General features: G+C 40.3%; 1 protein-coding gene across 2 annotated transcripts; it reads right to left on the bottom strand.

Moving 5' to 3' along the window:
* Nucleotides 1–33,598: 33,598 nt before the first annotated feature.
* Nucleotides 33,599–35,868, bottom strand: LOC148027547 (uncharacterized). 2 transcript variants are annotated; one of them, XM_087688911.1, is made up of 2 exons: nt 35,645–35,868; nt 33,599–35,204 (listed from the first exon to the last, which is right to left on the bottom strand). In XM_087688911.1, the coding sequence occupies exon 2, from the start codon at nt 35,099–35,101 to the stop codon at nt 34,250–34,252; it is 852 nt and encodes a 283-aa protein (XP_087545037.1). In that variant the 5' UTR covers nt 35,102–35,204; nt 35,645–35,868; the 3' UTR covers nt 33,599–34,249. The 2 variants fall into 2 exon arrangements, with proteins under 2 accessions (XP_087545037.1, XP_087545038.1); XM_087688912.1 differs by having other exon boundaries at nt 33,599–35,153.
* Between the last annotated feature and the right edge of the window lie 108,311 nt (nt 35,869–144,179).

The following is a 144,179-nucleotide window of genomic DNA, read 5'->3' as shown; positions in this document are numbered from 1 at the left end:
GATTCACTCTTCACATCTCATTTCTAGAGAGACATATTCGAGGCCATTAGGACTCAACTCTATTTCAGTACAACCTATCACCCTCAAATTGATGGCCAAATGGAGAGAATCAACCAAGTCATTGAAGACATTCCTAGGGCATACTGTTGTCGTGAACCCAAGAAATGGATCCAATATCTACCATTGGTAGAGTTTACTTATAATGCTTCCTATCAACAAAGCATTCAAATGACACCTTTTCAAGCATTGTATGGGCATGATTGCCATACTCCACTGAACTTTTCAGATCCTACCTTAAGGGTAGAAGCTTCCAAGAAAATGCTTGAGGAAATGGATGAGTAGTTCAAGGCCATTAGATAATACATTAAAGCCATCAAGGATAGGCAGAAAGCCTATGTAGATCTAAATAGACAAGAGCGACTCTTCAAAGAAGGGGATATGGTTTTTATTCGTGTACAACCCAAGAAGAGCTCCTTATCATTGGGAGAATTTAAGAAACTGAGTCCAAGGTATTACGGACCCTACAAGATCCTCAAGTGCTTAGGGCCCAATGCCTACAAACTCCAACTCCCTGAGAACGTAAAGGTTCACAATGCATTCCCTGTTAGCGTACTAAAGAAATATGTATCCAATCCTAGCCATATATTGAATGATCAAGAAGTTGTAATGCCAAGCCAAGGAGTCCTTGAGCTCTTGCCAGATAGAATTCTAGAAATTTGGGAAAACAAATTGAGGAGTGGAACCCTCAAAGAGTACCTCATCAAGTGGAAGGACTATCCAGAAGAAGATACCACATGGATTGACGAGAGTACTCTCAACCAACAACACCCCCAATTCCTTTCAAAATGAGAACATCTTGATTCCTTAAGGGAGGAATGATGTTAAATTCCACCATAAAATTCCTCTCCCCCTTTTTTTAAATAATGAAAACATTTAAAAAAAATTTAACGTGTTCCCCCCTATCAACGCCATCAGTTGGCGAAAGGAGGGGGAGTCGAACTAGAAGTCAATGGAGGGAGCTGAATGCATACACGACGAAAGTAAAGTAGGGGATCGTTATGACAAAGGAGAGATGATGTGGCGACAAGGATCAGTGTGGCAGCCTTAAGGATGTCAATGACGACGCGGATGATGTGAGGCTGAGACAATGATGATAATGGGGAGGAGGGGCACACGTGTGCCACCTCCAAATCCCTCCCTGCTATCTCTCCTCCTCTATAAACTAATCCATGACAGGAAGGCCATTTTGGCCACCTGAATCGAGGGAAAGAGAGGGGACCCTGTGTCACACACCGTCTCCCCCAAATTATTACCACCTCACCCCTTTAAAACCCCCTCCCCTCCTTAAGAGGACACACTATTCTTCTTCCGCCCTCCCCCTGTTTCCAAACTTGAGAGAGAGAGAGAGAGAGAGACAAAGAGAGAGAGAGAGAGAGAGAGAGAGAGAGAGAGAGAGAGAGAAGAGGCTCAAGAAGAATTCCTTTCTTAGGGGAAGGCTCATCGCAAGTCCCATAACCTCTCCATCGATTGCCTCTAGTTGACAAGGAGATCGCAAAAGTCAAGACAAGGCGTAGGGAACTCTGGCACCAAGGAGTCCTCCGAGAGGAGTGAAGGACGCATCCCAAGCTCCGAAATGGCCCCAAAGCATAAACTCTCCCAAGTAACTGGAAAGCTGTGATTTCGGAAGGAGGACCGGGCAAAGATGTCACCATCAACATGAATGGGTTATCGGGCGTGAACGCTAATTCGACACTCCAAAACCAGGTACCGCTATCATGTCTAGTACTTGAAACTGAACATTTAAGCATGGACATCATTAGGAAGAAGTCATACTTCGCATCATGTAACTTGCATAACTTGAAAGGTAGTTGAAAATGCTTAATAACCATGAATTTCCACGAATAGATTGAGCATCTACGGGTTGTTATAGTAATTAAGCCAAGTATTGGGTTCAAACTTTCGTAAATGCATCATAGATTAGCGATGTACATAAATATTCCATATAGGTCAATTGCATCCTTTAGACCAATGGAGTGAATTAACTCACATTTACAATGAACTCATGTACACTCGCATTTAAATAATTAGGTTACGCCTTATGAATTGCATAAATACACTAGAAGGAATTTTCATGAATGGGGATTCCGCATCGTATCGTCAACTCAAGAAAGACTTGCATCGAGATTTGCATGGCATCATGGATAGCCTCAGTTGCACCACATAATAGGGATGCATCTAAAAAGGTAGATTTTAAGATATGCATGTGAAATGCTAAGCCTAATTGCAAGGGCCAGTTTGGCAAATGAAATCCTACATGATAAGTGAAGCTAAGATTTAAATCGACTCAACTAGGATTCTAATCACAAATAGATCAAGTTGTCCTTATGACCATGTTTTGACGAAGAGTAAGCATGCTCTTTGGTCTCTATCCCAATAGGCTATCCCTTAAGAAAATTGATCTCAAGGTAGCATAGACCCAATGGATCTATCTACACATCTCCATTTGAATTCCTTTTAAATTATCTCTTCTCTGCCTTAATATAATAAATTCCTTTTATTATTTATTAACCATTTATTTTATGTCATAGATTAACCCACCATTTATACTCTTAATTATGTCAAAACAAAAACACCATGTTATATGGGTATTTTCTTTAACAAGAATAACATTAAATTGTTTTTATATTTCTAAGAAATTTACCAAATTGACATTGAGCTTTTCCATGGAAAGATCATACTTTTTATTGATGCAAAACATAAATTTTTTTAATGAAAGCTGAAATTTTTACTAAAAAATAACCATTTTTGAAATTTTCAACATGTTAAATGATCTCCAAATACTATTAAAAAATTTTCAATAAACTTTTAGCATTATATACATTATATGAAAAATATTATATCTCATAATTATACAACCAATATTTTATAAAATTTCATCTATGCCATTTTAAAGTCATTTAAAAGTATTTTAAACTATTTTTTATTTTTAAAATATAAAATCAAACATATATAAATACAACCAACCATTCAAAGTTGAAAATTAGGTTCAAAGACATTTTAAAAAAATTATAAATTGAGAAAATATTCATAGCACACCATTTATTTTTGTTAAATGAGATAAGATGCTTGATTGACAATACGAGTCGAAATTGCGCTTTTGAAACCAACGTCTCTGTATTCTAGCAAAGGAAATCAATCTATTAGCTCTTCCCATCCTAGTACACATTCACACTCTGTAAGTCGATTTCCATATTGCTTCAAAGCCACTTGTTTCAGAGATATTGTAGTATCCTAACTTCAATAAGGGCTTGTTGATGAAAAGTTTTCCAAACAAATTTTATCGCTCTAATTACCCTAAATTTTTGATCGTGACACTTGATCACTTACCCAAAACTTCCTTTTCCCAACAATCTAAGAATTTCATATTGATAAGCAATGTAATCATGGTCAACAATGCTATAACCTTGCCAACCTCCTCTTGCTCCTTTTTCTTCTCTTCTACTTCCTCTATCTCAATCTTCTTCCTGTGTGTCGAGACTCGGGCATTAAGGATGGTGAGGCAATGAAAGATGCGTGTGGAGGCCCCTTTATTTGATTTTAGTGATAAGCTCTTTCAGGGAAGCCGTTGCAAGTTGCCATATTATGCATGTGATGAGAGGGAAAGCGATGGAAAGACTTTAATCTCTCTCTCTCTCTCTCTCTCTCTCTCAACACCACACTGTCTGAGAAATGCTTGGTCCCTTGAAAATAGAATACATTCAACCCCTTGTTGGATCACAAATCATGATGATGCAGCAATCTGTTGGAGTCCTGTGCTCTCTCTCTGTACAACCAACTTGCCTTGCAATCTTTTTGGTAAATGAGTTGTTTAAGTCTTTGCTTAAGCTTGATTACATCAAGCAAGTAGATCATGTACAAAGTATTATACACAACAATTCATCTAGTTGGGTACAATATCTACTTTCACCATTCTCTATACAACCAAAGAAAATGAAAGTTTTTTTAAGTTTGAAATACATTCTTTTGTCACCTTTATCCATTAGTCGTGATTCACTGAGGATTCATTTTGGGCCAAAAGGCATTATGCAATAGTACTGAAAGCCTCTGTAGGTCTAAAGAACATGCATGTCATTTGGTTTACTCCCTTTGCTAGCATTTGTATATTTATTTACTTCGTGAACCTCCACTATGTCCAATGCTTCATCATCTTTGGTGCATATGGACTTTTGAGCCATCAACAAGAGCTACAAGGATCTGTGGCTCGCTTCATTGATGACATCTGCATTCTCGAACAACCAACTGCGTCACTCCAGAGACATGCAAAGATCTGATTGAACTCTGCTCTCGTCTTGGTAGACACAAACTCTGTTGGCCCTCTCTCTCTCTCTCTCTCTCTCTCTCTCTCTCTCTCTCTCTCTCTCTCACTGGCTAGAGGACATGCTTCTTGACGATTGGGCTGTACCTACAAAAATCGAGCCTTGTGTAGAGTTTTGCCACCATCAAAGTGGTGGAGGAGGTGATTAACATTGGAGGCATGCTCGGATAGAAGTGGCTAAAGAGGAGAGAGAAGAACCCACACTATGGGGCACTGAAGATGCAAAATTTTGGCAGAATAAATTTTTTGAAGTGCCAAGGTCTGTGCCTGGCTATGAATTCCAATCTACATGGAGAAGAAGGGTCTGCGACACCATTCTGTGATGCCAACATGGACACTTGGATGGGCTTTTGCAACACTCAACCCTTCAAGCAGAATGACCCAAATTTTATGTCCTACCCTCAAAGGATGGCTCTAGTGTCCATGAATCCACATTGTACTACATATGAAGATGCCCTTGTCTTCACATCAGAAAATTTGTATGATACCCTAATCCACTTCACCAATGAATTCTCTTTATGCCCTGACCTTGCCTTTATTACCACTTGTAATTACCTTAGATTGCTTAGGATACTCCTTAGGCAAGACCCCACTCCACAAGAGCATGGCCTACTAGTCCACCATTTTGATCCTAATGCTATAGATAGTTGCACAATGGCTCGACTAATGATGCGAGTTGCTCTACTACTTTTGTTTTTCTTAGCTCTTTTAGAGGATATGAATGATAGCCGCTTCACCTGTTGCAATCATCCATTCCTCTCCACCACCACTCTTCAAGTAAACCTCAAGGGATATCTCCAAAGCTTCCAATTCCTTAACAAATCTATTAAGCCCCCTTCTTCGCCTCACTCGTCGATGATGAAGTCTAACTTCTGTCATGACTATGTGACTTTTTTTATTGAATTAAAAAAGGGAATGGAAAGAGGAAGAGAGATCGATTGAAGACATAGCAATTTGCACATAGATCACAGTCACTACACTTAAGGGTTCTCAAGCCAAGCGCATCTGGTGGGCTCGGTCTCGGACGGCTCCATGTCCAACCCCCTAGTTGTTTTTTATTCCCCACTACACATGCTCAGGGCACATCAAGGGCAGGACATACTAAGGGAGGTAGCACTCACCTATGGTTAGACCTGTCACCCTATGCTACATGCACCGCATCGCCCTTATGTGCAAACAAAGGCCCCAAGTGAGGGACAATGCCGAGGCTAGCTCCCAATCCCGCTAGCATGAGCACAATGCACTACATGGAAAACTGAGCAGACCCCCAGGTAGTGCATCTTCTTTTCTTTTAGGTACAAACAAAGGCCCCAACCACTAGCTCTGGCAACCCCATCATCCATGCATGTCACTCCCCATCTTATGCAACAATGTCACCAAACAGGTGCAATAAAGCATGGGCACAGAACAAGGCAACCCCAATTCAAAAAGTGAATGAAGAAAATCATTTGGAATAGCACGAGCAGGCAATCACAGAGGACTAGGAGACGGATCCGTCTAACACCATATTCAATTTTAAAGATGGATCCGCCCATCAGCCTCTCTTCACGCGAGGATCCGTCCAACATGATATTCAATTGTAAATATGGTTTCACCCATCAGCCTCTCTTCACACAGGCATCCTTCCAACATGGTATTCAATTTTAAAAATGGATCCACTCATCAGCATCTCTTCACACAGGGATCCGTCCAACACGATATTCAATTTTAAAGATGGATTCGCCCATCAGCCTCTCTCCACAAAGGGATCCGACCATCCAACACCATATCGAGTTTCAAAGGACAAATTTCCTCACGGTCAGCAGCAGCAAAGAGGGACCCACCCGAACTTTAGCTCCAATTTCAAGGGCCAACCATCCAACACTAACCCTCGCACAAGGGCTTGTATACACACTCAAAAAGCAACCCCGGCTACACCCATCCCTCCTTCCTACCGCTCCACATTAGTGCCATGGGATTGGCACTATACTAGGAGGGGGTAATGTTAACCCCATCTCGAGATGGAAGAAAAAGAAGTAAAATACAAAGGCAATGGAAGAATCAGGACGAAGAACAAAGTAAGGTTAGAAGGATGGCCTCTAAAATCAAGCTAAAGGCAAAAGTGCATTTTTAAGAGAAAGGTGCCCCAAAATTTTTGTAAAAGAGTGTCAGGCTCCCTCTTGTGCAAATAATAAAAGGGTAGATGGGCATAAACTAAAGAAATAGGCCAAGTAGAAGGGAATGGGAAAAAGAACCTTGCCACAATGGCCGGTCATGTAAGAAAGAAAATGGGTGCCCATAGGATTTTAGGGCATGTATATAAAGTTCAGAAAGTGAATGAGGGCTCATTCTTTGGTGTGTGGCAAAGTGGACTCTCCTTCTCTTCTGTTGCTTGCTTGCTTGTAAGTGCTTGAGGGAGGGAGTGTAAGTGAGTGAGGGAGTGAGTGTGTGAGGGTGAGGGATCTTCAAGGTGAAGCCCTCCACCATCTCCTCTCTTTCTTCTTCTCTTCTCTTCTCTTCTCTCATCTCGTCTCGTGCGTGGCTATGGAGGATGGAGCTTGGAGGAAGAGGTTTGAGGATGCTTGAGCTTGCATCACGACTCGTGGAGCTATCAGAGTGCTTAAGAGAGGAAGCAAATCAATCGAGCATCAATGTAAGCTCACTACACTCATAGAGAGGAATAGTGCGTTGGCTATGTGAGAGGTAGCCATTAGTGCTCGCTTGAAAAGCTTGAACAAATAGCAGTCCGTGGGTCTTGGCAGCTGAGCATGATCTCCCAACATTGTGCCTTCTAAAGATTCACTTTGCATTGCTGAAGTAGGGTCTGTATGCGCTCTAATTCCTCTTTACTATAGGAGTTGATCTTATCATTGAACACGACTATAGGGAGGGGAACCTTATATCCATATAGTGCCTTAAAAGGAGAAACCCCAATGCTAGAGAAGGTAGAGTTGTTATATGCAAATTCAACCAAGTGGATCCACATATAAATGTGTTGAACATCATGGAAAAAGTGCCTTAGGTAGGTCTTAAGCCATTTATTCACTCTTTTATTTGACCATTAGCCCATGGGTGGTCTATGGGAGTAAGCTTTGTGTCCATAGATGTGAAAACCACCTACTAAAAGTTACTCATAAACTTGGCATCCTGATCATGCATTATAACTTGCAGTAACCCATGCAACTTAAACACACGTTCCATAAAGTAAGTGTGGAAACCTGAGATGCAATGTATTGGTGGTTGGGGTAAAGTGGGAAACCTTAGTGAGACAGTCAACTACCACATATATACTATTCCATCCTTTCACGGGAAATTGGTGACCCACAAGCAAGTTATGAAATCCATTATTAGTGATATATGTCCATTTTCCTTTAAGAATAGGCACGGGCTACAAGAGACCACTGGATCTAAGCATGATGCCATTATTCTATTGGCATGGAAGACAACTATCCACAAAATCCTTGACATCCCTCCATAGGCTCTTCCAATGAAAGCTCTAGGCAATCTAATCATATGTTTTGAAAACACCCAAATGACTAATACTGGGGTAATAATGCATCTCTTCCATGATGATCTTCCTTGTAAAGGAGCTCCTGCGTTTAGACAGTTGGATAGTAAATGGTGTGAGGGATGATAATCTTGCCATGGGACCAGATAAGGCCATTTTTGAGCTGATATTGGAAGTTTTCATCCATTAGTCCATGCTATAGTTTTTGAAATATGTGGTAGATGTTCTCATTTAGCAAATAGGCCTCCTAAATCTCCTCTATCCAATCACTATGCAACTCTAAAATGGAGGACACTCTACATGCCCACATCCATGATAGTGAATGAGCCACTATATTATATTTGCCCCTAGTGCAGGAGATGTCAAAATCATAATTTTACAAAGTTTCCACCCATCAGCTCTGCCTAGGAATCAAAGTAGACTGAGTCAAGAAGTACTAGAGGACTCAATGGTCACTCTTCACTTGAAACCGATTTCCATGTAAATAATGGTGCCATTTCTTAATAGCATGAAGGATTACTAATATCTCATGGTCATAAACATTCATTTGCATCTATTTCTTATCAAGCTTATGGTTCTCAAAAGCAATCAAATCATGTGCTTTTAGTAAGAAGGTACCAATACCTCAACCACTAGCATCACACTAAATTTTAAACGCTTTTGAGAAGTCAATGCCTACAAGAATGGGAGTTGAAGTAAGCATTTCTTTTAACTAGTTAAAGCTGTGATTAGCAATGGAATCCCAAAAGAATTATTCTTTCTTCAACCGTCAATAAAAGGGGCTACAATGGTGGCATAATGCTTGATGAAGTGTTTATAAAATGCGGATAGACCAAGAAAACCACGTAAGGAGGTAGTGTTGGATTGTATGGGCTAGTCCTTTACACATTCCACCTTTTAGGATCAGCCACCAGTATGCCCTTTTCACTAACAATGTGTCCCAAAATTACTCCATTAATGTTTGCATGAGATGTACTTGCTTTTCTTAGCAAATAGCCTATGTTGTTGGAAGACATCAAACACTCTTTTAACATATTCCAAGTGCTCCTTTTGTGATCTATTGTAAATGAGAATATCATCAAACAATACAAGCACAAACTTGAATAAAAAGGGATGTAAGATTTTATTTATGAGACTCTAAAATTTGGAGAGGGTATTAGACAATCCAAAAGTCATCGTGAGAAAATGATAAATTCCACAATCACTCGTGAAAGCCATTTTGAACTCATTACTATCCCACATGCATAATTGATGGTAGCTAAAGTGCAAATCAATCTTAATGAAATAACATGCCCCTTTCAACTCATTTAACAAATCATCAATCCATGGGATAGGATACCAATTCTTGACTATAATCTTATTCAAATCCTTGTAGTCAATGCACATGCAAAAAGAGACATCTTTATTCTTGACTAGCAAGACTAGAGATGCATAAGGGAGAAACTCCATTCAATAAACGCCATCTCAAGTAACTCTTTGACTTGCTTTGTAACTTCTTCACATTCACACTTGGAGAGTGTATAAGATTGCTTGTTCACTGGCTTAGAATGGGACTCTAGATCAAGTGGGTGGTCCACTTGCCTCTTAGGGGAAAAGGGCATCTGAAACAAATTATTATACTTCTCTATTAAGGCTTTCAATACTAAATTCTTAGATACTTGGGAGGGATTATCTAAATTTTGTGTATTCAAATACAAGAAAAACATCTATAAACATTTCTTAAACTCCCTTTTGAGTTACTTTGTTGTAATTAATTGAAAATTAGCATTATCACGAACTTCCTCTAAGTGAATGAGTTGTCCATGCATCATAAACTCCATGTAGAGCTAAGAGAAGTCCATAGAAATTTAACCTAGGTGTTTCAGCCATTCATAACCCAAGAAAATGGTGGGACCTAAAATGGGCTGGCACTGGCTATGGCACTAGCCAAACCTCATGCACACAACAAACAACCCCACCACATGGCCTCGTGGGCCAGGAGCGTCTGAGACTCACTCTACACTAAATGCTAATGTTGATTCTGCGTTTGTATTAGGTCATATTCCAACATTTACCATCCCTTCTTTTCAGAGGGAGATCCCATAACATATAGACATAGTGCCTCGTAGCACAAAAACATAAGGAAGCATCTCTCAGCTGATTGCTGCGGCTCCACTACGACTCTCCTACACCTCGGGGATTGGCCCCAAGATGCATCGCTCCAACATAAAGTACACACGATACAAGCTCCACTCTTTCATTTTGAATGTATTCCAGAAGATACCTTGTGTCCTTACCAAACAATTCCCAAAAAACGGTCGACTAGCCTATAGATTAGGTTGTCTCACACTCTCCAGCATAGGTCATCATCATGGAAAACAGATGCTATGCATCCAATTCTTCATATTCTGATACCATGGTTGATATGCACATGCAAAATTGGATGATCCTAATGTGCTCAAACATAATTTTCAATCAGAAACGTGTCATGCACAACCACGCTTTCCAATGCTCATTCACTAACTCGTTGCAGCGATGTAAGGATAGCATCCAGACAATGCTCATGCTACTATCCTCTTAATTAAAATACTACAAACTCTATATCATGATATGCATCAACAAAATCAACACTAAACGGCACCCAAATCGCATCATTCAAACACCCACCCCCTACGTTTAGGTAGTGCTTCTGTTGCATAGGTATAGGGGTTCATTTTGTCATGTTTTGATATATGAAAAGTGATAAATCATGAACTTTGACAAAGAGATAGGGCAAACTGAGACTAAACCTCATGCTCCGCCACTACCATACATTCACAAATACTCATTGTATTTTTTCTTATTTTTATGAAGCGTATTTCTATTTTTTCTCTATTTTTTCTTTTTTGTATTTATTTGACAATAATCACTATTATTTTTTGATTTTTTCATGCAAACCATTCTAGCATACTAAAATTCAATTTATTTTTCATTTTTTCCCATAGAAACACATTTCACCCATCTGAAATGACAAAACCATCATTTTACCCTTTAAAATCGCATTTTGGGTTTTACAGGATTTAAATAGCGCATGTAAATCATTATGAAATTAGACTTTTCTGATAAACAACAATTGAACATGATGCAACCAGCACTCAAGCAATTTTTCATCGCATAAGAACATCACTTCCATCATAAAATGTCAAAACAACTTCATTTCCTTCATAAAAAATAGTCATACTGTGTTTTTACGAAACTCGAGACTCATTGAATGACTGGATGACTAGCCGATATAGACTCCATTGCTCTCAATTTCATGCTGCACATCAAGCTTCAACATCTCCATTAATCTCCATCATCATTTGCTTCAATTTCCTTCCCGATTCTTCCTTCAAGATAATGCGCATGAACAACCCATGGAGGGGAGAGAGAGGGAGGAGAGAGACTAAAAATGAGATTTTTAAATCCTCCATTAAAATGGACAAGCTTATAGCCATCTTGTTCCTCTCTCTACCTTGATTGAGAATCTCCCTCTCTCTCTCCAAATGGGTTTGAATAGGAGAGGCATCAAGCAAAAATGAGGAGGTGCATTGATGCTTCCCTCTGTTTGATGGTTTTTGCATTTGTTTCAAGGCTTTTATTAAGTCTAAGGTTTAAAAAATTAAAATAATTGGTTTATCTTTTTGTATTCACACTATTCTACAAGTGGATTTTTCAATTTTGAAGGCCCAAACAAACTTCGATTTGCAATCCAACTGGACGCTGTCGAAGGGTTTTCGAAAGCAAAGTCGCAACCACAGAGGACTTTGAATAATTTTAGGATAGAAGATCAATCAAGCAAGAACAGGCTATCCAAGATAATATGTCCATTCTCTAATCAATCAAGCAAGAACAGGCTATCCAAGATAATATGTCCATTCTCTAAACTTCAATATATTTACCAATACAATCGTACAGTTGTATATGAACTTTTTCATCAATCCAATCTGGTTTATTTGAATAACTAGGCCTTCTATTTTATGAAGTAAAATGATAAAATGAGTCTTTATCTACATTCACAAATCAATTCTTCAATTACTGTTCCTCTGGAGTATTCACACTCTTCTTATTATAATCACTAATGCAGTCTGCCTTGACAGTCAAAACAGGGTAGAACTTCCTCCTGAAGCTTGACATACAATTACATGTCCATAGTCAAAACAGGGTAGAACTTCCTCCTGAAGCTTGACATACAATTACATGTCCATAGTCAAAACAGGGTAGAACTTCCTCCTGAAGCTTGACATACAATTACATGTCCATTTCACACGTTTACCATATGGTAAGATTCTTTTTGAATGAGCTCAAACATTTTTACAGAGTGGGCCCTGGAAGCAGAAAATATAATTAGACTTAGTTCATCCACATCATTGTATTTCCATATCCTTGGTCTTCATTTGCAATCAAAGGCTTTTTGCAGACTTTTTTGGATAGATCTTCATCAATGCTGTATAAAAGGCATTCTCTTCATTGTTTGCTTCTAAAGCTGAAGTCTTCAAAAGAACAGTCTCTCTTTCTTTGCAATTTCTCTGGTTCAATGTGAATCGAAATCTGGGTGAGAATTTCAATCCTTTGATAGAGAATGCTTCTTTTTCACGAAAGCTTCAAGGGTACCAATACAAGGGATCAAAGGTTAGAGAGGAGAATATCAATCCTATCTGATTCAATGTGAATCTTCAGCACTAAATTGTCAAGAAGATGCCTTTTCATAGCACCAATGTTGAAAGTTCTTCTCCAAAATCAGAGAGAAAGAGTCACCATAGCTTCCGCTGCCTTCACTCTGTGAATTCGCCCTGGTGCTTCAGGTGTCCTCCTCCTCATCACTCTTCACAAGAGGGCTGAAGAAGAACACAAGGACACATAAATTCCTGAGACTGATTTATGATTCCTCCATAGCTGACAGACTCAATTGCTCGCAGGATAAGCTAAAGTTGCACACGATACTCCATTAATGCAATTCTTCATCGCAGATCACTTCATACTGTCGATCTCCTCTTTTGATACATCAAGGCCAATGCCATAACTTGTCCATTGAAGCGGAATTATGTGAGATGTCCAAGACTCACACCAGAAGCAGGATCGGGAAAAATTCTTTGTCAATCACTTGGGCTTTCCTCAACGAACAAGTCAGGTAATCGACTCGGGTAGACTGCGTTAGACGGCGCTCCAGTTAATGGGAAAAGTGAAGCAGATGCAGGGTCTATCATTGTTGAGAACTGGTCTGCTGTATCCTCCTTGCTCTAGGCATGATGGGATCAAAAGCAGCATCACTTCGTAGAGTCCGAAGCCCATCTGAAGCCTCCTTTGCCTCTAAGACTGAAGCAACAGCAGTCAACAGTGTTGTATGTGCATTTTGTAAAGACTGATCAATCTGACTTTTTTTTTTACAGTCGAGATGGCCGCTACTGATCCACAACGCACACAGGACTTCAATCTGAATATTGCACCACAGAGCTTCGATAGCTGATGGCAGAGAGTGGCAAAGCGAGAAGGACCGCTATGGCGAAGCTTCTGTTTGCTGATAAAGGTGTTCCGCCTAAAGATAAAGTCCTCAGAAACTTGACAGTCACAGAGCTGCACAAGCATCAAACAACTGCTTCAGAAAAATTCTGCCCTCCAGCATAATTTTCCCTTTTCGAGCAGCAGAGTACCCTCCATCTTCCTCCTCCGTCCATCCTCCAATGCTCTGTTCCTCCCTATTTCCCCAGATTCAGCGTAATACTCCCCTGTCCCGCAGAGTACCATCTATCCTCCTCTTCCCTTTTAGTCCTCGTCTTCCTTTTCAGGCTATCTCCTTGCTTTTTCCCTCCCTCTTTAGCTTTTGAATCCCCCTCCTTAGCCTCCTCCTTCCGTAATAGCTTCCTCTTTTCCCCAAAACAGGATTCTATTGCTCTCTTTTGGTCAAGCGACTGCTGCTAAATCAATCGACTTCCCTTCTTTTTTTTATTCAGAAACAAATCCATCTCTTTCCGTTGTATGCGCGTCTGTTTTTCCTTCTTTCCCTTTGGCTGCTTCCGTTCAGATAGAGAAGCTCCCTGTGGCCCCCAAGTATACATTCACTATATATATCTTGTCCTTGTATGGTGTTCGTTTGAAGGCGCTATTCTGCTCTCTTCCCTTTCCAGCCTTTAAACTAGGTATTTCCCAATCATCTGCGTCCCAATCCTCTTCAACAAGTTCCGTGAAAGGCATATCCCTCCATTTTTGATTCAAAACAAAGCTCTTTCCTTGCAAAGCCTACACGTGTTTTTTCCATAATCAAAAACCGTGTGATAAGCGCCCATGAAAACATCTCCAAGAATCCTTAGAGGCCTTGAAGAAACATCCAGACCCATAAACCCACTAACACATTACATTTCATTACCCTCTCCAACTTTCAAGATATACTACTCAAGCGTAAGATCAAAATGTTTCCCTCCTATCGTAAAGGTCACTGTGAGCATGGAAGAAACTTGATCACACTCCACAACACTCTCTCCATTCAGATTCGGAAGACATTCGCACATCTTGCTACTGCCATTTCACATAGTACAAAGTATCAAATCACACACACGACTTTTGGGTGGTTTACACACCTCGAATGCGCAGCAATACGACATCCACCCCCTCTAATCCTGCGCATCCTCCGGATGGGCCAACTACCCATGATCATTATCATCAAGATCCACAAACAGATCAATCTCTTCATTATGCATTTCCGGTATATCAACAAGATTATCTGTCATATCATCTGTCTCTTCCATTGGAGTTTCTTCTCGTTGCTCTTCTCTTTCAAATTCTTCCAATGCATAATCTTCATAATCTCTTTTCTTGAAAATCTTGATTCTTTTTCCAGCAATAGGCACTCTAAGCACTGTCCCATCCAATTCTGTCAGCTCATATGTTGCATTATCAAAAACATGTCTGACTATGTACGGCCCAAACCATCTTTTCACCATCTTCCGAAGTGCAATATGCTGATTTTCAAGACTGCTATCAAAGACCAATGCCCAATCTCCCTCTTCTATTGCTCTAAGCTGCAAGCGATGCCTGCTGTCAAACCTGTCCTTATTCCTTAGTCTAGCAACCTTCAACCTGTCAATAGCTAGCTGAATATCCTCTGGTCTCCTCTCCAACTGTCGAATCCGAAGAGCTAAGAGCTCCTCTCTCATCAAATCCTCCTGCCAAGGTAAAACTGACCAAGTCAAAGCACAAGTCTCAATCGGCATAACAGGTTTCTGACCATACATCAACTCTGCAGGCATATATCCTGTGGTAACACTATGAGTCGTACGATCAGCCCACAAAGAAAATGGTAGAAGTCTCGGCCATTCTCCAATCCGTCCTCTGCATGCTTTGGCTAATGCTTTTACTATTGGCGGATGCCCTCTTTCACTCTTTCCATTTCCCTCTGGATTGTATGCAGTGGTTAGAGCCAACTTGATTCCTAGCTGAGAGAAAAACTCCCTAGCTTCATCTGCATCCAATTCACCACGATCCACAGTGATCTTACCCACACAACCATACCTGCAGAAAATTTCCTCCAATAAGAACTTACACACTGCACTAGTGGTCTTCGTTCTCAAAGATCTGCCCTCAACATGATTGGTAAGATCCTCTCTAGCCAAAACAATGTATCTCATCTGCCATAAACCCATAGGCATGGTAACCAAATCAACTACCCACTTATAATGAATGCATAGCGGATAGGTCGGATGAAGCTCATCTCGATGACGCACTACTAAATACATCTGGCAGTCTCTGCAAGTCTCAACAAAGTGAGAAACATCTCTATACATGCCTTTCCAACAATATTTCTCCTTGATTTTCTCATAAGTAGCCCATACTCCTCTATGACCAGCCCAAGGACTCTCATGAAACTCCCTCATCACCTGTAACTGTGTCTCTCTATCGCAGACAACCCGCAAAGGTAATCCGCCTCTTTTCTTCGGATGCTTTCAAAGAAATCCGTCCTTGAGAAAATAACCATAGGCTTTCCTTCTGATCTTCTTGAACTCTTCATCTGTCCATTCATCTCTTTTGTTTAGTGTACTAAGGTACTTGCCAATCTGCAACCAATCTCCAACATAGAGTTCTTCTGTAAAAGCCACAATATCATAGACATGACAAACATGATCAACCATAGTGGCTGAAATTTCTGCATCATCCTCTTATGCAAGTAGAGTCTCCTCATCATCATATCTAGCTCTAGACAACATATCTGCCACTGGATTATCCTTCCCTGCTATGTGTTTAAATTTCGGATTTAATGACTTGATGTATGCAATCCATCTCAACATAGCTATATCCGGAGTAGAGCAACTCGTGATCATACCAATCAATGGCAAACAATCTGTCTCTACCACAACTGAAGCTCCAATAAAGTACTCCTTGTCACATTTGAGAGCCGTGACAATCCCCAATAACTCCCTCTTGATTTGCGGATATCTCCTCTGTCTCTCGTTTAGGACTTTCACCCCAAACCGAATAGCATACCTATTTCCATCTGCATCATCTTGACCCACAGCCCAACCTATGCCAATTGGACTAGTGTCAACTGTCAATACAATAGGCCTATTATAATCCGCTTTCCTGAGAGTAGGAGCATTCTGCAATAACTTCTTCAATTTCTGCATAGCTCTAGCGTGGCTCTCATCCCAATAGAATTTCTGCCCCTTTCGAAGCAGCTGATACAAACAATCTGCTATGTGTGAAAAATGAGGTATCCAAATCATATAAAACACACAAGCACCAATGAATCTCCGTACCTCTGAAGTAGTAGATCAATACTCTGCAATCTTGCCTATAGCATTCACCTTATCAGGTGAGGGTTTCCTGCCATAATATCCACACATATGCCCAACAATAACAACCTCATTCACTCCAAAAACAGATTTTTGCCCTCAAAGTGTCAAGTTCACTTCTTCTAACCTGGCCAAAATCTTCTCACATGCTGAAATATGATCAGCCACAAAGTATCTGCATCCCTGCTCATTTAGGCTCTCATTCTTCTCTTCTTCTGCACACCCCTTAATGGGCACATCATCCAAGAAAGGCATAGTAAGCTTATGTATGTAATCACGAAGGACCTTATGCATGGCATTCATCATATGCGCAACAGAATTAGTGGCACCTTGAGGCAAGGTACACATCCTGACAAGCCCAATAGGAGTTCTCACGGTGGTTATGTCCCTGCTTTCCAAAGCCAGCTGAAACTAATCATATCCTGAATACAAATCACCCAAAGAATAGATGGCACGTCCAGCAAATGCCTCTGCAAACTCATCCACAACTGGACCTATACCAACATTCCTGATAGTAACTCTGTTCACTGGCTGCATGTCCTGAATAAATCGGAGAGTACCATTCTTCTTTGGAACTGTAAACCACCTGTTTGAGTATGGTGCAGATGAAGGCTCAAGGATTCCCATCCTGATTTTCTCATTCAATAAATCAATCAGCTTTGGCAAGTGTGCTTTAGGCACTAGAATAGGTCGGAGATTCCATGGGATATGAGGAATAGTAAAAATGACCATAGGAGCAACAATATCAGGATTCACACATCCAATCTCATGTGGGAAAAAAGCAAATCCCCTTCCATGACGCTCAAGCATATCCTGAAAGCATTGCTTCTCTATAGGTAACAAGAAATCACCATTTCCAATTTTCAATTCAGCAAGAGTCTCTGCTGAAAATTTATGACCAATATGCTCCGGATTCCTCAAAATTTGCTGTTTAGCAGCCCTCTCTATTTGCTGATCACTGTCAAGTGGAAGCGGTACAGCAACCGGCTTCACCTTCTTATCCATAGTTTTGTATTTCGTGTCAACCCTGGCTTCATTATGCTCTTCTGCATTACATAAACCTTGCTGTAAATCAGCAATTCTGCACTCCAATGGCTGAATATTCTCAGCCCTCTGCTCTATAGACTACATAAAAACAGCCCCAAACTCTGAATGCTGAAATATTTCAGCAGTAAACTCTGTTGGCTGAAAATTTTCAGCCCTCTATCTCTCTGAAAGCTGATCATAATCAGCTGGAAACTCTGTTTGCTGAATTTCTTCAGCACTCAATACTCTTTGCTGAGTTACCTCAGCCTCTGACTCAATCTGTGACATAAAATCTGCAATTTCATGAAACATGTCCAGGGACTGCACTAATACATTACCGTGACAATTCAGCATATCAGTTTTCAGCATATCTCCCATCTCTGTCATCGTATCTGCACAAATCACGCTGTCATACATCCCATCTATGTACTCATCATCCTCCAAAATTCCTGTATTTTTCAAATTTTTCTCCTTCCTGCATATATACTACCTGGCAACTCTAGGCAACCTAGAAGTCTTCTGATAACTCATCGAGCTGTTTGCTGAAATCCCAACAAAACCGGAGGAGAAAACACCACTGCCAGGAGGCGAGAACTCCAATCTCCTCTGCTCTGTACCACCGTCGTCTCGCGAAACGGCGGTACCTAATGAAAACCCGAATCCCTCACAGTGGGCAAAGGTGCATCTCTGAGAGTATCCCTGTTTCTAACATGGTTCACACATACAGTCATAAATTGAACTGCTCTCATACCATCTTTACTACGAATCCGTGCATAAGCAGATCCATCATCCATGACCTTTGTTTCCATGCGCATCTCTGTAATGAATGGCTGACCAAGAATTATGGGATAAGAGCATGAATCCTGCACAAAGAAATGAAAATCCTCCTCTACATCACCAATAGAAACCCTGACACTAGGACAGGCAGCATATAAATCACCTACAGTGTTATTGGTGGCTCTCATACGCCACCCATGCTCTACATCCATAGGCCATCTGTTACTCTCATAAACTCCACAAACTATGAGATTAATCTCTGAACCATGATCAACCAATGCAACATAAGGCACCTGTTTCTCTCCAATCTTTACCATTGTCTCTGTAGTTGCCTAGCCCAATGGCTCCGCGAAAAGTGACTATGCGGTATCATGACAGGCTCATCAATTTCAGCATAATGCATAGGCTGAACCCTCTTCTCTACCTGCGGAAAAACAGAAGCATTATCAACCATAACCTCATCCTCATCCTCATCCAACTCCCCAATCAAAACTCCCTATGTATCAGTGGTAGACAATGCATGCATTTTCCTCTTCAGGACCTCCTGAAACTGATCCTGAAATTCTCTTTTTGAGATGCCCAAAATCTCAGAAATAGTGAAAGTCACCTCACTGCCAAGTATCTTATCATTAAAGATTTTCTTCATGTATATAGATGTCTCAATATCGGACATCAATCTGAATCCTGGCTGCTTTCTCTCTCTAGGCTCTTGCCTCTTTTCTCTCTTTTGAGCATCCTCCATCTGTCAATCTGGCCCTGGTCTTGAAGACGGTCCTGCAGTAGGTGGAGTAACAAACTCACCCCCTCTAGTCTTCTTAGCTGCACTTGGATTTTCTTCATCCCTTTTACGCTTCTCCTCAACAAATACATCTGCACCATGAGATTTAGCCAAATAAGCATAAATAGAACACCTGTCAACAGGCGAGTCCCAATCTGTCTCTGATCTGATGCTAGAGCCTGCACTAGTCAAAAAAGTTTGCTGAATTTTCCCCTTGTTTGCAGTCTCCATAGCATAAGTCCATAGCGCTGACTGAGTCTCTGATCCCTTCTCAATCTGAACTCCATATGCAGAAGCATCACCTCTAGCTGTCACATAAGAAGTACGCGCAGCCACTCCACTAACTTCTTCATTCCACCTTTACCAAAGTTGGTAGCAAGTGGAGCTCCTGTCTCAGTCAACCAAATCTTACCATCTTGCCCCCAATATACCAAATTCTGCCTCCTTGCATCCTGGAAAGAGTCACAATCCCTGCAATGCTGATGCTCCGTACTATCACACCAAATACATCTCCGATCTCTCCTAGGTGCACTAGGAGCACTCCTAGGTGCAGTAGGAGCACTAGAAGAAGCAGTAGGCGCAGTCGAAGCAAACTGCTCCTTCAACTTTCCCACCAACTCCGCTTTGACTGACTCCAGTGTCAAATCTGTGATGCCTTTGATTATGTCATCAAGAGAAGTAGGTACCAATGGAGCGGATGGTTTTGGAGCAGAAGGTGTAGGCATCGGTCGTGGAACAGGAGGAATAGGTGGAGTGGAAACAGTAGGCACTGGCATAGGCCAAGAAACTGGCTGAGGAGGGGAAGAAATAACAGGGATAGAAGTAGGCATAGGAGCAGATGATGGTGTAGGTGTCATGGAACCATTCTGTAGGCGAGTCTTCCATATCCTCCTCTTGGTCAAAGTCGAGATTGCATCCTGAGCATCCTGCCAATCAGTTTTAAGACCCATAGGCTTCGTGCGATCTTCAAGAAGCTCACCCAATTCTTCTTGAAGAGCAGGATCTGCAGCTTGCAAGAAAAGCTCAACTTTTTCAACATCCAATGCTCTTTGTTCGATGGCATCAAGCTGGCTATACCTCTCTTCGAATTCTCCAATCAACTCCGAAGCAGCGAGACCTTTGTTTGGCATGTAGACCCACTCTCGGAATGACCGCCGAGTAGCCATACCAAAGTCCTCAAGGAAGTATTCTTCTTTCAAGGCCTTCTTAAAATCTTGCCAATGTGTATTTTGAATAAAAAGATCAGTCACTTTTGTCCTCAAAGCAGGTGTGACAAGACGAAGGAAGTACTTACTCATAAGTCCAGCAGGAACTCCAAAAAACCCCATCTTGATCTCATATGTCTTCAAATATGCTGAAACATTATGCCCGTCAAATAGCTTCTTCTCACTCTCAACTGCTTCAATAGCCTTAGTCGCGCTGTTTGCATTCTCCTGCTCCGAATAGAGTTGCCTTTGCTGAGACAACTGCTGTTGATGCAATTGTTGTTGCTGCTGCATATACAATTGTGTTTGCTGATTTTGGAGCTGCATATACATGGATATATTCTGCAAAATCTGCTTTAGATCCTCCGTTGAAGTACTTGACGTAGCAGTCATAGATGGAGCTGAAGTAGAGGCAGCTGGAATTGTAGAAGAAGCTGAAATAGAGGCTGAAGTATCTCCCATCCTGAAATTTCTGCGACGCTTTCATGTCGGGTTCACCAAAAATGTCGAAAGGTTTTCGAAAGCAAAGTCGCAACCACAGAGGACTTTGAATAATTTCAGGATAGAAGATCAATCAAGCAAGAACAGGCTATCCAAGATATTATGTCCATTCTCTAATCAATCAGGCAAGAACAGGCTATCCAAGATAATATGTCCATTCTCTAAACTTCAATATATTTACCAATACAATCGTGCAGTTTTCTCTCCTTGTCCAAGTTGTATATGAACTTTTTCATCAATCCAATTTGGTTTATTTGAATAACCAGGCCTTCTATTTTATGAAGTAAAATGATAAAATGAGTCTTTATCTACATTCACAAATCAATTCTTCAATTACTGTTCCTCTGGAGTATTCACAGTCTTCTTATTATAATCACTAATGCAGTCTGCCTTGACAGTCAAAACAGGGTAGAACTTCCTCCTGAAGCTTGACATACAATTACATGTCCATAGTCAAAACAGGGTAGAACTTCCTCCTGAAGCTTGACATACAATTACATGTCCATTTCACACGTTTACCATATGGTAAGATTCTTTTTGAATGAGCTCAAACATTTTTACAGAGTGGGCCCTGGAAGCAGAAAATATAATTAGACTTAGTTCATCCACATCATTGTATTTCCATATCCTTGGTTTTCATTTGCAATCAAAGGCTTTTTGCAGACTTTTTTGGATAGATCTTCATCAATGCTGTATAAAAGGCATTCTCTTCATTGTTTGCTTCTAAAGCTGAAGTCTTCAAAAGAACAGTCTCTCTTTCTTTGCAATTTCTCTGGTTCAATGTGAATCGAAATCTGGGTGAGAATTTCAATCCTTTGATAGAGAATGCTTCTTTTTCACGAAAGCTTCAAGGGTACCAATACAAGGGATCAAAGGTTAGAGAGGAGAATATCAATCCTATCTGATTCAATGTGAATCTTCAGCACTAAATTGTCAAGAAGATGCCTTTTCATAGCACCAATGTTGAAAGTTCTTCTCCAAAATCAGAGAGAAAGAGTCACCATAGCTTCCGTTGCCTTCACTCTGTGAATTCGCCCTGGTGCTTCAGGTGTCCTCCTCCTCGTCACTCTTCACAAGAGGGCTGAAGAAGAACACAAGGACACAGAAATTCCTGAGACTGATTTATGATTCCCCCACAGCTGACAGACTCAATTGCTCACAGGATAAGCTGAAGTTGCACATGATACTCCATTAATGCAATTCTTCATCGCAGATCACTTCATACTATCGATCTCCTCTTTTGATACATCAAGGCCAATGCCATAACTCGTCCATTGAAGCGGAATTATGTGAGATGTCCAAGACTCACACCAGAAGCAGGATCGGGAAAAATTCTTTGTCAATCACTTGGGCTTTCCTCAATGAACAAGTCAGGTAATCGACTCGGGTAGACTGCGTTAGATGGCGCTCCAGTTAATGGGAAAAGTGAAGCAGATGCAGGGTCTATCGTCGTTGAGAACTGGTCTGCTATATCCTCCTTGCTCTAGGCATGATGGGATCAAAAGAAGCATCACTTCGTAGAGTCCGAAGCCCATCTGAAGCCTCCTTTGCCTCTAAGACTGAAGCAACAGCAGTCAACAGTGTTGTATGTGCATTTTGTAAAGACTGATCAATCTGACGCTTTTTTTTTTTACAGTCGAGATGGCCGCTGCTGATCCACAACGCACACAGGACTTCAATCTGAATATTGCACCACGGAGCTTTGATAGCTGATGGCAGAGAGTGGAAAGCGAGAAGGACCGCTATGGCGAAGCTTCTGTTTGCTGATAAAGGTGTTCCGCCTAAAGATAAAGTCCTCAGAAACTTGACAGTCACAGAGCTGCACAAGCATCAAACAACTGCTTCAGAAAAATTCTGCCCTCCAGCATAATTTTCCCTTTTCGAGCAGCAGAGTACCCTCCATCTTCCTCCTCCGTCCATCCTCCAATGCTCTGTTCCTCCCTATTTTCCCAGATTCAGCGTAATACTCCCCTGTCCCGCAGAGTACCATCTATCCTCCTCTTCCCTTTTAGTCCTCGTCTTCCTTTTCGGGCTATCTCCTTGCTTTTTCCCTCCCTCTTTAGCTTTTGAATCCCCCTCCTTAGCCTCCTCCTTCCGTAATAGCTTCCTCTTTTCCCCAAAACAGGATTCTATTGCTCTCTTTTGGTCAAGCGACTGCTGCTAAATCAATCGACTTCCCTTCTTTTTTTTATTCAGAAACAAATCCATCTCTTTCCGTTGTATGCGCGTCTGTTTTTCCTTCTTTCCCTTTGGCTGCTTCCGTTCAGATAGAGAAGCTCCCTGTGGCCCCCAAGTATACATTCACTATATATATCTTGTCCTTGTATGGTGTTCGTTTGAAGGCGCTATTCTGCTCTCTTCCCTTTCCAGCCTTTAAACTAGGTATTTCCCAATCATCTGCGTCCCAATCCTCTTCAACAAGTTCCGCGAAAGGCATATCCCTCCCTTTTTGATTCAAAACAAAGCTCTTTCCTTGCAAAGCCTACACGTGTTTTTTCCATAATCAAAAACCGTGTGATAAGCGCCCATGAAAACATCTCCAAGAATCCTTAGAGGCCTTGAAGAAACATCCAGACCCATAAACCCACTAACACATTACATTTCATTACCCTCTCCAACTTTCAAGATATACTACTCAAGCGTAAGATCAAAATGTTTCCCTCCTATCGTAAAGGTCACTGTGAGCATGGAAGAAACTTGATCACACTCCACAACACTCTCTCCATTCAGATTCGGAAGACATTCGCACATCTTGCTACTGCCATTTTACATAGAACATCCAGTTGTAGATGTTAGAAACATTCTCACGAAGCCCATAATCGACATATCTTGAAATAAGTGTAGCCATGAGATTGCATCTCGAGTTACCAGTCTACCAAAACTCCTTGTTCTTCTTCGTCTTCAGCATAGAATAAAAGAGCAAACATAACAACTAAGTATGTACAAAGTATCAAATCACACACACGACTTTTGGGTGGTTTACACACCTCGAATGCGCAGCAATACGACAACGCGCGGCTTCATAGCGTCGAACTCCATCAACCTGGCCTTTCCCATGCACTTTTTGGCTTCTCGATCTAGTAGCTACTTTATAACTCCGAACCTTGTGGGGATTAAATGGGGAGTCAAACGACCTCCGATTGATGAACCGCGACTTGCATTGGATTCTTGATGTTGAAATGCATCTAGGAAAACTCTAGCTCACCCATCCGCCACCCTTTGATTTTTCATGAAAATTATCTTGTTGACTCTTCTTGGCCATGTTTCCGCTTTAAAACTAGCTCGAACCGCTTCTAGATCAGCTTAAAGTCGGCTCTCAGGTAAGTTACTCATGAATATATGTGTTCATCATGTGGGTTCAAAATAATGTATTTTTAAAATACCATTTTTATACTTTTTTTACATTAAAAAATGTATAATATAAAGGAATTATTTACAAATTGAATAGACAAGGGTTATGTTTTATTCATAAAGAATTCATAGATAAGGATATTTATAAATAGGCCTTGAACGCACGTGATATAGAGGATATACATATAGTAACTTCCTCAAGAGTCCACTCTTAAAATGTAGCTCTTAGACAACATCAATCGAACCCATGTCTAATGCAATTAGATCAACTAATGCCATATAATTTTTGGCTAAACATAGGGGAACCATGGAGTATACACGTGTGTTGATTTCTTCTTCACCATTTGCTATTTGAACTTTCAGGGGATGTTGTAATTCCATAAAGGTGCTTTCAACTTATCAATGGTTAATTTATTGATAAATTGTGTGTACTACCACTATCCACAAGGATAAATACATGCTTGCCATTAATGCTCCCTTGAATGCGCAGAGTGATGGGGCTCCTAGAGCCAGTCCATGCATCCATGGATATGGAGCAAAGGGAAGGGGTAGCTAGGTGGGTGCAATGGGGGTAATCAAACCAAGATCATGGGATAGGTAGCCACCTAGGTCAAAGGGAAACCCATTGTCCAAATCATAGAACTGCTCTTGGTTCAAGTCCTCTCCATATTTCCTCATTTTCAGCATGTAATTCCTCCTCATCATTGTTCTAATCTTCCATGACATAGATGCTATGACCTTTGTTCTTTGTTGTCTTGTCAAGGCATTTTGAGGCATAGTCTATCGTCATGTACTTATCACCATATTTAAGACATAGGCTTTTTCTTTCCACTCCTTCACAACATATGGGGAGATAATTTTTTTATTACTTGGACCATTCGGGGCTAATGTAGTTCGGGGTCTATTTTCAACATATTTACCCTCACCATCAGAGCCAAGGTTTGTTCCAAAAAAGCCTTGTTTTCTTTCAACATGGAAGGGGGGTAAGTAGGTATTTTGGGGCTACTACTAGGCATGGGGTTACCTCTAAAAACATGCCCATAAGGGCCTAACCTCAATGGGGGGCGAGGCTATCCAAAACTCTGCTAAACATTCTCATTTTTACGATACTTCCTTGCATATCCTTTTACCAATTCAATTGTATCGAATAAGGTGAAAGGCTTTTGATCCATTAGGCAAAGAGAGTTCTAAGTGATGTTCACACCAGTGGTTACAAGAAAGGAGGCTCTACTTTTGATAGCCAAGGAAAAATTTTGGGATTCTTCCACCCAATCAAGGTATTCTCTCTTAGTACATTGAGTTGTTCAAAATGAGCTAAAGATAATGGCTTTAGTTCTCTAACTAAAGGTTATATGGTGTTCATCTATCCAATCATTATGTCAAGGGTTGTGACTCCAATTCCAAGCAATAAAGGGTTCTAAGGCAAGGGTTTGAATGATATTGATACCACTCAAAGGTATTATGATGCTAATGCCTAGAGCTAAAAAATTTGGGTACTTTCCAAAATACTTTCCACTAAAATGAGCAAGGTCTTTGTGTTCTATAGTGTTCGTGGCTAGTTTGCTAAATGGAGGCTCAAGATTATGTAGAAAATTTCCTTCTAGAGGAGAACAAGGTATGGAGTTTGATCAATTTGAGGTAATACAAGGGTGTTAGAGCTAATTTTAAGGCCAAAAAAGCAAGATGAACTATGTCAAGAAAATGCTTCCATTATTACTAGAAGGATAGAATCATCAAAACACAATGGGATTCAAATGCATTCACATCAAGCTATAGTCCAAAAGTATACTCTTATTAATACTAAGTGCAAAGTCATGAAGTAGGGTTCCTTTTAACATTTGACCAAGGTAAAAAATTAATCAACTTGAGGTATTCATTGGAAATACCGTAACAAAATGAGTTTTGGAGTTGATTTTAAAGGTAAGCAAGCAAACTACATGTTGGAATATCAGAGTGAGAGCATAAAGTTGTGTGCACAAGAGGGAGAGAGAGCTCAAGTACAAGAAGGAATTCTTGCTCAGTAAGTTTCTCAAGCACAACTGAGGTACGCTCTCTCTACACTTGAGAGTGACCTCTAGGCTATTTATATAGCCTCAATGTGAGCTAGGGTTTTCCCTTGCCCTTCAATTCATTCACACTTCACCTTCCCTCATGCACCCTTTCTTATTCAAGGTCCCCATGCTAAACGTCTAACACACACCCCCCCCCAAGGCCAAGGTGCATGTAAATAGTCCCCCCTTAATGAATTAGTAGGATGACTTTATAAAATAGGCTACAAAGATGTTTATGGAAAGATGATACACCGGATACTTGAAAAGTTGGTTCTCAAATTTCTTTGAAGACATAGTTGGCCTCCAATTATTTTGGTACTTTAGGAGATTTTGGATATTTACTAGTGATATGCCTTGTTTGTTTACATTTATTGCACTTCATCTTGTTTGGATATTTTTTCTAGTAGTTACTTACAATATGCCCTTTTTTATTGCATAAGGAACATTTAATAGTCACAGTATAAACTAAGAGTTGGTTTGTTGAGGTAGATCTTGAGCCGATGTTGCCTTCCTTTTGGTTTCTTTTCTCCTCATTCAAACAAGATTGAATGATACCTTCGAGTGTAGGATTTGGTACATTTGTTAGGGTAGTGACAATAGTTGAAAAGACTTTCCTTATGGCTTTCAAGAGTATTGCAATGGCATCTTCTTTAGTACAACTGGAGCTTAGACTAAAGCTAATTGAGCCATCAGACCCTTTCCAAGCTGAAGAACTCTATTTTCAGGAAGATTTTGGAATTCTTTCCTCTTGCACCATACAAATTATTGAGCTCATCCCACTTCTCGTTTATAGTTGCAAGCTGGTCAATATGGTGAATCAAGGATTTATCCAAGTGCAATATTGTTATGGCTTGGGCTCTTTCATCATCTTCTCATCCATAGGGTTGGATGGATCAATGGCTTTAGTCCCTTTGATGAAGGACCAGTAACCCCTATCCATCAATTGATATTTCAAAAACACCTACCATGGGTGGAAGTCTCCCATCAAACTTGCAGATTTGAGGCTTTACATCAACATAGCCCATGATAGGAAGGTCTTACCGATTGCACGAGGCAATGGCAATGTCTAATCCTTAACAATGCTGGCAATAAGAGAAGAAGAAATTAAAATGATGTTTTAATCCAAGTGAGTAGAAGGCTGAAGTAACTGATGTGTACTCAGACAAATAAGATTAGATGAAGAGAAGGAAATGGTCTATGTGTTTATATCTAACACATAGCCTTACAATGATCAAGAGTGAGATTATGAGAGTTAAGTATTTAGGGGATATGCTTAAGATGAAAAAAAACTAATCTCTTGAAGACATAAAATATCTTCCTCAACTAATTTAATTCAATATTATGACAAAGAAATGGAGCATTAGTGCTTACAAGCACTCATTTTAAATGTTTCCCTCACTTGAGATGTGAAATGTTGGTCTTTTGATGCACTTCTTGATGTCCATTAAGTGTGTCTAGCCGCCCAAAGATTAATCAATGATTAGAATCACTATTAGTGACTTCTAGGATGATTAAGATTGGAATGAGAAATCTTGAAGCTTTTTTACTATGAGAAGATTAATTAGTGATTTGAGTTCACTATTAATGACTTCCAAGATGATTAAGATTGGAATGAGAATGGTTGAAGCTTGTTGACTATGGCTACTAGCCAAACCCACAATTAGGGTTTCATTGTTTGTGGCTAGTAGAGAGGGAATTTTCCAAAACACTTTGAGATCAAGATAGCCCACTTCAGGGGCTACAAATGCTCTATGAAAGCCCCTTCAATGGGGTTCACTAGACATAGAATTTGTAGGTCGCCTACTCTATAGTTGCAAAAATTGTGCTAGATTTGAGTATTTCTTCAATGCTAGCCTCCTACATGCCCAATGTTGAGCTTTGTTGTGCCACATTGATGCTCTCTAAGGTGGGAGAAAGTTCCCATAAGAAATCCTATTGAGATATTGTCTCTTTTTCTCTCCCTAGGTCCTCCACTAGCTAGTGGTCGAACTAGCTATGGTGGAGAAGAAGATAAAATGAGTAGAATGAAGTCTTCTTGTGTACTTAGGTCAAGATGGAGTTAGGGGAAGTGTGGTTGATCAAAGATGGCTTTGATACCATGTTGGAAGATCAAACTGAGAGCATAAAGTTGTGTGCACAAGAGGGAGAGAGAGATCAAGTACAAGAAGAAAATCTTACTTAGTAACTTGCTCAAGTACAACTAAGGTACACTCTCTCTAGACTTGAGAGTGACCTCCAGGTTATTTATATAACCTCATTGTGGGCTAGGGTTAGGGTTTCCTTTTCCCTTCAGTTCATTTATACCTCACCTTCCCTCATGCACCCTTGCTTACTCATGTTCCCATGCTATACTTCTAACACTACACAAGCCATGTGTTAAGGTAATGTTCAGTGGTAAATTTGACTATTCCAATCAATCAATACATACATTATCAATTAAAAATGAATTAAAAACACTTGAAACCTACTTCTATATTTTATTCTCAAGTGACTATACATCCATAACAACTCTCATGTGCATTTCAAACATAAAACACATGCCTGTAAGGGGTTTGGTGATGACTAGTAGACTAAAAAAGGGCCAAGAATAAGAAAATTGAGGGTTTTCACCCTCTCTCAATTCCCTACTTTGGTGGGTGCAAACTCCTTGCAATGTGATGCTATTGGCATGTTTCAATTCATGATCAAGTATTATGGACATAGTTTCATTACCAACATATACTACTCTTTATGCTATCAAAATGATTTTCATTCAAGCTTTGTAATTCTACTCAAAACATAAGCAATGCATGACCACTTATAACTTACAAATAGTCATGTTTTAGGTGAAATATGCAAATGCATTATCAAAATGCCATGTAAGCACAGCTTCCTCATGGTTGACAAGGTCCCACTCATGAAAATTATGACCTCTTATCTTATAATTTTCCATAATTTTGACATTTATTTAATTTTCCACAAGATTTTCAAGTTCGGTCTCAATGAATGTAAAGTGGTTCTTACCACCTTTTCACAATACATTGTACATTGGCATCTTGATTGCCATGATAGTTTTCATATCTTTGGAAAAATACATATGTCATATTTTCTTAAGGTTTTCTAGTTTAACAAGCACAACTCCTTGGAAAAAGGTTGCATAAATAAATTTAAAATACCAATCCAAAGAGTCATAATTCTCCAAAAATTTCAAAGCATTGTACAACCTTTTGTAAAATCAATTCATCTACACATATGAATGTCCTTGTAGAGTACAATTGTTGTCTTTTAATACATAATATTGTGTCAGAAAACTATATATTGACAAGATCTAGCATTTGCATAATACTATGGGAATCAAACCAAAATCTATGTGAAGTCAAAAGGCTACAAGATTATGTACGAATCTATCTTTAAAAATGCCAAGAAGGGAATGAGCCAAAGTTGGCAAGAAAGTTGGAAAGAAAGTGGCTCCAAATGCCACATTTTGGCCCATGACCTTATTGGCAAGAAAGTGATCCTAGAAGCTAGATTTTGACACATGCCCTTTCTAGCTTTGGGATAAAAATTAATCAATGTCATTGTTGGTACTATGATGGACATGCATATCAACCTTGATTTGGATTTGACATCATTTAGCTTGGTTGTCTTCCATGAGAGACTACAAGATAATGAAGTATATTGTGTTAAAAAATATAAACACTAGCCAAATCAATCACTATAAAGATCCATGGGTACTTATGTTAACCTTTTCACATTACTATGGTGATATCATATTATGGGCATTACTCTACTAATATTAGGATCAAAGAACATGTACTTTAGATATCTACAAACAAACAATCAAATAAGTGTAGCAACTAAGTGAGGAATATGTATATGGTAAAAGTAAATTCACATAAATCAAATATGTCACTTAGTACAATAGATATGGTTTTGAAAAAATAAGTGAGATAATAATAATTTCCACATAATGATTTGTATGATCCACTCTAATAATCAAACATTAAAGTCTAAATTAGATACCCTAAGTTCTACTCTCCCCCCCCCCCCCCACCCCACCCCACCCATGTAAACCTTATCACGACTTTGTTAAGATGCACAATTATGTTGGATTTAGAGTTGCAAGAATGCACACACATAGATTTGAGAAGAAGAAGATTGAGAGCACACAATGCAAACTATAAGATTAAGAAGATTAAGTTTACCCTGCAATGAATGAGCATATTTACAAAGTCAATGGAAAAACCTCCTATTGAGGAAATGGAGTATACGTCTCCATAGGAGTAGTAATAGGTTTGTAATCCTCAATACCACATCTCTACAAAAATATCTCAATATATTTTATTTGGCATAAAGCAATGCCTCCATTACATTGCCCAAACTAAATGCCCAAAAAATGATGTAATAAGCCCAAAGTTGACATGTCATAAGACAAATTCAAATCAATCTCAAAATCAACAATATGTGTCTCATTGGGACCAACGAACAACATGTCGTCAATATAAATCATAGCAATTAGAAGTATATCACCCTCATGTTTGACATACAAGGTGCTCTCACTTGGACTATTTCAAATGTGAAGTATGTATGTATTTTCTCATACCAAGCTTGAGGTGTTTGCTTTAAATCATATAATACTTTCTTTAGTCTATACATTTTACCTTCTTGGCCTGTTTGAATAAAATCATTAGATTGAAGTAGATCTACTTCTCATGTAAATCACCATACAATCATGGAATTTTCATCTTTAAAAAAAAGTACATCCCAACCATTTTTCAAGAAAAGTTCCATCATCTATTTATTATGAAGAAATTAAGGGGGTCCATCCCCTCTAATTTAAAGATTGATGTCAAATGACTTACAAGATAGCTCACATGCATTTATGGAAAGTGGCCATCTTCATTTAGGATCACTCTAAGTGTCATTGTAGGATAAGTGACACATTAGTCACTCTTAAGTGCTATCATAGGATAGGTGACAACTTAGAGAATGATGACTTCAAGCAATAATAGATGAAGCAATAGGTGACAATTTAGAGAATGATAACTTCAAGCAATTATAGATGAATAATAGAAACGCTAGTTGAAAAATACTTTTGTATTATCAAGATAGTATCTTGTGTGCATGGTCTTTATATAGTGCACCTAAAAGTGTCTTAACATTATATGAAACATGGACATGGAAAAGTGACCTCCACAAATAGTATATGCTCAATCCTTACCGATAAATCATTCCAATAATGGAGGCATGACTCTCAACTACAAGAAATCGCTAGTCTTGAAATCCAAGAGATTCCCCTCAATGAAGTGCTCAATTACTCCTTAGATTCAAGTTACGCAATAGAAAAGACCCCCTTTTTTGAACCAGTTGTTAGCTTAAAAAGGAGGGCACAAGAATTCAACACAAGCAAGTAAATTCACGAACCTTATCCAAGTCTTCCTTTCTAGGTAGAATTATGTACATGCATCTCTAGCACCTTATATTTTACAAACTACATAATCACACATTATTTGCAAGAAGTGGGGTTCAAATTAAAAAGTTTGAAACTCACAAATCTTTCAAGCTTTTAATAGAAAGCTACCCATAGTTGCTTTGGGCTTACTAATGGGATTATGAATACTTATTACTAGCAAGATCTAGAAATGTTTCCTATTAAAGCTTCTAATTTTGGGAAGAATACTCATATTGAACACTTGATGTGTAATCGACTATGCAAAGTCCAGGTCTGGAAAAATTGTCTAATAGTGAGAAATTGTATTTCTTATGAGGATGTAATACTCAAAATCCTAGAATTCATGTATTAAAACCATGAATCATGGGTTTAACACGTATACGTCTTTTTCCATTTCTAGTTTCTTTTTCAAGAGGCTACATTTTAAAACAATATGTATCATCGCATCGTCATTCTTGAAAATACATTTAGACAATATGAGTAAATGCATTTGCTCTTTAAGTAAATTGAGTACACTTCAATTGGCTTTGATTTACTTAATAAGTTATTTTCATCATATCAATCTTGCATTTAAATGTTTCACATAACTAACAAGCAACATTTTAGCTTATGATGGAAATAGTTTGAATAATAAACTCACTATTAAACCATTACATAATTATTCACAGAAGTATTTACTTAGTGGAATATTGGAAGGATGGTTATGATATTGAGTGTATGCATTTAGAGTTAACATATATTTGTATATGTTACATTAAAGAATGAAAATCATCATATCAATTTTATACTTTTCTAGCCAACATTTAGCATTATGATTGAAGATCACAAAAATTATTTATTAAATAGTTTTGATCCACCAATATATCAAATTTGAGAGACTTCTTGATATAATTTATTAATTTGTATTGGAACTACAAACATGCGTGCTTTTCAAAATACAATTAGAGCCTTACTAAAGGCTTTTAAGAGGCTTTCTCCCACAGTTATAGAGTTTCAATTCTTCAAATTGTTGAAGGATTGATATTTTTACAATGTCAAATCAAACATATACATATCTTGCATTGTGCATCTTAGTTATTAGTAGACATCATTGTAGAAAAGTCCCCCTATGCTAAGTATAGGGGTTGTGATCAAAAGTTGAATTTTCCATGCAAGTAAACATAATGATGACCTTTGGGACCTTTAAACCACAACCAACCAACGTGATCCTTGTTTGTAATAATAACCCTTCCCATAAGCAATACACGTGATTTGAGATAATTGAGATTCTAATTTCTCAAATTTAAGGGATCACATTTACAAACAAGTATTTTTAATTACAATTTTACAAATCCATTAATTTCTTAAGGAAAAGGGACCACTTTATGGACTTATAACATTAAGAAAATGGTATTTTTAAATCAATTTTAAATACCCTTCGAAGGCACCTAATATGGATGATTCCTTATAGTTGCAACCCAGCCTCCTCTCAAGCTTTTCATTAGATACAATGGTTTAGATAATGTCATTTTTAGCATTGGTTTTGAGTTATAACATCAAGTTTAGTAGATCAAATGCCTTCTTAAAAATTACTTTAAGTTTACTATACCTGTTCATAGAGACTTCAATAGGGTGGTCATAGATCATCAGCAGCACGTACTCTAAATTGATATTTACATCCCTATACATTCTCTTATCTTGTACTTCAAGCTCTTCATGTACAAAGGATTGCCAAACAACTTCATGTTTTGGTGGGGGGGGATAGCATATAACCACCCACCAACCCTTTTGCACTAGGCTATAATCATTGGCGAAAGAAGAGGGTAACAAGGACTTCTTGAGCTAGAACACACCATGAAAGGTAAAGGGGTTGTCTTTGATCTATTATTGTACATGTTGAGCCAAATATTCTAAAAGCATTCACTCTTGTGCACCATGAGTGAAGATAATATTTGTGTTCTAGTTTTAGGGAAACAATAAGTACCCACAAATAAGGTAGCACTTCATAGAAATGAATGTAGAATTGGAAACAAGAAGGCAAGAGCAAATCTTGCCCACAAGAGGCAAACATCATTTACTTGTCCTTTTCTGACTAATAGGGAAGATCTATCCATCTCAATCAACTCTAGACCAAGCATGGCAATATTATAAAATATGTATGTCTAACCAAGTGTGATCAAGCCACAAAGTGGCAAAACTTCTTCCAAAACATGGAATGGTCTTTTAGGAGGCCTAAGTTTCCCGAGGTGGTGTCAAGGTAAACAAGTATGTTGGCAAGGTTGGCTTCAAACGTTTTCTTGAGTTAATCCCCCCTTCCTCCCCTCTTTATGTTGGGGGTGCGTTGTAATCTTTTTGGCATTTGAACATGGTGTTACTTGTTAGCAATTAAATTGAGGTTGGAGATAAGAGGAAGCGAGAGTGAAAGTTGTTGTGAGGTCATAGTATGATCTATTTCCTAACCCTCTATCTTGGTCTCTTTGTTAATGAACTTAGAGTCTATCGTTGGCCCTAAGAGCCTTGTCTTGCCTTGGGGGGTCTCCCTCGTCTTCCTCTTCTACCAGTGGCCATTGGGGGGTTTGCTGGGGCATCAAGAAGAGCTACATCTTGTTGTTGATTTTGATAGCTATCAGCAAGCTCAGTGAAACCCTCATCTACCATGGAAGTCCAAGTCACGGTGTTGGGCTCGACAAGGGGTGGTGCCATTTGTGTGTGGGTGCGGGGGGGCGGCGCCGTCTGGATGTAGGTCAGGATGTAGCGTGGGAACGTGCACATGTAATGGGCCTCCTCCCTAGGGGGATGGTCCAACACCTCCACCTGGGTGTGATAGTGGTCCGATGGTGGGCCTTTTACGAATGCCATGCTCGGGTTCCATTCGGCCACGTTAACGTAGTCCTGCTGATGTGGCGGGTCAGTGCCAGGTGGGGCGCCCGGGGAGCTGCCAACCGTCGGGCTGAGGGAGGGGCCAGGTGGCATGCTGGAGGAAGGGCCAACTGGCACGCTGGGGGGGTTGCCACGTGCTGGGAGCGGCGGGGGCTGCGAGATGGGGTGGTAACCGGGGGGTGGTGTCGGGTCCACCTGGCCGCCTGCTGCCGGACGGGGCGAGGCCTGAGGAGCAGGCGGAGAAGCTGACGTGATGGGGGTAATAGGGGGCAAGTCCAGGAGGTCCCCTATCGGGAACGTGTCGTCAAAGGCGACGGTATCTGTAACGCCGGCGCCGGCCCGAGCGGCATTGTATGATGATATCAAGGCACTGAAGTCCATATCACCGGCAAAGGGAAACCCTCCTCCTCCATCGTCATTAGTCGCGTTATTGAGTTGTATCTCTTTCTCTCCATCGCCCACATTAAGTCCATCCTCCATCCCTCCCTCCCCAGCTTCTCTTGTTCACCCTTTGGGCAAAAAGCAAAACAGGCTGGAGAACACGTACATTGCTCAATACTCGGCGCATACATTTATACAACACCTACATGTATACGATACACGCATCATCCACGTCCTGCATGTACCCTTTGTTGTGCGTATCTGTGCATGCATGAGTGGGTTGACAGAGAAGAGGACGGAAGAAGAGAGAGTCTGTAAGCGGTAAGAGCAATCCCAAGGTGCCTACCACAGAGTGTTTGTATTGAGGGATGCGAAAGACCTGTATGTGTGTATGTAAGTATGGAGGGAGGAGAAAGAAAAGAGTTCTAGGCGTAGATTTACTTCTGCACCAAAGAAGAGAAACTTAGAATGAACTCGCAAGCGTGAGAGAGAGACACTAACAGACAGACCCGACATGAATGATGGGCCATCGGAACGTTATAAGAGGAGGGCAATGCTTTGAGATGAGTTCGACTCACAGAGAGAGAGAGAGAGAGAGAGAGAGAGAGAGAGAGAGAGAGAGAGAGAGACTTTTGCACGTACCTTGCGAAACCTAATACTGCCTCCGCATCGCTGCTCTTCCCATGTGACACACACACACACACTCTCTCTCTCTCTTTCTCTCTCTCTCTCTCTCTCTCTCTCTCTCTCTCTCTGTGGCTCTGTGCTTCTGATCCTGATCTGATCTCTTTCGTTCGTTCCCTTGTTTCTTTTCTCCCCTTGAATTCTTCAGGGAGCGCAGGCCGACTTTGAAGCGAAGAGGCGCATCCCAAATCAACATACCACCACGTGTATTGACTAATTTGTCTTTCATTCGCTATAAGCGCTACGACAGGGTGAAAATCTAACACTATGCTAGTATGGCAGCTGGCTTGCCCAAGCATTATATATAAATACGTACGAGAGTATGTTAAGACATACTCATAAAGGAAAATGAATGACGGAACGCTTGTGTAAGTGCATGCGTGTGCATGTGTTTAACATAGTATGGTAGGAGTCCTCATAAAGTAAAAGATAGAACTCTTGTGTGCGTGCATGGGTGTGCATGTGTGTGTTTAACATAACATGGTAGGCATAATTCCAATATATCTTAAACACATATTCCATAACTCCACAACCTAAACCCTCGTGGACCTAAACTTAAAAATTTCGGAACTCTTCCACTAGGGTAGAGGACCTAGCTAAAAAATGTTGAGAAATAGACAAATAATGTATGCACAGCTGTACTGAATCCCATATGCACAGCGAGGAGAGTGGAACAACCCAACTTCTATAAAGCATTGTATTTGACTATCACTTTCATATGGAATGAATACAATGTCATGATGCTTTGTACTTTCAATTAAGTGACTTAACTTTGTTAGTCCTACACAAGATTGTGTTTATGAGCCCAAGCTACCATATTGGAACCTAATTCACTTGTGTAACAATTTGTCTCTACTTTTCTATGTCATCATGAGTTTGGTCCTCATCTTCCACCCGCCATAGCATGTGTCATGCTCTAGATCCACGATTTTTAACATGGTATCGAAGCCCAATCGGGCATGGCATGACTCCCTTCTCTGCTCTCTCAGTCCCTCTTAAACCTCAAGTCAGCTCAATGATCTTATCTCTCAACTCATCTTCACTTGCTCCACCTTGGCAGCCATACCCAGGTTTGCACCTATCTTCTTTCAAGCTTCTATAACTTTCTCTACAAGGCATATCTCTCCAAGCTCCCTTCTGAAGATCTATTCATTGACTCCCAAGGCTTCTCTATATTACATAAGAACATAATGTTGCCCTATCTAGAGCTCAGCATTGTCACTTCTATCAGTTACTGCTATAAACGTAATCTGTGGCCTGCACGACATACCCTTCATGGAGGGCTTGGATCTCTCTCTAGAGGTAATATCTTTACAAGTTTCCTTCTAAGAATATCCTTCTAACATCAAGGCGCTCCCTCTTGTAGACTCAAAGCCTAACATTGCTCATCATTCAATGCAACATTACTAAAATCATCATTTCTGTCTGAAATTGCGCCTGCCTGCGTTTATGTGCTCTGTGCGTGACAATTTTGTAGTGATCTAGACAATGATCATAGGGCTTTTATAGAGCATAAAGAGAGCTTCATTTTCATTATTTTTTTTTTTAATGATCCATTGTAGCTCCTACAATCAGTGAAAAACCAGGTCTCAGTCAAAACCCTAATCCAGGAAGGCATAGCCAAGATGACTTAAAGCTTCAATTTTCTTCATTTTCTCACTCCTATTGGCACACTCAAGCTCCTACCACTGTGAATGAGTAATCATTCAATGTTTGGCAAATACTTTATCAACAAATCATCAAGCTTTGGAAGATTTGGAGAAATCAAAGCTGAAGGGGTAACATCAACCATCAAGCAACAAGAATCATCATCTTCAAAAGCATAGTATCTTTTGATACTACATAGTGGGATTTGACACTGCCCCATCACTTGTGCTTATTAGCATATTCAAGAAGTAACTCACCTTCTAATTCATGCTTTGGAGATTATTCTCAGTCTATGTGATGATTTAAAGCCACATTGATAAAATCCTGTGTAAATCTCAATCTTCTTGTAAAAGGATAGACACTGCTCGAGAGTTCTCGTGGTAAGACCTCTTACTAAGATGACTGAAGTGGAATAGATAGCAAAGTTTAATGGTGAAGGCTTTCATGCCTGGAAGGAGAAGACCATGTACCACCTTATGCGGAAAGACTTGTGGGACTTGTTTGAAGATGAGTAAGAAGATGCAGAGGACAAGAAAGAAGATACTACAGAAGACCAGCCTAAAACAAAGGCATGGAAGAAGATGAACAACAAAGCTCTAGGTATTATTGCTTGGGGTCTATCAGATGATGTATTACATCACATCTTTGGCATCAGGGATGCAAAGAAGGCATGGGAAGAATTTGAAAAAATCTTTGGCACACAAGCAAAGAACTCAAAGGTAAATTACTTGCAGTTTTATAAGTTGGATGTAAAAGATAGTTCATCTATGAATATACACATCAAGAAGTTCAAGACCTTTAAAACTCAGCTAGCAACTCTTAAAAAGAACATTGATGAGGATAAGGCAATAGCAGTGCTACTTGCCAGTGTTAATCATGAACCATATGAGAACCTTGTTTCAACACTAAGGAATGTTCCCAGTCTCTCACTCAAAGATATTGAGCACTCACTGCTTGATGGAGAAAGCAAATTTAATAGCAAAGATGTAAAAGAGACCAGCTCAAGGGAAAATCTCTTATACACCAGAGGAGCTACTAGACCCAAGGGAAGAGGTTGAGGATTCAACATCGATAACAAAAGTCGGATGACATGTCATTATTGTGGTAAGACTGGCCATATTGTCAGTGAATGTTTTCACAAGAAAAGAGCACAACAGATGCAAAATGACCACCACCAAGGTCAATTCATGAATGAAGAAGAAGAAGAAGATACTTCCACTACCATCAACAACTCTGATAGATTATTCTAAGGAATTTGTTCCCATAGTGGATCTCTATGTTTCCCTATTTGCTTTGTAAAAACCCTTGCCAAAGATATAAAGTCTCAAGCTTTAACTTGACTAGGCTATCTATGAGCTAGTCTTCCGAGCCATATTATCATGTAGGGGGGGCAAAAGTCAGCAAGTGTAGGGACTCATCATTTGAGGGGGGGTGTTGAGAAATAGAAAAATGATGTATGCTCCAGGAAGAGTTGTATTGAATCCCATATGCACAGTGAGGAGAGTGAAACAACCCAACTTCTATAAAGCATTGTACTTGACTATCACTTTCATATGGAATGAATACAATGTAATGATGCTTTGTACTTTCAATTAAGTGTCTTGACTTTGTCTGTCCTACACAAGATTGTGTTTATGAGTCCAAGCTGCCTTCTTGGAACCTGATTTACTTGTGTAAGAGTTTGTCTCTACTTGCCTATGTCATCATGAGTTTGGTCCTCATCTTCCACCCACCATAGCATTTGCCATGCTCTAGATCCACTATTTTTAACAAAAAACGAGGTCTAGTAATATGACAAAGTGGTTTGGTGAAGTGGCTAGTTGGGAAAAGAACAAAGCATCCCAATAAGTTAACCAGGGTTCAAATTTTGTTATTTTACCAGCTTGTGACTATTTTCCTTATAATTAAGTGCCTCAATATCACATGTTAGAAGGCCATTTTTTTAATAACGTGAATTTTGCGGAAGCATTGATAGCTATGTTTAATGTGATCTCTTGGTGAGATATTTTATTTGGTGAATGGGGAGTCTCTATGCTTGCATTCTATCACAATTTTTTTGTGTTTCACATGGATGAAGAGCAACAAAAATTTCTCTAGGTCTTACTTTAATGGATTCCATATACCATTTTATGTCTTGAGTGAAAGCTTGAAGTTGATTGATGTCACTTCTATCATTTGTAATGATGCATGTAAAAATATTACTAGACACAATAGGCATACTAATGAAAATTGGAGGGGTGCTTGATTGGATAGGATTTATTTTTCTAATAAAGCCACTTGGGCATTTTCAAACATGAGATACCAAGTTTTTTGTAATTTTTCCTCTTAGAACCATGTCCCATTAATTATTTGTAAATTTCTTTATGTGGCAAAACCTCCAAAGGCCCTCCCCCCTTGAAGGTGAGTCTAAGCTTTCTTGGTCATTCTATGATTATTTGAAGGTGTTAAAATAGCTTAGCCTTAAAATATGGTGGTGAAAGGAGATCCTACAATTAATTAGCAATGGCTTATATAGCAAGTCGCTAAATACTATAAATAATGCGGGAGAAATCAAGCTATGTGGTGGTGAAGCCTACTTGATTCTACTCAACAATGTAGAGGCAATCTTCTTGCTATTGATCTTCTTTATACACACGATGAGCTTATTCTTCTTTGTATCTTAAAGGTTTTGTTAGGAATTGTGGAGGGTCACATACTATGAGCTCTATCTCTCTAGTGCTTAGGAAAACTATTTGACATATTGGGTCCACCCACCATAAGTGATTGGTCATCAAAATCGAGGCCTCCCACTTGTCTGGATGGGTTTGTTTTAGTTATTTAATTAGGTGAAGCATGCTACCATACTATTAGAGTTTATAAAAATGGATTCCCTTTATTATCCCATTACATAGAATGTTGAGATATCGAGCTCCACTCGTGATATGCCAGGGTGATCGTTGTGCATTTATGTCACCGACGTGTTAGTTGCAGATGCGGTTGGTACACCGCCCATGAATAATAGCTAGATAATAGCTATCCTTATCTACTCTAGTTCATGGCTCAGTTAGTATGCCACCTTAGTTAGTTGAGTTTAGTTTGAGACCCATATATAGGGTTCTTCTATTTCTTTGTACTTGACTCCTTTTTGGCTTACACAACTAAGAAGAGAAAAACTGTTTTTAGCCTCCACCTTTGTGTGTATTCCCCCATTGTGCAAGCAAGAAAGCTACAAGTGAGACTCCTTCCTTCTCTCCCACAATCTTGACATGGTATCAGAGCCTTCTTCTTGGTAAGGAGCTCAAGAAAGCAAGCCAAGCTCGCGATGTTCTGGTAAGAGGAGTAGTGTTGCTTTCATTTTCTATTTTGGGAGCAGATCTCTGCAGCTAGCACAGCCGAAAATTGCAAGAGTGCATTGTCTCAGGTTGAGACGCCCTTCGCGGTGAAGCAAGAGGGTAGTATATGCTGCAGAAAGGGCTTTAGCCCTTGGTGACCCTATTTTTTTGATTTGAGGCCATTTCGGGGCCTGTTTTGGAGGCGGAAGTTTTTTGCACGCACTCAGGAAAAGACCCAGTTTTATGCTATGCGACCACTGTTCTACAGGTCGGTGAAAAGTTACTGTAGAAATTGCATCGTATGCCTGTGCGCAGAGACATTGGGAGTTACAGAATCATCCTTGTTGGCTGTTGATGCAAAATCGTCACTAGGAAAGTGACTGTGTGGTCAAATACCACTTTTGTCAGTTTTGCAGATTAGCCCTTGTGAGGCTGAAGCTGTGTTCTTTGCAGTGACAGAATTTTTTGCAGTGTTCTATAATGGCGTCTGATTCTCTCTCACAGATTGTCACTGAAAAGCTTGACAAGAACAAGTTCCAAGCATGGAAGTTTAGAATGACGAATTTCCTTATGGGAAAAGAATATTGGGAATTTGTTGCAGGAAATGAAGAAGAACCAGTTCTTCCTGATGTTCCCAATCAACAGCAAATGCAGGCATTTAAAGCATGGCATGAGAGAGCCAGGAAAGTTATGTATTGGCTGTCTATCAGCATTTCAGACTCTATGATTGTGCATATTCAGGATGCAAGTACGCCAAAGGAGGCATGGGATACTTTGTCAAAAATGTATAGCACGAATACGCAAGCCAGGAAAATGCAGCTCAAGCAAGAGTTGCATAATGTGCAAAGAGAAAATATGAGCATCAATGACTACCACATGAAGGTGAAGAAGATTGCAGATGCACTTGCTTCCATTGGGTCCCCAGTGGAAGATGATGATTTAGTTTCTGTGACCTTGAATGGTCTAGGAAAGGATTATGCACAGTTCCGAACATCCATTTCCGTCCGTGAAAGATTTCCTGATTTTGAGGAGTTGATTGCTCTTCTAATTTCTGAGGAGCAGAGAAATGGTGGTGCATCTTCTTCAGGAGGAACTTCAAAAGAAGCTGTCTTCTACTCAAATGCTGGAAGAGGTAGAGGCAGAGGTAGAGGAGGCCGATCTGGAGGCCGTGGTAGAAATCAGAATATGCAACAAACTCAAGAAAACCAGTCCTATGGAGGAGGACGTGGTAACTCTAGAGGCAGGGGGAGCCAAAGAGGTCGTGGTGGATGGCAAAGAGGCCAAAATGCTAACAGCAATGTTGAATGCTACTACTATGGTAAAATGGGTCATATGGCTAAAGATTGCTATAAAAAGCAGAATGACATCATGAATGGAAAACTGCAACAAGGGAATTATGCATCTTCTAGTAGACAGGGTGATGATAGAAATGAGCATTTGTTTATGGTGCAGCACATGAACGATTCTGTGACAAGTGCAGAAGAAAGCAATGATGTATGGTATGTTGACTCAGGTGCATCAAACCACATGACAGGTCATGCAGAATGGATGGAGGATGCAAGGAAAATGGAAAAACCAGGATTTGTGGAGACTGGTGATGATACTGTGCATCCTATTATGCAGATTGGAAAAATTCCTTTGTCTATACAAGATGGGAAAAAGAAATACATGTCCAATGTATTTCATGTCCCGAATATCACCAAGAATCTGGTTTCTGTTGGTCAAATGGTTGAGCAGGGCTTGCAGGTCAGATTTAATCCTCATGGATGCTTTGTTGAGGATATGAAAAATAAAGGTCGCTTGATAGCAAAAGGAAATAAGGGAAGAATGTTTATCTTGGATGCAGGCATGCCTGAATTGAGTGCAGCAATGTTTGCACATGGGACCGGTGTAGTTGCAGATATTATATCTGGCATAAACACATTGGTCATGTTAATGTACAGCGACTTAAATCAATGCAAGCCCAAAATATTGTTGCAGGATTGCCTAAATTCAAGGTTGCATAAATGCATAAGGTATGTGAAGCCTGTCAGTTTGGAAAACAGGCAAGGAAACCATTTCCTAGACATGTTCAAGAGAGTAAGAAGCCATTGGAATTAATCCACTCTGATGTGTGGACTACTAAAGCTGCATCTCTTGGAGGCTGTCATTATTTTGTCACTTTTATTGATGACTATAGCAGAAAAGTTTAGATGTATTTTATGAAAAAGAAAAGTGAAGTGTTTGGGCATTTCAAAACTCTTAAAGCTATGGTTGAAAAAGAAACAGGCCTGCAAATAAAATGCCTAAGGTCAGATGGAGGGGGAGAGTACCTCTCAAATGAGTTTGCAAGGTTTCTGCAGGAGCATGGCATAAAGCAGCAATATTCATGCAGTCATACCCCACAACAAAATGGAATCGCAGAAAGAAAAAACAGGCATATTGGAGAGGTATCTCATGCCATGCTCAACGAAAAAGACTTGCCAGATTTTTACTGGGCTGAAGCAGTTGCTACAGCAGTCTATATAATAAACAGGATTCCCACTGCAGCAATACATAGGATGACTCCAGAGGAGAGGTATACTGGTAGGAAACCAGATATTTCTCATTTGAAAATTTTTGGTTGCATTGTCTATGTACATGTGCCAGATGAGTTGAGATCCAAGTTGGATCCAAAAGCTGAGAAGTGCATCTTTATTGGTTACACTCTGCAGCAAAACGGGTATAGATGCTATAATCCTTCTACTCGTAAGTTTACAGTGAGCAGAGATGTTGTTTTTGATGAGATGAGTAGCTGGTATAAACCAGTAAATGTAATTGATGATGTAGATGCACAAAATGGTAATGCTGCACAGAATTCACAGCAGCAGTCACAAAATATTAGTGGACCTGGAGCGTCCTCTAGCAGTGGTTCACATTCTTCACCATGGACAGGCAGATTGAGATCAGGAGAATCTTCTCAAAGCAATGCAGATAGTGGTATGCAGGTATCACGAAAAGGAAAAGAGAAGGTTGATCAGCCCATGTTTGATGTGAATGCAGGTCACTCTTATGTGGATGGTGAATCGAGTGGCTCAGAACAGAGCATTGATGATGAGTTGGGTATTCCTTCTATTGTTACACCTGGAGTAAGGAAGACCAGGGATGTTTTGAGAGTACCTGGGAGTGAACCTATTTTGCGCAGGTCTACGAGAGCTAGGTATCCTGTGGATAGGCTGAAATATGATGGATTTACAACCATTCACTATGCATATATGGTCAAAGTGATACAAGAACCAGAACCCACTTCTTTTGAGCAAGCCATGGGAAAAGAAAAATGGGAGAAAGCCATGGATGAAGAAATGGATGCCTTGGAAGCAAATGCTACATGGGAATTGGTACCTTTGCCTAAAGGTAAGAATGCAATTGGCTGTAAGTGGGTTTATAAGGTGAAGCACAATGCAGATGGTTCTATGAACAGATACAAGGCAAGATTAGTAGTCAAGGGGTATGCACAAACATATGGCATTGACTATGAAGAAACATTCAGTCCGGTTGCAAGGATGGCAACCTTAAGAGCAGTCATTGCTATGGCTGCATCAAAGGGATGGTCTTTACATCAGATGGATGTAAAGAATGCCTTCTTGCATGGTGATTTGCAAGAAGAGGTCTATATGGAGCAGCCACCAGGTTATGTGCATACTGTTTATCCTGAGTTTGTTTGCAGGTTGAAGAAAGCCTTGTATGGCTTGAAGCAAGCACCTAGAGCATGGTTTGACAAGATAGGACAGTATCTTGTCACTATTGGCTTTCAGATTTCCAAGGCAGATTTCTCACTTTATGTGATAAAAACAGAGAAAGGTATTATGCTACTTGTCATTTATGTTGATGATTTGATTATGACAGGTGACAGTGATGAAGATATCCTTCATGTGAAAATGCTATTGAAGCAGAAGTTTGAGATGAAGGATTTGGGAGAGCTACGTTATTTCTTGGGCATTGAGGTGATTAGATCACCAAGTGGAATACAGCTCTTGCAGAGGCAGTATGGATTGGACATGCTGTCCAAATATGGGATGACAGGCTGTAAGCCTATTTCAGTTCCTTTGGAGCAGAATGTGAAGCTCAGCACAGATGCAGGTGAGCTTCTGGAAGACCCTACTATGTACAGACGCATAGTAGGAAGCTTGATTTATATGACTATTACCAGGCCAGATTTGAGCTATGCTGTTGGATTGGTAAGTCAGTTTATGCAGGCTCCAAGGAAACCGCATTTGGATACGGCTAGACGCATACTCAGATATGTGAAGTCCACATTGCAGTATGGACTATTTTATGAGACTGGGGTTCAAATACAGTTGCATGGATACATTGATGCTGATTGGGCTGGTAGCATTTCTGATAGACGATCTACCAGTGGATATGTGTTCTCTTTTGGGAGTGCTGCAGTCACTTGGAGCAGCAAGAAACAGCCTACAGTTGCCTTGTTGAGCACAGAGGCTGAGTACAGGGATGCAGCAATGGCTGCATGTGAGGTAGCTTGGTTGCATAAGCTACTTTATGATATGCATCAGCCTACAGATGGGCCAGTTGTCATTTATTATGACAACATGAGTAGTATACACTTGGCAAATAACCCAGTCTATCATGCTAGAACAAAGCACATTGAGGTGCATTATCACTATGTGCGGGAGAGGGTTTTACTAGGTCTTATTGATCTAGTTTATGTCAGCACAGAGGATTAGGTAGCTGACATATTTACGAAGGCATTGGGTGCAGAGAAGCTGCGCAAGTTCAGAGACCTGCTTGGTATGCAGGAATTGGGATTGAGCTCGAGGGGGAGTGTTGAGATATCGAGCTCCACTCATGATATGCCAGGGTGACTGTTGTGCATTTATGTCACCGACATGTTAGTTGCAGATGCGGTTGGTACACCGCCCATGAATAATAGCTAGATGACAGCTATCCTTATCTACTCTAGTTCGTGGCTCAGTTAGTATGCCACCTTAGTTAGTTGAGTTTGGTTTGAGACCCATATATAGGGTTCTTCTATTTCTTTGTACTTGACTCCTTTTTGGCTTAAACAACTAAGAAGAGAAAAACTGTTTTCAGCCTCCACCTTTGTGTGTATTCCCCCATTGTGCAAGCAAGAAAGCTACAAGTGAGACTCCTTTCTTCTCTCCCACAATCTTGACATAGAATTCATTAGCACAACCTTTAGCACATGGCAAACACTTTGGAAAATAATATTTCATATTGATTCATAGTAAGATATACAAAACCATCACTCTTCAAAGTGGTACAAAATCTACCTCTCTAACAAAGAAAATAATTGTTCTGCCTAGGATGGGACCTTCCAACCTCACAAGGTTGGAATATATGTAATCACACTCCTTCTCTGAGAAGAACATGGAATTTACAGGTTTAGAGTCCCTCTAAGATTTATTAAGCCTCCAAAGTTGTCCTCTATAATAGGAGCACTTATCACTCGACCCTTTATCATATCACATGCTTAAGTGATCCAAAAATAAAAACAACTACTTCACACAAGAGCATAGGATTCTCATCTATATGTGAGTCTTTAGGCATTTTGTAAGATGTAAGGCATGTTGGTATGGAGATACTAATGACCTAAACCAACATAATCATTATTCCATGGTTATTGCAAGCACAAATGCATAAGATAAAATAGTCCACCATACCTCAAGTACAAAAATAACCATAACTATAAAAGCAATGTTTTTGAATACTTTTAAATATGTCATTCATAGAAACTACCCTTCTTGCCCTCATCTCACATTCCTACAATTATAAAATTGATTTTAGCATTAAGAGTGTTTTATGTAAAATGGAAAAAGATCTCATTCCCCGTGTATGGCCAATTCTATCACTCATTATTAAGGTATTTTCTCAGCAAGAATAGTCTAATAATGCCTCTATATTTTAACTTTTTGTAACTCTTTTTAGATTTTTCTAACACATTTTTGTCAATTGGCTTTGTTTTTGGGTCACTAGATTTGCTCTTTGTAACCCCTTTTTTGTCACTTGACCTAGCTTTTGGGTCACTATGGAAATTGTTTTACTATTTATCATTCTCAATATATGAAGATGGATTGGCCATGGACCAAGCTGATTGGATAAAGTCGAAGATGTCAATTTTTAGGATCATTCATTATTTTTGTAATGTAAAATTTAGCTCAAAATTTATTTGCTAAAATCTAACCAAGATAAATTATTGAGAGTTTTATGGTTAATAATAAGTTACAATGAGCTAAGGACCTTAATGTCAATGTTTTGGCTTTGTGTTTCCCTTGAATTATGAGTTATCTATAAAAATTTGAGACCTTAGCTTGGGCATGTAAACATCTGCCTTATCAAGTGTTCAAGTTGAAAAATATTATACTCTTAATTAACTTTTCTGCCCATGTTTTAGCTAAGATTGTAATCTCTTTTTGTCACTTAGTAATATGCAATTATTTTGAATGTTTGTCATTTGTCATTCTAAATAGATGATGAGAGGTTGGCCATGGGGCTAGGAAGATTAGGCCAAATTGAAGATAGTCTTTGAAAAGTTAGGATCATTTGTTGGATTCTAGTAGAATTCAGTTCAAAATTTGTTCTCTAAAATCTTGTCAAGATAAAGGATTGAGAGTTTTATATTTTGAAGTACTAAGCTTAGTGGGACGATATCTATATTTTAGCTTTTATGACCCCTTTGAATTGCCAAAAGTTTGTGAAACTTAGTGTTGAGAGAGAGAGAGAGAGTACGAGAGAGATACACAAGACATGCTCCCAAAGAATGATTCATATTGATATAGAGTTAGTATATATAGGTGAGACCCAAGTCAAGTGAGAGATGATATATATAGTTGTAACATCCCCACTCAAACAAAGGTCTCTGGTTGCGAGTGAAAAAACCCTTGGGGAGAACAAGGGAAAAACCCGAGCCCCTACACATACCTACGATACAAAAATGATTTACTATAAAGTTTTCTTGAATACAATGATACATGCCTCAATCAGTGAGACAAGAACTTGGAAATAGTGTTGCAAAAGCCAAAATCATACGAACAGTTGTGGAGCGCACAACGGGAGAAAATGTTTCTTGATAATCTACTCCTGCAATCTGTGAGTAACCTTTTGCAACAAGTCGTGCTTTGAACTTATCAAACGAGCCATCAGCTTTGGTCTTGGTTTTATAAACCCATTTACATTTGATAGGAACATGATTTGGGGGGAGTTCAGTAAGAGTCCATGTACCTTTGGAGATTAAAGAATCGTACTCAACTTGCATAGCTTCTTGCCATTGATCCCTTTGAGACGAATTGATAGCTTCCATATACGATATTGGATCCTCTTGGACAGACATAGCATCATCAAAGACATCATATTCAATAGAATAGAATCCATGCTCTATCTCAATAGGAAGATCGACATAGATCTCCAAATTTTCATCAATATTCTTTGGAGGTGAAGGAGGTTTATGATCATCAGAATTAGTAGAATCACAAAGCAAGTAAGGAAATGCACTAAGCAAAGACTGTGTATCATCTGAAACATCTGACAACCATGTGCCACCCATAGTCTTCTCATCAAATATAGCATCACGACTAATGATAACCTTTTGAGAAGAAGGATCATAAAATTTGTAACCTTTGGAATGATCTGAATAACCAAGAAAAATAACCTTTAAACCTGGAGGATCCAACTTATGTCGAGTGTCCTTGGGCACATGAATATAAGCAATGCAGCCAAATCCACCCTGCTGAAAACGTGAAGCGGGACACTTGCGAGCAACAAATGCAGCGTCAAAATCCCTTTGTTCGCGAGTGACCAAAACAGCATCGGATTTTTCCAAATGATGCTCATGACGTTGAGAATATTCAATAAGAGATATACATGCTTTGTCAAAGTGGATATCATCCTTGTTAGACAAAATGGTGATGATATTGTCATATAAAGGATCTTTGATGGTATGAAGAAGTTGAGTAACAATCTGATTTTTAGCAACAGGAGCGCCGGCAGCACCAAGCTGATTGATAATGTCTTTAAAAGCCTCGATATGAGAGTGCATAGAAGTACCAACCTTATATTGAAGATTCTTCAAACAAGTTTGGAGATATAAAATTTCAGTGACCGATTTCTTCTCAAATTACGTTGAGATAAGATACTCCCAAATAGCATGAGAGGTTTCCAGATGAAAGACATCCAACATAAGTGAGTCAGGAAGTGCACACAATATATAACGACGAGCTGCTTTGTCACGACGAATCCAATCACTATGATCAATTTTCCATTGTTCAAATAATGGACCATCAGTAATCACAGAATTATTATTCATCACATCAATAGGTTGAATTGGGCAAGAGAGGTCGCCCAAAACAATATCAAATAATTCGTCACCTTCAAGAATTAGCATCATCTTTGCTTTCCACCCAGGAAAGCCTTGTCCTTGGAAGAAGGGAATAGAACGCTAGCCAGACGGATATCCGTTAACAATTACGCAATTGGCCATGCCTGTATGTCGAGAGAAAACAAATAAGATGAGATCATAGAATCTGCAAACTATGATCAAGACGAGCGTAGTTGAGATGCATGACAATCAAAATAGGGAGATGCACGTAAGAACGACGAAAAGTATTGAGTGACTAAAAAGAAAGCCCGAAATAGAGAGGCATAACGTGCAAGACGAGATGACGCATATAAAAAAAGTGCTATTTCGGTCGAGCAAAGAACGTGAACGATAATAAAACATCGCTAAAAATAGCAAGATGTTTGCTTGTCGTAATCAACATCATTAACGAAGACGAGCGATTAACAAACTATAATTGGGGATTAACGAACTGTAATTAGAATTACATTTTTAAATAAAGAATCGCAGATTCGAGCAGAATTGCTGTCTTGAATCCTGAACTGTCATAACTTTTGATCCAGAACTCCAATTGACAAGCGGTTTTGACAGGATTCGAGAGTACGACGAGAGCTACGCATCTGGACCTGGTTTTGTTTTTAAAGACAAAATTAACTAATACTTCTAATTTGAATAAGTTCATATATCAAATCATCACTTGTGCAAAGAATTCAATCAAGTATAAACAATGAAACAACTTATCTTCCTTGTTGTTGCTACGCATCCATAGCTCTGATACCATGTTGAGAGAGAGAGAGAGTATGAGAGAGATACACAAGACATGCTCCCAAAGAATGATTCATATTGATATAGAGTTAGTATATATAGGTGAGACCCAAGTCAAGTGAGAGATGATATATATAGTCGTAACACTTAGAGACCTTAGCTTGGCTATGGAAACATTCATCATGGCATGTATTCAAGTTGAAGAATAGACTTTTAAGGATGTTAAGTTCACCCATTGAATCTTTAGTAAAGTATAGTTTAAAACTCCATTTTTTCAACCTTCTCAAGAGAAAGGGTCAATGAGAATTTTATGACCTAGTTTACCTTTCTTTTTTTCTTTTAAAAACATGAAAAAAAAATTGAACCTCTTCATGTAAGTATTTGTACATATAATACATATATCAACCTCCTCATTTTTAAAAAAAAGAGATGATACAAAGTGATATTTAACTTTTTTTTGTATATTAATATGGTATGCACATCAATATGATTACCTTTTTTCAACTGTATAAGATGCCCTTTGATATATTAAAAGTAAGGTTGTGCTCTCCACAGTTGTATACCAATATACACAATAAGAGTTTAGAACTATTAATCTATTAAGATTTTTAATAAACTCACTTGATGAGGTATACTATGACTCTTGATGATGAAGAAGTTTGATGCAATAACTTACTTCAAATTGCCTTGTAGCTTAAAATATTTTAGGGTATACTTTGATATCATTTTTTTGTCATCTTCCACTTTGATATCATAAAAATTACTCTAACACTATACTTGGAATCTTGTCAAGTCATGTGCTTAGAACTAGATATACTTTAACTTGATTCATGTCAAGTCTCCTTATAATAGGATACCGTGACTTTTACGTGCATTAAAAAATACAAAAGCATGGCATATATGAAATTGTACTCTCTTTCACCATTGTATTGATCTTAGGCTCAAGATTTTCTATATGTTTTGAAGCTAACCTCAATCTCATAATGCATATCATTAAGGCTATCCACAAGGCTATGCTCAACTTGAAGAGAGTTTGATTGTATTATTGAGCTTTGTTCGTGTCCTGCTAAGAATTTCCTGCTACAATAGTATTAAAAACCCATCATTTTAATCCAAGTATAGAGGCATAGGGCATGGTCTTTGCATTACAAGTCTTTAATATAGAATCAATGACTCATGGCCATGAAGGAATAAATTCATGTCAATACTACATAAATATACTTTAGTCTCCAAGCACCCATACACATTATCAATGTATATACAAGATTCAAGCTCAACAAAACATACATCAGAGATACATACATGGCTCAACTATCTCGTGTATTTGTGAGAGATCTTGAGCCTATGATCAAATAGCAACCTTCTTGATTTGATATGATTATGAGGTGTCTTTGGGAGAGAGCTTGAGCATGTTCTTAAGCTCATTTTAACCCTCTCCTTATGGGAAAGAAGCTTGTCAAGACGATTTCCCCGTGTCCCTTTGAGGGCATGGAAAAATAGTTTCTCTTTTCTCATTGAGATAGCTATGAGATAGCACGCTTGAGCACGTGCTCAAGCTTGTATTCAAACCCTGTCTATTTGACATGACTTTTTGATATGTCTTTGGGATGTAGCTTATGCCCATTCTCAAGCTTGTAAAAACCCTCTCCTTATGGGGAAGGCACTTGTTAATAGGTTTTTCCCCTCTCCCTTTGAGGGCATGGAAAAAAGTCCCTCCTCTCTCATTGAGATGGCTATTAGACAACACACTTCAAGCACCCTATCTATTTGATATGACTTTTTTTATATGCATTTGGGAAAGAGCTTTAGCATGTGCTCAAGCTTGTATAAACTCTGTCTTTGTGGGGGAGGACCTCTGTCTCTAAGCACATCATGGTAGTTTCTCCTATCTCATTAATATTTCTATGAGAGATAGCTTGAGCATGTGCTCAAGCTTGTATGAGTACTGTCTTTCTTATGTGCATTTTTTACATGTCTTTGAGATAGAGCTTTAGCACATGCTCAAGGTTATATCAACTCTTTCTTTCTAGGGGAGGAGCTTCACAAGATAGGTTCCTAGTTTCTCCTATCCCTTTTAGATGTATTAAAGAGAGGACTTGTTGACTGTGTGATCAAGCCTATAGCAGCCTTCTTTATTTGATATGACATTGATCAGCTGCCTTTCAGACAAAGGAGAGGTCATCTTCTTATATCCATGTTCTTTACGACTCATATCCACTTGAATTTTCTAATCCTTGTCACACAAGTAATATCAATTATGTAATCACTAGACCATGCTTTTCCTATGGTAGGTTAAAATGCAAAACATGAGTCCTATGATGTGAGCATAAACATGTTTTTGAAGCATTTCAATCATTGAGTGAGACTACGACATAGGAGTTTGAGTTGAACTTTCAAACAAAATGTCAAGTGAAATTGGAAGTATAAGAAAAATTTCACATGTGTCTAGGTGATGCCCAAGTTAGAGTGTGCACATGTCCATCTTCCACTTTGACATCATGAAAATTACTCTAACACTAATTAGAATCTTGTCAAGTCATGTGCTTAGAACTTAGCATACTTTAATTTGATTCATATAAAGTCCCTTATTAGAATAGGGTACACATGGACCTTTTTTATGAAAGTAAATATACAAAATAGACAAGTTTAGTTAAACTTTATTAAAATGCATCTGCAATGAAAACTTGTCAAATACCCTTAGAGCAGGGTACACTATGATATATTGACTCAAATTCAAGATTGAGACTATGGATAGTCAAATCATATGAATGATTGAAAATTGATAAAATATTTGCTCAATTTGATACATTTAGTAATCATGAGAGATTTGTAAGAGACCAAATTCTAGTTCATAGTCATATATGATGTTAGAGTAGGAATATAGATTTTTTTCATGGCCCATGTGCATATTTCAAGATTGAAGGCTCATCTTTTGTAAGGCTTCTGTATGTCATGGTCTTCTTTATGACATGTTTGGGGAACTATAATTTATGACTTCCTACTTATGGCACACTATCTTGTGGCCTTATTCTAAAGCACTTTCCAATTTAAGACTCTTATCCAAGTCCTACTCAAACTAACATCTAGGCAATCTACTCTTTTTGTAGTCCCTTAAGAACATGTTTGTATATGTTATCTAGATTGCCACAACACCATGTACACCATATTGTGGCCTTGTTCTTAAGCACTTTCCAAATGAAGACTCTTCTCCAAGTCCTACTTGAACTAACATCTTGGCAATCATGCTCTTTTTATAGTCCCTTAAGAACATGTGTGTATATATTAACTAAATTGCCACAACACCATATACACCGTTACTATGTCAAGAAAAAATTAATAGAATTTCTTTGATTGTGATTGTAAAATGGCTTAGCATACCATATGACTTTGGAGGAATTGCGCAAATCCTATGGATGCTAAGTAGAAGTGAACGCTTAGTGTTATCTTTATGTTGCAAAGTGCTCTTCAACCACATGAGTAACCATCATTTTGTTGAGGAACCTACAATATACCAAGTGGATAATTTAGAGTTCTAGCACCAAGCAGTGTTTGCTTTCTAATGTGGATATGTATAAAGGTTCAATATGTATTTTGATCATTAGATACTTTTACATCCATGTAAAAATCTTCATCATTTATACCCAAGACAATCAACATTCTTCCCACACAATTGCATTGCAAAGTAAGATACAAGTTTAATACAAGATCATTTCTAAAACACAAGAACTATCAATACATAAAAAAGAAGATACAAATCCAATAAAGTATCATTTCTTGGTGTTTTTTACAAACATATCACACGTCTTTGAATTTCTAGGACTACCCTTGCTATATATCCATTAGAGAAAGCATCCATGATGTAGTCTTCAATATCACAAAATTTTTTGATGCATGTATGGATCAAGTGTATCTTTTTCTATTGGAGGTCGACTTCCACTAGATTGTAAATATTAAGATCCGATTTATCTTCATTTGGAACACTTAAATATGTATCAAAAACCTCATAATCATGTTCCTTTGCAATAAAGAAAAATACTAACATGATGTCAAGGACATACTTGAAGGGTGCATGATCTATTTTTCTTGCCATCCCAAAGAAGATCTCATGCTTCCTTCCAAGATCCCCATTTCAAGGCTCGTTGCATCACCACAAAGCTCTCAGTTTTCACAAAGCCAAGAATAATGGTATACTCTACAACATGCATGAATGCCTCAAAGAACTTGAAATACATTTGGAAATCCATGACATCTTAGAACCACATCCCTTAGTCTGGTAAATTATACCCATGCCCAAAGATAGAATTTTTGAGGCAAAGTAGTCTAAGAGCTCATTTCAGTGATACTAACAAATTTTTGCATTGACAAAAGTAACCCTTTTGCTAATTTTTTAGAGCTCATATACATTAGGGAGAACCTAATAAATGAATTTTTCAACACTCACATCAAAGAAAGACAACTTCTCTTGACTTCTAACCCTCATAGAAGCAACTTTCTTTACTTGTCCAATATCATCCCAACTTAACTCATCATCCACACTTGTTGACAAATACACAAGAAGGGTTGAATATGTCAATGTACCAACTCCTTGCATCCAAGGATGCAAAGTTCACTATAGGTGGCTCTTGTACAACTGATATCTTTCTTTTCCCGGTCATTTTACAAGCAATCTATTTGGACGCATTGAAAATACAAACATATACAATGTGGATTATGATACTCCACGCACTAAACCCCTCACAATTTAAATAAGTATACGTGTATAAGAAAAACCCCATCTTCCACAATTCTACTAATGCCTCATGTTTGTCTAGCTCATATTAAGTGACCGACACATAGTACAAATGAGCCCTTCCCACAAATGGGTACTCAAGCCTAACTTGAATTCCAAGAGTATGCATGTTTACCTTAAACTTTATATTATCTCTCCACCATTATATGAAATCAAAATGCATTATCATTGAAAGAAATATAAATAATGTTATACAAGTGGAATATTCAAACATAATATTCTCATAAGTGCACATGCTCGAGGTCCCTCCAAAGAGACCTCAAAGTCACATAACAATGGGGAGGATCTATATAGGCTTGAGCACATGCTCAACCTCTAAAATAACACTATTACAAGCCCTTACCCATAAGAGAGGCTTGATACAAACGTAAGCACATGCTCGAGCTTTGTCCCAAATAGATCTCAAAGTCACATAAAAATGGAGAGGGTATATGTAGGCTTGAGCACATGCTCAAGCTCTGTCCCAAGCTCTATCCCAACATCTTGCCAAGTTTCCTTCATCTCTATCTCAAAGGAACAAATAAGGTGGTAATAGGCTTGATCATAGGCTCAAGCTCTCTCTCAAATAAATCTATAAGAGAAATGAGGGGAAAGGAAGAGTTGATACAACCTTGAGCACATGCTCAAGCTATGTCTTAAATATATTTAAGATATTCATATAAACAAGATTATTGATACAAGCTTGAGCAAGTGCTCAAGCTCTATCTCATGGATACCTCAACAAGCAAGGCAAAACTACTGTGTTGTAGTCAAAGATAGAGGGGAAAGAATATTACAAAGGTCCTCTCTAGGGTCATAATAGGCTTGCTCTATTGGAAGATAGAACAAATTATGTATGCTTTAGGAGAAAGGCTCAAAATTCCATAAGCATACTGAGCAAAGTGGAACTACCCAAAGGCTATAAAAACATGTACTTGGATCTCATTTCAATGCAATATATAGTACTTCTCTTTTGTGTCAAGTCAAGACTGTGTTTATGAGTCCAAGCTAATCAATCTTGAAACATATTTCACTTGAGTTACAATATCTCATTCCAATTATGTATCATGTTTATGACTTGTGTCCACCTTAGTCAATCTAGCTCTAGATTCATCTTTCTTTACATGGTACTAGAGCCAACTAAGCTAGGTATCTAGTGGGCATACTCTCTCAACCATTCCCTGTCTTATTCCCTTCTCTACTTAACTCATTAAACCATCTACTCCCCATGTCAATATCCCAAGCTACATGTGGTGATTGCTAGTTCAGTCAAGAAGCTTGGTTCGAAGCTTGTATTGGAGGTGCTAAGAAAGGGGTATGCTTTTGTTTCTATCAAAAGATAGAGAGAAATAAAGAGAGTTTGAACAACTTGTCTAGCCTCCACAAATCCATTTCCTCTGCTACAAAAAAGATGTCCCTACATGGATCGAGTATAGTGAGTTCACACTGAGAGATGCAGAAATTTGTGCTACCAAGTTCACACCTTTTAGCTCATGAAAAGATCTAAAAGTTTTTCTTTATCTAAGCTAAGGTAAAGCCTTATCTAATTGAGCTTTTCATTCAAGCCTCTTTCACAGTTACTCACTTCTCAATCTAGTTCATCTTAAACCTCATTCACACCCTCTCCCTCACACTCAAAACCTTAATCACATTGTTAGTTAAATTCTCTTCCTCCTCGCAAATTGGATGTAAGTGATCTTGATCCCAAAATTGATTCACATTCTTTTGGAAAGATATTGTGTGCAAAATGTTACATTGATTAAACCTTTGTAACATCTCAATTTTGTTGTAAAATGATAAACATTGTTTGAGTGTACCATAAATGTTCTTATCTAAAAATGGCAGATCTTGAGAAAATAGCCAAATTTAATGGTGAAGGCTTCCATGCATGGAAAGCAAAGACTATGTATCATCGCATGTGCAATGACCTATGGGATTGATGATGGAAGAGATGGAGATAGCAAAAAAGAAGATATTGGAGAGGCAATACCTTTGATGAAGTTCCAACCAAAGACAAAAGAATGGAGGAGAATGAACAACAAGGTTCTAGGCATCATTACATGGGGATTGATCGATGATGGTTTGCATCATATCTCTAGCATTAGGGATGCCAAAGCTACGTGGGATTAGCTTGATAAAATCTTTGGGACATAGGCTAAAACTCCAAGGTAAAACTACTCATGCAATTGTACAAACTAGATGTAAAAGATAAATCTTCTATGACCATGCACATTAATAAGTTCAAGAGCCTAAAAAATCAACTTGCCACTCTAAATACGAGAACATTGATGAAGATGAAGCTAGAACAATATTACTAGTAGCAAGTTTAAATCATGAGCCATGTGAGAACCTTGTATCTACCTTAAGTAATGTTCCAAATCTCTCACTACTTAAGGACATTCAACACTCTCTACTGGATGAAGAAAATAAACATAAAAATAAGGATGCAAAGAGAGTTGTCTCAACACCTAAAGACAATCTCTTGTACACTAAAGGAGCTTATGGAGCAAAAGGCAATGGCCGGGGATTTAACACCGAAAAAAAAGATAGCATGATATGTCATTATTATGGTAAGACTAGACACATAGCCAATTAATGTTTCCACCATAAAAGAGCACAAGAGGTGGAAAATGGAAACCATCAAAATCAGTTCATGAATGAAGAAGATGCTTCTGATCTACTGACAACAACTCAGACAGATTGTTTTGAAGAATCTTCCATTGTATCTCCCATAGATGATCTTTTTTTTCCATAGTAGATGTTGCTTTGTAAAAATCCTTTCCAAATACATAAATTTTAAAGCTTTAACTTGACTAGGCTACCTATGAGCTAGTCTCCTCGACTATGTTCATGTAGGGGAGGCTAAAGTCAGCAAGTGTAGGAACTCATCATTTGAGGGGGGTGTTGGAAGATAGAACAAAGATGCATCCTCTAAGAGAAAGGCTCAAAATTCCATAAGCATTGTGAGGAAAGTGGAACTACCCAAAGGCTATAAAATGTACTTCATGCTCATTTCAATGCAATACATAGTACTTCTCTATTGTGTGAACTCAAGTCTGTGTTTATGACTCCAAACTATTAAATCTTGGAACCTAATTCACTTGAGTTACAATTATCTCTCATTCCAATCATATATCATGCTTATGACTTTCATCCACCATAGCCAATCTAGCTCTAGATTTGTGTTTCTAAACATGCTCATTAGCTCAATCTCTCTCTCAAATACATCTAAAAGAGAAATGAGGGGAAAGGAGTGTTCAAAGAGAGGGAAAGAGAAATACAAAGGCATGGAGCTATCAACTAAGAGAACAATGCACTCGCATTGTTTTTCATTATTTCATCATCATACTCAACTGAGTAACTCAAGTAAGGTCTAGTCACATATAACTAAATGAACTAGGCCACTAATTGATCATACAACTACGTGCGGTTGAGTCTAATCCGACTCAATTATTACAACACACATGGATGGTGACAACTAGGACTAGAGTTGTCGAGATACAGTCAGTGTCGATGGCTAACTAAACTGAGCTTGAATCTCAAAACTCCCCCTCAAGTTCAATCTAACTACTATACTTTAAGTAGCTCTCTGAAGTGAACACTTATCTTTACCAAGTGATTTGGTCAAGATGTCAACTACCTAGTCTTTTGTCTTCACATGGAGTAGATCCAATCTATCCTTAAAGTATGATTTACTAATGAAATGATAATGAACTTCTATGTGCTTGGACCTAGCATGATAGACTAGGTTGCTAGCCAATACATTACTCATATTTTCACAATGCAATGTGACCTTCATGTCCAATTGTATACCCAAGTCACATAGAAGTTTCAGCAGCCAAACTAATTCACATGCCGCTAAGGTTGCACCTTTGTATTCTACCTTTGTACTAGAGAGAGCAATGGTCAATCTCTTCATATTGCTTCAATTGATTATACTATTGCCCAAGCTAAAATCATGACCATTGGTTAACCTTCTATCATAGACAAAACCAACCTAATCAACATCTCTATAGCCTATCATATCAAGTGACTCTCCAAGCTCATAAAACAACCCATAATTCAAAGTACATTTCATGTACCACATAATCCTCCTCACTGCATCTAAATGTGGCTTATGGGGCTTTTGCATGAACTAGCTAATCAGCCCCACCACTGCATAACTGAGGTCAAGATGGGTGATAATGAGATAAATCAAGTTGTCCATACATAGTAACATTCTCTGTTTCATTTCCAACATCAACTGCAAGTTTGAAATTCTAATCCAATGGTGTTTCCATGGGCTTACACTCCATCATCCCATATTTCAGCAACATATCTTGAGCATATTGTTTTTGTAGTAGCCATATACCTTGAGGTGTAGACACAAAGTCAATCCCAAGAAAATGTTTCAACTCTCCTAGATCTTTTACCTTAGACTCAGTTTGTAACATGGATTTAATTTCAGCAATCCCATGCTCATCATGTCTAGTGATGATCAAGTCATCCACATAAATCACCAAGGAAACATAACCATTCTCTATCTTCTTTGTAAATAGGCTATTGTTTGCATGTCTCATCTGAAAACCAAGCTATTGTATGTACTAATGTGAGCATTCCATGCTCTTGATGCCTATTTCAATCCATCCAATGAATTTTTTAGCCTACAGACATGATTCGAGTTATCAGGGTATAGATAACCCTCTGGCTATTCCATATAAACCTCCTTAGTCAAATCTCCATTTAGAAATGCATTCTTGACATCCATCTAGAAAATCTTCCATCCCCTAGAAGTTACTAATGCAATGATAGTTCTTACGGTTTCCATCTTTACACTGGGCTCAAAGTCTCCTCATAGTTCAGACCATACTGTTGTGCACATCCCTTAGCAACCAATCAGGCTTTGTACCTTTCCAATGAGCCATCTACCTTGCATTTCATTTTATAAACCCATTTTTAGCAAATGGGTATTCTGCCTTAGGTAGACTAACCAAATCCCATGTGTCTGCTACATATGCCTCGTTCATGGTAGCACACCAATTTTGATCTCCAACTACCTCACTAAATTTCATAGGCTCTTTGTAGCCCATCACTTTAATCATGTATGAAAAATGGCTGGTTGAATACCCTCTATATGTCACTCTATCAACAAGTTTCTTGACCCTTTCTCACCTTCTTAACTGCATTTCACTACGTGATTGCCTCTCATGAGGCGATACATACCTGATTTGCCTTACACTAAGTGTCATAACATATGGTAAGTCCAATTCACTGACAAGACTATTAGTAACAACAAGTGCTTCACATCCATATGTAAGCAGGCTAGTTCACCATCAAACATCTTCTCTGTGCCTTTATCTAATCTACCCCTCACTAACATATCCATGTCAATTGATGCAAAACCATGACTACATAGTCGTCCTATCCCAAGGACTAGTGAAAGGGTAATTTTTAGCATGAGTAGAGCTGGTTGGTCCATCAACACAATATTAGTGAGTTTGGGAATCTCCAAATTCCCATTTTTTTGAATAGTAAAAAGGTGGCACCTAGATAACATGCCCATAAGTTTCTCAAAATCATATGATGTGACCTATCATTGGAAAGCACTTGAAAAATGGAATCTATTGAGCAATAAACCTCTCGATTTGGAGTTACAATGTTCAAGTTGTGACAAATCCAAAGATTTAACCATGTGTCCCAAACTTATGGGAAATTTCCATATTCCCCATTATGGTGTTCATCAGAAACCACTGCAATTTGACCACCATACGATGATGCAAATCATCAAATACTACATCGTTGCTAATCAAAGTCTCACGAGTAGACGGATTATAGCACTTATAGGCCTTTATGTCATGTGTATAACCAAGGAAGACACTCTTAACAACTTTTGGGTCTAACTTCTTCCTCTTCTCATCAAGTACATGTGCATAAGCAATGAATCAAATACTATAAGGTTGCTAATATCAAGCTTATGACCATACAATTTCTCATATGGTGTGAGGTCATGGATCCCAACTATAGGTGTTTCGTTCAATACATAAACAACAATGATAATTGGTTCAGCCCAATAACCATTCAATAAGTTCTTTTCATTAAGCATTGCCCTAGCAACTTCCATAAGCACATGATTTTTTCTCTCTGCAACACAATTTTGCTATGGTATATAACTACATGTTAGCTTCCTTTTATTGCCATATTTTGCCAAGTACTTATCAAATTCTTAAGATAGGAATTCTCCATCTCCATCAAATCTCAGACATGAGATATAACACCTAAACTCATTTTATAGGTGTTTTTTTCACTACATAAACAACAATGATAATTGGTTCAGCCCAATAACCATTCAATAAGTTCTTTTCATTAAGCATTGCCCTAGCAACTTCCATAAGCACATGATTTTTTCTCTCTGCAACACAATTTTTCTATGGTATATAACTACATGTTAGCTTCCTTTTATTGCCATATTTTGCCAAGTACTTATCAAATTCTTAAGACAGGAATTCTCCATCTCCATGAAATCTCAGACATGAGGTATAACACCTAAACTCATTTTTGGCATGTGTCTTAAAATCCTTGAAAACATCAAGCACCTCATCTTTGTGCTTTTGGTGTGCAGATCGGATGCCGTATGCTCGCGTAGTGAATGTCGGAAGGTCCCCAAGAACAAAAAAACTCTACTTTTTGCACAAAAATCAAGGTAAAAAGCATGCACGACATGAACAAGAGACCAATTGGGTGCAATCTCCCCCCATGCCTTGTGTGAGTGCTCCACAAAGCATGTATTTTATGTATTAATCATCTTCAAGCTCAAATAATAGCCCAAATTACAAAATAGCACGCTTTTGGCTTTTGAGTTTGCTTTAGCACAAAATAGAAATAAAGCTAATGGGCAGCGCCCAAAGAGTCAGGCATACCCAATACAATGTCCAAATACAAATATCATAATCGTGCGCCCATGCGCATACAAAATAATAAATAAATATCCAACGCCTCAATAAATAGGTGCGACAAAATATAGGCGCCATGCCTAAGGTATGCGCCCATCAAAATGTAAGTGATAACTCGAATACTCACTATCCTCCAATGCTTTCCTCCGCCACTGCTGCTATCTCTACACATCAACTGAAGCATTCACAATCGTTAGTAAAATAATACAATTAAACCGACAAAAGTGAATACCTAGCAGTCTTCAGCTACATAAATAAATCAACTGGTTAGAAATCAATCCTAACCTTAATTTATTACGAGTGCACACTCTAAACTCATAAACGTTTATTAATTTAATATGTATTTTACGGAATCACCCATGTACACACTAAATTAATGAAACGCCCGAAAAGGATAGGCGTTCCCATCAACTTCTCGCACAAAGAATCCACTTTGTGTATGAGCCCCGGTCAACAAAGTTTATGGAATCCACCGTGAAATATGCCTCCTGGCATCATACCCCCGGGGTGGGATAGCAATTGACCTCAATTTCTATTAGCTCAATGTGGAGCTAACAGAGTGGGAAAAGCATTTAAGTCTCTAGCGTGCATCCATTGGTCTTCTTCTACAGGATGGTTCTTAAATTTGACTAGATATCTAGAATATCTTCGGCCAGTTCTAGTGGTCATAAAGTTAGTATCTATGATAGCTTCAGGTTCAAGTATTTCAGTCTCTTCATCTAACAAAGGTGGGTTTTCATAAATAGGGTGTACAAGTAATTGGCCTCTAAAGGGTCGTAATAAACTAATGTGAAATGTGTTGTGAATTTTCCAGTGAGGTGGTAATTCTAACTTGAATGCATTGTCATTAATTTTGTGAATGATCTTAAATTGTCAAAAGAATCTAGGTGCTAATTTCACAATTGGGTATTTATCTACACTTTGTAATCTACGTTTTTCTATTCTCAACCAAACATAGTCATCAACTTTGAAATTCATTGCTTGTCTTTTCTTATTGGCTTGTTTGGTATATGATTGCTAGGCTTTGGCAATCATGTCTTTAACCTCATAAAAAATAGTAGTGTGCATAGTAGCAATATCATCAGTACTCTGAATTCTATTTGATAAAGATGCAAAAGGTGTAGACAATCTATAACCATAAATCACTTCAAACAGTGCTTTCTTTGTAGATGTGTGTGGTGTATTGTTATATGCAAACTGTAGTAAATGCAAATGTGTGTCCCATGTCTGTGGTTTAAAAATAGTGTAAGCACGTAAAAGATCTAGAATAGTACTATTAGTGGCTTCTGTTTATCCATTAGTTTCAAGATGAAATGCAGATGAGAAATCAATTTTTGTTCCTAGGTTAGCAAACAAAGTAATCCAAAAGTTGTTGCAAAATCTAGAATCACGATCAGAAATAATAACTTTTGGTAATCCATGATTAGTGAAAACAGTTTGTTTACTAAACCTGTCTACTACAATCCAAATCATGTCATGGTTAGCTTTAGTATTAGGTAAACCAGTAATAAAATCCATAGAAATTTGTTCCCATGGTCTTGATGGAATAGATAAAGGCATAAGTAATCCATACTGTTTACCATGATGTCTCGTAACTCTTTGACAAATCAAACATTCAGAAACAAAGTTAGATACATCAGTGTCCATATGTGGCCAATAAAAATCTTCAGTCAATGTACGTAAAGTAGATATGATACCTCTATGACCTTGATATGGAGGACAATGAATCTCATTTAAAACAAAAGATCTAAATGGAACTGTAACACATAATCTCTTTTCATAAAACATGAATCCATCATTATAAGACAGTGAATCAATAGGAATCCAGTTATTTCCAACTAATTTATTCCAATCAGCATGAAAAGTAATGTCCTGATGATAAATATCTTTCATAGGAGTTAGAGAATCAAATGATATAACAAAAATATTATGAATGGTGGGTCTTCTACTTAATGCATCGGCCACTACATTTTCTTTACCTTGTTGATATTGGATAATCGGATGAAAACTCTGAATAAAGACTGCCCATTTGATATGTCGGTCAGATATTTGGGGTTGGATAAGTAAATGTCTAATACTTTGTTGATCAGTCTTAATCACAAACTCAGAACCCATTAAGTAATGTTTCCATTGTCTTAAAGCTTGTACCACAACTAATAATTCTTTATCATATGTGGAATATTTAAGTTCGGAGGGTTTCAATTTACAACTAGAATAGGCTATGGGATGATTATCTTGCATAAGTACGGCTCCTATTCCAGATCCGCTAGCATGAGTAACTACTAAAAAGAATGGTCTATTAAAATCAGGTAGTTGTAATACAGGAGCATGGGTTAATTCATGTTTCAATAAGTCAAAGGATTTCTGTTGATTATCAGACCAATGATAAATAATACATTTCTTTAAAAGTTTAGTCAAAGGCGAAGCAAGTAATGAAAAATTTTCCACAAATTTCTTGTAAAAACTAGCAAGACCTAGAAAAGATCGTAACTCATGCAAATTTTTAGGTATAGGCCAATTCAATATTGCTTCTATCTTCTTAGGGTCAACTTTAATACCATCTGATGACACAATATGACCTAAATATTCAATTTCTGTTTGAAAGAACTCACTCTTTTCTGGATTAGCATACAGTTGATTATCTTTCAACAACTTGAAAACCAAGGACAGATGTTCATAATGTTCTTTCTCATTTTTACTAAACACCAAGATATCATCAAAGAATACAATAACACAATGCTGATATTTGAAAAATATACAATTCATCATTCTACTAAATGTAGCAAGTGCATTAGTCAATCCAAAAGGCATCACTAAAAATTCATAATGACCAAATTGTGTTCTAAATGCAGTCTTGAATATGTTAGACTTATCTAATCTCACCTGATGATAACCAGATTTAAGATCTATTTTACTAAATATGGTAGAACCTTGCAGTTTATCCATAAGGTCATCGACTCTAGGAATTGGATATCTATTCTTTACAGTGATCTTATTTAAAGCACGATAGTCAATGCACATACGATAAGTATTATTATTCTTCTTTACCAATAAAACAGGTGCACCAAATGGAGAATTACTAGGTCTAATCAATCCTCTATTTAGTAATTCCTCAACTTGATTTTGAATTTCTTTTTGCTCTATCTGGTTATGCATATATGGTGCTTTACAAGGTGGTTGTGTACCAGGAATTAAATCTATTTTGTGGTCTTCTGGACGTGAAGGAGGTAAACCAAGTGGTAGATCTTCTGCAAAGCAGTCTTTAAATTGTGCAAGAAATTCTTTATGCCTAGGGTGCATATGTTTTTCTCTAACTTGTAGTTCCTTCATCCAAATTAGATAAGATTTACTACTTTTGCGTAATGCACGTTTAGCTTGAGTATGAGAAAGCAATGGAAAAGCATTAGATGCATGCATACCATACAGTGTAATATGTTTTCCTTGAAAATGTATATTAATTGAATGCGTGGAATAATCTATATCAGGATTATGCTGATGACGCCAAGGCATACCTAAAATAATATCACTGGACTGTAATGGTACAACTAGAAAATTCCTTCTTTCACTGTATTCACCAATTTGAATTTCTACATCATGCACCTCTTGTGTTCCATTATACCTTGTGCCTAAGAATGCTACTTTAATGCGATAATGCGTAGGAACAGTTTGTAATTTCAATTCTTTCACTAACTTTGCAGAAATAAAATCATGAGTACTACCATCATCATGCAAAATAATCTTTTCTTTTCCATGCACTAGACATTTCATTGTCAACAAAGAATGTGGAGTTGGCATACATGGTAAAGTATCCGAAGGAGTAGTAATGTCGTCCTCATCTTCCGTAAAGTCAGGCATTTCTTCGTGTTCTTCATCTTCCATTGCTCCAAGATAGTTGATATGGACAGGTGGCTTCTTCGATTGGCAATTGGCTGCTAGATGTCTAGGTTGGTGGCATTTGTAACACACTATAGGTTTGGCTTTAGATACATTATTTGCAATGGCAGGAAGTCTAGGAATATTAGGATTTGGCTATGAAGATGGCTTAGGGTTTTGATTGGTATTTGATGGCAAAGCAGGTGGTTTTGTCCAAGACTTACGGAAAGATGATGAAGGAAATCGACTTTGATTGAATCTTCTAAAATTTGAATTGAATTGCTTAGAACCATAGTTACCATTTGCTTGAAATTGTTGTGGACACTTGTCTCTTCCTCGAATCTTGTCTTCAGTGTCATAAGCTAAAGAAATTGCATCTTCAAGAGTTGCACGCTTGAACATATTGATTTCAGCGTAGTAATGCCCAAGTAATCCAGACATATACTTGCGCTTGTGAGTCACTTCAGGTACGTCTTCAAGCATGCGTAACTGGAGTAATGCATTTCAAAAGCATTCGGTGTACTGAGGAATAGGCTCACGATCTCTTTACTAAAGAAGGTCCCATTGCTTTGTGGCTTTTTCATGGAATTGTGGAGGAAGGAAATTCTGCATAAACTTCTTCTTGAAAATCTCCCAGGTAGTGGGACAATCTATGCTCTTACGAACCACGGTCCACCAAAGAGTTGCTCTATCCACTAAATGATTAGTGACACACTTGATTTTATCTTTTTCTGCGTATGTTTCCTCATGAAAGTAATCATCAAATTGACTAATGAATGCAAGAACAGTTTTTCCATCTCGCGTGCCATTGAAAGTACGGAATTTGAAATTTCTTTTACTTATCTTTGTTTCTTTGCGGATGGATTGAGCTTCGAGAGTCGCATCGATGGTACATCGGATAAGATCTTCAGATTGTGGTTCCCCTTTGAAAGTAGTCGATCTTTGTAAATTACCCAATTGAACTTGTAATGCTTGCTGGGCTCTTCGTTCTTCGTCCAACTGCATCATAATTAAATCCAGCTTTTGTTCCACCGTAGGTTCAGGAAGATCGCCTTTAGCCATTAAATCATCCATATTTTGTTCCATCATCCTGCAAAACTTCAAAACACCTCACACTCTCAAAATCCAATTAGCGGGATGAGCGTAGCTCAAGATCGGGTGTACAAGGCTTATATATGTATATATATACATACATACATATATATATATATATATATATATATATTGCTGGCTTTCACAATCTTCGTCTTTGGCTATTGCGGGATTTGTAATCTTTGAAAAATCTGTGTTTTGACCTTCTGCGTATGCTGAAACTGGTTCAGCAAGTCTGCGTATGCAAACAGTACCTTCCAGGGAACAATTTTGCAGTTCGGTATTTCTGCGCAGGAACAGTCCTTCTAGGAGTTTTGGGCACAAGTCAGTTTTGACTTCAGGTTATTTGACAGACTTGCAGAGTTGCAAACTTACAAAACTTGATCAACTTGATAGATTTACGTGACTATTGACTAACAGAACTTGCAGGATAAGTAACTTTGAGCTTGAGTAGTTGGAGACCTTTAGTTGACTTAGAGTATTAAGAAGCTTTAAGCTTCTCAGCAAATTGTCGACTTTTAGGACATGAATATGTCCTCGGCAGAATTTTCGCCGCCCTGTACATCCTGCCGCCATTCTTCAACGATTTGATTATTTTGAAGCTTTTTAAAGCTTCAAGCTAAGCTAAGCTTTAAAAATTTAAAACTTAAGCTTTGAAGCTTAAGAAAAGATATGGCTTATCTCTGTTTATCCACGACTTGTAGAAGAGGATGTAGGAGTGGTCCTCCGCCATTGCAGGCCGGTCCTTCGCGATCAGAGACTCGAAACAGAGGTTCTTGACCGACAGGAATCCACCCGTATCGACCATTTGTGATGAGATTGACCGTAGAGCTCGATCATTCCAGGAGCTCCGCCTTCGCACAAGATGGGTAGCGATTGGAAGCTCTCGATCTCAGCTTCGCTCTGATACCACTGATGCACAGATCGGATGCCGTATGCTTGCGTAGTGAATGCCGAAAGGTCCCCAAGAACAAAAGAACTCTACTTTTTGCACAAAACTCAAGGTAAAAAGCATGGACGACATGAACAAGAGACCAATTGGGTGCAATCTCCCCCCATGCCTTGTGTGAGCGCTCCACAAAGCATGTATTTTATGTATTAATCATCTTCAAGCTCAAATAATAGCCCAAATTACAAAATAGCACGCTTTTGGCTTTTGAGTTTGCTTTAGCACAAAATAGAAATAAAGCTAATGGGCGGCGCCCAAAGAGTCAGGCATACCCAATACAATGTCCAAATACAAATATCAGAATCGTGCGCCCATGCGCATACAAAATAATAAATAAATATCCAACGCCTCAATAAATAGGCGCGACAAAATATAGGCGCCATGCCTAAGGTATGCGCCCATCAAAATATAAGTGATAACTCGAATACTTGCTATCCTCCAATGCTTTCCTCTGCCACTGTTGCTATCTCTACACATCAACTGAAGCATTCACAATCGTTAGTAAAATAATACAATTAAACTGAAAAAAGTGAATACCTAGCAGTCTTCAGTTACATAAATAAATGAACTGGTTAGAAATCAATCCTAACCTTAATTTATTACGAGTGCACACTCTAAACTCATAAACATTTATTAATTTAATATGTATTTTGCGGAATCACCCGCTATGGAATCACCCATGTACACACTAAATTAATGAAACGCCCGAAAAGGATAGGCGTCCCCATCAACTTCTCGTACAAAGAATCCACTTTGTGTATGAGCCCCGGTCAACAAAGTTTACGGAATCCACCGTAAAACCTCACGGAATCCACCGTGGCACGGAATCCACCGTGAAATATGCCTCCTGGTATCAGCTTTAGGATATACAACCATGTATACTTGCTAAAATCATTAATAAATGACACATAATATGTAGCACCACCAAAAGATACATTATGGGTTGGACCCCATACATCCAAAAGTAACGATTACAAAGGTCGAGAACTGTTTTTGACATGTCTCATAAATGAAAAACTCATGCTTTCCCAAACTAACTAGCAAAGGACCTAGATTCATATACTTGAACTTTGGCAAGCCAAGTATAACCACTTGTTGCATATTTTTTAACCTCTAAATATTTACATTACCAATGCATTTGTGCCAGATTTCCGCATCTCTAACTACTCCATTATCATGGGCAAACATGGGTGTTTTCAACTTAGGAATAGATGCATCCAAAGTGAACATCCTGCCATCTTTTTTGACTTTAGCTATCAATTTATAGCCATTTCCATATTTTTTAATAAAACATCAATCTTTGTTGAATCCAAATTGCAAATTCTGCTCTGCCATCTGACCAACAAAGAGTAGATTCTTAGTGATAGATGGCACATGTAACACATCACATAGGCTCTTCTTCTTACCATCATGCATAACCAATGAAACCACACATGTATGTTGAATATCATTCTGTGTATCATCACTAATGAATACATATCCATGAGAGCCTATAGTAATCTCATCAAACTATTCACCATGCAGAGTTTCATGATTGGATGCACTTGAGTCTATATACCACTTCTCATCAACCGTGCCTTTCTTAGGCATATCTCTCAAAACATGTGTCATAGCAAATAGCCTATCTATCTAATCATCTTGAGTGTTATTGGAAGATGCATAGATGCTATGCTATCTACCTTTTTCTTTCATGTCAACTTGCTTTTATGAAAATCTTTTGCTATAATGTGTCCATATCTACCACAATAATGCCAATTTTTGTCCCTATTCAATTGATCATGTGACTGCTAAGAACCACCTCTACCTGTAGGTAATCTCCCCCTACCTCTAAAGGCTCTAGATCCTCTCTAGCCTTGTGTATTTGAGCTCTGCCATGCATTCTGTTGCTACTATCCATACATATTATGAGGGTTACTATGACCTCAAAAAGCTCCATGAGCTCTACCACCTTTCGCTCTATGATTAGAGTAAAAAATAGTATCTCTACTCTGTAAGGTACTAGAACTTGTATTCAAGCCAAGCTTGACTTTCTCATGCAACAACAAAGCAAGCAGCTCATCCCAGCCAAGGGGGTTTGTCCTTACAAATATAGATGTATCAAAAGCCTTGTATTCCTTTCCCAAACCATTCAAGGTGACTCTAATCATGTCATAATCATCAACTTTGGAACCAACAATAGCAAGCTATTCTATAATGATTTTAATCTTTTTCATAAAAGCCTAAATGCTTGTTGAGAGTGGAAAAATACTAAATTTTTAATTGATTTGTATTGTTTTTTAGGTCTGAATGGTTGATTTTTGATGGATTTAGAGTGATGTATGGTTGTTAATGGAAGTGTTTGAGAGTGTTTTGGATGATATTGATTATTTTTGGAAAGTTCGTGATGATTCTTAGTAGAAATATAAAGTTGTGTGATGTTCTGATAGATTCTGTTGAGGTTCTGATTAGTTTTGATACCTTCTGTATAGCTTCGGTTTTGTTCTGATTTTCTTCTGTATGAAGCATGGAGTGATGATTGATGAAGGTTGAAATCTTTTGAAAGCTTATTGAATAGTTTTTTATAGTTTGGAATAGTTTAAGTATAAGTTATGAGGATTTTGTGTTCTTCGATGACCTTCTATAACCCTCTGTAAACCTTCGGGAGAGCCTGTGTCTCTATTCTGTTCCTGTTCCTGTTATGTTCTGTAGATCTTCTGTAAATGTTCTGTAGAATGTATGTGTGACTTTGGAAAAGTTTTCTAACTTTTGGAAAGAATGAATCTAAGTTCAAAAGAGCTAAAACAAATGGAAGAAGAAGCTGCTGAAGACTGAAGAGCAAGCTGAAGTGACAGAGATAGAAGTGAGCTATGAAGAGAAACTGTAGTGGCTCTGGTGCCTCTTCGACACAGACATACCTCTTGGGAGGTGCATCCACAACCTAAGAAGGATTATTGAGAGTCATTATTTAGTATTTTAGTGAGGAGATGATGTATTATCGAGAGAGAGAGAGAGAGAGAGAGAGAGAGAGAGAGAGAGAGAGAGAGAGAGAGAGAGAGAGAGAGAGTCAGAGATAGTCAATTCTATCAAAACTATGTATCTTTTATGAGAGATCAAGAGAGAAAATTATGAAGACATTGAAGATGAATACTATATGATTGATTTCCATTCAAAAATGGTGTATTATTTTATATTCTTTGTTCTATTGATGGATTCTATGAAGATGTTGAAGATTATGATTGATTCTATCAAATCCGTGGGAGATATCTACTATGATGCTGCGTGAAGAATTGTTGTTTTCTTTGTTTTGGTCATCAAAAGAAAGAAATAAAAGCTTGTTGATGTTAAAAGATAGATTTTATTGCAGTAGAATCCCTTTTTCCTTGGTGTCTCTCTTGGGGCTCCATGTTTTTTGTGCACCGCCGGGGAAACTTGCCATCAACAAGCTCTAGAAGAGGCTGAAAATGAAGGAAATGGCATTGCCAAGAAGAGAAGAATTCAATGGATGTTTGCAAAGTTTCTTCTTCCACTAAAGATTTGGAGATTCTCATTATCAAAGCCACTTTCCACAAGAAGTTCATCCCACAATGGCTGAAACATATTACCATCATGATGCAAGCTCTATGTGGTGGACTATTTTCTCTTCCTGTTGAAGCAGCAGAAACTTGCATCTTGGTAGCAAATTGTTTGGGAACAAACTAAAGGGTAGAAAAAGAGAGAATGACCATCCATGGAAGATTTGACATTCATTGAGAAGTTTCCAGACATCATCAAGTGGGAGATCATGGAGAAGCTTTAGGAGTCGTGGTTTGTGGAGGTTCACGAAAACAAGAATGAAAAGAGTTGGAATTGGTTCGTGGATGCTCAACAGCAAGATACGTGGGATACTTGGTGCATTGATAATCTTCTGTTTGTCCAATTAGCAACCCACTGGAAGTTGGTAGACAGGGTTTTTTTCACAACATACACTGTTGAAACCCTCAGAATCTGGCATTATTATAATGATGCCACAACAACGATCCTAAGAAGAATGAGTTTTGATACTTTCAGAACGGAATATCTCCCCCTCCGTAGTGGTTTGAAAGCCAAATTCAGAGATGTTGAAAAGAAGGAAGTAGAAGAGATCTTAGCCAGAGAATCCCTTAGAGACTGAAGCCCCTCTCTGATTCTATTCTATTGAGTACTGAACAACTGGTTGGAGCCAGGCCCCTGATGAATGACACAATCAAGAGGCAAGCATTAGAAAGAGTCCAGAGGTACGTGAGAAGAGAGAATGCATGAATCAAGGCTGAGAATGAGCTCGCAACAGAAGCCTCCTTTGATGCCCTAAAAGCACTCTTTACAAAAGTCCCCATGGCGACTCAAGGTCCCCTTCCTAATCGGATTCGTCCTGGAAATATTGATGAGAGGCCAACAAATGTAGTCCCATTGCCAATTTTTAAGGGAGAGTACAATGAAGACCCTGATCTTCATGTAGCAGAATTTATGGTAGCATGTGTGGCTAACAATGCTAGAACCCCTGAGCATTGGTTAGTAATATTCCATGCCACTTTCAAGGGTGCGGCATTTCAGTGGTATGAGAGACAAGTAGTAGGAAATTTTGGCACATGGGACAACCTAAAGTTGGCATTCCTCACTAAATTCAGGTGTGAAGGTTTTGAAGAGTGAATGTGAGAGGAGTTCATGAACCTAAGTCAATCCTTGGAGAAAGAGTAGAAGCTTATGTCTCGCAAATGGAATCCATCCTGAAGAGATGGACTAACCATCATTTGGACGAAGGTATCCAAAAAGAGGTGTTTCTCAGAGGCCTACAACCAGAAGCTCGCAAGTTCATGGAATTGAGAAGACCAGTCAATCTGCAAGCTGCAGTGGAATTTGCAAGATTGTATAATGAAGTTGAAGCAAGACTGTCAATAACTCCAGGAAGAGGAGTCTTACCTCCTCCCATGCCAATAATGGTATACCCACCAAATGCAATCCTAGAGACAATTCCCTACCCCTATCCCCAGATGCAAACAGTGCCATAGTATAATGCACCTAATCCACTGTGGTAGCCACAAACGACAGTGCCTCAAATGATGGTTCACCACAACAACAGTGGCCTCAAACAATTCCTCCAATGGAGACTCAACAATAGTGGAACCCTACCAACTGGAATCAACAATCCCAAGTCTCAATAGGAGCTCCGAATCAGAACCAGAACAGAGGACCCTCTAGATCAACCCAACCAGTATATGCAATAATTACAGAAGCTTCTCAAAACCCTATTACAAGTACTTCAGGAGGTGAAGGTAAATCCATGAACTTGTTATGGTAAATAGTTGCGATTGCATTCACTCGAGGTTGTCGTGATAGAGCATCTACTACCACATTCTTAATTTAGATGTGTGAAGGAATTGAAAATGAAACATAGATAAGAAATTTGCCCAACGCATCTATTTCTTTGAGAGCTTCTTCTGAGTGAGGAAGTATCTTAGACTTTGGTAATCTATTTTAATAACAAAATCTACACCAAGTAAATAGTGTTTCCATACTTGAAGAGCATGTACCACCGCCATAAGCTCTTTCTCATATATTGGAGCATGTAGCTCATGGTCCTTGAGGTGTCGGCTCTCAAATGCTATTGCATGATTCTCTTGGTTAAGCATAGCTCCAATGCGATCCCCAGAAGAATCGCAGTGAACTTCAAAAGTTTTTGAAGATCCAGAAGTATGAGAACTGGTTCTTGAGTCACAAGAAACTTAATTCCTTCAAAGGCTTAAAGTTGCCATGATCCCCAGCAAAAAGGCATTCGCTTCTTAGTAAGGTCATGTAGAGGAGATGCAACATACGCAAAACCTCGTATGAACCTCCTATAGTATAAACATAGATATGGATGGAGAGGAAGAGTTGTATATATCTGGAATAGCCAATAAACTCCAAAATGCAAATCGGCAAACGAATCAAATCCTCATGCCTTGTTATGACATCAAAAACCCTGCTGCTTGTTTTTCTTCTTCTTCTTGGTTTTTTTTCCTACCCTAATGCATCCAAGTCACAAAGTAAATACCTACACTACTCCATCTCACAACATAAATCTCAAAAAGGCAAAAAAACTACTTGCCAAGGAGATCAAATACCATCTTCAATCCCCTCACTTCCTACCTATCTCAAGCACCGATTTGGAGAAAACCCTACTTCAATGCTCGATTCGAAGCACACAAGTGCTCAAGGCTGGAATCCGTTGGTCCCGGCAACGGAACCAAAATGTGGGAGCTTTCGCTCAACCCTCAAGACCCACGGACCGCTTATTGCTTCAAGCATTCCAAGCCGAGCACTAATGGCTACCTCTCACATAGCCGATGCGCCATCCATATCTACGGGTGTAGTGAGCTTACCTCCATGCTGTTCGAGTTACCTCCTCTCCCGCGCACTCCGGTAGCACCACGATCCAAGTGCAAGCTTCAAGCAAGCTCCATCCTCAAGCTCCACGCTCCAAGCTCCATCACCGCGAGCAAGAGAAGAGAAGAGAAGAGAAGAGAAGAGAAGAGAAGAAGAGAGGAGAAGATGGAGAGCTTCTCCATCCCACGGTCCCTCACCCTCACACACTCACTCCCTCACACTCTCACACTCCCTCTCTCAAGCACAAGCTCAAGCAAGTAAGAACAAGAAGAAGAAGAAGAATAGGAGAGCTACTTTTGGCCACACACAATAATGAGCTTCTCATTCACTTTTCAACTTTATATACAAAACCCTAAATCCCTTTTGGGCGGTCATCTCCTTTTCCCATTTTTTACGTGGCCGACCGTAGCCTAGGCCCTTTTTCCCATTGTCCTTCTATCTTCCTAGCTTCCTTTCCACCGCCCGTCTATATTTACAAATTACACGGGTGAGAGCCCGACACTCCTCAAATTAAACCATGATGCACTTTCTCTCTTTTACAAAAGTTTTGACTTGTGCTTTTCCTTATGCGCCTTTCTCCCTTATTTAGGACTCTTCTTCTTGTGCGTCTTTGTCTTCCATTCCTCTTTGCCTTGGCCTTTGTCTTTGTCTTATGCTTTAGCTTTTCTTAATTTTCCACCTTCGTTCCTTTGAGGGTTAACAATGAGCTACTACAGAAGATTTATTGCACATTTTGCAACCAAGGCAGCCCCTCTGTACAAGCTCGTAAGGAAAGATGTGGATTTCCTTTGGACTGATGACTGTGAAGAAGCCTTTAATACCCTAAAACAGCGCCTTATCCAAGCACATATTTTGCAGCCTCCTATTTGGATGAAGGAGTTTCATGTGCATACAGATGCATCAGTTGAAGGGCTATATGCTATCTTATGTCAAAAGGGCCCCTCTAAATTAGATCAACCGATGACCATTGATGCCTCTGATGATCCTTTTCTAATCAATGGCTATCATATGAAGAAGTACTTCTCTCCTTGGGGATCTTGACAATCACAGTCGACCTACCCTCTCCCTTTGGGGCATCACACTGTCATTCTCTTCATGCTTTTGATAGCCCTTATGATTCTCATCATGAGGCGGTCTCGTTCTACTAGCCCCTCATAGATACCTCTCAATTGGACCTTGTTCTCTTCTCGTCTGATCCAACAACGGTGGCGAGGTTAGTCCTGACACATGGTATTTCTACCATTCTCTTTATTAATGAAAAAAAAGGGAAAAAAAGAGAGAAAAAAACAAAACAAAAACAAAACAGACAAAATTATTATGGGAGAAAAGGAAGAAATTCCCTATCATAATAGGCCTCGTTCCAAGAAAAGGTGAAAACACCCTTGGGCGGGAAGCTGACTATGGAAAAGGTGGTAACACCCCGTAGTTCAGGACATCTGATTTATCAGCAGAATCTTTGCGCAAGTAATTTGAAGACACCTCCCTTGGTGCACTGTCTCTGCAATATCAGTTAGTCTGCCCTTTTTAATAAGCGACTTTTCTTACAAATCATTGAAGTATCAGACTTGTTGACTGCCTCCCTGGGTATACCTCGTCTTCAATATCCTGATGACAACAACAGTCGACGCAATCTTCATCATCAACCCCTTGAGTGATGTGAGCTTTCATCCTAACAGGATGGGGACGTGTGTATGGGCTGCCCTCTATATCTATCAGTGAGTGTGAGACAGAGGGTCGGTTGAGTGACCAGTCTTTCCCTTCAAATCAAATGAGAGGCGAGATGTGTAAATGGAGTGTTGCATGCACGGGTTGGGTCTCTCAATGGACAACACACAATATGTTCCTATGCACTACACCATTTCCTGCTTGCATCTATGCTAGACGGATTGGACGCACTGATGCACAATCAATTGTGCACCATGGTATACTCCCTCTGCCCCATTCCCTTGTCGATTCCTAAACTGGGTGTGAGATCTAGGTTTCATCATTATTAACTCGAGTGATGTAAGTTATGGGGTGAGTGACTCTTCTTTCATCCCTCTTGAATGCCTGTGAGTTGAGTGACTATCCTTCGTCAACGACACCTCCCCCGACAAGCTTCATCAACCATCTACCTCCTTGGGTATTGTTGCATGGTCCCTGCCATACTGGTTGAACGCTGGAGCGAGCCATGATACCTCCTACAGCCGACTCCAATCCTTCTGTAGCAGTGACGGTTCCTTTGACTATACGCAAACCGAGCCAAGTCTTTCTAACCTTATTCTTATGATTGCAAGTGTACGTTATGTTTTAAGTGTGGGGATGCTAGAGTCTAGTCGATTGACGAGTCCTAGGTTATGTTGCTGCATTGAACCTTGTACATTAAGGTTTTAAGTGTGGAAACACGTCTCTGCGCATCTATGATGTATACCCCCTGCCTATGCCTTAATTTAAATCTTACATGTCTGCCATGACCTGATTTTACCTTGATGGTATCCATCCCCACCCACTCGTCCATGTTCAACCCACCCTTGGGGCCGTTCCTTCTCTTTTTCCCTTTATCCCTTATTGTAACGATTTTCCATGAGAACGCATCCTACATTCACCAAAACCCACATCCCACCTTATAGCCCTATTTTTTCCTTTGACCTAACTATTTTTCCTTTTTACCAACCCCTATTCTGATCGACGGTTCTCGAGTTATTAATTTTTGACGTATTTCTCGTAAATTGGCTAGTTTTCCATGCGACTGCACCTTTATTGCTTCCGAACAACAATCTGATGTGACAGGCCTATCCTTCATCTTTCCCTTGACATTTTTTCTTTTTTCTCCCTGTCCTTTGAATGCACGGTTCTTCCGATATTAATTTTTGTGCATTTTCAAGCCATTTTCGTGCATATTTTTAATATTTTTCCATGTGAACATGCCCTATTTTCACTGGAATTCCAATTTCATTTGAGTGCTGTGTCTAGCCAACCTTTCTCTACATTTTTCCTTTTTCCTCCATCCTATTTCGATCGCTGTATTTTTTGTTATTAAATTTTCAATATATTTTTAGTTCTATTTTTTGTGTTTTTCGCATGTGAACCCCTTCTAACTTCATTGAAAGTGAGTTTTGACATGATAGCCTTGTGCATCCCCTTCTTGCGGACATTTTCTCTTTTTATTTCCCTTCATTTCGCTGCTTGGTTCTTTATGTATTCATCTTTGAGCCCATTTTCAAGTTTGTTTTTTGGGTTTTTTCCATGTGAACGCATCCTCTCTCTATGGAACCGTGTTTTGACATGACAGGTTTGTCGGCACATTATTTGCATAATTTTTCTTCTTTCTGTCCCGCATTCTGGCATGGTAATTTTCCAATATTAATCCCCGTATGTATTTTTGGCATCGTTTTTCTTATTTTTCCCAGGGGAACGCCCTAATTTGATCCCAACTACCCCAATGTACTTTTTCACCCTCTCCCCCTTACCTTTTGGCCCAACTTTCCTTTTTACCGCATTGCGTTCCGATGAACGTTTTGTGAGTTATTAATTTTCCTTTGTTTTGCCATGTCCCGTGCGCCTTGCCTTATGCGTGAACGCGCACGTTTTTTAATTTATGCGCCTCGTCATGCCTCCTTCTCTTCACGCCCTTTTGTCCCAACATCGTAGCCCCTGTTGTTTCCCATGCCTGCAAATTTTTTTAACCTCGCCTTGCGCATGCGCGCGGGACGGGACCAGCTCCCCATTCTTTCTTTTTCAATGATTTTTTATTTGAAAAAACAAAAAAAAACCTTTTAAAAAAACAAAAAAACACCGCTATAACAGAATGCCCCACCTAGAAAAAAAAAACACATAAGAAAAAAGAAAAAAAATAAAAAAACGTTTTAAAAAACAAACACTACAACATATAGACCCAATAGCGACGTTTAAAGCAACGAAATTATTCATGGAAAAAATTACCCCGTCATTGCTATTCGCATCGCTATTAGCGATGCAATCGATTCATCGCTATTAGCCTTGCTATTAGCGTCTCTATTTGTGTCGCTATTTAGGTTAGCGACACAAATAGCGATGCTAATAGCGATGGTTGCAGAGTAAATTTCCGACGCAAATAGCGACGGTTACAAAGGGGAAAAAAATAGGCGGCAGGGCATGCAGCCATGCCACCCTTCTAGCTATATGCACTAAATATTCTTGCATAATTCATTTGCCAATGTCACCTACACCTAATGTCTAAAAATTATGTATCAGATTTTCAAAAAAAAACGGAATCCTTTGATTGCAAAAGCTAGATATAATCAATTCGAAAAGGTATTTCGCAAGGAGCTTTTTCATCACTTGCTTAGGCCCGAGAAGAAAAAAGCTTATGATTGCAAAAGCTAGATATAATCAATTCAAAAAAGTATTACTCAAGGAGCTTTTTTATCACTTGTTAGGCCTAAGAAGAAGAGCTTCACTTCAAGCTTTCATTATAGTCAGGACCCTGAGGTATGAATAAGTCCCATTGATCTTCTGCTCACTCTAGCTTATTCCAAACTTGTTCAAGTCTTTTTGGGGGAGCATTTGGACATTTGTAAGAGTTATACCATGGTGTTGGAACCAAAAACACTTATATAGGGAGTGGTAGTGTCTCTAAGCTCTACTTCTTCCTTCTTGTTTTTACCTACGTCCAAGTCATCTTCTATCTCTTCTTTCTTGTCTTCACCCTCAATCTCAATGGATGGAGGTGTTTTAAGATCAAAAGAATCAAGCTCATCCTCCCCCTTTTCAAACTCCATTTCTTGAGCTCAAACTAGTTGCTGTACTCCAAGTAGATCCCTGAAACGAACGAATTTCTCTTTACCAAGTGATTTGGTAAAGATATCTGCTACCTGGTCTTCTGTCTTCACATGAAGTAGATCAATTTGTCTTACAAGTACCATTTCTCTGATGAAATTATAATGAACCTCTATGTGTTTGGATCTAGCATGATAGACGGGGTTGCTAGCCAGCATCCATATACACCTCAGGTTGTGTACATAACCCTCACGTTGCTCCATATATACCTCTTCAAGCAAGTCACCCTTCATGAATACATTTTTGACATCCATCTGCCATAATTTTCAACCCTTAGAAGCTGCTAATGTGTATCAGTTGAAATCATCTATCCAACCGACAACAAATTCTTGCAAATTCTATTCTGCCATCTGTCCAACCGATAATAGATTCTTGGTAATAGAAGGTACATGTAGTACATCATGTAGGCTCTTCTTTCTGCCATCATAGTTGCAACAGTCTACCTTCCTACTGGTGGATCATCCCGCACTCGTGCCCAAAATCTTTCCATCCCTTTCAGCTCCAAGTCTTGCATGACTTCCTGAACAACCTTATGAAAAGATCTTTTCGGGATGAGAAGCTCGTATCTGCGCTAGATTCTCCTTATCTCTCGAAGGGCGATAGTGCCCGATTTCCATCTCCTCTTCTTCTCTGGTGGTCATTGTGCTCTATGGGGAGCACCTGTTGCTACACTAGAGGAAGCTCCACCTTATGCTCCAGGTGGTGGGCTCTGGCATGAGGCCTTCCCATGGCCCAAAAACGGGGACATGCTTGCTTGATGCTTGCCATGCAAGCTCGAGGAGGGCAAGATGGAGAAGAGACAAAGGTTGGGGGTGTGAGAATGAAGGAAGCAAAGAAAGTAAGATGTGAAAATGAGAAGAAGAATGAACTTTTAACCCATTAAAACCCCAAAACCAGTTAATGCAGCTTCATACGCACTGTCGATCGTGTGATCGTAAATCCATACGAAACTTCACACACGCACTCGTTAGGTGGCCAAGAGCCCAAATTTTTTTTTGGGAAAAAAAAAGCGTACAAACCCCTAGTTTGAAGTTTGGCGTCTAAAGAATCCTTTCGCGCTTCTCTCGTCCTTCTTCTCCTTTATGGGTTCCCTCCTTCTCCTTTGTAGTTGTCCCTTCTCTTTTAGTGGATGTGGTGGCAATGATAGTGGTAATGGCAGCCTCTCTCTCTCTCTCTCTCTCTCTCTCTCTCAATCTCCCTTGTGTTGATCTGTCCCCCTTCTTCTCTCTATACATCTCTTCATCAACAAAAAGAAAGAGAGAAGTAAAGAAAAAGAAAAACAAAGAGAGAAGAGAGAATGCACTTACCTCAAAGGTTGAAGAAGAATCCTTTCGCACTTCTCTCATTCTTCTTATTCTTCTCCTTCACAGGTTCCCTCCTTCTTTGCAGCTGTCCCCTCTCTTTTTGAAGTGGATTGGTGGTGGCAGTGGCCTCTCTCTCTCTCTCTCTCTCTCTCTCTCTCTCTCTCTCTCTCTCTCAATCTCAATCTCCCTTGCGCATGTTGATCTCTATCACTTCTTCTCTTTATACACTCTTCATCAACAAAAAGAAAGAGAGAAGAAAAGAAAAGAGAAAAATAAAGAGAGAAGAGATAATGCACTTACCTCAAAGCTTGAAGAAAAATCCCTTCGTATTTCTCTCCTTTTTTTTCTCCTTCGCAAGTTCCTTCCTTCTCCTTTACACTTGTCTCCTCCCTCTTCGTGGATGGCAGTGCCTCTCTCTCTCTCTCTCTCTCTCTCTCTTGCTTGTTTACAAACCTGTAAAATGTCATGCTCAGGTTTCGATACTTTTTTATGAAGCCCCTCTCTCTCCTGTTTTTAATTTCTCTCCATCTCTCTCTTTCTTCCCCTCCCTTCTTCTCTTTATTTCTCTCCCTCCTTCCCTCCCCACTCTCATTCAACTATCTCATTGCAAAGACAATCAAAGATAGAAAATAAAAAGCTTAAAAAACAAAGATATTGAAAGAAATGTCACCCCACCTCTCTTTATCTCTCTCTCCCCCCTCTCCCTTTACTTTTCTTTCTTAACCTTCTCTCTCATTCTCTCATTGTTTTCCTATTTCTCTCTCCCTCTCTCTTGCTCTCTATTTTTTCTCTCTAACTCTCTTTCTCCCTCTCTCTCTCTTCTTTTCACTCCCCTTCCTCTCTTTACCTCACCCTTCTTTTATACCTCCTCCTTCTCTCTTCCTTCCCTCTGTCAAGATTGTGGGAGAGAAGGAAGGAGTCTCACTTGTAGCTTTCTTGCTTGCACAATGGGGGAATACACACAAAGGTGGAGGCTGAAAACAGTTTTCCTCTTCTTAGTTGTGTAAGCCAAAAAAAATTCTCATACAAAGAAATAAAAGAACCCTATATATGGGTCTCAAACCAAAGACAACTAACTAAGGTGGCATACTAACTGAGCTACGAACTAGAGTAGATAAGGATAGCTGTCATCTAGCTATTATTCATGGGCGGTGTACCAACCGCATCTACAACTGACAAGTCGGTGATATAAATGCACAATGGTCACCCTGGCATATCACGAGTGGAGCTCGATATCTCAACACCCTCTCCTTCTCTCTATTTCTCTCCCTCTCTCTTTCTCTCTTTATTTTCCTTTCTTTGTTTCCTCTCTCTTTGTTTCTCCCCCTCTCTCTCTTGTTGTTTCTCTCACTCGTCCTCCTCTCTCCCTCTCTTCATCTCTCATTTCTCTCTTCCTCTTTCTCTTTGTTTCCTTTCTCCCTCTTTCTCTCTCCCTCTCCTTCATTCTTCTCCCTCCCTTCCTCCCTCCCTCTCTTTCCATGTATCTATTTGCAAAGAAAAACAAAAAAAGAAAATAAGAGAACACAAAAATAAAGCAAGAAGAGGCAATGTACCTACTTCAAAGATCTGAAGATGAAACCCTTTGTACCTTCTCTTCGCACCTTCCCTCCCTTCTCCCTTGCACACTTCTCTTTCTTCTTCATGTATAGCGGTGGCGGGAGTGTTGATGGTGATGAGCTCTCTCTCTCTCTCTCTCTCTCTCTCTCTCTCTCTTAAAGCTTTAAGCTCTCTCGCTCTCTCTTTCATTCTTTCTCGTAAATGTTTTATTGGCAAATGTCACGCTCGGGTTTTCAAAACTTTTTTCTCAGACCGGCGTCACTATATGCGTCGATATTAGCATCTCTATTAGTGTCGCTAATAGAATTAGTGATACAAATGGCGATGCTTTTAGTGACACTACTTTTTTGTGTCGCAAATGGCCATCGCTATTGCCCCATTCCCTTGTAGTGAAACAAACAAACAAAGCAAACAAAAGAAAAAAAAGAAACCCCCCCTTCCCCCGACGGTTTCCCTTCTTTCCTCTCTTCTTCTTTCTCTCTCCCTGTTCTCCTCCTCCTTCCCTTCTTCCTCCTTGCTTTCCTCCTCCTTCGCCCCTCTTCTTCTCCTTCCTCCTTCTTCCTCCCTCTCTCCCTCCTCCATTCTTCCTCCTTCCTCCTTCCTCCTTCCTCCCTCTCCCCCTCCCCCTCCTCCCTTCTCCTTCTTCTTCCTTCCCCTCCTCCTCCCTCCCCTTCTTTTCCTTCCCTTCCTCCGCAGCCCCTAGTCCTCGCCGCATGCGCCCACCTGCGTGCCGCGCCGTCTCGCCTCCCGCGGCCTCGCTGCTACCTGCGGCCTGGTTGCCGCCCACTGCGCTTCGCCCGCCCGCTGTGCACCGCCTGCGCTCTCCTCTCCCACCATGCATCCTCCTCTACCACTCCTCCTCCTCCACCACTTCTTCTCCTCCTCCTCTCCTACTCCTCTTCTTCCCCTTGCCCTCTGCCCACCCCCCCATTGCCACCCTGCCTACCCCCAAACCCCTCCCCCCCAAATTTCACCCCCAAATTTGATCCCTCCTCCCCAAATTTAGTCCCCCTCCTCCTCATTTAAATTTGACCCCCCTCTCCCCAAATTTGACCCCTCCCCCCAAATTTGACCCCCTCCCCATATTTACCCCTCCCCTTCTCTTAATTTACTTCACCCCCCACCTAAGCCCCCTGTCCCACCCCCTACCTCCTCCCTTTACCCCTTAACCATTGTTCGCCCCCCTTCGTGCACTGCGGTCGACGTTTTGGTGTTTGTGGCTGTTCACGTGCGTTCACGCACGAGAACGTGCGTCCAACTTGTTCATGCAGTAGGGTCTTGCAGCCATTCATATGCAGTTACAGTCATCAGCAGCCATTCATATGTAGTCACGAGTACTTTAAATCCTAAAATCTCAAAAAACACATACAAAATTTAAACTTTCATTAAAATTCAATGAAAATTCAAAAAAATTACAGAAAAATTCTTGAAAAATCTCAAATATTTCTACAAACAATTGAAATATTTTTCGAACTAGAAATCTCAGAAAAAAATTTGCAAAAAAGTTAAAATTTGATTTTTTTTCAAAAACATTAAAAAATCGGTTAAAATTCATTAAAATTTGATAAAAATACCGACGTAATTTTAAAAAAAATTCAAAAAATTTCATAAATTCCCTTGTACATTTTGAGAATATTTGATCAATTAAAAATGATCCACTAAGTGGCCTAAGTATTATTTGAAGACAAAACCCTAATTTTAATGCTCGAATTCTCAAAAAATTCATTTTAAATTTCAACAATGAGTTGAAAAATGTAAATTTAATCTGATTATCTTTTTGACACTTGATGCTCATGATTGATTACTGAGATTTCATGTTCACATCTGTTTTAAAAAAAGAAAATAAAACATATTATTTATTTTAAAAAAAACCAAAAAAACCAAAAAAATCATAACCATAAATCCCAATCAAATCAACATCCCAACATATCTATCTTTTTTTTTTGTAATATGTATCATTTGTTTTATTATTTTTGGTAAATGTGTTAGTTATTTTTTTTTGTTTTTTTGTACAACAGGATGACTAGTTTTAATCGATCTTTTTGTATATTGTGTGGAATATTTGTGGGTTGTGCCTTTCCTTTTTTTTTAGGACGAATCAAATTGAGCTGTTTACTGAACTTACATTATTCTTTTTCTTAGGTCGCGAGGACGCTTCCTTTCTAAGTGTGGGGATATGTTGAGAGTGGAAATAGACTGAATTTTTGATTGATTTTTGTTGTTTTTGAGGTCTGAATGGTTGATATTTGATGGATTTAGAGTGATGTATGGTTCTTAATGGAAGTGTTTGAGAGTGTTTTGGATGATGTTGATTATGTTTTGGAAGTTCATGATGATTCTTAGTAGAAATATGAGGCTCTGTGATGTTTTGATAGGTTTTGTTGAGGTTCTGATTGGTTCTGATACCTTTTGTATAGCTTCTGTTTTGTTCTGATTTTCTTCTGTATGAAGCATGGATTGATGATTGATGAAGTTTGAAATCTTTTGAAAGCTTATTGAATAGTTTTTGATAGTTTGGAATGGTTTTAGTATGAGTTATGAGAATTTGCTATTCTCTAATGACCTTCTATAACCCTCTGTAGACCTTTTGTAGAGCCTCTGTCTCTGTTATGTTCTTGTTCTAATCTGTTATGTAGATCTTCTGTAAGTGTTTTATAGAACGTATGTGTGACTTTGGAAAAGTTTTCTAACTTTTGGAAAGGATGAATCTAAGTTCAAAATAGCTAAAACAAATGGAAAAAGTAGCTACTGAAGACTGAAGAGCAGACTGAAGTGACAGAGACAGAAGTGAGCTATGAAGAGACACTGTAGTGGCTCTAGTGCCTCTTCGACACAGACATACCTCTTGGGAGGTGTATCCATGACCTAAGAATGATTATTGAGAGTCATTATTAAGTATTTTAGTGAGGAGATGATGTATTATTGAGAGAGAGAGAGAGAGAGAGAGAGAGAGAGAGAAAGAGAGAGTCAGAGATAGTCAATTCTATCAAAACTATGTATCTTTTTATGAGAGATCAAGAGAGAAAATTATGAAGACATTGAAGATGAATACTATGTGATTGATTTCCATTCAAAAATGATTTATTCTTTTATATTTTTTGTTCTATTGATGGATTCTATGAAGATGTTGAAGATTATGGTTGATTCTATCAAATCCGTGAGAGATATGTACTATGATGTTGTGAGAAGAATTGTTGTTTTCTTTGTTTTGGTCATCAAAAGAATGAAATAAAATCTTGTTGATGTTACAAGATAGATTTTCTTGCAGTAGAATCCCTTTTTCATTGGTGTCTCTCTTGGGGCTCCAATGCTCATGCCATTTTTTATCATATTTTATTAAAATACTACTTCAGTTGTATTTTCCATGCATGAGTTATATTATCATAATTCTTCATGAGAATTTCCCAAGCATCCTTTGGAGTCTGTCAGCTAGTCATTTGCATAGCCATTGCATCTAATATGCATAAAGAGAACCAATACAAAACTTTGCTAGCTCTTTTCGACCACTACCTCTATGAGCTTTCACTTGTTGTGCAATCAGATTTCTTTCTAGGAGTCTCGATTTAGCTTCATTTCCTATGCAAATATCCTAGTAGCCTCTTCCAATCAATAATTTTTGCATTCTAAATTTCCATAAAGTAAAGTTCTTGTTGTCAAGTTTCTCCCCCACAATTTGAGTGATATTATTAGTACTTCTAGCATTTGCCATATCTACACAAATGAAGATATTCATTGCAGTATTCAACATATCAATGCCAAACTCCCTATAGTCCAATGTGTCTTTTCACTACTTAAAATGCTTGCATGATATTCAAGCTATTCATGTACATGTATAGGTACCATGCATGTAGTTCAACCTTACACAACTAACATGTAGCAGACATCATTTCATCAGTAGAAATTCCAAAATTTTCAATCAAGTAGCATAGTTGTGCCACTATTCAAAAACATGATAGTTTTAGTCCAAGAGTTCACATTGATAGTAAAATCTCTACAATAATCTGTGATATTCTAGCTTAGAACATTCCAAGAATCTCCAACCATGTGTCATAGCATCTTTATGTAGCATTCCAAGAAGATACCATTTGCTGCATATAATTCATGTAGGTATCTTCCAACATCAATTGACAAACACAACCTGAAGTAACCAACAATAAAATCTCTGCCTATAACAAGGTATTCTTATTTCATAATAGCCTCAAACCATATTAACCATGTATCATAACCTTTGAAATTCAATACATGTACATATGACCATCAATGCTTGTATACTCTTCAAGTGACAGTGAGAGGACTATAAACAAGCTTCGACTAGTTGACTCCCTATTATAACCAATTGTAACTCAGTCCAAAACTCAGAGTTCAATGATCAATCAGCCCATTAACCATTCTACATACATGTGGCATCATGCAACCATAAGTAGGTATGAACCATGACCTTCAATGAGCTCCAAATGTCAAGTTCAAGCTATCACTGATTTAGGATAGCACCATGCCTATGTATTCAGTCAATGAATAAACTTTAGACCATTTGAATGGCATCCAAGTGCATAAGTATATTACCAAAGTCAATGTCAAGCATCCTTTCCGTGTTCAAACATGATAAATGAGCACCAAACTTGAATGTTCTATGTTGAGGCCTAGGCGAAATTTCAACTTTTAACTTGTTAATTACTTATGCATATTGTGTACTCAGTAGTGCTTAGGATCTTCACTCAATGGCTAAGATTTTTGCTCAATAAGGAGTGCAATCACAACACAACTCTTGCTGCTCATTTCTAGCAGATTGCTTCAAGACCAAAAAATACACAAATCTTGACAGATCACACAGGTCTATTGCTACTATTGCTAGTCATAATAAGCACTTCTCCAAGCTCCAACAAATTCTAATTAGCTCTCTTTACAAGGCTCAAAAGTTTCTATCATCAGGAGTAGTCACAAAACATCACGGATACATACCATCCAAGTGCAAGATATGGCTGCCAATGTAGTAGGCCAATATTTTCTATAGGCTACAAGTCTAAGTCGCCCTCTAGCTCTCAGCTCCTTCAAGTCTGAGCTCCTATGCACCATGAAGTTGAGCTCTCAAGATCCAGTACCATGTTCAAAGAGAGGGAAAGAGACAAACAAAGGTATGAAGCTGTCAATTGAGAGAACAATGTACTCTCATTGTTTTTCATTATTCCATCATCATACTCAACTGAGTAATTCAACTAAGGTCTAGTCACATATAATTGAATGAGCTAGGCCACTAACTGATCATACCACCTGTGGTTGAGACTGACTGACTCAATTATTACAATGCACATGGATGGTGATACCTAAGATTACAGCTATCAAGATAGAGTTGGTGTCGGTGGCTAACTAAACTGAGCTTGAATCTCAACAAGGAGATATCAAGAGCCTATCCTATGAAGTTCCTCCCTTGGAAAGGAAGAGTTGATACAATCTTGAGCACATTCTCAAGCTACATCTCTAATATATTTAAGATATTCATATAAAAAAGATAGTGTTGACACAAGCTTGAGCAAGTGCTCAAGCTCTATCTCATGGACACCTTAATGAGAGAGGGAAAACTAATACATGTTGCACTCAAAGATAGAGGGAAAATAATATTATGAAGCTCCTCTGTAGGGTCATAATAGGCTTGATCATAGCTCAATATCTCTCTCAAATACATCTAAAAGAGAAACAAGGGCAAAGGAGATACTAGGAACCTATCTTGTGAAGCTCCTCCCTTGGAAAGGACGAGTTGATACAAGCTTTAGCACATGCTCAAGCTATGTATCAAAGATATTTAAGATATTCATATAAAAAAGACAATGTTGATACAAGCTTGAGCAAATCCTCAAGCTCTATCTCTTGGACACCTCAATGAGAGAGGGGAAACTATTGTGTTGCACTTAGAGATAGAGGGGAAAGAATATTACCAAGCTCATCCCCCATAGATAGAGGGTTGATATAGGCTTGAGTGCATGCTTCATAAGCTATGTCCAAAAAAGACCTCAAGGTCACATAAAAGTGAGCAGCATCTATATAGGCTTGAGCACATGCCAAAGCCCCATCACACCATCTTGCCAAGTCTTTGTCTCAAAGTCAAATCAAAGTCATATTAAACAAAGAATTTCATGATAGGCTTAATCACAGGCTCAAGCTCTCTCTCTCTTAGATACATCTAAAAGATAAAGGAGGGGAAAGGAGATATCAGGAACTTCTCTTATGAAGCCTGTCCCCCCCCCCCCCCCCAAAAGGAAGTGTTGATGCAATCTTAAGCACATGCTCAAGATATGTCTCAAAGATATTTTAGACCTTCATAGAAAAAGATAGTGTTGACACAAGATTGAGCATGTGCTCAAACTCTATCTCATGGACACCTCAATGAGAGAGGGAAAACTATTGTGTTGCACTCACAAATAGAGGGGAAAGAATATCACCAAGCTCCTCCCCCATAAACAAAGGGTTCATAGAGGCTTGAGCTTACGCTTCATAAGCTCTATGCAAAAAATACCTCAAGGTCACGTAAAAGTGAAAAGCATAATGATAGAGGCTTGAGAATAGGTTCAAGCTCTTTCTCAAATAGGCTTCAGCATTTATATAGGCTTGAGCACATGCTCAAGCTATGTCCCACCATCTTGCCAAGTTTCCCTCCCCTATATATCAAAGTCACATCAAAATTCATATCAAATAAAGAAGGTCAGTATAGGAATTCATATCAAATAAATAAGGTCATTACAGGCTTGATCATAGGCTCAAGCTATCTCTCAAACGTATCTAAAAGAGAAAGGAGTGAAAATGAGATACTAGGAGCCTATCTCTTGAAGCTCCTCCCCTCGAAAGGAAGAAGGGTTGATATAGGCTTGAGCACTTACTCAAGCTATGTCTCAAAGACATTGTAGACATTCATATGAAAGAGATAGTGTTGATATAAGAGCATGTGCTCAATCTCTATCTCATAGACATTTCAGACATTCATATAAAAGAGACAGTGTTTATACAAGTTTGAGCATATGCTCAATCTCTATCTCATAGACATTTCAGACATTCATATAAAAGAGACAGTGTTTATACAAGTTTGATCACATGCTCAATCTCTATCTCATAGACATCTCAACACAAGAGGTGAAATCACAATTCTATACTCAAAGATAGAGATGAAGGAATATTACCAAGCTCCTCCCCCATAGTGAGATGGTTGATACATGCTAAGTTTATGCTTCATAAGCTCTATCAAAAAATGACCTCAAGGTTGAATAGAAGTGAAGAGCATCTATATAGGCTTGAGCACATTCTCAAGCTTTGCCACACCATCTTGTCAAGCTTCCCTCACCTCTATCTCAAAGAGTATCTATATAGGCTTGAGGACATGCTCAAGCTCCATCGCACCATATTGCCAAGTTTCCCTCACCTTTGTCTCAAAGCCCCATCAAAGTCATATCAAACAAAGGACATCATGATAGGCTTGATTATTGGCTTAAGCTCTCTCTCAAATGCATCTTAAAGGGAAATGAGGGGAAAGGAGATACCAAGAGCCTATCCTATGAAGTTTCTCCCTTGGAAAAGAATGGTTGTAACAAGCTTGAGCACATGCTCAAACAAAAAAGAGAGTATCGATACAATCTTGAGCACGTGCTCAATCTCTATCTCATAAAGATCTCAACAAGAGAGTGTTGATACAAGCTTGAGAATGTGCTCAATCCCTATCTCATAAACATCTCAACAAGAGAGGAAAGACCACCGTGTTGCACTTAGAGATATAGGGGAAAGAATATACCAATCTCCCTCCTCCCCCATAAGAAGAGGGTTGATACAAGCTTAAGCATGTGCTTAAGCTCCATCCCAAAGAGATCTCAGAGTCAAAAAAGGAGAGGGTCTATATAGGTAGCATTCTATATAGAGGCATCCTAGAAATTCATATATAAAAAACATCTCAACAAGAGAGGACACTCTTGAGAAGCTACTTCCCCATAAGGATAGGGTTTTTCAAGCTTGAGAACATGCACAAGCTACAACCCAAAGACATAGCAAAGAGAATCGTGTTGTTCAAATACAAGCTTGAGCATGTGCTTAAGCACCCTATCTCATTGCTATCTCAATGAGAGACCTCAAAGCCACATAAAAGTGGAGAGGTTCTATATAGGCCCAAGCATATGCATGAGCTTCATCCCACCATCCCGCCAATTTTTACTCCACTTTGTCTCAAAAACATCTCATAGTCATGTTAAACAAAGAAGATCATTACATGCTAGAGCATAGACTCAAGCTCTATCCTTGAATAGATCTAAAGGGGAAAGGGGATACTACCAAGAACGTATATTGTGAAGCTCCCCCTCCTCCCCTTAAAGAAAGGCTTGATACAAGCTTAAGCTTAGTTTCAAGTGAGAAACTCACATAAGAAAGATAGTCTTGATAAAAGCTTGGGCATGTTCTCAATATCTATCTCATACACATCTTGATAATAGAGGAGAAAATCCCATGCTACACTTAGAGATGGAGGCAAAACAAGATTACCAAGATCCTCCCACATAAAGGGTTTATACTTTCTTGAGAATGCACTGCACAAGGTTTGTCCCAAAATTACTTAATACATCTAAAAGAGAAAGGAGTGGAAAGGAGATACCAAGAACCTATCTTGTGAAGATCCCTTTCTTGGTACAAGCATAGGCATGTGCTCAAGATCCATCTCATTGATACAAGCTTGAGTACATGCTCACACTTAGTCTTTGATGAGAAATTAACATAAGAAAGAAAATCTTGATACAAGCATAGGCATGTGCTCAAGATCCATCTCATACACATCTCAATGATAGAGGAGAAACTACCCTGCTACACATAGCGATAGAGACAAAACAATATTACCAGCCTCTTTTCCCATAAAAAGAGGGTTTATATACAATTAAGAACATGCTTCACAGTGTCTCTTCTTGAATGACCTTAAGGTCACATAAAAGTGGAGAGCTCTCTCTCAAATACATCTACAAAAGAAATGAGGGGAAATGAGATACCGTGAACCTATTCTGTGAAGCTCCTCTCTTAGAAAAGGAAGGATTGATACAAGTTTGAGCACATGCTCACAAGCTATGTCTCAAAGATATTTAAGATGTTTATATAAAAAAGACAATGTTGATACAACCTTGAGCAAGTGCTCAAGTTCTATCCCATGGACACCTCAATGAGAGAGGGGAAACTACCATGCTACACTTAGAGATAGAGGGGATAGAATATTACCAAACTCCTGCCCTTAGAAAGGAGGGCTGATATGGGCTTGAGCACATGCTCAAGCTCTATCCCAAAGATATCTCAAAGTCAATAAAAATTAAGAGGGTCTATATAGGCTTAAGCACATGAAGCATCTATCCAAAAAATACCTCAAGGTCACATAAAAGTAAAGAGCATCTATATAGGCTCGAGGACATGCTCAAGCTCCATCACACCATCTTGCCAAGTTTCCCTCACCTCTATCTCAAGTCCCATCAAGGTCATATCGAACAAAGAACATCATAATAGGCTTGATTATTGGCTCGAGCTCTCCCTCAAATGCATCTAAAGGATAAATGAGGGGAAAGAGATACCAAGAACATATCCTATGAAGCTCCTCGAAAGGGTTGATACAAGCTTAAGCACATGCTCAAGCTATGTATCAAAGAAATTTCCAAAATTTATATAAAAAAGGGAGAGTGAATACAAGCTTGAGCATTTTCTTAGTCTTTATCTCATAGACATCTCAATGAGAGAGGGAAAACCACCATGTTTCACTCACAAATAGAGGGTAAAGAATATACCAAGGTCCCCCTCCCCCCATAGGGAGAGGGTTGATACAAGCTTGAGCACTTACTTGAGCTTCATTGCAAAGAGATTCAAAGTTTAAAAAAAAAGGAAAGGGTCTATATAGGTAGTGTTCTATATAGAGACATCTTGGAAATTCATATATAAAAGACATATCAATAGGGATAGGACACCCTTGAGAAGCTACTTCCCCATAAGGATAGGGTTTTTACAAGCTTGAGAACGTGCAAGCACAAGCTACAACCCAAAGACATAGCAAAGAGTCATATCAAATAGACAAGGTTCAAATAGAAGCTTGAGCACACTGTCTCATTGCTATCTCAATGATAGACCTCAAAGCCATATAAAAGTGGAGAGGGTCTATATAGGCCCAAGCATATGCACAAGCTCCATCCCACCATCTTGCCAAGTTTTCCTCCCCTCTATCTCAAAGACACCTCATAGTCATGTCAAACAAAGAAGATCATTACAGGTTAGATCATAGGCTCAATATCTCTCCTTAAATACATCTAAAATGGAAAGGAGATACCATGAATCTATATTGTGAAGATCTCCCCTAAAGAAAGACTTGATACAAGCTTAATCTTAGTATTAGGTGATAAATTCACATAAGAAAGATATTCTTGATACAAGCCTGGGCATGTGCTCAAGATCCATCTCATACACATCTTGATGATACAGGAGAAACTACCATGCTGCACTTAGAGATAGAGGCAAAACAATATTAGAAAGATCCTCCCTCATAAAGAGAGGGTTTATACATGCTTGATAACACACTTCACAAGGTAAATTGTCCAAAAATGACATCAATGTTACACAAAAGTGGAGAGCTTTCTCTCAAATACATCTAAAAGAGAAATAAGTGGAAAGGAGATACCAAGAACCTATCTTGTGAAGATCCTACCCCCTTAAAGAAAGGGTTGATACAGGATTGAGCACATACTCACACTTAGTCTTTGAGCACTCATACTCATACAAGATCCTCCCCCCTTAAAGAAAAAGGGTTGATACAAGATTGAGCACATACTCACACTTAGTCTTTGATGAGAAATTCACATAAGAAATACAATCTTGATAAAAGAGTGGGTATGTGCTCAAGATCCATCTCATACACATCTCCATGATAGAGGAGAAACTACCATGATGCACATAGCGATAAAGGCAAAACAATATTATGAAGCTCCTCCCCCATAAAGAGAGGGTTTATATACACTTGAGAATACACTTCACAATGTCTCTTCCCAAATTACCTCAAGGTCACATAAAAGTGGAGAGCTCTCTCTCAAACACATCTACAAGAGAAATGAGGGGAAATGAGATACCAAGAACATATCTTATGAAGCTCCTCCCTTAGAAAAGGAAGGATTGATACAAGCTTTGAGCACATGCTCAAGCTATGTCTCAAAGATATTTAAGATAGATATTCATATAAAAAAGACATTGTTGATACAAGCTTGAGAAAGTGCTCAAGCTATTTTCCATGGACACCTCAATGAGAGAAGGGGAACTACCATGTTACACTTAGAGATAGAGGGGATAGAATATTACCAAACTTCTCCCCCATAGAAAGAGGGGGTTGATACATGCTTGAGTACACACTCAAGCTCTATCTCGAAGATATCTTGAAGTCAATGAAAATTGGGAGGGTCTATATAGGCTTGAGCACATGAATCATCTATCCCAAAAATACATCAAGGTCACATAAAAGTGAAGAGCATCTATATAGTCTTGAGGACATGCTCAAGCTCCATCACACCAGCTTGCCAACTTTCACTCATCTTTGTCTCAAAGTCCCATCAAAGTCATATCCAACAAAGGAGATCATGATAAGCTTGATTATTGGCTTGATCTCTCCCTCAAATTCATCTAAAAGATAAATGAGGGAAAATGAGATACCAAGAACCTATTCTATGAAGCTCCTCCCTTGGAAAGGAAGGGTTGTTACAAGCCTCCCTTGGAAAGGAAGGGTTGTTACAAGCTTGAGTACATGCTCAAGCTATGTCTCAAAGGTATTTCAAAAATTCATATGAAAAAGAGAGCGTCAATACAAGCTTGAGCACATGCTCAATCTCTATCTCATAAACATCTCAATGAGAGAGGAAAACCACCATGTTGCACTCAAAGGTAGAGGGGAAAGAATATACCAAGATCCCCCCTCCCCCCCCCAAGGTAGAGGATTGATACAAGCATGACCACATGCTTAAGCTCCATCTGAAAGAGATCTCAAAGTTTTTTTTAAAAAAGAGAGGGTCTATATAGGTAGCATTCTATATAAAGACATCTTAGAAATTCATATATAGAAGACATATCAATAGGAGAGGACACTCTTGAGAAGCTAATTCCCCATAAGGATACAATTTTTACAAGCTTGAGAATGTGCACAAGCTACAACCCAAAGACATAGCAATGAGTCATATCAAATATACAGGGTTCAAATACAAGCTTGAGCACATGCTCAAGCACCTTGTCTCGATCTCTCATTGCCATCTCAATGAGAGACCTCAAAGCCACATGAAAGTGGAGAGAGAGTCTATATAGGCCCAAGCATATGCACAAGCTATTGAGAAAAGTGCAATCACATCCACCATAGCCTTTGTGTAAGGAACAAAAAAGGCAAAGAAACACATTGCAAATAAAGCCTTAGACTAGGTCATGTATGCATGGTTTATTAAAACCATAGTTTGTGAATACCACAATTACTTTCTACCTTTACTCACCTACCAATACCACCTATTGTAAGCCTATAAAAGGCACGCATCCCCACACTCATTCTATCAGACATTCTCATCAGTTGTACTTGCATTATGTTTGGATAATATTAGTTGTTCTTCTTTGTTAATGTTTATGTCTCATTATGACTGTCTATTTTCTCATCAATGATCCTCCTTAGCATGCATCCTCAATATTTTAACATGGTATCAGAGTGGATTTCAAGTTAATGAGTCATTAGGCCATTGATTAAGTCATTCCAGTTTGAATTTTTGGCTCCCTCCACTTTCCCATGAATCTCTCACCTACCTCCATAGCTATCCACGTTCAGTGGAGGGCTTGAATCTCTCAAACTAGGCCATTTTATCTCAGGCTTTCTTCTGGGGAACTCTTCTTGAATCAAGGTACCCCTTCCTATCACTTTATAGTGTGACGTTGGTGGCTCTCGTCTCTAGCATTGCATGGTTTCCCAGTCGCTGCCTATTCGCACCTGCAGTCCATTTGTATAGCCTCCTGCACAATCCATGCGTGCAACATTGCTGACAATTTCCATGGGGATTTTGAATCCTACTATCTAATCCACCTCCCCATCAAATCTCTTGCAATATAATCACTTGTACATGCTACAATCAACAAAAAATCAGTCGCTTGTCAAAACCCTAAAGAGGGAAGCCATAGCATTAATCTCAAAGCTCAAATTTTACTTCATTTTCCTACTTCCTTTGGCTAAGTAATGTCATTAACTCTCTGATCTGCTACAACACTGAGTTCTCAGCTAATCTACGCTTCAAATTAGCAAGAAGAAAATTCAACATCAAGATCAACATCAAAGTTTTTCAACTACATAGTATCTCTTAATACTACTTAGTGTTGATTAACACTAATCCTCTTGTGTCCTTTGACACACTCAAATTCAACTCTTCTGTTGGAATATTCTCACGTGTTTGTTGCTACTCCTACCAAAAAATGGAAAAAGATTCACCCTCATGTTGATTCAACGATGTTGGATTCCATACATGGCAAACTAGGATCAAACTAATCCTGATAAAGAAAGGCTTGTGGTCGATCACAAGTGGTCAAGAGAAGAAACCAAGAGAAGCTACACTTTCTGTCATATGGGATAAAAATGATGATAAGGCTCAAGCTATTATCAAACTCAAACTTGATGATAGCTACATTCATCACTTTGATGATTGTGAAACCTCTTACGCGACATGGAATCGATTAGAAACCCTGTTTGGAGCTCATTCAAAATCCTCCAAATATGGTTTATTGATTGAATTTTTTAGGCTTGACATAAAAAGTAGTACCTCACTTGCAAATCATTTGAATTATATGGAAATCTTGTTGACACAAGCAAAAATCAACTTGAAGATGGATGAAGACATTTGCATTGGAGTACTTCTCAAGAGTTTTCCACCTGAGTTTGATAATGTGTCTACCACATTAATCAACATGCCAAAGCCGAAACTTGTGGATATGACTTTTGTAAGAAAATTGGGCATATTGAGAAATTTTTCTATGCTAAGAAAAGGTCTCAAAGAGTATATCTTGCTATAATCAAAGAAGATGAAGACAACAATGACAAAGAAGAAGAAGAAGAACCCCAAGAACAAAAGGATAGGACTCACTAGTCCCTCTTTTGTAGCTCATTTTTTGATAGACTTTTTAAAGTTTAAAATGTGGACTTGCCTAATGTTTCCACCATAAGCTCCTATACTCCTCATGTTATCTCTGCACATTACGGCCTCTACACACTTAGTGAGACCTTGTAACAACCTCTAGGTTTGTATGGTTGGTTCTTTCCATGTCTACACTTAGCAAGGTTCTACTCACAACAGCCTCTATATGCTCAATGTCTTTTCTTGGTTGTGATTGAGGAGAGGTGTTGAGAAAAGTGCAATCACATCCACCATAGCCTCTATGTAAGGAACAAACAAGGCAAAGAAACACATTGCAAATAAAGCCTTAGACTAGGCCATGTATGGTTTATTAAAACCACAGTTGGTGAATACCACAGTCACTTTCCACCTTTCCTCACCTACCAATACCACCTACTGTAAGCCTATAAAAGGCACTCATCCCCACACTCATTCTATCAATCATTCTCATAAGTTGTACTTGCATTATGTTTGGATAATATCAATTGTTCTTCTTTGTCAATGTTTATGTCTCATTATGATTGTCTATTTGCTCATCAGTGATCCTCCTTAGCATGAATCCTCAATATTTTAACATAAGCTCCATCCCACCATCTTGCCAAGTTTTCCTCCCCTTTGTCTCAAAATACACCTCATAGTCATGTCAAACAAATAATATCATTACAAGCTAGAGCATAGCTCAAGCTCTATCCTTGAATACATCTAAAAGGGAAAGGGGATAACAAGAACCTATCTTGTGAAGCTCGCCCCTCATCCCTTTAAAGAAAGGCTTGATTCAAGCTTAAGCTTAGTCTTAGGTGAGAAGCTCACATAAAAAAGACAATCTTGATACAAGCTAGGCATGTGCTCAATATCCATCTCATACACATCTGAATGATAAAGGAGAAACTACCATGCTACTACACTTAGAGATAGAGCCAAAAAAATATTACCAAGCTCCTCCCATGTAAAGAGAGGGTTTATACATGCTTGAGAACACACTTCACAAAATTTTTCCCAAAATGACTTCAAGGTCACACAAAAGTGGAGAGCTCTCTCTCAAATACATCTAAAAGAGAAAGGAGTGAAGGAGATACCAAGAACCTATCTTGTGAAGATCCTCCCATGTAAAAAGAGGGTTTATACATGGTTTGTCCCAAAATGAAATCAAGGTCATACAAAAGTGGAGAGCTCTCTCAAATACATTTAAAAGAGAAAGGAATGAAGGAGATACCAAGAACCTATCTTGTGAAGTTCCTCCCCCCTGAAAGAAAGGGTTGATGCAAGCTTGAGCACATGCTCAAGCTTAGTCTTTAGTGAGAAATTCACATAAGAAATAAAATATTGATACAAGCATGGGTATGTGCTCAAGATCCATCTCATATACATCTCGATGATAGAGAAGAAACTACCATGGTGTACATAGTGATAGAGGTAAAACAATATTACCAAGATCCTCCCCCATAAAGAGAGGGTTTATACATGCTTGATAACACACTTTACAAGTTTTGTCCGAAAATGCCTTCAATGTTACACAAAATTGGAGAGCTTTCTCTCAAATACATCTACAACAGAAATGAGGGGAAATGAGATACCAAGAACATATACTGTGAAGATCCTCCCTTGGAAAAGGAAAGATTGATACAAGATTGAGCACATGCTCAAGCTATATCTCAAAGATATTTAAGATATTCATGTAAAAAAGTCATTGTTCATACAAGCTTGAGCAAGTGCTCAAGCTCTATCTCATGGATACCTCAGCGAGAGAGGGGAAACTACCATGCTACTCTTAGAAATAGAGGGGATAGAATATTACCAAGCTCCTCCCCCATAGAGATGGGGGATTCATATAGGTTTGAGCACATGTTCAAGCTCTATCCCAAATATATCTCAAAGTCAATGAAAATTGAGAGGGTCTATATAGGCTTGAGCACATGCTTAAGGTCTATCCCACCATCTTTACATGTTGCCCTTCCTTCTACCTAAAAGACACATCAGATTCATATCAAACAAAGAAGGTTTCTATAGGCTTGATTACACACTCAATTTCTATCTCAAATACATCTTAATAAAGAGACAAGAGAAACTATGTGCCTATCCTGGAAAGCTCCTCCCCAAAAATAAAGGATTGGTATAAGCTTAAGCATGTACTAAGGCTCTCTCTCAAGGACATGTTAGAAATTCATATAAAAAAGACATGTCAATGAGAGAGGAGAAAATACAATGTTGCAATCACAAATAGAGGCCCTCCCCCTTACATATAGAGCTAATACAAGCTTGAGCATATGCTGAAGCTCTTTTCCATAGGCATATCAAAAAGTCATTTCAAATAGATAGGGTTTGGATACAAGCTTGAAGCACGTCTCAATGATAGGAGAATCCTTTTCCATTCCCTCAAATGGAGGGGGTAAACACTCTTAAGAATCTCCTCCCCCCCTAAGGAGAGGGTTTTTACAAGCTTAAAAATGTGCACAAGCTATAACCTAAAGACATATCAAAGTGTCATATAAAATAGATAGGTTTGGATACAAGCTTGGGCACATGCTCAAGTGTGCTATCTCAATGAGAAACCTAGTCACATAACATTGAAGAGGATATATATATGCTCTAGTCATGTGCACAAGCTCCATCCCACCATCTTTCCTAGTTTTCCTCCCCTCTATCTCAAAGACACCTCAGAGTCATGTCAACAAACAAAAAAGGTCATGATAGGCTTGATCATAGGCTTAATCCCTCTCTCAAAACTGGAGAGGTTCTATATAGGCCTCATATAGGCTCAAGCATGTGCACAAGCTCAATCCCACCATCTTGCCTAGTTTCCTTCCCCTCTATCTCAAAGACACCTCAAACTCATGTCAATAAACAAAGAAGGTCATGATAAGCTTGATCATTGGCTCAAGCTCTCTCAAGCTCTCTCTCAAATACATCTAAAAGGGAAAGGAGTGGAAAAGAGATATCATGAACCTATCTTGTGAGGCTCCTCCCCCTGGTAAGAAAGGGTTGATATAAGCTTTGAGAACATGCTCAAGCTATGTCTCAAATATATTTCAAAAATTCATATAAAAAAGAAAATGTTCAAGCTTGAAGTGCTCAGGCTTTATAAACATCTCAATGAGAGAGGGGACACTATCGTGCTCTGCACTTAGAGATACCCTCAAATACACCCAAAATAGAAAGGAGAAACTAGAAACCTATCTTATGAAGCACCTCTCCCAAATGAAAGGAATGAAATCATAAGGAACATTTTTATAAGAAGATGACCATCTCAAAGAGAGACGAGAAACTATTTTGCTATGCCTTCAAAGGTAGAAGGGGGAAATCATCTTGACAACCTCCTTTCCCATAAAGATAGACTTAATATGATCTTAAGCACATGCTCATATTCCCTCCCAAATACATGTTAAAGCCGTATTATAAAGGAGAAGGTTAATAGAGGCTTGAGCATGTGTCCAAGATATATTGCCTCAATTTCTTGCCATTGCACCCAAGTGAAAGTATTGATGCAAGCTTGAGCATGTGCTCAAGATGTGTTTCATAAATGTCTTGGTGGAGGGGGATAAACTAAATTTCCATTAGCATTGTATTTCATAAATATCTCAATGGAGGGGGATAAGCCACATGCTCAAGCTCTGTCTAATAGAGATTTCCCCCATGAAGAGAGGGTTAATACAAGCTTGAGCATGTGGTCACAAGATCTAGCCTAAAGACATCTTAAATTCACATAATAAAGGAGGACATTGAAACTATCTTTTGAGCATGTGTCAAGCTATGTCTTACACCAACATTTCCCCCTCCCCTCTCTCCCCCCTCCCCAAAAGAAAGAGAGGTTTATCCAAGCTTGAGCACGTGTTCAAGCTCTATCCTAGAGACACCTCAAAATCATGTTGAAAAGAGATGGTTATTATGGGCTTTAATGTATGCTAAAGCTCTATCTTATAAGATGTCTCAAAGAAAAAGTTAGGGTTGGTCTCTCTTTCCTCCTTGAGGTAGAGCTTAGATGTGTTAAAGCTTATAGCATGTCTTCTATATGCGGGATCTCTTTAAGAAGGTAGAGCTTGGCCATGTGCTTCTATATAGGGCTAAGCTTAATCTAAAAGATAGTTTGAATAAGCATGAGCACATGGTCAAGCTACTAAGTTAGACGGAGAGCTTGAGAGAAGGTTTGACTACACATGTGCAAACCCAATATTTTATGTTTTCAAGATTCTAATTTTATGGGTTAAAAGTATTTAAACTCATAGAGGCTACATTTAAACTTTAATCAATTCTCACTCTCTCAGTTATACTAATAGCTTGTAAATTTCGAATTTCAAATTTACATCTTAAGTATAAAGATATGTATCTCTAACCAACTATTTTTTTTATTTTTGAACATTAGATTTGTCACCTCCCTCTTCTAGAGTTTCAACTAGGATTTGACTTTCAACACAAGGGTTATGAAACCATACAAACAAAACTAGATGCACACTATAAATTAAATCTTTAAATTTTAACTATTTATTTTTCTACTCTAGCATTTTTAAAAAAGATCCATTGGATTGATTAGTATACCTAAAATAATAATTATAATGAGTAGTTTTGTTAGATTTTGTGTTTCAATAATAGTCTAATAGTGTTGCTTACTGACTAGATACTAAAGGCTTAGTTATTTGAAAACTTGCATAAAATCACACAAGATATTAATTAGAGCTTAATCATCATCGCAACTCTTAATCCTATGAGAGAGAGAGAGAGGGAGGGAGGGAGACAAAGTGTGTGGGTGTGTGTGTGTGTTAGAGGAGAAGAGAGAAAGAGTTCATGGGACATAAAGGATATATACAAGAGAGAGAGAGAGAGAGAGAGAGAGAGAGAGAGAGAGAGAGAGAGAGAGAGAGAGAGAGAGAGAGAGAGAGAGAGAGAGATGGAGATGGAGATGGAGATGGATATGGAGAGAATCCATGGTAGAGGCACGGGGGATTCGGGGGATTCACTAGTAGTAATAAAGAGATGTCACTTGCATGCAAGAATTATATGAAAATACCCCTTATCTAACCCCTATTTATGGGACCTTACCTTATAAAATGTACCTTCCTTCCCTTAAATAACCTCCCTCCCTTACACTCACGTGGTACCATGCGGTAAACCCTAGTGGACCCCCAGGGGTAGAGGGGCTGTCTGTGTATTGGTAGGAGAGAGAGAGAGAGAGAGAATAGTTTGTTTCTTGTAAAAAGAGATAGATAGAAATACATACAAAGAGAAGATAGAGGACCAATGAAATTTTGGTGAAGATTGGTAAAGATTGAGAGGAGCTCAAAGCAAATTTTCCTGAGTTACAAGGAAAGATTGAGAGGAGCTTTGTCTCTATAGTTTAGTCCAAGGGGATTAGAGAAGAAGATGAGAAAGAAAAAAGATGAGATGAAAAGGTTTTTATTTTTAAAAAATATTTTGGCATCCAATGCCTTAAAACTCGTTTTTTGTTTTTGAATAATGAAATGGTGTTAACATTAAATCTCCATAGATCTTCATCATATCCCACAAATCGCCATTATTTAATTATATATAATTATTTAATTATTAAGTTTGCATTTTGTTAACTATTTTATTCAAAACAATAATCATTTTTTTCATTAAATTTAATGATTATTCAAAAGGATTTGGTTGCATTAACAATATTAATTCAACGATAGTATTTAGAACAATAATCAGTTTGTTTCATTTTGTTTGATTATTCAAAATGATTTTGTTTCGTTAACGATATTAATTCAAGGATATTATTCAAAATGATATTCATTTCGTTTCGTTAGATTTTCATATTAATCTCAACAACCCATTACCTTCTTTATCTTCTGATTGAACACTTATATTTAACATTTACAAAGCATAGATAAAAATGTAAAATCATTCACAACAAAGAGAATGTATTGCTTCACACTAAGTTGAAGGGTGCAATTTTCATATCCATTCAATCTCCTCAAATTTTGATATAGTAATTTAGAACAATATCCTTTACATATTAACTAAGAAACTCTTAAGAAGATCACTAGGATGCTTTGTTTGTGGGGTCTTGCCTTCTGAGGGCTATAACTCTTTGCATCCTAAGATTTTATCCATCTAGTATGACAATATTTATGTTTAAAATGTGAGAGCAAAATGCTAGAAGAGTTAGTGGTTTCTTCCAACACATAATGACATAGTAGTCATGTCATCAACAACCAGGTTCCTCTTTATAGTACCTCCAATATAAACAATACTTTGTGACTCCATTTAGCAATATGACCACAAACACTATTAGGTGATGTTTTGGATAAGTTAAACACAAGTAATTGTACCCCCAAAAAGTCCTTAGCTTGTCAACTACAAGCGCATCTTCTCTCATACCCCATCAAAGAGGAGGGAACAAAGAGTCATTTGCTTTCACTATGATTAACAATTGAAGTTCATCCTAACGACTTTTCATATAGATCCTTCCCCAAGCATCCAAAGACATATTACAAGTTAAAAAAATGAGCTCACTTTGCTCATAAACTATAACTCCTATGTCAAAACTCTCTCTCTTAGATTACTGTCTTATTGATTAATTAGTCATGGTATATGTAGAGGCGAGCTCAAGCTCAACCACCAAGACCCATGGACCACTTATTGTTCAAGCGTTTCAAGCTAAGCACGAATGGATACCTCTCACATAGTTGACACGCTATCTCTCTCTACAAGTGTAGTGAGCTTATCTCCATGCCCGATCAAGTTGCCTCCTCTCTCCAACACTCCAGTAGCTCCACGATCCAAGTGCAAGCTTCAAGTTCCTCAAGATCCATTGCCGCGAGCAAGACAAGAGAAGAAGAGAGGAGAAGATGGAGAGCTTCTCCACCATAGTCTCTCATCCTTACACACTCACTCCCTCACACTCTCACACTCCCTCTCTCAAGCACAAGCTCAAGCAAGCAAGCAAGCAACAAGAAGAAGAAGAAGAAGAGGAGAGCTACTTTTGGCCACACACAAGAATGAGCTTATTCATTCACTTTTTGCCTTTTATACAAAACCCTAACCCTAATTCCCTTTGGGAGATCATCCCCTTTTTGGTCCGTGGGCCCATTGGGTTTGGCCCATTCCTCCAACCCTTTTTCTCCTCTTCCCTATTGGCATGGCCTCACCCCATGCCTCTAACCATTTACAATTTACCACTACTCTTTTACAAAATAAATCATGGTGCGCCTTGCACTCTTTTACAAAAGTATTGACTTGCACTTTTTCTTCTGTGCCTCTCTCCTTGATTTAGTACTTTTTTGCACTTCTTGTGTTTCCAAATTTTTCTTGGCATGCCTTCGTCTTTTGTTTCACTTTTGCCTTGGCCTTGTCTTCTACTTTAGATTTTTCACCTTTTTCTTCTGAGGATTAACATTACCTGCTCTAGACGAGTGTCAGTCCCATGGCACTCTTAGTTGTAGGTAGCAGGCTTAGGCATGCATCGAAAGGTGTGGGTGGTTGGGACTAATGTGGTTTTCCTTGGAGGAGTTTTGGTGGTGATGTAGATGGAGGTCGTTGGTGGCACTTTGGTGGCCTGATTGGCTGGTGATAGTCTTGTTGTAGCTGGTGATAGGGCTATTCCTTGTTGAGAGGGGCACTCATGGCTAGCAGAGGTGTTGGTGTTCTGGGGATTCTGCACGTGATGATTCTTTGGTGGGCTTGCATGATGATAAAGGACAAGAGTTCAAAGTTGAGTGTTGATAAAGAGTGGACATTGCTTTTGTTGGAATCTTTAATACATGCAATTCAAAATATAATATGTCGTGCTTCCCCCCCCCCCCCCCCCCCGTGCCTCCCATAGGAACCCCCCCTTAAATTTTTTTAACATTATTTTTATTTCAAAAAAAAAAACTCCCCCTCTCTCTCCCCGCCGACAACACGTCAGGGAGAGAGAGAGAGGCAGTGATTTGGTGGTAATGGGGGCATGCAACCCCTAGGTGGGAGGGGTGGCCATGCCACCCACCTCCTCCCCCTCCTATAAAAGGGGAGGCTCCTCCCCCTCCCTTGGCTACAGACGGCACCCCTGGACAACGACAAACGGTAGCGCCCCCCACCTTTGTTCTCGATACCTCCTCCCTGCGGCTGCAATAGCGCCGCTTGGGCATTTCCTTTGAAGCCACCCCCCTCCTCGACTGCCAGTCGACTGTGCCCCCCCCCCCCCCCCCCCCACCCCCCGTGAGCAGAAAAAAGGAGAGGGAGAGAATAAGTGAAGCGAGAGAGAGAGGGAGAGAATAAGTGAAGGGAGTGAGAGAAGAAGAAGAAGAAGAAGAAGAAGAAGAAGAAGAAGAAGAAGAAGAAGAAGAAGAAGAGGTAGAAGGAGAGAAGAAGTGAAGGAAAGAGAGAAGAGGAAGAGGAGAAGGAGAGAGAGAAGAGAGAAAGAGAAGGAGAGAAGGGAGAAGGAGAACAAGAGGAAGAAGAGATAGAAGAGGGAGAGGAGAGGGAGTGAAGAAGAGAAGGAGAGAACAGAAGAGGAAGAGGAGAGGGAGAGAAGGAGAGAAGGGAGAAGGAGAGGAAGAAGAGAAGAAGGAGAAGAGGAGGAAAAGAGGTAGAAGAGGAAGAGGAGAGGGAGAGAAGAAGAGAAGAGAGAGAAGAGAGAAGGAGAAGAAGAAGAAGAAGAGGTAGAAGAGGAAGAGGAGAGGGAGAGAAGAAGAGAAGAAGTAGAAGAAGAAGAGGAGAGGGAGAAGAAGAAGAGAAGGAGGAGAAGAAGAGAAAAGAAAAAGAAGGGAAGAAGTGAGAGAGAAGGAGAAGAAGAGAAGAAGGAGAAGAAGAGAGAAAGAAGTAGAAGAGGAAGAGGAGAGAGAGGGAGAAGAAGAGAAAAAGAAGAAGAAGAAGAGAGAGAGAGAGAGAGAGAGAGAGAGAGAGAGAGAGAGAGAGAGAGAGGGAGTGAGAGTTGGTGAGTAACCTCGAGGAGCCGCGTTCGTGAAGCCATCCTTTTCAAGCCACCCCCTCGGCAAAGGGCCCCCATCTAGGACCTTTCCTACCCGAGCTTGTCATCCTGAAGGCCGTTAAGGTCCGGACTATCCAAACTCCACGTGGCAAATGGCTCCCAAAAAGAACATCGCAGGAAGCGTAGGTGCCAAAGCTACCATTGGTACCGGTAATGCGAGAGAGGCAAACAGAGTGACCAACGCCACAAATGCCCCCACGATCATGAATCAAACCCAGGTTCTTTAAGCTTTAAAATTAATTATGTATTATTTATTGTGGAAGAAATGAAGGGGTTAGCTACATGCATGGAACAAGGACGAGTTGTGGGATTTTTGTTTACTCTAAGCACTAGGTTGCATGCATGAAATGGTAGAGTATGGAGTTCACGTAAGTTTATATGCGTGAAATGATAGCTTTTACACACAAAATGATAAGGTTTTCGTATTATTTCACATAAAATAATACCTATTAAACCAATTCATTGCTTGAATAGTCATTTAGAATTCATGCTTTGCTATCATGACTAAAAAAAACACATGAAATGATAGTATCCGTTTGCAAGATGCATTTGCACTGATGGATAGAAACCTAGACTTTCATATATGCAAGTCACATGTGATCCGGTGCATTAGGAATAAGTATTCATTGCCAGAGTTAAAGGTCGTTTAGGATGTACAAATATGCTAAACGCACCATGTGCATGATGGGTAAGGATGTTTAGAAAACTCTCCATAGTAACCACCCTAAGTGAGATGGAAGGGACGCATGCATCTAGACTGTATCCTGAAGGCCTAGATGAGGAATATTGCATTGCCAAGTGTATTAACTGAACTTGGTTAGAACTGGAAGAATGAAAGACCCTTGGTTGGGTTGCTAAAATAAGGCATGTCCGTTGCCTTGATGGACCAGCTAATGCCTGAGTTAGGGTTAAGACACCATAAGGTAAAACCCAAGGGAAAGATCAAGTCAAAATAAGTTAGCTTACCAAGAACATTTGCTTGCATGATCTTGTTTGAGACTACTGGGATCTCGCAAGTCACAATTGATCTAGGATCGGATGCTGGGAGCATCCGGGAAAAAGACCCAGGATCGGATTCTGGGAGCATCCGGGAAAAAGGAGTCACACCTTAGCAGTTGGTCATACAAACGACCTCCGAAATGTTTGTGATTGTACACTTAGGTACATTATTTGATCTCCTTTGCTCAAGGAACTAATTGAAGGAAAATAACTTAATGCTTCAGGTTAAAAGCCTAGAGGGAGAGGCAGGAACAATTACTTCCGACTGTCTGCCTGGCCCTATCCAAGGGGGTTGTTAGCTGCGCTGGGTATATGGACCTAACCCACTGTGAGAGGTCTCTCCATGGGTGCTACTTGGAGTGGGAGGACGCTTGGGTGCCAGGGAAGGCTCTGGCCATAAATTCCTTGCCTCCGGATCCCGTACAAGAGGTCGACGTGACTCGAGATGGGATCTCAAGGCCCATGTACTAGTCAACAAGCGAAACTTAGAGCAGCAATCCCAAATCACATGGCACCATAATTTCTATCCAGTATTTAGAATAGGATCTTCCAATGCCCTAGACATTGGGCTCACGGCAGTCTACAACTCCATTCCGGACTCGGCAAGGGGTGTTGAGAGCTTCACTAACCCCAAGCGACCTAGGAGTGAGACACAACTTCCGTAGATGGCCTTTTTACCACTCGACGTTAGACTCGTGAATCAAGCAGTGGCCTCTCAGGGTAATCGCGATGCGATCTTGGAGATGATCCACCCGTGCAAATCTCCTTCCTTAATTAATTCAATTAAGAATCAAGCATAATCAAAGAAATTAGCTTAATATCATCTTCCAAGGAAAATTTCATTTATTTCCCTTGGCAATTTGTCATCTAGACCCCTGCCATGCATTTACCATCAACACAAGAACTTGGAATAATCATCCAATTCACATCCCACAATCAATTTAATGCAAAAGAATTTAGGACGTTATTTGATCAATATAAAAAAATAGTATATTTTTCAAACATTGTAGGAATAGTCATGATAACCTTTTCATCGCGTGTTTGCTCTTCCCCTTGGGATCAGAAGCGATTCTAAGTAAAATTTACTTAACAACCCTTATGATGACTAAGGCATATGTTAAGGTTTCAAACAATGTACAAGACATAAATTCTGTTAATCACTTACATTGATCAATAACCCAGCCCTCTTCCCAATAGGTACAAAAGCATTAGTCTTTCCTTCGACTAAGGGTTTCCCAATTCCTAGAGCTCTTCTCTTGCATTTAAAGATTGGGATTGTAATTCATACCTAGCCCAATCCCCGAATTGGGTTGATGAAGGTGGTAGTTGCTAGATGGTCCCCAAGGCATCTTAGTTTTAGCCCTTATGATTGTTATTTGCACTAACTATGCATAACATCAAGGTTCCAATCTACCAAACATGAGCTATTAGTTCATGTAGTTAGCAAGAACTTGGGCAAAGCCTAGAGCTTCGAAAATGAATTTCCTTAGGCTAAATCTCTTATCATGCCTTCCATCATGTGTGCAAGCTACATCATACCAATGATGTGGTGGAAACACACCTATTATTGCAAGGATTGTGAGAAGATGGAAATGCTTGATGCCTTATATGTTGTTTATAAGTTTATCGTATGGCATATGAATACAATTAACTTTTCTTAATACACGCATTTGGGGAATTCAATCCTTCAAATACTTACAATGCAGTTTATCCCTCTCAATGTCCTATTCTCATGCGGCATAATACAGCTCTAGCATGTCTCATGCAAAAATCAAACAAGCATCTATTAATTTGGAAATACATTACTTATGACCGGTATCACATGTGGATTGGTAGTGATGCCCTTGCCCGAGGCTTCATTGCTTGTTGAGGGATTGCCATCTAGGTGCAACAATTTTCACTTGGGTGCCATTCCTGATCTCTTTTCTTTTAGATGTACTTCGCACAGGACTTCCACATCTTGTACTCAATTACCAAGGGCTAGTTGGGGAGCGAGATGAGCTATGAGTCGAAGGACAATCATGTGGAAATGGGCTATGGATCCACGGCCAATGGGAGAGAAGAAATGCATGTATACACCCTCTTTCTCTTTCTCTCTTCCTCCCTTTTTCTCACCTTCTCTATCCTTCTCTCTCTCTCTCTCTCTCTCTCTCTCTCCCCCTTCTCCTTCTTCTTCTCTTCTTCTTCTTTTGTCTCTCTCCTTCTTCTTTTTACCTCAGGCTAGTAGTAAGGGGGGAGAAGAAAATAAGGTGGCCTCTCCCCTCTTCTTCTCACAATGGCAAGGGGGGGAAAGAGTGTTATCACCTGACCCCCTTAGGAGGGGGGCACAAGAGGTACCCCTTTATGATGGGAGGGGGGGGGGGGGGGGGGGAGAGTGTTACTATGGGTGGGTGGGGGAGAGCAAGAGATTGTGGGGGGGAGAAGAAGAGAGATGCCCTTGCTGCCTTCTAGGGGGTTTTATAGGGGGATGTTGACACGAGACCCCCTCCCTTTTCCTTCATCCAAGCGGCCAGAATAGCCCTCTTGCCATGCAGTATGTGATTGCTGGGGGAGAAAGAGAGCTAGTGGGGGGGAAGGAAGCACACGTGTGCTCCTCCCCCCTTGACATCCATGTCTTCTCCCTCTTCTCCACCTCAACTTCAGCTGCCCCTTCCTCGTCATCTCCTACTCCATCTCCTATCAACATCATCTCCCATTTGCCGACTCCACTCCCTCTCCCTGTCTGTGCGACGACAGGGGGGTGGTAGAAATAAAAAAAATTCGATTACTTTTTTTAAAATTTAGGGGGGAGACATTTTAGGTGGTGGCATATTACAGCCATGTGCTCTATCACTTCATCAAACTTGGACATCATTTGGTGATGGTTAGCGACCATGTCATTATGCCATTCCATATGACAAAGCTCATGCTCACAGAGGGTGTGATTGAGTAGGATGTACGGGTTTGTTTTAGGCATTTACTCCTATATGTCACCATGGTAATCTTATGTTGAGATTGGTTTCTCATTCATGGAGGTCCAAGAGCCTCTAATCTCCCTTTGTAGTTCCTCTTGGGCCTTGCTTTTGGCTTTCTTGCCAGCCATCTGGATACAGTCCACAGGACCTACTGTCAGTAAAAGGGGTATCACTTTTTGTAGGATACTTTGATTGATGAGATTTTTGGCTCAAGTTGGAGGGGACAGAGTCCTCTTTGAGAGTATCTATTAACCTTTGTGACAAAATGTAATGGGCCATAGGACCCCTCCCCTAAAGGAAAAGGGAATTTTTTTTCCATTAAAGCTCCAATTTTTTTACTCCCCCCTCTCCTCGTCGCTGACAGCAGTCGGGGGAGGGGGAGAGAGAGTGGGAGTGGTGGATTGGGAGGGGAGGCATGCAACCTCTAGAGGTTGAGGGGTAGCCATGCCACCTATCTCCTCCCTCCCCTCCCCTAGAGGCAGAGACAGAGGAGGCTACGCTGGTCCACCGTCGCCACCTTTTTCCCATCCCGTTTGCTGCCTTGCTGGACGACTGTCAGAGACTACGGTCCCCCCTTTATGTCAACCCCCCCCTCCGTCAGCAGACGAGCAGGACCTCAGGGCCTCCAACAGAGGGTTCTCCTCTTATCCTTGCTGGCAGTGCGGCTGGGGGCCTCCGACTGGCGTTTTCCTTCCCCCCCGTCTGCGGAAATGGCCCCTGGGGCCAACCACGATAACTAACCCACCCCTCGTGTATTAGCTAGTGGCCGGCGGAGGCAATGGCCCTCCCTACGTCACCCCTTTTTTTAATTGAAGATGCAAAACCCTCCTTGGGCCCTCCAAAATAAATGGCCTCCTTGTTTGGGCCATGAAGAGAAAAAATAGAGGGAGAGGATAAGAAGAAGAGGGTGGGAGAAGAGAAAAAAAGGTAAGAGAGAGAGAAGAGAAAGAAGGTGAGAGAGAGAGAAGAGGAGGAAGAGGGAGAGAGAAGGAGAAGGTGAGAAGAAGGAGTGGAAGAAAGAAGAGAAAGAAGGTGAGAGAGAGAGAAGAGGAGGAAGAGGGAGAGAGAAGGAGTGGAAGAAAGAAGGGAAAGAAGGTGAGAGAGAGAGAAGAGGAGGAAGAGGGAGAGAGAAGGAGAAGGTGAGAAGAAGGAGTGGAAGAAAGAAGAGAGAAAAGAAGGAGGAGGTGGAAGAGCAAGAAGGAGGAAGAGGGAGAAGAGAAGGAGAAGGAGTGAAGGAGTAGGAGTGAAGGAGGAGTGAAGAGAGAGTAGAAGGAGGAGATGATAAGAGGTAGAAGGAGGAGAGGATAAGAAGTAGGAGGAGAGGGTAAGAAGTAGGGGAAGGAGAGGATAAGAGGTAGGAGGAGAAAAGTAGAAGGAGGAGAGGATAAGAAGTAGAAGGAGGGAAGAAGGAGGGAGATAAGAGGAAAGAAGAAGTGGGTAGAGAAGAAGAAGGAGGTAGAAGAGCAAGAAGGAGGGAGAGAGAGAAGAGAAGGAGAAGGAGTGGAGGAGAAGGAGGGAGGAAAAGGTAGAGGAAGAGCGAAGTAGAGGGAGAGTAGTAGAAGAAGAGGAGGAGTAGCAGAGAGGTAGAGGAAGAAGAGGAAGAAATAGAGAAAGAGAGGTGAGAAGAGGGAGAGTAGTAGAAGAAGAGAAGGAGTAGGAGAGAGGTAGAGGAAGAAGAGGAAGAGGTAGAGAAAGAGAGGTGAGAAGAGGTAGAGGAAGGAAAAGAGGAAGGAGCAGAAGGAGAAAGAAGTGGGAGAAGGACAATAAGAGAGGTAGAGGAAGAAGAGAGAAAAAGGGGGTATCTGCTACGAGTCACCCAAACCACTCTCCTGGCAACGAACCACATCCGGTGGTCTTCCCAACCTATCGTGTCTAACCAAAATTGTTAAAGTCCGAACTGCCCAATCTCCACGAAGCGAATGGCTTCCAAGAAGAAAATCGCGGGAAGCATAGGTGCCCAAGCCCCCGGTAATGCTGGAGCGACAAGCAGAACAACCAACACAGCGCAAACGAATCAAGCCCAGGTTCTAAACATTTAAAAAAATTAATTTATGACTTATTTCTCATGGATGGGATAATGTCGTGCATAAGGTTTTGTTTGTTCTAAGAACTAAGTTGCATGCGCGAAATGGTAGAGGTTGATTTCCCATAAGATTTTATGCATGTAAAATGATAAGGTTAACGCCTTACCTCACAAGAAATGATAGCTTTTACTCACATAAAATGATAAGGTTATCACCTTATTTCACATAAAATTATAGCTTTTAACCAGTTCAGTGCATGAATAGTCATTTAGAATCCATGTTTCGCAATCATGGTTAAAAGAAACACATGAAATGTTAATTTCAGTTCATAAGATACACTTGCATTGTTAGAAAAAAAAAACCCTAGACTTCCATAGACGCAAGTCACATGTGATTCGGTGCATTAGAGATAAGTACTCATTACCAGGAATAAAAAGAGATAAAATCCATTTAGGGGACAACTATACTGAACGCACAACGTGCATTATGGTTGGGAAATCCTGCATAGAACCGCACTAAGAGAATTGGAAGGATCACATACATCTAAACCGCATCTTGAAAGTTTAAATGAGAAATCATGTACTGCCATGTGTGTCAACTGAGCTTGGCTAGAATTAGAGATTAAAAGACCCTAGGTTGGGTTGCGAATAAGGCATGTCCATTGCCTTGACTGACCAGCTAATGCTTGAGTTAGGGACTAAGATACCCTAAGGTAAAACCCAAGGAAAAGGGCAAGTATAAGTCAACTTGCCAAGACCATTTGATCTTGTTGAAATTATTGGAATCTCGCCAAGTCGCGAAAAGACCCAAGATCAGGTGCTGGGAGCATCCGGGAAAAAAAGAGAGACACACCTTAGCAGTCGGTCGCTCAAGCGACTTCCGAAATGTTCGTGCTTGTACTAAGGTGGATTATTTGTCTCTTTGCTCAAGGATCTAATTCAAGGAAAAACACTTAATGCTTCAGGTTGAAAGCCTGGAGGAAGAGGCAGGAACAGTTACCTCCGACTATCTACCTGACCCTATCCAAGGGGGTTGTTAGTTGCATCGGGTATATGTACCTAACCCGCCGCGAGAGGTCTCTCCATGGGTACTTCTTGGAGCGGGAGGACGCTTGGGCGCCAGGGGAGGCTCTAGCTGTAAATCCCTTGCCTCCGGACCCCGTATAAGAGGCTGACATGACTCGAGATGGGATCTCGAGGCCCGTGTACTAGTCTACGGGCGGAACTTGGAACAACGATCCTGTAGATTGCTGGGATGGCCTTCGGCATGATGTTGGATGTGATCCGAAATTATGATAAATAAAGAACAGATGCTCGAGAAAAAGGAACTTTCTTGACATTGTTTTTGTGTCAGTGCCTAAGTTATGTGAAGGAACGCGTGATTAATTTGTTTAATTAAGGGAGCTGATTTTGCATGTAAAAACGTAATGTATTAGGTAATTAGATAACTAAAGCAAACTGAGGAAAGTGCAGTGGATGTGACTTAGGTCTGTCCTACGGAAGGGTGGTCCCGGTTAGCTGGGAACGTTTCTCAAGTGTTGAGATAATAAAGAATGGGTCTATGCCATTCGGCAGAAAGATTGAGACTTTGCTAGAAGGAAAGAAACCTTGACCTCAGGTCGATCCCAAGTGGAAACGGCTGGATGCTTCCGCTCGGGGCAGACTCGGTAAGACCTAGATCGCAAACCCTATGTCATTCCCTGCGAGTGCGGAGCCTTCTAGACCCTCCTCCCGATGGGCTGCTAAGACATGTCCTGCAAGCGGATAAACGGGCACGTTACAGTTAACACCATATTGGGGAATATGGGAATTTCACATAAGTTTGGGACACATGGTCAAATCTTTGGATTTGTCATAACTTGAATAGTATAACTCCAAATCGAGTGATCTATAGCTCAATAGATTCCATTTTGCAAGTGCTTTCCAATGATAGGTCATATCATATGGTTTTGAGAAACTTATGGGCGTGTTATCCGGGTGCCACCTTTTTAGTATTCAAAAAATGGGAATTTGGAGATTCCCAAACTCACTAATATTGTGTTAGTTGGTATCAAAGCAAACCAACGGAATCTAAGATTTACAAAGGAACTTAATGGAGGAAAGTAAAGGAATTAAGGGGTGAGCCAGGGAAGGTGAGGGGAATAGAGCAATGTTTGCTATTGAAAACATTTCCTTGCTCACTTATGGATGCTAGGCTGCAAAGGCATGAAGCATGGAACAAATTCTTGGTGTTCCAGGTTATGTTTATGACTGCAATGCATGCTTCAGATTATCGATGGAGGCAGGCATGATGAATATTCTAGACCGTATCTACAATCCTTCACCCCTGTACACGGAACGGAGATGGACAGGAGAATCACGAATATACTACATAGCAGTCCACCGACTCATGTACCTTCAGACCAACTTGAAGAGAATCGAGTGGATGGAGGATTTAAAGATCGTGAAGCTGTTCATCTTTGTCGAAGCTCACGCAAACACAACCCTGCATGTTGGCGGTTGGCAAGTCAAGCAAAACAAGTATGTGTATGATAAAGTGGCTCGAGTGATCCCTGCCGACAGAATCAAAGTGCTGGGGCGTTATGAGAAGAATGGGTATCAAAGGAAGGGATACCCCAAGCTTCCTATAGCTTATCATTTCTTGAAAATTTATGACCCCTCTCCATATTATTACTCAGTCCCTATAGCTGATTGTAACACAATCCTATTTTCCCTAAACTGATGTACTAATAAGTTTGTTCTACTTTCCCAAAATAAATGTACTCAAAGGGCTATACCCTCATGAATGAATAAGACTTCTTACTATTGTCTATCCTGATTGTAAATGTTGGCAAAGGAGTTAAGAGATTAGGTCACTTGACTAAAAGCTGTGCTGGTCAAATTAACGTAATATGAGAAACGTTTGATAATTTTTTAACATAAAGAATCTTATTGCCCAGGCACAACCCCAAGTGCAGGTTCCAAGTCTGACCCCTGCACTAAGTACAGCTGTGATTCAAGAGAAGAAGTTCCTTCTCAAACAAATCAAGCCACCTGAGTTTGAAGGCAAGGGAAGGAGTGTTCAAACTGACACCGAGGTCTGGATCGAGTCCATGGAGGACTATTTTGAGGCAGCAAGAATTGCACTTGCTAACCAAGCTATGCTCACTAAACTTAAGCTTACAGGCAAAGCAAGACTTTGGTGGAAACAGTGGTGCAGAGACCAAGGGATCTCGGAAGGGACAGTCACTTGGGAGAAGCTTAAGGAAGCTGTGCGAGGGAGGTATCTGCCACCTGCCTACCGCACATAGAAGATGAACGAATTCTATGAATTGGACTAGCTTGGAATATCCCTTGATGCATATTATTCAAAGTTTATCTCTCTCTTAAAGTACGCACCGAAAATGGATATGACACAATAGGTGTCAAAGTTTTGCGCTAGGCTAAATCCACCCATAAACACCTGCTTGGAATCAATGCGCCCAACAAACCTACAAGACGTACGCATTCGAGTTGTACCAATAATACAGGAGGAGCAGACCAAGCCAAGGAACAATAAGACTTGGCCTTACAGGGATCAGAACAAGGGGATGTATAGGGCTCAGTCTAAGAGAGCGCAAGGTCAAAATCATGGACAAAGGAAGAAAGCGAGAACCAATGCTGTCAACAACTTTGTTCCTACACGGGGTAATGATTGCAATCTATGTTGCTTCCATTGCAACAAGCCCAGACACTTCAAGAGGCAGTGTCCCAAGCTTAGCAGAGGACATCACCAAGGGCCATTCGAAGGAGCCGCCCATGGTCAAGGAGCCACCGTCATGGCCAGAGAAAGAACCTCCAGTGTTGCTGGGTGATGAAGAAGATCCATCCATGGATGCTGACATTGAGAGGGCAATGGTTCACACCACTTTTCACAAGAAGGGACCGAATCGCCAATTCTCGGTGATCCAAACTCCATCGGATTATGAAGGTAAAAGCTTCAAAACCTTAATCGATTGTGGCAGTACACATTCCTTCATTTCACTGATCTGTGCAAAAAGACTAGGGATACCCACAATAGACACACCTACTTTACTTGTGGAATTGGCAAATGGTCATGAGGTCTCTTGTACTAGGCAAACTGCTAAGGTGAAATTCCTACTGGGCGGGAAGCCAACTTTGATGAGATTCAGGGTAATGAACCTAGGTGTCCACGAATGTTTGCTCGGAATGGATTGGCGAGTACCTAATGATGCCCACATCCACTGTGGAAAGGGCCAAGTCTCCTTCCAAAATTTTGAAGGGGAACTAGTTACAACTCAAGGAGAGGCTGGTAAGCCAAAAATTCAACTGGCAAAAGCAACACGGATAATAAAAGGAACTAGAAAGGGTCTACCCGTTTATCTGATTAAACTCAATAAGCTAGATCAAAATTAGGAATTTGGGGAAGAACCTTCATGGTTAAAGGAATATGCAGACGTATTTCCTGAAGAGCTGACAGAACTTCCTCCTCAAAGGGAATTCGACCACGAAATCATGCTGGCGCCAGGAGCTGCACCTATCAAAAAGAGATCGTATAGGATGTCCATCCCAAAAGCTATTAAACTGAAAGAGCAACTTAAGCAACTATTAGACCAAGGCTACATCCGTCCTAGTAGTTCGCCATGGGGAGCTCCAGTGTTGTTCCAGAAGAAGAAAGATGGAACGCTTCAGCTATGCATTGACTACAGAGAGTTGAATCAATCGACCATTAAAAACAAATACCCCATTCCAAGAATAGATGAACTACTTGACCGTCTTCAAGGTGCGAAGATCTTCTCTAAGATAGATCTCAAGTATGGATAGATCTCAAGTATGGATATTATCAGATAAGGATCAAGGAAGAAGATATCCCAAAGACTGTATTCAGTACAAGGTATGGACACTTTGAATTCCTAGTGATGTCATTCGGGTTGACAAATGCTCCTGCTGCCTTCAACAGGTTAATGCAAGATATCTTTAGGCCCTATCTTGATGACTTCGTACTCATCTTCTTTGAAGATACCCTAGTCTACTCTAAACAAGAAAAAGATCATGAACCCTAGCTTCGCATTGTTCTTGAAACAACGAGAACACACAAGCTTTATACCAAGAAGAAGAAGTGTGCATTTTTCAAGCGACACATTGAATATCTGGGATCATTGTATCAGCGGAAGGAATTTCAGTGGATCCGGACAAGGTCAGAGACGTTCTGGAATGGCCAAAACCAACTTCTGTCAAAGAAATACATAGTTTTCTTGGATTGACACAATGATATAGGGCCTTTATCAAAAACTATGCTTTGATTATAGTGCCTATGACTGATCTACTAAAGTAGCAAGTATCAATTGTATGGTCACCTGCTAAACAGTCTAACTTTGACAAACTAAAGCAAATCTTGGCATTAGCACCCATTTTGAAACTTCTTGATCTTAGTAAGGAGTTTGAAATGGTAACTGATGCTAGCGCATTTGCCTTAGGATGTGTTCTTATACAAGAAGGTCATCTCGTAGCATACTCTTCAAGGAAACTGAAAAGCCATGAAAGGAATTATGCTACCCGCGATCTAGAGCTGTTGGCTGTCATCCATGCTCTCAAACTTTGAAGACATTACTTGCTTGGTAACAAATTTGCCTTAGTGACAGACCACAAGAGTATTAAATGGATCTTCACCTAGAATGAGCTCAATATGAGGCAACGTCGAAAGATCAAAGTGCTGGAAGAATATGATTTTGAAATCCAATACAGGCTTGGAAAGGAGAATGTAGTTGTTGATGCACTCAATCGCAAGGCATTTATAAACCCTCTTATTTTGCAAGATCCATCAATAGCAAGATCTCCAGCCACAAAGGTATCAATGCCAAACAACCCAATCCTTGAGCTAGCTAGAGAAGAGGCATGTCATGACCCAATCTACCAGAAATTGCTAAGGGAGATCCCCATCAAAGATCAAGACCTGAAGCTAAAAATGAAGTATCAAGAATTCTTTGTTAGTAGTGGACTTGTCTACTTTAGGACAAGATTATGTATCCCCGCAAGCCAATCTCTCAAGCAGAAGATACCTTTAGCCCATGACTCCCCTTTCTCAGGACATCCTGGCTATGCCAAGATCCTTAATGCGGTCAGGAAGAGCTATTATTGGGATAGGCTCAAGGGTGACATTCTCAAATATGTCATGGAATGTTTGTCTTGTCAATGCATTAAGGCCAAACATGTCAAAATGCCAGGGCAATTGCAACCACTTGACATTCCCCAAATGAAATGGAAATTCATTAGTATGGACTTTGTTGTTGGCCTACCCCAAGTTCAGGGGGGATACAATTCTATTATGGTTGTAGTAGATATGCTCACCAAGGTTGCAAATCTTATCCATATCAAGACAAACTATAAAGCCTCGGACATCACAAGATTATTCATCAAAGAAATATTCAAACTGCATGGGTTACCTAGAAGAATCATTAGTGATCGTGACTCTCTCTTCACATCACACTTCTGGAGGGATATCTTCGAGGCCATTGGGACTCAACTCTGTTTTAGTATAGCTTACCATCCCCAAAATTGATGGTCAAACGGAACAAGTCAACCAAGTCATTGAAGCCTTAGGGCATACTACTGTCGCGAACCCAAAATGTGGATTCAATATTTGCCACTGGTTGAGTTTGCCTACAATGCTTTCTACCAACAACGTATTCATATGACCCCTTTTCAAGCATTGTATGGGTACGATTGTCGTACTCCTTTGAGCTTCTCAAATCCAGCCTTGAGGGTTGAAGCTTCAAAGCAGATGCTAGAAGACATGGATGACCAAATCAAATCAACAAGACAAGACATCCAAGCCGCCAAGGATAGACAGAAGGCTTACACGGACTTGAAATGGTAAGGCAGATCCTTCATTGAGGGTGATTTGGTCTTCATCCGCATATGCCCTAAAAAGAGTTCACTGTCCTTGGGTGAATACAAGAAGCTAAGTCCAAGGTATTGTGGACCTGATAAGATCACTAAGTTCCTAGGACCTAATGCTTACAGACTACAGCTACCCGCAACCCTAAAGGTTCATAATGTATTTCACGTTAGCCTTTTGAAAAAGTATCTACCTAATCCAAATCATGTACTTGATGATCAGCAAGTTATAATGCCTAGCCAAGGAGTCCTTGAGCTACGGCCTGATAGAGTCCTAGATGTCAAGGAGAGGCATTTGAGGTCCAGGACCTTGAGAGAATACCTCGTCCAATGGAAAGATTATCCCAAAGAGGATGCCACCTGGATGGATGAAGACACTCTCAACCAACAATACCCCAGGTCCTCTCGAGATGAGGAGATCTTGATTCCTCTAAGGGGGAGAGAATGTAATGGGCCATAGGATCCCTCCCCTAAAGGAAAAGGGATTTTTTTTCATTAAAGCTCAATTTTTTTTACTCCCCCCTCTCTCCCCGCCGACAGCAGTCGGGGGAAGGGGAGAGAGAGTGGAAGTGGTGGATTGGGAGGGGAGGCATGCAACCTCCACATGGAGGGGTAGCCATGCCACTTATCTCCTCCCCTCGAGGGCTTCTCCCCTCCCCGACAGTCAGAGAAAAAGGAGGCTACATTGGTTTGCCATGGACACCTTTTTCCCACCCTGTCAACTGTTGCCTCGCTGGATGACTGTCAGAGACTAATGCCCACCCCTTTACGTCAACCCCCCCTTTGTCAGCAGTCGAGTAAGACCTCTGGGCCTCCGATAGAGGGTTCTCCTCCTCTCCTCACTGGTAGTGCTGCTGGGGGCCTCCGACAGGCATTTTCCTTCCCCCCATCTACGAAAATGGCCCCAGGGGCCAACGACGATAACCAACCCACCCCTCCCATGTTAGCTAGTGGCCGGTGGTGTAATATTTCCACAACAAAATATTAAAAGACCCTGGATCCCACGCAAAATCAGCCTGAAGTAAATCTCCTGCAACCAAGAAACACTGGCCTAAGTGCTCAATCCTCGTGTATTAACAAACGGCCACCCCTGCATTGTGCATAGGAAACCATGGCTCAAAACTGTAGTCTCCACGGGAACACCCCTTCATGGGAAAAAGGATAATGACTTATTTGCAATTTTTTTAAATAACTCCCTCTCCTTCACCCATTGCATGGCAAGGAGAGAGACAGGGAGTATGTGTTGGAGTGTGGATGGGCATGGGGCAGGAGGGCATGCAACATGCCACTTGTGTGGCCATCCCCCCCTCACCCCATATAAACCCCCCTCCCAAGCTTGGGAGGGGCATCGTGGTGCTACCAACTGTCGTACTGTTGCCGCCGCCACATTGCCTGCACTACCAGGCTGCTGCCGCCGTCAACATCTTCACCATCATCATCATCATCAACAATATCAACATCATCATCATCGTCATCATCACGCTCATCGTCATCTTCATCATCCTCACCAACACACGTCATCTCCATGTTCATCCAAAAGCTTGAGAAGCTTCTCTAGGCCACGTCCACCCGCACCTCCCGGTTTTTTCTGGACTATGTCTTGCAAGGCCTGTTTCCTGCGCAAGGAAGGAGATCTGAGGCAGTAGTAACTTCCAAAATAATAAGGGAACCAAGGGAGAGTTTGCTGAGACAAAGTTTACTCCATCAATGGCTCCTAAGCAGAAGTGGAGAGGAGCGCACATGGGAGCTTCTACCCAAAGTACGAGAGTGGACAATGCCCCGATATTGAATGTCCAAGTTCCGAAAAATAGTCCCGCATGGAAAGGATGCATAAAGCATGCTTTAATTCACGTAGAGGAAACTTAAATGAATTGGGAAATTTATACACTTGTTCGATTTACAAAGTTCAGTTGCATGACGAGTACTTGCATTTGCTTGCACTTCCATGGTCAAGGGCAGACACAATTTGAAATGTATGATGCATAAGTTATAAGCTGAAATTGTGCGAAGGTGTCCTTGTTGCATCACGCAAAGGATAGGGCATATAACACATAATGCACTTACGTAATAAATTCCTGGTTGTGACTTGTGTATAAGATAATCGTAGATGGTCATTAAACGATGCCTGAATAGTTGCAATGTATGGAAAATATTTATGAACTTTGCAAATACCATGCGATGATAGTTACATTCTTGGTTGGGTTAAGTGATAAAGGAAGGATTAAATCAATGATGGATTCATGGCATCTCATCATGAAAGAATGATACATCCATGCATGGAGTTCTTTTATCAAAGTCTGAATTTGGGAAAGGATGCATCTTCATTAAAATACTAAAGCTTGAATTTGATGCATAAAAGCGTAGGGTTTATAAGAATAGCTCTGAATGTCAATCAATATCGCATAGGGCAAGGAAAAGAAAGATCACTATAGATCCCATAGTTGCATAAAGGCAAAAGGTCTATGGTCTTCAAATTGCATATTCGCATGGAATGATACATCTCATACATCTTACAATTATTTACATCTTTTAGGGAAAGTATTTGCATCTCTAAGGGAAAGATCACCTCTAATCGTAAGACAATTAGATCAATTAGGTAAATTGCATGTAATTGTGTAACTCACATGAGATTCATAAAGGCGTGAATAGTTAGCATACGACGAACACCTCAATGTGCTGGGTTAGGTTAAGTTATGTTAAAATTCTGCCTAGTATCGCACTTGGGATGCCAATTTAATATTTCCGATCTCAAAGGTCCTACCCACATTCTCGAAATGTTGGGATTATCTAATCGCCCGTGCAAGAATGATCTAGGGTTCTCACCCTAAGGATCAAATGACCAAATGCTAGACCTCCACAAGGAATTTAGGGACCCTAGGGCCAAAACGTTTATTGGCCTAGTAGGGTTAGGGTTTGGATTGGGTCAATAGGACTCCCAAGCCCTTATCTTGATCAAAGGTATTCTTGATCAAGAAATACCGTACGATGAGAGATATAATCCCACAAGTTAGATACTAACACCTATCTCGTGCAACAAGATGCAACGTCATATGCCCTTGTGACTGAATCACAAGTCGGTACTGCTACACCTTAGACCAAGGTTGGCGAGTTCTAATTACAAATTAGCTTCTCTGAGAATGGAGTAGTTGCCCTACTACAACACTCCCCCTTGGGAATTGTCTTGTCAAGTTTAGGGCAGTGGTGAACTGCCAAGAAGTAATTTCACCAACCAAGTTAGGACAATGGGGTTGTCCAGGATTTATTGACCGTAATATAAGGAAACCTAAGGTAGTGACAATTTGGGTCAATAGGGTATAAACTGTCAAGATTGTGGGAGAGAAGGAAGGAGTCTCGCTTGAAGCTTTCTTGCTTGCACAATGGGGGAATACACACAAGGGTGGAGGCTGAAAACAGTTTTTCTCTTCTTAGTTGTGGAAGCCAAAAGAACTCAAGTACAAAGAAAATAGAAGAACCCTAGATATGGGTCTCAAAACCAAACTCAACTAACTAAGGTGGCATACTAACTGAGCCACGAACTAGAGTAGATAAGGATAGCTATCATGTAGCTATTATTCAGGGGCGGTGTACCAACCGCATCTGCAAACTGACAAGTCGATGACATAAATACACAACGGTCACCCTGGCGTATCACGAGTGGAGCTCGATATGTCAACACTCCCCCTCGAGCTCAATCCCAATTCCTGCACACCAAGCAGGTCTCTGAACTTGCGCAGCTTCTCTGCGCCCAATGCCTTCGTGAATATGTCAGCTACCTGATCCTCTGTGCTGACATAAACTAGATCAATAAGACCTAGTAAAACCCTCTCTCGCACATAGTGATAATGCACCTCAATGTGCTTTGTTCTAGCATGATAGACTGGGTTATTTGCCAAGTGTATACTACTCATGTTGTCACAATAAATGACAACTGGCCCATCTGTAGACTAATGCATATCATAAAGTAGCTTATGCAACCAAGCTACCTCACATGCAGCCATTGCTGCACCCCTGTACTCAGCCTCTGTGCTCGACAAGGCAACTGTAGGCTGTTTCTTGCTGCTCCAAGTGACTGCAGCACTCCCAAAAGAGAACACATATCCACTGGTAGATCGTCTATCAGAAATACTACCAGCCCAATCAGCATCAGTGTATCCATGCAGCTGTATCTGAACCCCAGTCTCATAAAATAGTCCATACTGCAATGTGGACTTCACATACCTGAGTATGCATCTAGCCGCATCCAAATGCGGTTTCCTTGGAACCTGCATAAACTGACTTACCAATCCAACAGCATAGCTCAAATCTGGCCTGGTAATAGTCATATAAATCAAACTTCCTACTATGCGTCTGTACATAGTAGGGTCTTCCAGAAGCTCACCTGCATCTGTGCTCAGCTTCACATTCTGCTCCAAAGGAACTGAAATAGGCTTACAGCCTGTCATCCCATATTTGGACAGCATGTCCAATCCATACTGCCTCTGCAAGAGCTGTATCCCACTTGGTGATCTAATCACCTCAATGCCCAAGAAATAACGCAGCTCTCCCAAATCCTTCATCTCAAACTTCTGCTTCAATAGCATTTTCACATGAAGGATATCTTCATCACTGTCACCTGTCATAATCAAATCATCAACATAAATGACAAGTAGCATAATACCTTTCTCTGTTTTTCTCACATAAAGTGAGAAATCTGCCTTGGAAATCTGAAAGCCAATAGTGACAAGATACTGCCCTATCTTGTCAGACCATGCTCTAGGTGCTTGCTTCAAGCCATACAAGGCTTTCTTCAACCTGCAAACAAACTCAGGATGAACAGCATGCACATAACCTGGTGGCTGCTCCATATAGACCTCTTCTTGCAAATCACCATGCAAGAAGGCATTCTTTACATCCATCTGATGTAAAGACCATCCCTTTGATGCAGCCATAGCAATGACTGCTCTTACGGTTGCCATCCTTGTAACCGGACTGAATGTTTCTTCATAGTCAATGCCATATGTTTGTGCATACCCCTTGACTACTAATCTTGCCTTGTATCTGTTCACAGAACCATCAGCATTGTGCTTCACCTTATAAACCCACTTACAGCCAATTGCATTCTTACCTTTAGGCAAAGGTACCAATTCCCATGTAGCATTTGCTTCCAAGGCATCCATTTCTTCATCCATGGCTTTCTTCCATTTTTCTTTTCCCATGGCTTGCTCAAAAGAAGTGGGTTCTGGTTCCTGTATCACCTTGACCATATATGCATAGTGAATGGCTGTAAATCCATCATATTTCAGCCTATCCACAGGATACCTAACTCTGGTAGACCTGCGCAGAGTGGGTTCACTCCCAGGTGCTCTCAAAACATCCCTGGTCTTCCTTACTCCAGGTGTAACAATAGAAGGAATACCCAACTCATCATCAATGCTCAGTTCTGAGCCACTGGATTCACCATCCACATAAGAGTGACCTGCATTCACATCAAACATAGGCTGATCAACCTTCTCTTTTCCTTTTCGTGATACCTGCATACCACTATTTGCATTACTTTGAGAAGATTCTCCTGATCTCAATCTGCCTGTCCATGGCGAAGAATGTGAATCACTGCTAGAGGACGCTCCAGGTCCACTAATATTTTGTGACTGCTGCTGTGAATTCTGTGCAGCATTACCATTTTGTGCATATACATCATCAATCACATTTACTGGTTTATACCAGCTACTCATCTCATCAAAAACAACATCTCTGCTCACTGTAAACTTACGAGTAGAAGGGTTATAGCATCTATACCCTTTTTGCTGCAGAGAGTAACCAATAAAGATGCACTTCTCAGCTTTTGGATCCAACTTGGATCTCAACTCATCTGGCACATGTACATAGGCAATGCAACCAAAAATTTTCAAATGAGAAATATCTGGTTTCCTACCAGTATACCTCTCCTCTGGAGTCATTCCATGTATTGCTGTAGTGGGAGTCCTGTTCATTATGTAGACTGCTGTAGCAACTGCTTCAGCCCAATAAAAATCTGGCAGGTCTTTTTCATTTAGCATGGCACGAGACACCTCTCCAATATGTCTGTTTTTTCTTTCTGCAATTCCATTTTGCTGTGGGGTATGACTGCATGAATATTGCTGCTTTATGCCATGCTCCTGCAAGAACCTTGCAAACTCATTTGAGAGGTACTCTCCCCCTCCATCTGACCTTAGGCATTTTACTTGCAGGCCTGTTTCTTTTTCAACCATAGCTTTAAGAGTTTTGAAATGCCCAAAAACTTCACTTTTCTTTTTCATAAAATACACCCAAACTTTTCTGCTATAGTCATCAATAAAACTGACAAAATAATGACAGCCTCCAAGAGATGCAGCTTTAGTAGTCCACACATCAGAGTGGATTAATTCCAATGGCTTCTTACTCTCTTGAACATTTCTAGGAAATGGTTTCCTTGCCTGTTTTCCAAACTGACAGGCTTCACATACCTTATGCATTTCTGCAACCTTGAATTTAGGCAATCCAGCAACAATATTTTGGGCCTGCATTGATTTAAGTCGCTGTACATTAACATGACCAATGCGTTTATGCCAGATATCAATATCTGCAACTACACCGGTCCCATGTGCAAACATTGCTGCACTCAATTCAGACATGTCTGCATCCAACGTAAACATTCTGCCCTTCTTATTTCCTTTTGCTATCAAGCGACCTTTATTTTTCATATCCTCAACAAAGCATCCATGAGGATTAAATCTGACCTGCAAGCCCTGCTCAACCATTTGACCAACAGAAACCAGATTCTTGGTGATATTCGGGACATGAAATACATCGGACATGTATTTATTTTTCCCATCCTGCATAGACAAGGGAATTTTTCCAATCTGCACAATAGGATGTGCAGTATCATCACCAGTCTCCACAAATCCTGGTTTTTCCATTTTCCTTGCATCCTCCATCCATTCTGCATGACCTGTCATGTGGTTTGATGCACCTGAGTCAACATACCATACATCATTGCTTTCTTCTGCACTTGTCACAGAATTGTTCATGTGCTGCACCATGAACAAATGCTCATTTCTGTCATCACCCTGTCTGCTAGAAGATGCATAATTCCCTTGTTGCAGTTTTCCATTCATGATGTCATTCTGCTTTTTATAGCAGTCTTTAGCCATATGACCCATTTTACCACAGTAGTAGCATTCAACATTATTGTTTGCATTTTGACCTCTTTGCCATCCACCACGACCTCTTTGGCTCCCCCTGCCTCTAGAGTTACCACGTCCTCCTCCATAGGACTGGTTTTCTTGAGTTTGCTGCATATTCTGATTTCTACCACGGCCTCCAAATCGGCCTCCTCTACCTCTGCCTCTACCTCTTCCAGCATTTGAGTAGAAGACAGCTTCTTTTGAAGTTCCTCCTGAAGAAGATGCACCACCATTTCTCTGCTCCTCAGAAATTAGAAGAGCAATCAACTCCTCAAAATCAGGAAATCTTTCACGAACTGAAATGGATGTCCGAAACTGTGCATAATCCTTTCCTAGACCATTCAAGGTCACAGAAACTAAATCATCATCTTCCACCGGCGACCCAATGGAAGCAAGTGCATCTGCAATCTTCTTCACCTTCATGTGGTAGTCATTGATGCTCATATTTTCTCTTTGCACATTGTGCAACTCTTGCTTGAGCTGCATTTTCCTAGCTTGCATATTTGTGCTATACATCTTTGACAGAGTATCCCATGCCTCCTTTGGCGTACTTGCATCCTGAATATGCACAATCATAGAGTCTGAAATGCTGATAGACAGCCAGTACATAACTTTCCTGGCTCTCTCATGCCATGCTTTGAATGCCTGCATTTGCTGTTGATTGGGAACATCAGGAAGAACTGGTTCTTCTTCATTTCCTGCAACAAATTCCCAATATCCTTTTCCCATAAGGAAGTTCGTCATTCTAAACTTCCATGCCTGGAAGTTGTTCTTGTCAAGCTTTTCAGTTACAATCTGTGAAAGAGAATCAGACGCCATTACAGAACACTGCGAAAAATTCTGTCACTGCAAAAACTCAGCTTCACCCTCACAAGGGCAAATCTGCAAAACTGGCGAAAGTGGTATTTGACCACACAGTCACTTCCTAGTGACGATTTTGCATCAACAAGCAATAGGGATGATTCTGTAACTCCCAATGTCTCTGCGCACAAGCATACGATGCGATTTCTACAGTAACTTTTCACTGACCTGTAGAACAGTGGTTGCACAGCATAAAACAAGGCTTTTTCCTGAGTGCGTGCAGAAAACTTCCGCCTCCAAAACAGGCCCCGAAATGGCCTCAAATCAAAAAAACAAGGTCGCATATACTGCCCTCTTGCTTCATATACTGCCCTCTTGCTTCACCGCAGCATATACTGCCCTCTTGCTTCACCGCGAAGGGCGTCTCAACCTGAGACAATGCACTCCTGCACTTTCCGGCTGTGCTACCTGTAGAGATCTGCTCCCAAAACAGAAAATGAAAGCAACACTGCTCCTCTTACCAGACCACCGCGAGCTTGGCTTGCTTTCTTGAGCTCCTTACCACGAACAAGGCTCTGATACCATGTCAAGATTGTGGGAGAGAAGGAAGGAGTCTCGCTTGAAGCTTTCTTGCTTGCACAATGGGGGAATACACACAAGGGTGGAGGCTGAAAACAGTTTTTCTCTTCTTAGTTGTGGAAGCCAAAAGAACTCAAGTACAAAGAAAATAGAAGAACCCTAGATATGGGTCTCAAAACCAAACTCAACTAACTAAGGTGGCATACTAACTGAGCCACGAACTAGAGTAGATAAGGATAGCTATCATGTAGCTATTATTTAGGGGCGGTGTACCAACCGCATCTGCAAACTGACAAGTCGATGACATAAATACACAACGGTCACCCTGGCGTATCACGAGTGGAGCTCGATATGTCAACATAAACCCTAACCCAAGGAAAAAGGGTAATCACGCAACTCAGCTTACGAAACCCTTGGGATCTTTCCAAGTCGCGAATGATCCAGGATCGAATGTTGGAAGTATTCGAGGAGAAGGAATTACACATTAGCAGTTGGCCGTACAAACGACCAATGGAATGCTCCTGATTGTACACTTAGGTGCACTGTTTGTACTTCTTAACTCAAGGAACTAATTCAGGAAAAACAACTAATGCTTCAGGTTAAAATCCTGGAGGGAGAGGCAGTATCAGTTACCTCCGACTATCTGCTTGACCCTATCCAAGGGGGTTGTTAGCCACGCCGGGTAGGTGGACCGAACCCATCGTGAGAGGTCTCTCTGTGGGTGCTACTTCGAGCAGGAGAACACTTGGGTGCCAGGGGAGGCTCTACCCATAAATTCCTTGCCTCCGGATCCTGCACAAGAGGTCGACGTGACTCGAGATGGGATCTGGAGGCCTGTATACTAGTCAATGAGTGAAACTTAGAATAGCGATCCCTGAGGATTGCTGGGATAGCCTTCGAGCATGTTATTTGATATATTCCAAAGACTTTGATAAATAAAGATCAAATATTGAAAAAGAAACTTGTTTGACATTGTTTTTATGTGTCAGTGCCTAATTTACGTGAAGGAACCAGTGTTTAATTGGTTAATTAAGGAAGCTGTTTTTGCTTGTCAAACTAAATGTGATAGGTAATTAGATAATTAAGCAACCCGAGGAAAGTGTGGTGGATGTGACTCTGGTTCCGTCCTACGGAAGGGTAGTCTCAGTTGGCCGAGAACTTTTCTCAAAGGAATTTGACAGCGAGGTAACAACGACCTAGAATCAATAGAGCTAGAGTCTCGATTTATGTTGTTTTAGGGGAACAGAATGGGACTATGCCTTACGGGTAGAGACCTCGAGCTTCACATCCCTCTCGTTTCCCATTCTCCTTGAAGCAAGTGCAGTATAAATCCGCTTCGACCCTGATGTTCTACGCAAAGTGGCTTGTCTGGGGCTCGATGCTAGCTACCTCCTAGGAACTTGACTATTAGGAAAACCCTGATTCAGGTCGGTCCTAAGTGGGAATGGCCAGATGCTTCCACTTCGTGGCAGACTTGGTAAGACCTTGATTGCAAACCCCATGATATTCCTTGTGAGTGCCGAGCAGCGTTTTCTAGACTCTCTTCCCGATGGGGTGCTAAGACATGTCCTACAAGTATATAAGGGGACACATTAGAGTTGGTACCAGAGCAAACCAATAGGATCTAATATTTACAAGGGGAATTAATGAGGGGAAGTAGAGCATTGTTGCCATTAAAGAATAGTTCCTTCCTTACTTACGGATATTGGGCTGTAGAGTCATGAAGCATGGAACAAATTCTTGGTGTTCCACGTTATGTTTATGACTGTAATGCGTGCTTCGGATTATCAACGGAGGCTAGGCATGATGAATATTCTAGACTGCATCTACAATCCTTCACCTCTGTATGTGGAACGGAGATGGACGGGTGAATTAGGGATATATTACATAGCAGCCCACCGACTTGCGTACCTTCAGACCAACTTGAAGAGAATCAAGTGGATGGAGGATTTAAAGATTGTGAAGTTGTTCATCTTTGTCGAGGCTCACGCAAACGCAACCCTACATGTCGACGCGGTTTGAAAGTTAAGCAAAACAAGTATGTGTACGAGGAAGTGACTCGAGTAATCTCTGCCGGACTGAATCAAGGTGCTGGGATGTTATAAGAGAAACGAATATCAAAGGAAGGGATATCCCAAGCTTTATCGATTCTTGAAAATCCATGACCCCTCTCCATATTATTACTCAGTCCCCATGGCTGAATGTAACACAGTCCTATTTTCCCCAAACTGATGTATCAGCTTGTTCTACCTTTCCAAAATAAATGTACTCAAAAGGCTATGCCCACATGAATGAATAAGATTTTTATCACTGTCTGTCATGGCTGTAAGTGTTGATAAAGGAGTTAAGTGATTAGGTTGCTTGGCTAAAAGCTGAACTGGGCATATTAGTATAATGTGAGAAACATTTAGCAAGTTTTTAACGTAAAGAATCTTATTGCCCAAGTGCAACCTCAAGTGCAGATTCCTAGTCCGACCCCTACACTAAGTACAGCTGTAATACAAGAGAAGAAATTCCTTCTCAAATAAATCAAGCCACCTGAATTCGATGGTAAGAGAAAGACCGTCTAAACTGACACCAAGGTCTGGATCGAATCCATGGAAGATTATTTCGAGACAGTAGGAACTGCACCCGCTAACCAAGCAATGCTCACCAAACTGAAGCTTACCGGTGAAGCAAGACTTTGGTGGAAACAATGGTGCAGAGACCAAGGGATCTCGGAAGGGTCAATTACCTGGGAGAAGCTTAAAAAAGCTGTGCAAGGGAGATATCTACCACCTGCCTACTGCACATAGAAGATGAACGAATTCTATGAATTAAAGCAGCTTGGACTATCCCTGGATGCATATTATTCAAAGTTCATCTCTCTCTTAAAGTACGCACCTCAAATGGATATGACACAACAGGTGTCAAAGTTTTGTGCTAGGTTAAATCCACCCATAAACACCCGCTTGGAATCAATGCACCCAACGGACCTACAAGATGCACTCATTCGAGCTTCTCCCATAATACAAGAGGTGCAGACCAAGCCAAGGAATAACAGGACTTGGTATTAAAGGAATAACAGGACTTGGTTTAAAGGATCAAAACAAGGGAATGTATAGGTCTCAGGCTAAGAGAGCGCAGGGCCAAAATCAGGGACAAAGGAAGAAAGCTAGGGCCAACACTGTCAACAATTTTGTTCCTACACAAGGTAATGGCCGCAATCTCCATTGCTTCCATTGCAACAAGCCTGGTCACTTTAAAAGGCAGTGTCCCAAGCTTAGCAGAGGGAAACGTCAAGGGCCATTCCAAGGAGCCGTCCATGGCCAAGGAGCCACCGTCAGGGCCAGAGGGAGAACCTCCAGTGCTACCAACAAGGAGCTGGGTGATGAAGAAGATCCATCCATGGAAGCAGACATTGAGAGGGCAACGGTTCACGCTGCTCTTCACAAGAAAGGCCCGAATCACCAATTCTCGGTGATTCAAACTCCATTGGATTATCAAGGTAAAAGCTTCAAAACCTTGATTGATTGTGGCAGTACACATTCCTTCATTTCACCAGTATGTGCAAAAAGATTAGGAATGGCCACAAAAGATGCACCTACCTTACTTGTGGAATTAGCAAATGGTCGAGAGGTCTCATATACCAGGCAAATTGCTAAGGTGAAATTCCTACTGGGTGGAAAGTCGACTTCAGTCAGATACAGGGTAATGAACCTAGGTGTCCATGAATGTTTCTTCGAAATAGATTGGCTAATACCTAATGATGCCCACATTCACTGTGGAAAGGGCCAAGTCTCCTTTCAAAATTCTGAAGGGGAACTAGTTACAACTCAAGGAGAGGCTAGTAAGCGAAAAATTCAGCTGGCAAAAGCAACACGGATAATAAAAGGAGTTAGGAATGGCCTACTTGTCTATTTGATTAAACTAAATAAGCTAGATCAGAATCAGGAATCTAGGGAAGAACCTTCATGGTTAAAGGAATACGCAAACGTATTTCCTAAAGAGCTGACAGAACTTCCTCCTCAAAGGGAAGTCGATCACGAAATCAAGCTGGCACCAGGAGCTGCACCAATCGCAAAGAGACCATATAGGATGTCCATCTCAGAAGTGACTGAGCTGAAGGAGCAACTCAAGCAACTGTTAGCCAAGGCTACATCCATCCTAGAAGTTCACCGTGAGGAGCTCCCGTGCTATTCCAGAAGAAGAAAGATGGAACGCTTCGGCTATGCATTAACTATAAAGGGTTGAATCAATCGATCATTAAAAACAAATACCCCATTCCAAGAATAGATGAACTTCTTGACCATCTTCAAAGTGCAAAGATCTTCTCTAAGCTAGATCTCATTTATCAAATAAGGATCAAGGAAGAAGATATCCCAAAGACGGCATTCAGCACAAGGTATGGACACTTTGAATTCCTAATCATGTCATTCGGGCTGACAAATGCTCCTGCTACCTTCAACAGGTTAATGCAGGATATCTTTAAGCCCTATCTTGATGACTTCGTACTCGTCTTCTTTGACGATACCCTAGTCTACTCCAAGCAGGAAAAAGATCATGAACCCCAGCTTTGCATTGTCCTTGAAACAATGAGGGCACACAAGCTTTATGCCAAGAAGAAGAAGTGTGCATTTTTCAAACGACAAATTGAATATCTGGGATTCATTGTATCAGTGGAAGGAAGAGACATTTTGGAATGGCCAACACCAACTTCTATCAAAGAAATACGTAGTTTTCTTGGATTGACACGATGGTACAGGGCCTTTATAAAAAACTATGCTTTGATTACAGCGCCTCTGACTGATCTACTAAAGAAGCAAGTATCAATTGTATGGTCACCAGTTAAACAGTCCAGCTTTGACAAAATAAAGCAAAGTTTGGTATCAGCACCCATCCTGAAACTCCCTGATCTTAGTAAGGAGTTTGAAGTGATAACTGATGCTAGCGCACTTGCCTTAGGATGTGTGCTCATGCAAGAAGGTCATCCCGTAGCATATTATTCAAGGAAGCTGAAGAGCCATGAAAGGAACTATGCTACCCACGATCTGGAGCTGTTGGCTGTCATCCATGCTCTCAAACTTTGGAGACACTGCTTGCTGGGTAACAAATTTACCTTAGTGATGGACCACAAGAGTCTTAAATGGATTTTCACCCAGAATGAGCTCAATATGAGGCAACATCGATGGATTGAAGTACTGAAAGAATATAACTTTGAAATCATATACCGGCCTGGAAAGGAGAATGTAGTTGCCGACGCACTCAGTCACAAGGCATTTCTGAATTCTCTGATTTTGCAAGATCCATCAACAGCAAGATCTCTAGCCACAAAGGTATGCATGCCAAACAACCCAATTCTTGAGCTAGCTAGAGAAGAGGCATGCCATGATCCAACCTATCAGAAATTGCTAAGGGAGATTCCCATCAAAGATCAAGACCTGAAGCTACAAACAAAGTATCAAGAATTCTCTATCAATAGTGGACTAGTCTACTATAGGACAAGATTATGTATCCTGGCAAGCCAATCACTCAGGCAGAAGATACTTTGGGAAGCCTATGACTCCCCTTTCTTAAGACATCCTGGCTATGCCAAGACCCTTAATGCGGTCAGGAAGAGCTATTACTGGGATAGGCTCAAAGGTGACGTTCTCAAATATGTCACGAAATGTTTGTCTTGTCAACGCATTAAGGCCAAACATGTCAAAATACCAGGGAAATTGCAACCACTTGACATTCCCCAAATGAAATGGGAATTCATTAGTATGGACTTTGTTGTTGGCCTGCCCAAGTTCAGGGAGGATACACTCCATTATGGTTGTGGTAGATATACAACTATGCTCACCAAGGTTGCACATCTTATCGCAAGGTTATTCATCAAGGAAATATTCAAACTGCATGGGTTACCTAGAAGAATCATTAGTGATCATGACTCCCTCTTCACATCACACTTCTGGAGGACTATCTTCGGGGCCATTGGGACTCAAACTCTATTTCAATACAGCTTACCATCCCCAAACCGATGGTCAAACAAAATGAGTCAACCAAGTCATTGAAGATATGCTTAGGGCACACTGTTGTCGCGAACCCAAAAAGTGGATTCAATATTTGCCACTGGTTGAGTTTGCCTACAGTGCTTCTTACCAACAAAGCATTCAGATGACCCCTTTTCAAGCATTGTATGGGCACGATTGTTATAGTCCTTTGAGCTTTTCGGATCCAACCTTGAGGGTTGAAGCTTCAAAGCAAATGCTAGAAGATATGGATGACCAAATCAAATCAATAAGACAGGACATCCAAGCCGCCAAGGACAGACAGAAGGCCTATGCAGACTTGAAATGTCAAGACAGATCCTTCGTTGAAGGTGATATGGTCTTCATTCGCGTTCGTCTAAAGAAGAGTTACCTGTCCTTGGGGGAATGCAAAAAGCTAAGTCCAAGGTATTGTGGACCCTAAAAGATTCTCAAGTGCCTAGGGTCTAATGCTTACAGACTTCAACTCCCTGAAAACCTAAAAGTTCATAATGTATTCCATATCAGCCTATAGAAAAAGTATGTGCCTAACCCTAGTCGTGTGCTTGATGATCAACAAATTGTAATGCCTAGCCAAGGAGTCCTTGAGCTACGACCTGATAGAATCCTAGATGTTAGGGAGAGGCATTTGAGATTCAGAACCTTGAGGGAATACCTCATCCAATGGAAAGATTATCCCGAAGAGGATGCCACCTGGATGGATGAACGTACTCTCAACCAACAATACCCCTAGATCTTCTCGAGATGAGGACATCTTGATTCCTCTAAGGGGGGGAGAATGTAATATTTCCACAAAAAAATATTAAAAGAGCCTGGATCCCGTGCAAAAGTAGCCCAAAGTAAATCTCTTGCAACCAAGAAACACTGGCCTAAGTGCTCCATCCTTGTGTACTAACAAACACCCACCCCCGCGTTGTATATAGGAAACCATGGCTCAAAACCATAATCTACCGCAGGAACACCCCTTCATGGGAAAAAGGATAATGAATTATTTGTAAATTTTTTTAATAACTCCCTCTCCTTCACCCATTGCATGGCGGGGAGAGAGAGGGAGTATGTGTTGGAGTGTGGAGGGGCATGGGGAGGAGGGCATGCAACCTGCCACTTGTGTGGCCACCCCCCCCCCCCCCCCTTCACCCCATATAAACCCCCCTCCCAAGATTGGGAGGGGCATCGTGGTGCTACCCACCATGAAGGAGCTACCCATCATCATCCTGCTACCACCACCACACTGCCCGTGCCGCCAGGCTGCCGCTGCCATCAACGTCTTCACCATCATCATCATCATCATCAACATCATCATCATCATCATCATCATTATCATCACCCTCATCCTCATCTTCATCATCCTCACCAATACACATCATCTCCCTGTTCATCCAAAAGATTGAGAAGCTTCCATTGAAGCTTCTCTAGGCCAAGTTCACCCGCGCCTCCCGGGTTTTTTTGGACTATGTCTTGCAAGGCCTGTTTCCTGCGCAAGGAAGGAGATCTGAGGCAGTAGTAACTTCCAAAATCGTAAGGGAACCAAGGGAGAGTTTGTTGAGTCAAAGTTTACTCCATCAATGGCTCCTAAGCAGAAGTTGAGAGGAGCGCACATGGGAGCTTCTACCCAAAGTACGAGAGTGGACAATGCCCCGATATTGAATGTCCAAGTTCTGAAAAATAGTCCTGCATGGAAAGGATGCATAAAGCATGCTTTAATTCACGTAGAGGAAACTTAAATGAATTGGGAAATTTATACACTTGTTCGATTTACAAAGTTCAGTTGCATGACGAGTACTTGCATTTGCTTGCACTTCCATGGTCAAGGGCAGACACATTTTGAAATGTATGATGCATAAGTTATAAGATGAAATTGTGCGAAGGTGTCCTTGTTGCATCACACAAAGGATAGGGCATATAACACATAATGCACTTACGTAATAAATTCCTGGTTGTGACTTGTGTATAAGATAATCGTAGATGGTCATTAAACGATGCCTGAATAGTTGCAATGTATGGAAAATATTTATGAACTTTGCAAATACCATGCAATGATAGTTACATTCTTGGTTGGGTTAAGTGATAAAGGAAGGATTAAATCAATGATGGATTCATGGCATCTCATCATGAAATAATGATACATCCATGCATGGAGTTCTTTTATCAAAGTCTGAATTTGGGAAAGGATGCATCTTCATTAAAATACTAAAGCTTGAATTTGATGCATAAAACGTAGGGTTTATAAGAATAGCTCTGAATGTCAATCAATATCACATAGGGAAAGGAAAAGAAAGATCACTATAGATCCCATAGTTGCATAAAGGCAAAAGGTCTATGGTCTTCAAATTGCATATTCGCATGGAATGATACATCTCATACATCTTACAATTATTTACATCTTTTAGGGAAAGTATTTGCATCTCTAAGGGAAAGATCACCTCTAATCGTAAGACAATTAGATCAATTAGGTAAATTGCATGTAATTGTGTAACTCACATGAGATTCATAAAGGCGTGAATAGTTAGCATACGATGAACACCTCAATGTGCTGGGTTAGGTTAAGTTATGTTAAAATTCTGCCTAGTATCGCACTTGGGATGCCGATTTAATATTTCCGATCTCAAAAGGTCCTACCCACATTCTCGAAATGTTGGGATTATCTAATCGCCCGTGCAAGAATGATCTAGGGTTCTCACCCTAAGGATCAAATGACCAAATGCTAGACCTCCACAAGGAATTTAGGGACCCTAGGGCCAAAACGTTTATTGGCCTAGTAGGGTTAGGGTTTGGATTGGGTCAATAGGACCCCCAAGCCCTTATCTTGATCAAAGGTATTCTTGATCAAGAAATACCGTACAATGAGAGATATAATCCCACAAGTTAGATACTAACACCTATCTCGTGCAACAAGCTGCAATGTCATATGCCCTTGCGACTGAATCACAAGTCGGTACTGCTACACCTTAGACCAAGGTTGGCGAGTTCTAATTACAAATCAGCTTCTCTGTGAATGGAGTAGTTGCCCTAACACAACACTCCCTCTTGGGAACTGTCTTTTCAAGTTTAGGGCAGTGGTGAACTACCAAGAAGTAATTTGACCAACCAAGTTAGGACAATTTGGTTGTCCAGGATTTATTGGCCATAATATAAGGAAACCTAAGGTAGTGACAATTTGGGTCAACAAGGTATAAACCCTAACCCAAGGAAAAAGGGTAATCAAGTAACTCAGCTTATGAAACCCTTGGGATCTTGCCAAGTCGTGAATGATCCAGAATCGAATGCTGGAAGTATTCGAGGAGAAGGCATTACACCTTAGCAGTTGGCCGTACAAATGACCACTCAAATGCTCGTGATTGTACACTTAGGTGCACTGTTTGTACTTCTTTTCTCAAGTAACTAATTTAGGAAAAACAACTAATTCTTCACGTTAAAAGCCTAGAGGGAGAGGCGGTATCAGTTACCTCTCACTGTTTGCCTGACCCTATCCAAGGGGGTTGTTAGCCGCGCTAGGTATGTGGACCAAACCCGTTGTGAGAGGTTTCTCCTTGGGTGCTACTTGGAGCAGGAGGACGCTTGGGTGCCAGGGGAGGCTCTGGCCATAAATTCTTGCCTCCGGATCCTGCACAAGAGGCCGACGTGACTCGAGATGGGTTCTCGAGGCCCATTTACCAGTCAATGGGTGGAACCTGGAATAGCGATCCCTGAGAATTGCTGGGATAGCCTTCGGGCAGGTTATTTGATGTATTCCAAAGACTTTGATAAATAAAGATAAAATGTTGAAAAAGGAACTTGTTTGACATTGTTTTTCTGTGTCAGTGCCTAAGTTACGTGAAGGAACCAATGTTTAATTGGTTAATTAAGGAAGCTACTTTTGCTTGTCAAACTAAATGTGGTAGGTAATTAGATAATTAAGCAACCCGAGGAAAGTGCAGTGGACGTGACTCTGGGTCCGTCCTACGGAAGGGTGGTCCCGGTTGGCCGTGAACTTTTCTCAAAGCAATTTGACAGCGAGATAACAATGACCTAGATTCAATAGAGCTAGAGTCCCGATTTATGTTGTTTTAGGGGAACAGAATGGGACTGTGCCTTATGGGTAGAGAGGTTGAGCTTCGTATCCCTCTCGTTTCCCATTCTCCTTGAACCAAGTGCAGTATAAATCCACTTCAACCCTGATGTTCTATGCAAAGTGGCTCATCTGGGGCTCGACGCTAGCTACATCCTAGGAACTTGAATATTAGGAAAACCCTGATTCAGGTCGGTCCAAAGTGGGAATGGCCAAATGCTTTCGCTTTGTGGCAGATTCCAGAAGACCTTGATCGCAAACCCCGTGACATTCCTTGTGAGTGTCGGGCGGTGCTTTCTAGACTCTCTTCCCGATGGGCTACTAAGAGTGTCCTACAAGTGGACAGGGGGACATGTTACAGGCGGAGGCAACGGCCCTCCCTACGTCACCCCCTTTTTTTTTACTGAAGATGCGGGACCCTCTTTGGGCCCTCCAAAATAAATGGCCTCCTTGTTTGGGTCGTGAAGAGAAAAAGTAGAGGGAGAGTATAAGAAGAAGCGGGTGGGAGAAGAGAAAAAAAGGTGAGAGAGAGAAGAGAAAGAAGGTGTGAGAGAGAGAGAAGAGGAGGAAGAGGGAGAGGGAGAGAGAAGGAGAAGGTGAGAAGAAGGAGTGGAAGAAAGAAGAGAAAGAAGGTGAGAGAGAGAGAAGAGGAGGAAGAGGGAGAGAGAAGGAGAAGGTGAGAAGGAGTGAAAGAAAGAAGAGAGAAGAGAAGGAGTAGGTGGAAGAGCAAGAAGGAGGAAGAGGGAGAAGAGAAGGAGGAGTGAAGGAGTAGGAGTGAAGGAGAAGGAGTGAAGAGAGAGTAAAAGGAGGAGAGGATAAGACGTAGAAGGAGGAGAGGATAAGAAGTAGCAGAAGGAGAGGATAAGAAGTAGAAGGAGGAGAGGGTAAGAAGTAGAGGAAGGAGAGGATAAGAGGTAGAAGGAGGAGAGGATAAGAAGTAGAAGGAGGGAATAAGAAGAAGGAGGGAGAGAAGAGGAAAGAAGAAGTGGGTAGAGAAGAAGAAGGAGGTAGAAGAGCAAGAAGGAGGGAGAAAGAGAAGAGAAGGAGAAGGAGTAAAGGAGAAGGAGTGGAGGAGAAGGAGGGAGGAAAAGAAGGTAGAGGAAGAGGGAAGTAGAGGGAGAGTAGTAGAAGAAGAGAAGGAGTAGGAGAGAGGTAGAGGAAGAAGAGGAAGAGGTAGAGGAAGGAAAAGAGGAAGGAGCAAAAGGAGAAAGAAGTGGGAGAAGGACAAGAAGAGAGGTAAAGGAAGAAGAGAGAAAAAGGGGGTATCCGCTACAAGTCACCCAAACCACTCTCCTGGCAACGAACCACATCTAGTGGTCTTCCCAACTGATCGTGTCTAACCAAAACAACCAACGCAATGCACACGAATCAAGCCCAGGTTCTAAGCATTTAAAAAATTTAATTTAGGACTTATTTCTCGTGGATGGGATAATGTCGTGCATAAGGTTTTGTTTATTCTAAGAACTAAGTTGCATGTGCGAAATGGTAGAGGTTGATTTCCCATAAGATTTTACGCACATAAAATGATAAGGTTAATGCCTTACCTCACAAGAAATGATAGCTTTTACTCACATAAAATGATAAGGTTATCACCTTATTTCACATAAAACTTAGGTCCATCCTACGGAAGGGTGCTCCCAATTAGCTGGGAACTTTTCTCAAGTGTTGAGATAATAAAGATCTAGTATCAATGGATGTAGAATCTTTGGTTTATTCTGTTTTAGGGCAAAGGAATGGGTCTATGCCATTTGGAAGAAAGGTTGAGACTTTGCTACAAGGAAAGGAACCCTGACCTTAGGTCGATCCCAAGTGGAAACGGCTAAACACTTCCGCTCGGGGCAGACTCGAGAAGACCTAGATCGCAAACCCTGTGTCATTCCCTGCAAGTGCATGGCGGAGCCTTCTAGACCCTCCTCCCAATGGGCTGCTAAGACATGTCTCGCAAGCAGACAAACAGGCACGTTACACAAAAAATGATCAAAATTTTGTGTAATGGAATTACTGCACCTATCTTGGAGCACTGTCCACAATGACCCTAGTGCACAAAAATTGGCATAACTTTCAAATCGTAGCTTTGATTGGGGAGATTTTTGATTCAAACCGGAGGGAACAAAGTCCTCTTCAAGGTGAGCTATAGGGTTCACTTCCAGATTCAAAACAAATGTTTTTGCAATAGGATTTTTGTGTCTATCCTATACTGGACTGTGACAAAAAAAAACACTGCTTGTCCCTTATTGCAAAAGCCTTACATGGATCGAGCATAGTCCGAGAGGCCTGATCAGAAACATCAATAGCATACTAAACATATTGAGCATTATCCCAAGCATCATTGTATACCCACATTCTCTCACATCAATGCATAAGTGAATTCATTGACATACATCTCTTTTGACTGCATGCACTTCAAGTGTCATACATGGGTGCCATGAGCATTGTGGGGGTGTCTAAGGGAGACAATTGCGTCATGAAAGGTATGTGCACCTGCATACAAGTATCGGGCTCCGGATCACTGGGAGGTGGGCAAGGTTTCTCTCGGGCTGCAATTTGTGCACCCCTTCAGGGTCTTAAGTGGTAAGGAAGGGACACCTCTCTTTTGTCTTACCACCTCGCCTGGCATCAGCCTTTTCTCCTGAATCGGAGTATACATGGTAGACATTTTTATTAAGCAATCACCATGAGATACATTTGAAAGATAAATTGAGCCTTTTCATGAGATGTAAGGGCTGGATAAAGGTTGGGGTAGGGTTAACCTTGGCAGTCCAGTGACTCACTGGCTGCTACTTATCCAATTTACAATGGCTATCATTCATTTTGGGGCTTATCCAAAATCATAAGACAAAATGGAGGTTAATGTCAGCCAAGACAATGAATTTCAGGAAGAGATATGATGCATGCATGCAAAGGGGATTGAGCTACTAAACCTATGAAATCTTGAATCTCTCCAACAAGGGATTAAGCTTAGCAAGTGGCTAAATTTGAGAGATTAAGATTAGATTGGCGTACCTCTTTAATGTTTGGGGAGACCGTTGAAGCATAACTCATCATGGTGCCTAATTGTTCCATCAATAAAGTCCAGTTGGTTGGGGAATCCATGGAAGAAGACTTTAGCATTTGAATGCTCCTAGTGATGAGGATGGCTCTCGTGCTTGTTTCCGAGCTTGAGCTTTAGAGAGGGAAAGATTCAAGAGAAGCTTTCATGGCTGTGAGAGCGGAATTTAGGTGACGGGAAGTGCTTAAAAATAGCTAAAAATTATGAATATCAAGGGAAAAATATTCACCGTCAAAGGCGGCGGCTCGATCTAGGACGATTTTAAGCGTCAAAGTGCTTTAGAGGCGCCCGAGCGACACTTGTTGATTTTTCATAATTTTTCAGACAGTCGTGCGGGTTGACACGAGCTACTGGCCAATGTGGGATGCTAAGCTGGACGCCTAGGATTTTTCAGAGCTCGATTCCGAGTCCGGACGGGGAAATGGCCAAGAAACCGGTCAAGATATGAAGAGGTGGACTTATTTTTGGCCAAAGTGGGCATGACCCTTGGGAGCCCAAGAAATTTTATGCAACATGAAAGTTAGCATCAAATCGTGGTGAGAGAAAGGGGAGGATGAAGGTGCCATACTGCGCCCGAAATTTGCGCTCCATGGATGATGATGCCATCTCCAGCCTGCAAGTAACCCCTATCAATGATCATTGCCCCTCATTCCCTCCTGGATGCCAATCATTTCACCGCCCTTCACCCGTCAAATGATGCTCTCTTTGAAGATCTCTGATTTCAGTCTTTCTCTCTCCTCCCTCTCTCTCTTCTAAAGGCAAGTTCATGTGGGGAGAAGAATGAAGAAGAAATAATGATGGAGGCTTGTCCGGCATGGATCGGATTGCTCCACGGGCTGGAAATGGTGATTAGTGATTGTGCTGGACATGAAATGCTGCTGATTTCCAAATTTGCAGCCATGGACATGAAACCCGAAACACACAAATAAGCGATAATTTAAAATTTTCAAAGGAAATTTGAGATTCTATAGCTTTGGATTGATGAAATGTTGTTCATGTGGGCTAAAAATTGTTCATGTTGCTGTTTTCCATGAGTTCTTGCTGGTCATCATCAGAAAATCAGAAAAATATACATCTTGTGGTTCAAAATAATACATTAAAACACGAAAAACATGAAAAATCAAGGGAAAATGATGGTTTTTTGGCATAAAAATGGGGAAGTAAATAGGAACATCAACTAAACTTTCATTTTTCTGCAAGAAGGAACTAAGGGCCACAGCCCATAACCTGTTTTGAATTTTTAGTAATTAAATAATGCAAGAAAATAAGGGAAAATGCAAGAAAAGGGTGGAAAAATCCTAAAAAATAGGGGAAAATACATTTTGGGTTCGAAAAATAAGGATAAATAAGAGCAATGTTTGTGAATGTTTGTGGAGACTGAAGCATGAGGATTTGCCTCAGTTCAACCCCACCTTCTTGTTCTAGTGTGTCTTTTTCCGCTTTCTACACATAAAATGATGTCAAAATACCCTATAAATCTATCCAACGATGCACTATTTAAACGAGGAAGGGTAGAGGAGTTGAAATATGTCTAAATGCCGTGTGAAATGATGGGAAAGTGGTTGATTTCTATGCATAGCATTTTAGGACGGATGATAATTAAAATTAAGAGCTTAGTAGCACGAGGATCACCTCGGTGCTAGGCCCATGCAACGAAGCACGAACGGTAGTTGGAAACCATTAAAAGAATGTTTTTGCACTTGTGCACGATACTGTTTTGCTAAATGTTTGAGCACTAGGCATCCACCAAATGCATGGAGCATGAAAAAGAATTTAAAAGTATCAGTAATCAGCTCTTGGACATGCATTGCAATTGGTTTATTAGAACCTGACCTACGATGAGAGGCAGTGAGGTACCCATGTTGTAGGCTAGTCGTGGGGTCTAGGGGAAAGAGAAGTAAGGACAATGGTACATTCCTGGACACGCTTATTTGGTACCTTGAGTGACTTTTATGCGATGTGTCTATATGTTGAGCGACGCACTGAGGGGCCAATTCCCAAGGTGTAGGAGAGTCGCAGAGGGTTGACGGCATTCAGCCATAGAAGGAACCCCATGTGTATGTGATTCGAGCCTTTTGGCTATGTGAAAGGGACTCTTGGGTTAGGATCAGTTGGACTACAACGTATTACAAACGCAATGTTTAGGAAGGCAGAGATTTTGATAGACGCTCCTGGCCGTGAGGCCGAGGGGTTATCTTGTGCGTAGTGACGAGGCCTGGCTAGTGCACGAGCTAGTGCCGGCCCGTTTTTAGGTCCATCAGTGGTGCGTCTGCCGGGAGCCGCTTAAAAGTGGCGGTCCTTGAATCCTGGTTGTCTAGGGACCAACTACCGTTTATGCCAAAGGATACTAAGATTGATCCGCTATTTATTGATAAGCATCGTCTAGTAGAAATCCAAAAGCAAGAAAGAGACGAAAGAGTTAGGCGACGTGCTGAAATTTTTAGGAGATATTCCCCTAAGCGTAGCGGTGCTGAACCCTTACGAGGGAGTGGATCTAGTGGTCTTGGGGCCACAAGCAGTAAGTTAGGAGAAGGTGGAAGCTCTAGTGCTCCCCTTCCTTCTATAAGCCAGTCCACGTCAAGTGCGGGAGGTGTAACCCCACCGTCCCCTATTCCTAGTGCAAATCCCATCCTCGTCATGGCGCAGCCTATTGCAATTCCAGCAGGGACGACGGATTTGCCGGCTCTAGGTTACCCGCTACCCATTTTTAATGGGCTAGTTGAGGAAGATGCGGAACTCCACATTAGGGAGTTTCAAAAGCTGATGTTTAACTGTCGCATCCAAGAAGAAGGACATTTAATGATGTTCTTCAATATGACTCTCAAAGGAAGAGCCGCTATATGGTATCATGGTTTAGAAGCCGGAACCATATTGAGCATTGATGCATTTTATGGAGCTTTTTGAAGGGAGTTTGCCCCTGAAAGGGGTGGGCAATATTGGTTGCGTGTACTTAACGTGACCCACCAAGAACCACACGAGGATATTCGTGCTTATGCGAAGAAAATAAAAGAGGTTTTCCATAAGTTGGACACCTCTATTCCTATCCCCGCAGCTGCCCAATTGCAATATTTCCTACATGGTTTGGACTTTAATATCCAATTGCAGTTGAATAGTGTTCCCTTGGGGGATATAGATACTGCCATTACACGAGCACAAGAGGTGGAATCCCGACTACAAGCAGCCTATGCTTCTCGAGGCAATTCGAACATGGGTTTAGTATTGGGAAATAATGTTTCAATTGCCAATGGCAGTGGTGGTCAAGGGATGGCGATGGCTAACCCTAATGGGAGAGGGAACATGATGCAGAATGTGCCTTTATTACCAGCTCCCCCTAGCATGTCGATGCCTACGAGCAGTCAAATGGCTCCAAGTGGTGGAGGCCAGGCGGTCAATTCTAACACCATGCCTGTGGCTCAACAACCAGTGCCCAATCGAATTGTTAGGCCGATGGAACGACATGGTAATGACCAAGGCTATGAGTCGAGTTCTTCCAATGTTCTTGGCGAGGTTAAGGACATGATGAAGCATTATACCGACATGATTACGGAGCAGTATCGACAAATAGTCGTTGATGTCACCCTCCTTAAAAAACAATAAAATTTGATAGGAAGTAGATACCCAGAGGAGGGTGCACCTTCGAGGTTTAGTTGCAAATGGTGTGGTGGGCAGCACTATCCAAGGAATTGCCCAAATGTTAAGTGCGATATCTGTGGAAAATCCGGCCATTTAGCAGCTACTTGCTGGAGTAAGATTAGTTCCCTCCAGCGAGGAAGTCGGCAACCAGGGCCTGTTAATCATCGTGCCCAAGGAAATGATTCCCAGCGAGAGGACGGGCCTAAACAAATACTTCAACGACCAAATACTACAGTGGAGGAGCTACCAAGTGGTAGTGGGGTTAGTTTGATTGAGGCTGTACGCGTTAATGATGCAGAAACCTCTAATTTGCGAGCTGTACTTACAAGAGGTCAAAAGGGTAGAGAAGCCGACAAGGAGAAGCCTGTCGACGGAAACCCTAAACAAGGCGACAAAGGAACGCAAGTTTTGGATCCTGCCATGGAAGGGGGACCTTTGAAGCCTGTGGAAAGTAAAGCCGATAAGGAACCACCAAAGAAGAAGGTGAAAGTTAAGAAAGAGACAATAAAGCCGGTTCAGCGACCTAAAGAGCGGATGGTTTGGCGTGAAAAGCAAGCTCTATCAAACTATCATGAATTCGATTTGGCGAGCTCTCTTTGCGAAGTCAAGCCGGATGTGAATCTTTTACAGCTTATTAAGCTTTCCCCAGGAGTACGCAAGGAATTTAGAAAGATCCTACATACCGGGTATATCGTAGAACCTTTGGGTATTGCGCGAGTTGGTGATGATTGGTTCGAGCATGCTGAGAAGCGTTGCCCAAGGGTTGCAGCCTATGTCGATGGGATATTAGTAGATTATGCCATTGTCGACACGGGATCATCTGTTAACATTATGAGTTCTGAACTGATGGAAAGGTTGGGTCTTGCGATTCAGAAAGATACCTCCACAATTCTCAGAATGGCAGATGATAGTTTGAGACAGCCAGAAGGTTGCATTACTAAGGTCCATGTCACTGTTGCAAATGTAGAATGCCTGTTGGACTTTAGGGTGATTCGTTTTGCAGGCCGTCCAAGTTACCAAGTATTACTCGGACGACCTTGGATCTTGCAAGCGGACTGCCAAGTGGATATACCCGCCGGTCGACTAATATTCGGCAGAGGTGCCCAGCGTGTGGTGGTTGATGCTTATCCTGAGTCCCCGCAGAGTGAGAGAGCTCCTCTATCTTCCACAGAATTGGAGACACTAGAAGATTTATCTGCCAGTGAGACATCATCGAGTGATGAGTCTAAAGAGGGATCCACCACGGAAGACATCTATCAGATCACTTTGAACGAGCCGATAGAGGGCCAAGAGCGTATAAGAGATGCAGACGTTATCGAGCTAGACCTTGGTACGCCTGATGATTCGCGGCCAATCAAATTAGGTTCTATGCTCAGTTCAGCAGAAAGGGAGGACTATGTGGCCTTGATCCAGGAATTCCGTGCTATCTTTGCCTGGAGTTATGATGAGTTGAGAGGCATCCCTCCTAGTCTTGCTGTTCATACAATTCCGTTGAAGGAGGGTAGTCGTCCTGTACGGCAGAAAGTAAGGCGTATGCCTTTCGAATTGAGGGACGGCCTGTTTGAAGAGTTACAGAAGCTTC

Source organism: Lygodium microphyllum, chromosome 12 (assembly GCF_053477565.2).
Source record: "Lygodium microphyllum isolate KBCC chromosome 12, Lygodium_microphyllum_v1.1.10, whole genome shotgun sequence".
In the NCBI taxonomy this organism is placed as follows: domain Eukaryota; kingdom Viridiplantae; phylum Streptophyta; class Polypodiopsida; order Schizaeales; family Lygodiaceae; genus Lygodium; species Lygodium microphyllum.
Note: the sequence above shows the minus strand (reverse complement) of the source record. Positions and strands in the feature narration are given on the sequence as shown.

Excerpts from the sequence above, each read along its gene's own strand:
- LOC148027547 (XM_087688911.1), bottom strand. The coding sequence starts at position 35,101 with ATGGAGGATGGACTTAATGTGGGCGATGGAGAGAAAGAGATACAACTC.